Raw genomic sequence first — 112,102 nt, forward strand, 5'->3', positions numbered from 1 at the left:
ACCAGCCAATATATTCGTTACTGTACACCTGTAGAAGTACAAGAGAATCCTCTCTGACATACAGAATCTCCATTGTCTTCTCAGGAAGTAGAGGTGTTGATGTGCTTTCTTTATAATTGCATCAGTGTGCTGGGCCCAGGAAAGATCTTCAGAAATATGCACGCCCAAGAATTTGAAGCTTTTGAATCTCCATCATCGCCCTGTTAATTATAGACAAGATGACTTTGCTGAATCCTATTTGTCTCTCCCAAGAAATTCACTTCCATTCAACACTACAAATCATCATCATCGTTGAAAACATCAACAGGCACGGTGCCTCACAATGCTATGTAAGACAGTGATCTCAACTTCTACTGAAGTGTGGATGGCCGTTGGCTCGCTAGGTGCTCATCCGCCCTTTGACAGGTCTTGTTTTTGGTCCTGCTGGGGGTCCACAGCCCCCTCCTCACCTGACAAACCAGGTGCAGGAGACTGTCTAGTCGCCGACTATTCGATCATGGAGCAGGTAGCACCGGGATTACATGGTATCCGTGGTGGGGGGACTCCCTCCGACCTGACCAGTAACACTACAAAGGATAATCACAAAAAGGGAAACATTATTAATGCATTCTGCATAAACCTTGGAGAACTGGTGATTAAAACAGTAAAGTTTAAATAATCAAAAACATTCAGTGTGACATTGCACTTAATGCATGCAGTGGGGTTGTGACAATAGTGGATAGATGAGACTGGGTGCTATTACGAGGTATAATCGGTTAGAGGGTCCTAGATTTTAGCTGCAGAGCCAAGAAATGGAAATTTAGACTGGCGTTTCCTTTAATTCAGAAAAAAACAGCTTGTTTCTTATTAGACAATATTGCCTAAACTGCATTTATGGAATCACGTTATATCATTTTATTTCTATTTTGAACTGGAGAAAGTTCTGGAATTTACCAGAATGGAATCCGCTATGAGTAGAGCTGGTCTGTAGGAGGCGCCCTAACAAAAGTGGAGCCCCTGGTCGGCCCGCCGGTGACGTTCGGTGATTGACGTCCAAGGCGGACAATGAGCATGGGGAGGGGGCGGATGTGATGGAAGCTGATTGGCTGAGTGCGACCGGCGAGGCGGGAGCTGGAGACGCGCTGAGGGCGGGGCTCTGGGTGCGGCCGAGACAAGATGGAGGCTCTGTCGGGTCCTGAGCAGCTGGAGGATACGGCCTACGCCGGTGCCCTGCTCCGGGAACTCAAGTCCTTCTACGACGCGCGGCTTCTAGTGGACGTGACGTTGGAGGTGGACGGCGGCAGCCGCTTCCTGTGCAACCGGAACGTGTTGGCGGCCGCTAGCCCCTACTTCAGGAGCATGTTCACGGGCGGCCTGTTCGAGAGCAAGCAGCAGAGCGTCACCATCCACGACGTGGACTCGGACTCGATGGCCCTCATCATTGACTACTGCTACACGGGCCGCGTCACCGTGTGCGAGGCCAGCGTGCAGAAACTTTACGTGGCCGCCAACATGCTGCAGCTCGATTACGTGCGGCAAGCCTGCGCTGCCTTCATGGCGCGGCGCCTCGACCTCTACAACTGCGCCGGCATCTTAAAGGTGAGCCCACCCTACCTGTCTGGGGTTGCTGAGTGGGATTCCCATTGCCACACCCGGGGGCTGCGAGGGGGAGGGTCATACAGCACGGAAATAGTCCCTTCGACCCATGTCCATGTTAACCAAGGTGTCTACCTGAGCTAGTCCCAGTTCAGGATGATGTTTCGGGGTATTTGGAAGCAACATGGTTTTGACATGGAGATCTTGTCTGACAAACCTGTTTTGAGGAGGTAACAAGCAGGATAGACTTGAGGAGGTAACAAGCAGGACTTGCATTTCCGAAAGCCCTTGATGAGATGCTGCACGTGAGATTGCTAGACAAGATAGGAGCCCATAGATGAGGAGGGGGGAGAAGGGGAGGGGTGGGTGTCTCATTGAAACCTACTGGGTAATGAAAGGCTGAGATAGAGTGGACGTGGAAAGGATGGGAGAGTCTAGAACAAGAGGGAAGATCTTCAGGAAAAAAAGGTTGTACCTTTTAGAACAGGGATGAGGAATTTAGCCAGAGGGTTGTGAATCTGTGGAATTAATTTCCGTCGACCGCTGTGGAGGCCAAGACCGTGGGTATTTTTAAAGTGGAGATTGATAGGTTCTTAATTATTATGTCGAAGGTTAAGGGAAGAAGGCAGGAGAACAGGGTTGATAGCCATGATGACATGGCGAAGTAGACTGGGCTAATTCTGCTCCCATGTCTTATTTTCCTGTATTTGACACATGTTGGATAGTGTGTGCAAAGTGATGCTGCCTGAACCACTGGCTTTCTCCAGCACCTCATATATAGAGTCATACAGCGTGGAAACGGGCCGTTAAGCCCAGCTTGCTCACGCTAACCAACATGTCTCACCTACACTAGTCCCACCTGCCTGTGTTTGGTCCATATCCCTCTAAACCTGTCCTATTCATGTACCTTTTGAAAGCCTTTGGCCACCCTATCTATGCCACTTTCAAGGAACTATGTACCTGAACATCTAGATTCCTCTACTCTACAACACTTCAGAGCCCTACCATTCATTATGTTGGTACTGCCCACGTTAGACTTCCCAAAATGCAACATCTCGCGTTTCTTTATTAAATTCTGTTAACCATTCGTCAACCCACTTGGCCAACCGATCAAGATCCCACTGCAATTTTTGACAACCATCTTCACTATCTGCAATACCACCCAATATTGTGTCTTCTACAAAATTGCCATGTACGTTCTCATCCAAAATAGATGACAGATGTCAATGGGACCACCAAACCCTGAGGCACACCACTCCAGGCCTTCAGTCACACAAGCAACTTTCCACCATCACCAGTCTCTCTCTGGTTACCCCTTTTCTCTTTATGTGCTTATAAAATCTCTTGGGATTATCCTGAACTAGACTAAGTGGAACCCGTTGGGTTCCTGTCACATGGGAGGCCTGGTCCCCCAACATAACCCGTTCCCCAATGCAATATTCCAACACTCACCCGTTCCCCCAATGCATCCCGTCCCCCCAACACAATGTTGCACCACTCACGCATAGGCCCCAACTGCGCAGGCACAGCTCATTTCCCCTCATCCCCCAACACTCCCTCCCCCTCCTCTTGACCCTCGCTCTTCTTTCCTCCCCCAATCCCTCCCTCTCCTTTCCCCTACCCTCAGTCACTCGTTCCTCCATAACTCCTCTCCCCTCCCTACCCCCCTCCTATCCCTCTCTCCCACTCCTCACCTCCCCTATCCCCCCCACTATCGCTCATGACCTCCGCCACTGCCCTCCTCTCCCTCTATTCCCCACTCCCTCCCTACCCCTTCCTCTCCCTCAATTCCCCCCACTCTCCCTCCTCACCTCCCCAGGAGCTTTTCCTTCTCCTCCCCCCCTCCCCCAATCACTCCCTCCCTCTCCTTTCCCCTACCCTCAGTGACTCCCTCCCTCCTTCCATCCATCCTCCACAGGTCATTCATTGTTAGCTGTGGCTTAGATCCCGTGACTTGACGATTGGACCACTTTTCATCGTGCGTGTGAGTTACTCAAGCTTTGTGCAAACTGCTAGGCTGCCTGGCAACCCGTCTCTCCCTGTGCCCACTTCGGCCCGCCGTACCTACCTGCCTGTCCGCTCGCTGCTGCCGGGGGGGGGGGGGGGGGGCAGGGTTGGTATCGGTGTTCGTCACGGTGAGCACCATGAGTTTCGATGAGCTGATGGAGAAGTTCTCCGAGAACGCGTGAGGGTGTGTTACCGCAACGGTGGCGGCAGAGGAGATGGACCTGGGGAACAGTTAGACTGGACCGCTATTGCTGCAGAGGGCAGGCGGGGGAGAGTGGTGAGTGATGAGGGAGAGAGAGACGGGACCAGGGCCCCCACTGAGCCCCCCGCGCGGCCAGTGGTGGGGGAAACGATAGACAAGTTACTGTGAGGGGAGAGAGGTATTTGTGAGTGAGGCGGCACAGGCCACCGCCAGTGGGGCAGGAAGGGGCGTCGTCATGCCGGCCGTGGTATTGACTGACAGGAGAAGAGACCGATCTGCGCACTCGTGTTTTTTCATGATTTTTAAACCTCGATGACTTTTACAATATACCACCGATCAGAACGAAGCTTGTTGCACTCGCAGCACAGGAGAACGGTGAGTAACCTGGTGAATAATCGTAGCGCTATCACGTAAAGTTTTTGCGCAAATAGGAAAACCCCACAAACCAGAAGAGCACAAGATCAGAATTTTAGTTATGAAAAGATAGATGCTATCTGCCAGAGCTGCCCATTATTTTCCCTCCTGATTTTCTTTTGTAGCTTGCTCCTTCTTTCCCAAAATTTCTCCAGGGATGCACTTGATCCCAGTTGCTGATACCTGACTCATGCCTCCTCCTTACTCTTGACTTGAGCCCCAATTTCCCTAGTCATCCCAACTTCCTTACGCTTACCAGCCTTGCCTTTTAGTCTTAACAGGAACGTGCATGTCCTGAACTCTTGTCAGCACACTTTTGAAAAATTCCACGTTCTTTTTCCTTCAAACAGCTGAATCCAATCAATTTGAGCAAGTTCCTGTCTCGTACCCTCAAAGTTGGCCTTGCCTCAATTTATCATTTTAACTCGTGGGCCAGCTCTGTCCCTCCCATAACTATCTTAAACCTAATAAAAAAAGACATCCACTTAACCATTCCAATTTACAAAACCTAGATCAAGTATTTCCCATTCCCCTGTGGGGCCCCTCTACATATTGCTGGAGGAAACTCAATAGTTCAATAGAGCTTTATTTGCCACATACAGTGCCCTCCATAATGTTTGGGAATCACCAGACTGATTCCTGGGATGTCAGGACTTTCATATGAAGAAAGACTGGATAGACTCGGCTTGTACTCGCTAGAATTTAGAAGATCGAGGGGGCATCTTATAGAAACTTACAAAATTCTTAAGTTGTTGGACAGGCTAGATGCAGGAAGATTGTTCCCGATGTTGGGGAAGTCCACGACAAGGGGTCACAGCTTAAGGATAGAGGGGAAATCCTTTAGGACCGAGATGAGAAAAACATTTTGTTCACCATTCCAGGTGAATCTCTGGAACTCTCTGCCACAGAAGGTAGTTGAGGCCAGTTCATTGGCTATATTTAAGAGGGAGTTAGATGTGGCCCTTGTGGCTAAAGGGATCAGGGGGTATGGAGAGAAGGCAGGTACGGAATACTGAGTTGGATGATCAGCCATGATCATATTGAATGGCGGTGCAGGCTCGAAGGGCCGAATGGCCTACTCCTGCACCTATTTTCTAGGTTTAGCAAACGATGCTTACATTTGTTACAGAATAGATTTAGAGATAAATGTTGGTGCTTTTAACAATGAAGTTCTAGCATGTTTTCATTTGACCGTTTGCTTGTGCTGTAGTCTTGCTTGCACAGAGACAGTTGCATAAATATGTCCTCCATCTGCTTACAATTTAAAAACAAAAGACATCTGTAATGTATATAATGTAATTAGCATATGTTATGTCTTGTGCGAGGGGACGCATGCGCTGGCGGAGACTCAAGGTGGCGTCCTGCAATAAAGTAGCTTGTGAGTTTTCTCCTGTATCTGAGAGTTCTTTTAAGTCAGTTCCAAGTACCCAAAATACACTACAACATCTGATCCGCATTTATCCACCACCACCCACACCAAAATAGATTAATGACATTACACTAGCTGTGGGATCTATGTATGTGTGGATGACAAGTAGACATAGTAATTATTTCATATTTCAAAAATTGCTTGATTAGCTGAGGCATCTTGAGGATGTAACATAATAAATCAAATCATTTGTGAAGAGTCACTTGTCAGTCAGTGTCTGACAGATCTCTAACCAATTTCCTTTGCCTTAGTTTGCAGATGCTTTTGACAATGTGGAACTGAAAGAGAAGGCACTTGCCTTCATCGCTCGTAACCTGCAGCATTTGTGCAGAACAGAAGAGTTGTGTGAACTTTCGCTGGAACAGATTAAGGAGATCCTAAAGCTGGATACACTGGATATCGACAGTGAGAGGAAAGTGTGCACCGTGGCAATTCAGTGGATTGAATCAAATATCAGTGAGCGTGCTGCATATGCGCTTGAAGTGTTGAAGTCTGTAAGGTGGCATCATTTCAGTGAGAAAGACAGACTGTACATCAATACACTTAAATCTCAGCTGTTTGTCAAAAACAAATCTCTTAGTTCTATTTTGCATGACCTTTCACTTCCCAAAGCTGTTGATTTATCCACCAATATGCATAACTCTTCAAAGAGGGTTGGATTTAGTGCTAAGGAGATGGTTATTTTTTTTGGCCATCGAAAGGAGCCTTTCCTGTGTTATGATCCATATTCTGGTGACATATATGCAATGTCTTCACCTTTGACTAGTCCAGCTCTTACAAAGTCCATCAGTTCACTCGCTGTCTGTGTTTCGCCAGACAATGACGTCTTTTTGGCAGCACAACCAAGTAAACAACTATGGGTATATAATGCCGTTCAGAATAGCTGGCAACAACTTGCAGAGCGACTGCTGGCAAGAGAAGGTATGGATGTTGCCTATTTGAATGGATACATTTACATCCTAGGCGGTCGAGACCCATCTACGGACCTGAAAGTTAAAGAGGTTGAGTGTTACAGTATTCAGAGAAACCAGTGGATTTTTGTGGCCTCCTTGCCTCATGCATTGCACTCATTTGAGCTGATTACAGTTGGAGACTGCTTGTATGCAGTTAATAATAAGAGGATGTTGTGCTATGTGCCAGAGAGAAATCAGTGGCTGAATTGTGCTTCCTTAAAGCGGAGTGAGTTCCAGGAAGCTTGTGTTTTCAATGATGAAATTTATTGTATTTGTGACATCCCGGTCATTAAGGTTTACAACCCTTCGAAGGGTGAGTGGCGAAAGATCAGTGATATCCCCATCGATGCTAACACCCACAATTTTCAAATTGTTTGTCATGGCAACAAACTGCTTCTCATAACCACTATAGTCCCACAGTGGAGGAAGAACAGAGTGACTGTTCATCAGTATGATGTAAATGGTGATCAGTGGGTCAACGTTGGTACAATGTTGGGTTTGTTACACTATGACAGTGACTTCATATGCCTTTCAGCACGTCTGTACCCTTCATGCTTGGATTCCGGACAGAGTTTTATTAGCGAGGATGATGATATCCGGAGCGAGTCAAGTGCAGATTGGGATTTTGAAGGATCGAGTGATATTGACTCGGAGTCGGGAAGCTCCAGTTCATTTTCAGATGATGATTGGCAGCCGCCAGGAGGACTAAGAGTTGAAAGAATACAGCAAAATGGTCATTCAGTCCCTCCAGATAATAGAGTTCCTCATATGAACGGTCAGATTGGGAACTAACAGGATCTATTTTAAACAGTCATTAATGGAAAAAAAGTCAAAAATAGTGAAAAGTAATTAGTATTTTTTTTGGATTGTTGCAGATATGGTAGTTTTTGGCAAATACAGACAATTATATTTTTTGCAGTACATGTTAGTGTCTTTGGAAGAACTGGAAAAATAAAAATTGCATTGAAATTGATGTTTTATTTTCCTCTTATCAGCAGGTACACCATGAAATTGTGTTGAATTGTGCTCTGATCCTTGATAAAAGTAGCGGTTTACAGTTACGTCATGTGTCAAACATTTTATAAGATGGTAAATCCATGAAGAATTTAGTAAAGCAACAGGGATCTTACAACTGGAAAAGCCTTTGGATTCTTTAAGTGGGATTATTTCAACCCTTTGTGGAAACTGAGCTCCAGTTTAAGGTGAATCCACTTTCAGGAATAAGAGAAATCCAGAGTTTTATCCTGTGTTTCACTTGGGTAATGTATCAATTTAATGAAATCAAGTAACTCGGAAATGTCAATAGTGTTTGTTGCATTGGAAGCAAGCAACAGATTAAATAGTAATTTTCCGTATCTCCATTACAGAACCCAACTACCTTTGGTGTAAAACTATTTTAAAAGATGGTAATTGAATCCTTGAGTAATATTCACCTTTTGAGAAGTATGTCAACATGCTTAAGTCTTTCACATATATTTGTAAAAGTTTGTAATCTGTTGTATTGTTTTTCTGAAATTGACAATTTGATGACCAGTGAAATTGAAGCCATTTTGAGTCCCACTACACAAACTAAAAGTACAGATCTACAGAGATTACGAATGTAGTTTTGAACATTGGAACTGACCATAATGTGAACATTTGTTTCCTGGTGGTCACCCAGTCCCAGCACTTGTGTTGTCATTGCTGAACAAGCAGTGGTCTTTGTCTCTAGGGAATTTGGTCAGGCAAAATTGCAAGGCATGAAGGTTAACCGTGATCACTTTCATTGGCAACACGGACGTGAACCGCAGAATGGTCTAATCTTCTAATTTTGTGGCTGAAAAACCTGTGAAAATAACAAACCTACTCATTTACATTTTTAAATATGCTGAAATTGATAGAAGCAACAATGGCATGGTATTCAGTTAAAAAGAACAAAATCTGGATTGGGAGTAGATATTATCTGCAAACTGCTTCAGAATTTTTTTTTGTGTGTTTTGGCTTAGTAATACATGATTCTCTTGTAAAACAGTACTGAAAGAGGTGGTGTGCACGAATGAAATATTCAGCTACTAAATGAGATCTTTGTTTTAGATGAAATCATTTTCCTAGTTTGAAAACATTGATATAATAATTGAATCGAGCATCTTAAATTTAGCTTCAATCCTTTAAAAATATTTTTTATGCTTGGCAAATGGAGGAGGTATACCAAATGGATGTTTAAAATCTTTCATTTTAAAAAAATAGAATTCAATTTTTAAAGCAACAGAGTGGAAAGAAATTTTGAAACTTGAAAATTAAACCTTATTAGCCATAGCAACAACTTGTATTAATATAAGGCCTTTAACATTGTAAAATCTACCTTTGGTAGTGTGCACAAAGGGTTGTATGGTCAGTCAGGGCTTATGTATGGGGGAAGTTGGAGGACAGGTGCAGTTAGAGGAATTTGAAATTGAATTTGATTGCTAAACGCCTTGGCTGCTGAAGTCTTGGCCTGAGTTGGCCATGAAGTCCAAAATCTGGTCTAAAATGGTCTGTCCTAGGAATCTTATACCAGCACTCCCAAATTCCTTCACACGTCTGATTTCTGAATCCTCTCCCCATTTAGAAAATAGCCTCAGCCTCTACTCCTGCACCAAAAATGCATGACTCCACAACTCCCTACGCTGTGTTCCATCTGCCATTCAGCCAACATTCTATTTTCCCTCTTAATACCATGGGCTTTCATCTTCTTTAGCAGCCTTGAGTGGCACATTATTCAAAGGTCTTCTGAAAATCCAGGTAAACAACATCTACTAAATCTCCTTTGTCTATCCTGTTATTTACATCCTTGAAGAATTTCAACAGATTTGTTAGCAAGATCTCTTAAGAAAACCATGCTGACTTCAGCCTATTTTATCATGTGCTTCTAAGTACTCTGAAACCTCATCCTTTATAATGGACTCTAAAGTGAATGAATACGTTTATTGGCCAAGTATTCACATACAAGGAATTTGCCTTGGTGCTCCGCCAGCAAGTAACAGCATGCCATACTTGGACGAGTATTTATGATTTATGAAATTAATCATTTGGACGAGGGAATTGAATGCAACATCTCCAAGTTTGCGGATGACAAGAAGCTGGAGGGCAGTGTTAGCTGTGAGGAGGATGCTAGGAGGCTGCAAGGTGACTTTGTTAAGGCTGGGTGAGTGGGCAAATGCATGACAGATGCAGTATAATGTGGATAAATGTGAGGTTATCCAATTTGGTGGCAAAAACAGGAAAGTAGACTATTACCTGAGTGGTAATATTAATAGGAAAAGGGGAGATGCAACGAGACCTGGGTGTCATGGTACACCAGTCATTGAAAGTACGCATGCAGGTGCAGCAGGCAGTGAAGAAAGCGAATGGTATGTTAGCATTCATAGCAAAAGGATTTGAGTATAGGAGCAGAGAGGTTCTACTGCAGTTGTACAGGGTCTTGGTGAGACCACACCTGGAGTATTGCATACAGTTTTGGTCTCCTAATCTGAGGAAGGACATTCTTGCCATAGAGGGAGTACAGAGACGGTTCACCAGACTGATTTCTAGGATATCAGGACTTTCATATGAAGAAAGACTGGATAGACTCGGCTTGTACTCGCTAGAATTTAGAAGATTGAGGGGGGATCTTATAGAAACTTACAAAATTCTTAAGCGGTTGGACAGGCTAGATGCAGGAAGATTGTTCCCGATGTTGGGGAAGTCCAGAACAAGGGGTCACAGTTTAAGGATAAAGGGAAAATCTTTTAGGACTGAGATGAGAAAAACATTTTTTTACACAGAGTGGTGAATCTCTGGAATTCTCTGCCACAGAATGTAGTTGAGGCCAGTTCATTGGCTATATTTAAGAGGGAGTTAGATGTGGCCCTTGGGGCTAAAGGGATCAGGGGGTATGGAGAGAAAGCAGGTACAGGATACTGAGTTGGATGATCAGCCATGATCATATTGAATGGCGGTGCAGGCTTGAATGGCCTACTCCTGCACCTATTTTCTATGTTTCTATACAGTGACTTAAGAATGATACATAAAACATTAATAATAAAACATTATTGATTAAACATATGAATTAAATAAAATACCAGATCAAAAGGATGCTACAGATTTTTGGTTATTGAGTTGAGCTACCACTCGTGGAAAAAAGCTGTTTTTATGCCTGGCTGTGGCAGCTTTGACCGTCCACAGTCGCCTTCCAGAGGGAAGTGATTCAAAGAGTTTATGGCCAGGGTGAGAGGGGTCAGATGATCTTACCCGCTCGCTTCCTGGCCAATCTTACCAACCACAAGTCATGGTAACCGGCTTATCATTTCCCCTCCTGCTTCACTTCCTACTTGAACAGCAGAGAAACATTTACAATTTTTCAATCCTCTGAAACTACTGCTGACCAGTGATTCTGGGAAAATCACCATTCTTGCCTCCACGATCTCTAAAGCCATCTCCTTTGGAACCTTGGGATGCAGTCCTTTTGGTCCAAGTGAATAATCCACCTTCAGGCCTTTCAGCCTCCCAAGCACCTTCTCCTTAGTAATAGCCTATCCACTAACATCTGCCCCGACACATGGTTACACAATAAGTGGGGAGGGATGGAGTGAGTGAACACTGCAACCTCCCCCAACGGGGAGCAGCAACATCAATGGGAGCTGCTGTATCCATGAACCATTTAGGAACAAGATTCTAGGAATATAGAAAGTGCAAGTCATTGAATGTCCAATGAGGCAGATTGAGAAATATCTTCCAAAAGGAATAGCCACTCCACTAACCTCCCCCTTCCTGACCTGCAATTAAATGATGCACATTTGTACAAAGTATTTTCTGAAATCACCAGTTCAACAAGTTTATTTGGGCTGTCAGCACGTGAAGCAGGCACTGTCAATCCCCACCTATGTCTGACTTCACTAAGCTGACCAGTGCTCCTTGAGCTCCACACCTTGCTGCTGATTGTTTCTACTGTGTGTTCCATCCCTCTTGAAACCAGCCACATTGAAAGTCTCTCCATCTGATGGCTCCTCATTACTACAAGAGTGTTGGCAGAGCACATAATTTTACGCCAGGTTCCCTGCAACAGACGCATGTAACTCGAGCAGAGGGCTTAAAGCACAGGTAGATACCTATGCATATTAGTACTGGAAGACAAAGCATTTAAAAATCGATGCTCAACAGGGTATATGTCTGCAGGTGCTACAGGCAGTTAAGAAGGATAGTGGTACAAGGATGTCACATAAAGTTTGTGAGATTGCACCTGGAGTGTTGTGTACAAGTTTGGACGTCTTGCCTAAAAAGGTAAAGCAGCAGGAGTGTCATAGGTGGGTGAAATTAAGTGTTCCAGGCCATTATTTAGAATTTGAAAGAAAAGAGTTGACTGCATTGAAACATACACATTTCTTAGAGAGCATGATGGATACTGGACATATGTATCCCCTGGCTAAGGAATGTGGTACTGGAGAACAGTCTCAAAAAAATATTGGAGACTGCCAATTAGGACAGAAATGTGAAATTCTGTCAAATAAATCATATTGGATTTTAGAATTCTCCATCCCAAGCGCTCTGCAGGCATGGTCTGTGCACATGAACTAGATTGATGGATCTCCAGATATTAGAGGAGTTAAGATAAGGGGATAGGGCAGGACATGGTGCTGAGAAAATCAGCCACAATGTTTGAATTGAATTTAAAGATACAACATGGAAACAGGCTCTTTGGCTCACCATGTCCACACTGACCATCAATTATCATTTTACATTAGTTCTGTGTTGTTCAATTTCTTGTTGAGTGAGGTACTCCTACCTGTTAACATATTGAAGTTGCCCACTCATTCATAAAAACATCCACTGGTACTGAAATATTTCCATGCGACGCGAGTAGTGATTATTAGTTTGTATCACTTTACAGATATAAACATGAATTTTCCACTTTCAGTGAGATTAACATGATGGAGAAATCTTAAAAAATTAAGGTGAGTTTAGTGCAGGGGTATGTAGCTTGCTTAAAAGTAATGATATATGCTTTATTTAGGACTTGAATTCTGCATGCTTTTAGTAGTTGTATTCCCATGTTTGTACATCATTCAGTAATTCTAATCTATTATTAAATGTCTTTTTTATTAAGAAAATTATTTTTTCCCCCCCCCCCCCCCCCCCCCCCAATCTTAAATATACGTTCCTCTTGTAGAATTGGTCAACGATAGGCTACATTGATGACGGGTTTCAAGGAAACTATAATGCTTGAAGTTAATATTGTGGAAGCTATCCTTTGTGGAGGTTCTTGCATAAAATCTTGACTGGGGTGGCTGCTGCTGTAAGGGAAAATAGGCAGCTATACGAGTGATTTTTTTAAATGAGTATGTTTCTTTGAAAGTCCTATTACTTAATTGATTTTGAAATCATGTGGTCATAACGGTAAGAAAGTGGCTAACTCTAGCCTTATTTATTGGGAGCCCTGGAAAGAACAAGCCTGAAGTTTTTATACATTTCCAGCCATTATTTGCTTTGGGCTGTATTCCCAAACACATTCCACAAGGCTGTGTAATTTATTGCCAATAAGCAGAGGGATTTGTCTGTTTTCTCTTTAGTTCTGACCTGTATCAGTATTTAATTGATGCATACGTAAACAAAGTTGATTTTTAGCGTATAACAAAGGAAATCATCATCCAAGATACTAACTTAATTTAAAATCCAGACCGCATTGGAGGATGAAAGCTGCAAGAGAAACATTTATTCACTTTCCTGTTATGTTTGGAAAATGTAACCAGCATGCATCATAACTTCCCGACTCTTATACCCAATGTCCTGAACCATGAAGGCAAGCAAACTGCATATGCCTTCTTAACCACGCTACCTGTTATGTTGCCACAGGAAGCTATGGACTTGGACCCCAAGATCCCTTTTGTATATTAACGATCTTGCCATTATCTGTATACGTTCCCTTACAGTCGATCTCTGGAAGTGCAACTCATCACATTTGCTCGGATTAAACTTCATCTGTCACTACTACTCCCATTTTTGTAGCTGATCTATACCCCCCTGTATACTTTGACAGGTTCCAGCCTCCCAGTCTGCAACTCTAGCAATCTTGGTATCTTCTCAAAAAACTTACTAACCAGCCCTTCTACATTTGTGAAGTCATTTACAAATATCACAAACAAGAAATCCTAACCAAGATCATTATGGAACTCCACTGGTCATAGACCTCCAGCCTGAAGAATGACCTTCCACCACAATCCAGTGTCTTCTATTAGTAAGACTGTTCTGAATCCATATGACCAAGTTATTGTGAATCCCATCCATCTTAATCATCACAATCCCATATTTCCATCACTCTCCCAAGATTCTATCATTCACCAACACACCAAGGGCAATTTATAGCGGCCAATTGACCTACCAACTAGTACCTCTTTGCAATGATATAAACATAATCATTAATGTTTTGCTTAACACTTTTGAAGCCTGCTTTATTTCAATGGGCAAAGCTGCATAGCCTTGGGTAGAATGTGAAACCTCCTCATGGATAGCACCAGAGGCCAGGGTCAAATCCATGTTACTGTTGCTGTGAGGCAGCATCAATTCCAACTGAGCAACTCCGCTCCAACTTAGTGGCGTAATTAAAACAATATGTAACAGTTTAAGATGAAGCGTGCCTAATATAAACATAATCATTAATGTTTTGCTTAACACTTTTGAAGCCTGCTTTATTTCAATGGGTAAAGAGAGGAACTTAGTGTTTCCCTCCATGGTCATCAACACTTCATTCAGTTTGTAATGGTCTCTTCCAAAAAGAGACTATAGTGCATTCAAAGTATTCAGACCCCTTCACATTTTGCACATTTTGTCACGTTACAGCCTTATTCCAAAATTGATTATTTTAATTGTTTTTATCATCAATCTACACAATACCCCATAATAAAAAAGGGAAAATAGGTGTTTAGAAAATGTTGCTAAGTAATTAAAAAGAAATAACTGAAATATCACATTTACATAAATATTCAGACCCTTTGCTATGACACTCAAAATTGAGCTTTGGTGCATTCTGTTTCCATTGATTAACCTTGAAATGTTTCTTCAACTTAATTGGATTCCACCAGTGGTAAATATAATTGTACATGTTTTGGAAAGGCACACCTGTCTATATAAGGTCCCATAGTTAACACTGCCTGTCAGAGCAAAAACCAAGCAATGACGACGATGGGATTGTCCGTAGACCTCCGTGACAGGATTGTGTCGAGCCACAGATCTGGAGAAGTGTATAAAACAATTTCTGCAGCATTGCAGGTCCTGAAGAGCACAGTGGCCACCGTCATTCTTAAATGGAAGAACTTTGACATAAGATTCTCTGGTCTTGTAGTGCGTGGGTCTCAAAAGGAAGCACGAAGTCCAGTGTTTTGAGAGGCATCTTTTATTATGTTCCTCCCGGTTGTAGGGAAGACCAAACAAGAGAAAGATGGCACCCAAACCCCTGCCTTTAAACCCTCTGGCTAAGGGCCGCCTCCGGACTTAACCACTCCCGTGCCGAGGGGTTCGACAGTATGATGGCACGACCCTTGGGAGCCGCCACAGGACCCCCCCCCCAGAACCAGAGGCACGAAACGCACCGGTGGGCACACGACCCGGCCGGCCCGCGTGCAGAAGTCAGCCGATCGTGGGGCTTGCGGAGGCATAGGTGGAGGGACAGGTCGAGGGACCGGCGGGAGGACAGGTGGAGTGACAGGCGGAGGGAGCCGTGAAGGGGGGCGCCCTCGAGGCCGAGGTTGGGCAACCAACACCAGCTGGTCAATGTCCAGGTGTGCCGTCGTCAAACGGTCAATCGACACTGCCTCCGGCCCGCCCCCCATGTCCAGGACAAAGGTCGACTGCCCGTGTTCCAGCACCCGGAACGGGCCCTCGTACGGCCTCTGGAGTGGCGTCCGGTGGGCATCACGGCGCAGGAAGACGTATGGGCAGTCCCTGAGGGCTGATGGCACGTGTGGGCGAAATGTCCCATGGCGAGACGTCGGGACGGGTGCGAGCCTGCCAATTTGCTCGCGAAGGCGCTTTAGGGTGGATGAGGGCGTTCCCTGCTGCCCCAGCGCCGTGAGTGGCGACCCGTACACGAGTTCCGCCGATGATGAGGCCAAGTCCTCTTTGGGAGCAGTCCGGATGCCCAGCATGACCCACGGCAACTCGTCCATCAAGTCCGGGACGGAGAGTCGTACGAGCACACGTAGCCGTTGAAGTATCGGCCAGCGGAATGGCCTCCGGCCACCGCGTGAAGCGGTCCACCATTGTAAGAAGGTGGGTGATGCCCTGGGATGGTGGGAGAGGCCCTACAATGTCTACGTGGAGATGGTCGAATCGCCGGTGAGGTAGAACAAACTCCTGGAGAGGCGCACGGACATGGCGCTGGATTTTTGCCGTCTGGCACGGAATGCAGGTACGAGCCCAATGGCCAACCTGCTTGCGCAGACCGTGCCACATGAAACGAGCGGCCACTAGTGCCGTTGTCACCCGGATTGATGGGTGAGCCAGTCCGTGGATCACCTCGAACACCCTCCGGCGCTAGGTGGCAGGGACAATGGGGCACGGCTGACCGGACGACACATCGCACAGGATTGTCACTCCCCCAGGACCGAGAGGGACATCCTCAAGGCGGAGGCTGGAGATGGCAGTCCGGTAGGCGGGCACCTCATCGTCCGTGAGCTGTGCCTCTGTCAGAGCAGAATAGTCAATTCCGGGCGCCACCTCGAACACGGCGTTGATAGCGGGGCGGGACAATGCGTCGGCCACCCGGTTCTCTTTCCCCTCGATGTAGTGGATAGATGTTGTATACTCCAAAATGTAGGCCAATTGCCGCTGCTGTTGTTGATTCACGTTTCTCTCTCACATCGGTTGTTTCGACAATAATCGACCAGGCACCAGGGTTGCTTTAAACGTACGTTTATTGAGCAGGAGTCTCCACACAGGCTACAACCTGGCAAAGAGTCAAGCTGCCTGCTCTTAATTGCAAGGCTCTTTATATGTTAATGCCACCGTTTAGCACCTCCCACATCCCCCCGATCAAAGAACCAACACGTTGGAAGAATACAGGAAACCAAGTATGTACATATAAGGGGATGATAGAGGAACCACACATAATCTCAGACCAGTACATCCCTTAGTCTTTCTGGCTAGGGGGGGAGGTTGTGTATTCCTCAATCTTGTCAGACTGGGCCTGTGATCCTTTATTCATGACTACACAGTAACTGCAAGACATTGTGTATTCCCTCCTAACAGCCTGTTCCAGCAAGCCTGGTCAGCAGCCATCTTATGTCCTTTGTTTCAGTCTACCTGGCCAACCATTTTGTCTTACAGAACAGTCTTATAGCATTGATTCAGAATTTCTATTCATCATTCCCCCCTTTTGCCATTCTTATGGCAACACTCATAGTCCATTTAAAAGTCCCATTCGCCGAATCTCGTAACCTTTTAGTTCCCTGGCCAAGGCTTCTTGGACCGTCCAACCTTTATCCCCCAATTCTCCTTCCTCACGCACTTCATCGTTTTCGCTGTCGTTGGGGAATGGTAACAGTCTCTCCTGCTCACGCTGTAAGATCATCATTCGTACAGAATTTTTAGTTTCCTCGGGGGTGGTCCCCAAACCCGATAAAGCCACCATTAATCGGGCTATGATACACTTTACAATAGCAATCCCCACAAATAAGCAAGTAACTACTATAGCAGCATAGATGGCAATGCTGATGATCCAGTTGTATACTCCCCCTAATCCCCAATTCCCCCATCCCTGGATTTCATTTATTCCATCCAAAAAGGTGGTAATCTCTTTCTGGTGTTGTGTGATGTTGCTAGTCCGGTCTTGAACCCCCATCATACATTTCCCTTTTATGACGGTACAGGTCCCCCCTTCTCTAGCCAATAAGTAATCGAGCGCATATCTATTTTGTAGGGAAAACATCCTCATTTCGGCCATCTGGGTTTTTACTGCCTCCAATACCTTGGGCAAGTCAATAGGTTTTCTCAGGGTCGCTTCGAGGGCCACCAGGAGTAGGGTCTTCCGCTGTTCATCTCCGGCAACTCCCGGGTGCACGGCTTCCATAGCAGCGTGGTTATTGTACCCCAGCTGGGTGAGGAACTTGCCCCACTGCGTTCGATTCAGGGATTGTCTGACCAGACTCCAGGCGTCTAAAGAGACGGCTTGGTAGGCGTCCAACATGTTGCCGATGAACTCGACAAATCGTCCTGGGCACTTGACTTTGTCTGGTGCCCCATTCAGGATTATCAACATATCGTTTGGTTTCCACGGAGCATACACCTGGATGGTCGCAGGGGGCCCTCCTGCTACAACGGCCACTCCGGCAGCTGCGGGATTCGGGACTGTTCTCATTGGCATTTGTCTTGCGCGTGGGTAGTGCTTCTTCTTCCTAGCCCTTCTAGCCTCTTCCTCCCTTCTCTCGTCTCTGTCTTCAGATGCCGTGTCCCCTTCGCTCTCCCATTCGTTATTATCGTCGGAGGTTGAAAAGGTGGAGCTGGAGGGGGATTGTGTTCGCCACTGTGCCATATTCTTTTTTTGTTCCGGGGGTTCAGTTTAGTTCTGCCTCCCATGGAGTCAGTGGATTGTGGGGCACCAGGTGAGTATGGAGGGGGTCGGCCTGCGGGGGGGGCACTAGGGACACTAGGAACAACTGTCTTCCTGGTGATCTCCCCTGAATGGGACCGTCTTCTGGGGTTCAGCGAGGGTACGGGAGATTTGGAAACTGGTATCTGTGAAGAGCGAGTTTTAATCTTGGATCGGGTAGCAGGATTTGGAGCAGCGGACACAGGACTGTCAACGGGGGCAGGCTGGTTCAACGGGGGTGCTCAACGGACTCCCCAAGGATAGTCCTCTACCTCCTCCTCGTCATCACCTCCCAAATCTATGCCAGCCACCGACTTACGCAAGTCTTTATCTACCTTGGCCATATTTTGTCTCTCTCTCTCCTGACGATCCTTACTTTCCTTAGCCTGCCTGCATTCCTGTTTTAATACTGTCACTGACTTCTCCTGACCCCCCTCGGTCAGGGGTATTCCTAGTTTCAAGGCATTACTCTGCCAACTGGCCGTTAAAGACCGTGCCTTTTCTTTGTTACAATGATCGATCCACAACTGAATGGCCTTTTTATATATATTTTTTTTATCCGTTCTCCATATTACACTTTGGGCTCTTGATAACACACTCATATCCTTGGAACCCCCTTCAGGCCATTCATCCTTCCGCAGTTTATGAATGAGTCCTCCCGACATACGCCTAAAGGTCTCCTCCATTTCTGGATGCAAGAAACATAGCTGATGTAATGGCCGGTCTGGGTGACCACTGGTGTCCATACCATTACCCATTTTTAAACTTATTACTATTACACACAATATTTCAGGGTTAACCGTGAGTCCTTGGTTCCGCCGTATCTCACTCGGTCACTTCAATTCCTGACCTTCGCGTGGAGGATTTCCTCTCTTAACAACCAGTCTAAGGCGGACTTTCTGTGAGATATGGGGGTACCTTGGTCTCAGTTAACGTCTCAATACTAGTTAACTTTATTACACAAATATCACACCAAAATTTCAGGGTTAACCGTGAGTCCTTGGTTCCGCCGTATCTCACTCGGCCACTTTAAAGCGGACTTTCTGTGAGATATGGGGGTACCTTGGTCTCGGTTAACACTCAATACTTGTTAACTCTTTCAGGGTTAACCTAGAGCCCTTGGTTCCTCCGTATCTCACTCGGCCACTTTAAAGTAGACTTTCTGTGAGATATGGGGGTACCTTGGTCTCAGTTAACGTCTCAATACTAGTTAACTTCCTATACACAGTGCACTCCTCTTATATACCGTCTACGGTCCCCCTCTACGGGGTGTTTTATCCGCTCGATCAGACTAGGATAATCCTCGAGACGGCCCTATCCCCGTGCCCACAACCGGAAAGTTCGGATGTCGTCCCACCAACTGACGCAAGTCAGCGAATTACCCTGCTACGCCGTGATACTAGGAAGGACCAAGAGGAGATTTAACTAAATCTACTCACTTGGCTGCGCACCCTTCACATCGATCCCGTCGCCCAGTGGATTCATTCGCCGGCTCGATCAGTCGCTGGTTGACATCCCACTTCTGACACCAAATGTTGATTCACGTTTCTCTCTCACATCAGTTGTTTCGACAATAATCGACCAGGCACCGGGGTTGCTTTAAACGTACGTTTATTGAGCAGGAGTCTCCACACAGGCTACAACCTGGCAAAGAGTCAAGCTGCCTGCTCTTAATTGCAAGGCTCTTTATATGTTAATGCGACCGTTTAGCACCTCCCACATTCCCCCCGATCAAAGAACCAACACGTTGGAAGAATACAGGAAACCAAGTATGTACATATAAGGGGATGATAGAGGAACCACACATAATCTCAGACCAGTACATCCCTTAGTCTTTCTGGCTAGGGGGGGAGGTTGTGTATTCCTCAATCTTGTCAGACTGGGCCTGTGATCCTTTATTCATGACTACACAGTAACTGCAAGACATTGTGTATTCCCTCCTAACAGCCTGTTCCAGCAAGCCTGGTCAGCAGCCATCTTATGTCCTTTGTTTCAGTCTACCTGGCCAACCATTTTGTCTTACAGAACAGTCTTATAGCATTGATTCAGAATTTCTATTCATCATTGTCGTGCGGACCAGGGGTCAGAAACCTTCGCCAGGACGAAAGTGAGCGGCTTGTGGTCCGTGTAGGCGGTGAACGGGCGGCCCTCCAGGAAGTAGCGAAAATGGCGCACTGCCAGGTACAGAGCCAGGAGCTCGCGATCGAACACGCTGTATTTCGTCTGAGCACGGTTGAGGTGCCGGCTGAAGAAGGCCAGGGGCCGCCAACCTCCGCCCGTCAGTTGCTCCAGCACGGCACCAATTGCGTAGTCGGGGCATCTACCCGCGGGTGCACCAGCAGTACGGCCCGAGCAAGGGCCTCCTTCGCGCCGTCAAAAGCTGCCCCTGCCTCGTGGGTCCATTCAACGTTCTTGTTCTGCCCACCCGCCAGAAGTTGATACGGAGGCCGCATGATGTGGGCCGCGGATGGCACAAAACGATAGTAAAACGCCACCATGCCGACAAACTCCTGCAGGCCACGCACCGTGCGTGGGCGGGGAAACCGACGGATGGCGTCGACCATATCAGGCAGGGGAACCGCGCATTGCGCAGTCACGCGGTGGCCGAGGAAGTCAATCTCGGTTACACCAAACGGCACTTGTCGAGGTTGATGGCCAAACCATGCTCGCTGAGCCGCTGACAGAGCTGCTGAAGGTGGGCACAGTGCTCCTGCTGCGAGCGGCTGGCCACCAGGATGTCGTCCAGGTACACAAACACAAAATCGAGGTCGCGACAAACCCCGTCCATTAGGCGTTGAAAGGCCTTGAGCGTTCTTGAGGCCGAACGGCATCCGCGTGAACTCGTAAAGTCCGAATGGCGTGATGATCGCTGTCTTGGGTACGTCATCCAGATGAACCGGGATCTGGTTATAACCCCGTACCAGATCCACTTTTGAAAATATTGTGGCCCCAGCCAAATGGGCGGTGAAGTCCTGGATGTGGGGTACGGGGTATCGATCCGCTGTTGTTGCGGCGGTAATCCCCGCAAGGTCGCCAGCCCCCGCTCGACTTGGGGACCATGTGGAGTGGGGACGCCCAAGGGCCGCTCAAAGGGCGGACGATCCCCAAGATCTCCATTGTGCGGAATTCCCGCCGTGCCAGACGCAGTTTATCCAGCGGCAGTCGGCGTGCTCGTGCATTGAGTGGTGGGCCGGTAGTCTGGATAAAATGTACCACTCCGTGGCTGGGGGTCGATGATCGAAACTGTGGGGTCAGAATTCCTGGGAACGCGGCCAAGATCCGTGCGAAGCGGGAGTCCACGGACGCCAGGGGCCGTCCCACCGGTTGATACAAATGCAACGTGATCGGCTCCATCGTAGCGGCGTTAACCAAACGCTGACGCCTGACGTCCACCATGAGGGAATGCGCCCGGAGGAAATCGGCCCCGAGCAATGGCTGGTAGACATCGGAAACATGCGCACTCCATATGTGCGGATGGGGCTGCCATTCGCCGCGATGAGGACGGGCCCCCGCTTACCGGAACGATTGTCGGCCAGCGAAGGGGGCAGATCGCTGAGCTCCGCTCCAGTATCCACCAGGAAGCGGGTTCCGGAGCGCCGATCCCAGGCGAAAAGGCGGTGAATTTGGCCGGCCGCCACGGGGAGTATTGGCAGCCGGCCCAGGCGTTTCCCGGGAACGTGCACGGCTGGCGGCATTGTTGTGCTGCAGCACCCCAGCGCTGATGGAAATAACACCAGCGCCTCATGTTGGTGTTACCTGGAGCTTGCCTGCTCCCGCTGGTGGTCCCTGCAGCTTGCTGGCGCTGGACCGCAGGTGCAGTACCCATCACTACCGCTGGGGGGCGATCGTACGGCCCGTCGGGCTGGAGCTGTCACTCCTTCCACAGCTCCCCCGCCCCAACGGAAAAATCGGGAGCTGCTGGGGTGACGTCATCGGCGCGCCTGCCGACGGCAGGGCGCGTCGGCCTTAGCGCGAACCCATCTCTGCTGACGGCCAGTGTGCTGACGCCATCAGGGCGCGCCATCCACAGCGCGTCAGCGTGCCTCCCGAGGGCCCTGACGTTGGCAAACGAGGCGTCTATGAGCTGCAGACGAATGTAGGCCGGCAGCAGATGCAGGTAGATGTACTCGAACAACAGGCAAGGTGTGTGCCCATCCAGTAGAGCCACCATCTCCTTTAGGAGGCTAGATGGCCATCGGTCGCATAGGCCCTCCATACGCAGGATCCTATCAGCACGCTCCATCCTGCTTAGGCCATAAATCTGGAGCAAGAGCTCCTTCAGGCCGAGATATTTATCAGTGTCCGGGGGGGCTGCGAGGAAGTCCGTGGAAGTCCTCTTCAACCGTGTCCTGGTCGAGGGCCCCCACCAGGTAATAGAAGCGGGTGGCATCGACCGTGATGCCCCGCAGGTTGAACTGGGCCTCCGCCTGCTGGAACCAGATGAGTGGCCGGGTGGTCCAGAAGTTGGGCAGTTTCACCGAGACCGCGTCCAGAGACAGGGCTGGGCCGGCCTGTGAGGAGGTAGGGCTTTCTCTTCTCTCCATCATGACGCCAATGGAGCGTCAGGGATCACCAATGTAGTGCGTGGGTCTCAAAAGGAAGCACGAAGTCCAGTGTTTTGAGAGGCACCTTTTATTATGTTCCTCCCGGTTGTAGGGAAGACCAAACAAGAGAAAAATGGCACCCAAACCCCTGCCTTTAAACCCTTTGGCTAAGGGCCGCCTCCGGACTGAACCACTCCCGTGCCGAGGGGTTCGACAGTATGATGGCACGATCCTTGGGAGCCACCACAGTCTGATGAAACCAAGATTGAACTCTTTGGCCCGAATGTCAAGCGTCATGTCTGAGGAAACCAGGCACCGCTCATCACCTGGCCAATACCATACCCACGGTGAAGCATGGTGGTGGCAGCATCATGCTGTGGGGATGTTTTTCAGTGGCAGGAACTGGGAGACTTGTCAGGATCGAGGGAAAGATGAAAGGAGCAAAGTACAGAGAGATACTTGATGAAAACCTGCTCCAGAGCATTCAGGACCTCAGACTGGGGCGGAGGTTCACCTTCCAACAGGACAATGACACAGCCAAGACAACACAGGAGTTGCTTCGTGACAAATCTGAATGTCCTTGAGTGGCCCAGCCAGAGCCCGGACTTTTACCCAATCAACTATCTCTGGAGGGACCTGAAAATAGCTGTGCATCGACGCTCCCCATCCAATCTGACAGAGCTTAAGAGGATCTGCAATGAAAAATGGGTGAAAATTACCAAGCTTGTGCCAAGCTTGTAGCGTCATACCCAAGAAGACTTGAGGCTGTAATCACTGCCAAAGGTGCCCCAACAAAGTACTCAGTAAAGCGTCTGGATACTTATGTAAATGCAATATTTCAGTTATTTATTGTTAATTACTTTGCAAAAATTTCCAAACACCTGTTTTCACTTTTATGGGGTATTGTGTATAGATTGATGATTAAAAAAATGAATGTAATCCATTTTGGAATAAGGCTGTAACGTAACAAAATGTGGAAAAAGTGAAGGGGTCTGAATGCTTTCTGAATGCACTGTTTCTGTCACTCCATAATGGTATTACTCGACTATATTCTGAAAAGTGTACAGTAAAAGTAAATATCTACACCAGCATGGAACTCCTGTCCAACTGCATGCTTTCCTTGGGCAGAGTAAGTAGACTGTTTTGCCTACTTTACATTGAAAAGGCATGTCCATACATGTTACTGGTTACGTCTCAAGCAAAATTACTATTCTGTCCACACACTCCCAGCCCAGCTATACCCAAGCAGAGAGTTGCTGTAACTCAGGGGAAAAAAAACATGACTCAATATTTCAGGTTGTAAATCATTAACTTCATATAGCTGTAAAATTCATAGAACTTTTGCTCCGGATCATTTTGAAATACATATTTGTTTCCTCCAGTGGCCATTTGAACTTCAGTCAGAATACAATGGGCCATTAAATAATTTTCCATTGCGGGTTTGGTATGAATACAACTCCACCTGTTTGATTATTTCAGCTTTCATTCCCTCCTGTTCTTTTATTACTTGTTTCTATGAACTCTACAAGAGCTTCCTTTTCTGCTGACTCTAGAAGTTTATTAATCAGTTCATCCAGTTGTCTGCCATCACAAAGCACCTCCTAGAAAAATACAAAGGGATTAAGGCAAGGGAAAAGATATGGGAAGTTTATATATGGAGCTAATTGGAAACTGAGTTATGGGGCTGTCCCACTGTACGAGCTAATTCAACAGTTCTTCCGAGTTTGCCCTGAATCGAACTCTGAGAATTACGGTGATGGCCGCTCGTCGGTACTCAGGGCTCTCGTGGGCATTTTTCAACATGTTGAAAAATCTTCACGAGTCTTCCTGAGTTTACCGCGTTTCCCGAGTGCCTGCCGTTAGCGTTACGAGCCGCTAAGAGACGTCCCGAGCTCCGACGTACCCGCAACGTACATTCTACGTGCTTACCACGAGTTTGATTTTTTTTTTAAACTCAGGAGAGCTCTTGTATTGGCTCGTACAGTGGGACAGCCCCATTAAGAATCTAATGCACTTTGTAATGGAACAGCACAGCACATAAACATGCCCTTCATCCTCCAGAGATGTTGCCTGACCCACTGAGTCTCTCCAGCACCTTCTGTTCCACACATCTAGCATCGCAAGCTTGGTTAGTTTTAGGGTGTACTTTGTCAGGCCCTGGGGATTATTCTCCTTAATAGACTTTCAAACTATCAATACTTTCTCTCTGGCAATTTGTATGTGACCCAAGACATCACAACTTAAAGTTGTAAACCAGAACAGCTTTGCTACGCAGATTGACGCCTTGTGATCATTACCTATAACAGTTGTTGGATCAGATTAATGAAGGCTTTCAAAAGAGAATTGTGTGCATTTCAAGGGAAATAATATACAAGGTTACATGGAAAGGGATTGAGTGCTTTATTCAATCACTGGGAAAGTAGGATTTATCCTGGAGTTTCTCATGTGATACCATAGCTCATTGACTTTCAGTTATAGGTATCACAATTATTGCCAAAGCAAAGAAGTCTGCAGCTGCTGGAAACACTAGGCAGGTCAGGCAGCCTCTGGAGAGAGAAATAGCACTTCAGATCAATGATCTTTTATCAAACAGATCTGCTTTAAATCACACATATTTTAAGCTGCATAGAATGGGAAGCATTGGAGAAACGAGTATGTCCAAAAGGGTGATCAAAAGAATTTTACATTAAGTATTTTTAATGTTTAGTGTTTTTTATGTAACCAATGCATCAATGTGAAACTAAACTGCCAATTCACAACTTCCAATTAATCCCGAAAAATTCGTATATCCATTTTATGTCACATATATATCTTACCTTAATGTCCCTCAAAACGTAGTTGATCCGGTGATCCGTAATCCTATCCTGTGTGAAGTTATAAGTGCGGATTCTTTCAGATTGAGCTCTTGTCCCAACCTATGATAAACAAAGTTTGAAGTTGATTTCTACATCAGTTGTTTTCTTTGTGTAAAACCCATTGTCCTGAATTCGTAATGTAACCAGGGAACAGTGAGACATATGCAGATTATTCACTATTTGAACTGACTGTTGGAGGTGAAGGGGGTTGTTTGGCAGAAGAGTGGTTGGTGGACATAGTTTTAAAGGTAAAATGGAGACAAAAAGTTGTTAGATAAGGAAGAGGAGTGAAATGTGAAGCCAGGGGGGAGCATATAGTGGAAGAGGAAGGGAGATAAAAGGCAAGTGGGAGACTCCGAGTAATAAGGAATGGGTGATGCGCGCAAGGTGGAGGGCAAAGGAAAAGGTTGACTATTGTGGGAGAAAGGTTAATGCACGAGGAAGGGAAGGGAGAGTCGGTAATGTTAATTGACATGGATAATTCAATGTTCATATTGTAGGGTTCATATCAAAGTGGTGTTCTTTCAGTTTGCATGTAGCCTCACTCTAGCAATATAGGAGGCCAAGGCAAAAAAGGTAGTATGGAAATGGGAAGGGCACATAAAATGACAACTGCCAGTTCCAGCAGGCTTTGATGGACAGAATGCAAATGTTTAGTGAAATGGTCACTTGGTCTATACTTGGTCTCACTGCCACATTGGAAGCACTGAATGTAATAGACAAGGTTGGAAGAGAACCTCTGTCCAACTTGGAAGGGCTGTTGGGGTCCCTGAATGGAGGTGAGAGAGATAGGGGGACAGGTATTATTATCTCCTGTGGTTATAGGGAAATGTGCCTGGGAAGCAGATGAGTTGGGTGATGAGCCTAGAGGTTATGGAGAGAGGACTGCAAAAAGCAGAAAGGGCTGGGGACAGGAAGATCTGATTGGTCTCCAATAGTTTGGAGGCAGGCAGAATCTAACACAGTAGTGATAACTGCAACTATTTCCTTCGCTCCGTAGATGCTGCTGCACCCGCTGAGTTTCTCCAGCATTTTTGTGTACCACTGATTTTCAAGGTTTGGACCAGGACAGTAGAATAAAAGGATTATGATTCAAAAGATCAGGAAATGTAATGTGGATCCGGGGAACGAGGAATAGAGGACTGGTGGGTTTAGTAGTCTATAGACTCTCTCACAGTGGCGAGACTTGGGTGGACATTCAAATAAGAAATAATGGGAACTTGTAACAAAACTAATGCTAATGCAAAAACACAGAGGCTTGTCTCTTCAGGGCTACAATGACAAGTTTCAGTTGTATTTGTCATATGTAGGTTAACACAGGGTCAATGGTACAATGAAATGTGTTTGTCAAGACAACTGGTCAACTCAGCAATAATATAACTTGGATAAAATAAGATAAAAATGACATTATTAAGGTAAAAAAAGACAATAATATGATAATCAACACAACAACCAAAAATACACATGTGCTAACAAAAAGCTAGTGAGCAGATATATGATGTGAAATGTGTTTATGAGTTCAGAAGCCTGATGGTAAAAACTGTTCTTAAGTCTGGTGGTCCCATGCTCCTGTATCGTCTGCTTGACGGTAACAAGGAGAACAGTCTGTGTGCTGGGTGGCTGTAGTCCTTGATGATGCTGTGTGCCTTGACGAAGTGGATGCAAGTCATCATCAATTCTAAGTAAAGTGCCCTCCATATTGTTTGGGACAAAGACCCAATCATTTATTTATTTGCCTCTGTACTCCACAATTTGAGATTTGTAATAGGAAAAAAACCTCATGTGGTTAAAGTGCACATTGTCAGATTTTAATAAAAGCCATTTTTATACATTTTGGTTTCACCATGTAGAAATTACAGCAGTGTTTATACATAGTCCTTCCATTTCAGGGCACCATAATGTTTGGGACACAGCAATGTCATGTAAATGAAAGTAGTCATGTTTAGTATTTTGTTGCATATCCTTTGCATGCAATGACTGCTTAAAGTTTGCGATTCATGGACATCACCAGTTGCTGGGTGTCTTCTCCGGTGATGCTCTGCCAGGCCTCTATTGCAGCCATCTTTAGCTTATGCTTGTTTCGGGGGCCAGTCCCCTTCAGTTTTCGTTTCAAGCATATAAAAGCATGCTCATTTGGGTTCAGATCGGGTGATTGACTTGGCCACTCAAGAATTGACCATTTTTTAGCTTTGAAAAACTCCTTTGTTGTTTTAGCAGTATGTTTGGGATCATTGTCTTGCTGCAGAATGAACCACCAACCAATGAGTTTTGAGGCATTTGTTTGAACTTGAGCAGACAGGATGCGTCTATACACTTCAGAATTCATTATGCTACTACCATCAGCAGTTGTATCATCAATGAAGATAAGTGAGCCAGTACCTTCAGCAGCCATACATGCCCAGGCAATAACACCCACACCACTGTGTTTCACAGATGAGGTGGTATGCTTTGGATCTTGGGCAGTTCCTTTTATCCTCCGTACTTTGCTCTTGCCATCACTCTGATATAAGTTCATCTTCGTCTCATCTGTCCACAAGACTTTTTTCCAGAACTGTTTCTATTTTAAGTACTTCTTGTCAAACTAACCACGCCAACCTATTTTTGCGGCTAACTAGTGGTTTGCATCTTACAGTGTAGCCTCTGTATTTCTGCTCATGAAGTCTTCTGCGGACAGTGGTCATTGACAAATCCACACCTGACTCGTAAAGCATATTTCTGATCTGTCGGACAAGCGTTTGGGGATTTTCTTTATTGTAGAGTGAATTCTTCTGTCATCAGCTATGGATGTCTTCCTTGACCTGCTAGTCCCTTTGCGATTAGTAAGCTCACCAGAGCTCAACTCTATCTTCTTGATGATGTTCCAAACAGTTTGTTTTGGTAAGCCTAAGATTTGGCTGATGTCTTAAACAATTTTATTCTTGTTTGTCAGTCTCATAATGGCTCTTTGACTTTCATTGGCACAATTTTGGTCCTCATGTTGATAAACAGCAATAAAGGTTTCCAAATGTGATGCAAAGACTGGAGGAAAGACTACGTGCTGAGAGCTTTCTTATACCTGTATTAAGGAGGCAGTTAAACACACCTGAGCAATTACAAAGACCTGTGAAGCCATGTGTCCCAAACATTATGGTGCCCTGAAATGTGGGGACTATGTATAAACACAGCTGTAATTTCTACATGGTGAAACCAAAATGTATAAAAATGGCCTTTATTAAAATCTGGCAATGTGCATCTTAACCACGTGATTAATAAATAATGGGTCTTTGTTCCAAACATTATGGTGGGCAGATAGGAAACAATTGTGTGGAGGATACATTCTGTAAAGGGATATAAATCAGTTTAAGGAGTGAGCAAAAAGATGGTATATGATTCAAGCTAGGAACATTTATAAAGTTGAAGTAAACAGTTCAGGTAGCGATGAGAATAAGCAGAGTATGAGAGAAGGTGTCAGAAACAAAGCAAAATTAAGTACCTTTATTTGTAAAAAAGTGGAGATAAATTGACTTTATCGAAAGGCTATTATATAGGTGTGAATGCAAACTGAGTAAAGCTAGGAACTAAGTAATCCAGGCTATTTGTGTTGTGGAACAATGGACAGACTGGAAAAAGTCTGGGGAGGGGAAAGGATGACCAGTCACATTTTAACCACCAATTAGTTTAGTTTACAGATACAGCATAGAAACAGGCCCTGTGGCCCATACACATTAGTTCTATGTTATTCAACTTTCTCGTCCACTCCCTACACACTGGGGTCAATTTATAAAGGCCAGTTAACCTACAAACCTGCACGCCTTTGCATTGTATGAGGAAACCGGAGCACCCAGAGGAAATGCACATGGAGAACTTGCAAACTCCACACAGACGGCAATCGAGATCTGTGTTGAACCTGGTTCTTTGGCACTGAAAGACAGCAGCTGTGCCAAAGTGCTGCCCTTCTGACCAATTTTCCCATTTGTCCACCTGATTTTCGGAAGGGATAAACCTGGGTCACATTGAAAGTAGACGAGATTGAAATAGATTCTTATGAATTCTCACCTGCATTTTACGGGTATTCTGCATCTTTTCCTGTTTTTGTTCTGCAATCCTCTGGTACAATTTTGCTTTCAATGTGCGCATGGCCAGCTTTTTATTTTCTAACTGTGATCGGTGCTGTTGACATTCTATGGTTATACCTAGAAAAGTTTGGATGCAACAAGATATTTTCAAATAAAAACTGAAAATGCTGGAAGCAATCAGCAGGCAAGGTGACATCCGTGGAGGAAGCTTGGTGCTAATATTTTGACTCAATCCCTATTTCCAACTTTTCACAATAGGGGAAATATTTTCTCAATGTATTATAAATTTGTTTAATATCTTAAAAACACCAATCCTTTTCTATATTCATTCCTCACAGGTTGTCCCTTGAAGTCCAACTGTCCTTCCAGTAAATCTAAATGGCACTTGCTCCAGGTCAGTATATCTTTAAGTACTGTAGCGTGTCTGGAATTGGTTATAATATTCCAGATGTAATCTAGCCAGTGCTGCACACACCAGTGGCAAAATCTCTGCCATCTGCTCCATGATGTAGTTGTAAATGCCAGCATTCCAAAAGCCCTTTGATTCCGGAACGGCTCGCTCCAGAAAATTTTAAACAATTTAAATTTTTAATGAAACTCCCACCCCTTCCTCCAGTTTCTTTGGACATGAAGTATCTTCAACTTTTCACCATTCAGAAAGCTGTAAGTTATTTGCCATAATCTTCTCCAATGTATCTACCTGCACTCTTACAATGTCATTAGAAAATTTTAACATGTATTCGTCATATAGAAACTAGGTTAAAGAGAAAGGGGCAGAGATCAGTGATAGGGTGGAGATCATCTGTCTTCTCAGTCAACCCCTCAGAACCATAGATAACTTGTGTCGAGTACAGTGTGAGATGGTTGAAGAATCTTCTACGGGAGCTACAGAGTCTGCACAGACGGACACTCCTGCTGTTTTTTTAAGGCCTTGTGTATTCCATGCCATGATGCCTTCCTGGAAGCTCCATCACTGTCAATTAACCAAATACAAAACCCACAGAACTAGAGGGCAGCAAGTCATTGGTGCTGAACACAACGGTATGTGGGGGATGTGCAGTAATACATTTGCACTGCCCGATATCGAAAAACAAAAATAGGTCTAACATTAGGATCCCCTTGATGACTGAATTGGATAAAATGTGTTACAAATGTGCCCATCTCCAATCTTTCAGTGGGGCAGACTAAAACATTGGAGGCAATGGACCTGGTAAAAATCATTACATTTGTTTATTTCATAGATTATAAACATAAAGATTAAAAGTCAGTCAGATTCCATCTGCTTTGTTCACTGGCTCTCTCCACTGCCTTTCCTATTCAGTTCCTATTCAGATTTGAGTATAGAAGCAGGGAGGTTCTACTGCAGTTGTATAGGGTCTTGGTGAGACCACACCTGGAGTATTGCGTACAGTTTTGGTCTCCTAATCTGAGGTAAGACATTCTTGCCATAGAGGGAGTACTGGGAAGGTTCGCCAGACTGATTCCTGGGATGGCAGGACTTTCATATGAAGAAAGACTGGATAGACTCGGTTTGTACTCGCTAGAATTTAGAAGATTGAGGGGGGATCTTATAGAAACGTACAAAATTCTTAAGGGGTTGGACAGGCTAGATGCAGGAAGATTGTTCCCAATGTTGGGGAAGTCCAGAATGAGGGGTCACAGTTTAAGGATAAAGGGGAAATCTTTTAGGACCGAGATGAGGAAAACTTTTTTCACACAGAGAGTGGTGAATCTCTGGAATTCTCTGCCGCAGAAGGTAGTTGAGGCCAGTTCATTGGCTATATTTAAGAGGGAGTTAGATATGGCCCTTGTGGCTAAAGAGATCAGGGGGTATGGAGAGAAGGCAGGAACAGGATACTGAGTTGGATGATCAGCCATATAATAACCATATAACCATATAACAATTACAGCACGGAAACAGGCCATCTCGACCCTTCTAGTCCGTGCCGAACACATAATCTCCCCTAGTCCCATATACCTGCCCTCAGACCATAACCCTCCATTCCCTTCCCATCCATATAACTATCCAATTTATTTTTAAATGATAAAAATGAACCTGCCTCCACCACCTTCACTGGAAGCTCATTCCACACAGCTACCACTCTCTGAGTAAAGAAGTTCCCCCTCATGTTACCCCTAAACTTCAGTCCCTTAATTCTCATGTCATGTCCCCTTGTTTGAATCTTCCCTACTCTCAGTGGGAAAAGCTTTTCCACGTCAACTCTGTCTATCCCTCTTCATCATTTTAAAAACCTCTATCAAGTCCCCCCTTAACCTTCTGCGCTCCAAAGAATAAAGACCTAACTTGTTCAACCTTTCTCTGTAACTTAGTTGCTGAAACCCAGGCAACATTCTAGTAAATCTCCTCTATACTCTCTCTATTTTGTTGACATCCTTCCTATAATTAGGCGACCAAAATTGTACACCATACTCCAGAATTGGCCTCACCAATGCCTTGTACAATTTTAACATTACATCCCAACTTCTATACTCAATGCTCTGATTTATAAAGGCCAGCACACCAAAAGCTTTCTTTACCACCCTATCTACATGAGATTCCACTTTCAGGGAACTGTGCACAGTTATTCCCAGATCCCTCTGTTCACCTACATTCTTCAATTCCCTACCATTTACCATGTACGTCCTATTTTGATTTGTCCTGCCAAGATGTAGCACCTCACACTTATCAGCATTAAACTCCATCTGCCATCTTTCAGCCCACTCTTCCAACTGGCATAAATCTCTCTGTAGACTTTGAAACTCTACTTCATTACTCGCAACCCCACCTATCTTAGTATCATCTGCATACTTACTAATCCAATTTACCACACTATCATCCAGATCATTGATGTACATGACAAACAACAGTGGACCCAACACAGATCCCCGTGGCACCCCACTCGTCACTGGCCTCCAACCTGACAAACAACCATCCACCATTACTCTCTGGCATCTCCCATTCAGCCACTGTTGAATCCATCTTGCTACTCCACCATTAATACCCAACCATTGAACCTTCTTAACCAACCTTCCATGAGGAACCTTGTCAAAGGCCTTACTGAAGTCCATATACACAACATCCACTGCGTTACCCTCATCAATTTCCCGTGTAACATCTTCAAAAAATTCAAGAAGATTAGTTAAACAAGACCTTCCAGGCACAAATCCATGTTGACTGTTCCTAATCAGACCCTGTTTATCCAGATGCTTATATATATTATCATGATCATATTGAATGGCGGTGCAGGCTCGAAGGGCCGAATGGGCTACTCCTACACCTATTTTCTATGTTTCTATGTTCCAAGAGCACAGGAGAAAGGATACACGAGAATGCAAAGGTTGGAATATGGAGTGAAAAGAGGAAAGCAGCTGGATGGATTCAACAGATTAGGAGCATCTGCGGTGGGATGGAGAGTTGATGATACTGATCGCCACCCATCATCTTGACACTAGTCCTCTATTCACTGGAGTTTAGAAGAGCAAGAGGAGATCTCATTGGCATGGGAAAAAAATCCATTGCGTGGATGCAGGGAGCATGTTGCCTCTGGCTGGGGGACTCTAGACCTAGGGGACCACAGTCTCAGGATACAGTCAGGGCTTTTGAGACTGAGTTGAGGAGAAATGTCTTCACTCAGGAGGCTGGTGAACATGTGGAATTCTCCACTGTCGATGTCTAAGGAGGCCAATTTGCTGAACATATTTAAGAAGTAAATAGATTTCTAGATGCAAAATGCATTAAGAGTGTGTGAATCATATTGATAGATTATTCAACCTGGACCATATTAAATGGCAGAGCAGGCTCCTTTTCATGAGTTCAGTGATTTGCTAGGTGACCTATAAAAAGATCTCCCATGCCTTGGGTCGTTGAGAAATAGTGGACCTCAATGTTATGGCACCTGGCCATAATGCCTTTGTATTAATCCCACCTCTACCCATAGGACAAGAAAGACTGTGATAGTGGATTAAATATATCAAACAGAGAGAACGTCCCTGGTTTTCCTTTTATCTGACATACACATTTTTAAATATGGCAGATGGTGACCTCACTTAAATGTTTACACATATAGCCAATGTTTGCCTGGATCAGGAAGCCTAGCAGTAAAATAGTGAGCTGGATCCCTCTTTTAATATTCTTAGTGAGCTAGAGGGAAGAGTCCTCCAGACTATATGGCCTCACCCTCTAGCATATTCTGTATAATACCCCATCTCCAATCTTGCTGACAATCTGTATCCCCTCCAAACCAAATCCTAATCATTGTGGACTATTCTCAAGACCTGGGCTACAACCTTTGGATGCCGATTCTCATACCTTATTAGTATAGCAAATTGGCTGACTGACAAACTAATCAGGTGGCAATTAACGGGATAACTGTCTCTGTAAATATCAGTGTCAATTAGATTTTGACACAATTTAAACCTGTAGCAGAGATTTGACTGCAACTTCAGAATCTCATCCTGTTGGCTTGGAGGTAAATCTTTACCTATGAGAATCCACAAACATACTACTAAAATGTAACTTGCTTTCAATTTTTCCTAAGTAAAAGTCACCATTTTCAAAAGTAGAAGCCGCAAAGCTTTGGTGCAAATTCTGCTTTAGATGGGAAAACATTTCTGCAAGAAAAAAACAAGAGTTGTATGGGAAAACATGCATCCACTCACTTGTTGGAATATGGACAATTCTCACTGCACTGTCTGTCGTATTTACGTGCTGTCCCCCAGCTCCTTTGGCACGAAATGTATCAATCCTCAGATCATTGGCATCTACTTGAATATCTACCTAATACAGAGAGCAGATCATTAGCTATTTCAGGTTTCCAAGTACTAACAATTCAGTTTGCACAACAATTTTAGAAGACTAAATTTAGTTTAGTTTAGTTATGCAGCGTGGAAACAGGCCCTTTAGCTCACCGACCCCCACACATTAACACTATCCTACACACATGAGGGACAATTTCCACCAACACCAAGCCAATTAACCTACATACCTGTATGTCTTTGGAGTGTTTAGTTGAACAAGATTCAAGAGATTCAAGAACGTTTATTGTCATGTGTCCCTAGTAGGACAATGAAATTCTTGCTTTGCTTCAGCACAAGAAAACATCTGGGAGTTATGAAATATAGTGCTGGGGAAACACAAATTGGATATACAATCCACTAGTGGCATGAGTGGACATCACAATTGTGACTGGAGACAGCTCGTACCAATCATGTGGAACTACAGATCACTTGTCGTTGGTTTGGAATTCAGGATAACAAGTTCAAGTCCTTTTCAGGAAGTAAAATCAGGGCAGTACTTCCATAGTAAAAAGCAAAGTCCCAAAGAGTGTTGCAGGACAGAGAGATCCAGGATACAGGTGCATAGTTCCCTGCGACACAGATAGACAGTGTGGTGAAGAAGATGTGTAGGAACATCAGATGCTGGTTTAAACCGAAGATAGACACAAAAAACTGGTGTAACTCAGCGGGTCAGACAGCATCTCTGGGGAAAAAGGAATAGGTTACGTTTTGGGTTGAGACCAATCTTCAGATCCAGTCAGAAGAAGGGTCTTGATGGTCACCCAATGATATGAACACTGAATTATCCAGTCAAGAACACCAGTTCTACGTCCCACACACTAGAGGCAATTTACAGAATCCAATTAACATACAATCCTGCACGTCTTTGGAAAGTGGGAGGAAACTGGAGGATCTGGAGAAAACCTGTGCAGTCACAGGGGGAACATACAGACTCTGCACAATCTCTCTTCAACAAACAGCAATTACTAATTTTTAAAGTAACACTAGACTAAGTGGGACCCGTTAGGTCCCTCTCACACAGGAGGCTTGGTCCCCCAACGCAATATTCCACCACTCACCCATAGTCCCCAACCGCACAAGCGCAGCTCATTCCCTCTTCCCTAGCACTCGCTCCCTCTCCTCTTCACCCTCACTCTTCTTTCCCCTCTCCTCCTCCCCTCCCAAATCCTTCCCTCATCTCTCTCTCTCCCTCTCCTTTCCCCCCTCCCTCCATAATTCCTCTCCAATCCCTACCCCCCATATCTCTCCATTCCTCATCGCCCCTACTCCTCACCTCCCCATCCCTCACCTCCCCCCACTGCCCTCCTCGGCCTCTATTCCCCACTCCCTACCCCCCCTCTACTTCCCCCTTCTCTACCTCTATTCCACCTCCTTCCCCACTCCCTCCTCCGTCTTCTTTTCCCTCTCCTCCTACCATCCCCCAATCCCTCTCTCACCTCTCCATTCCCCTACCCTCAGTCACTCCCTCCCACCCTCCATAACTCTACTCCCATCCTCTCCCTCTATCCTCTCTCCACCCCCACTCTCCCTCCCCAGGATCTCGAGGTTGCCGCTCCTCCCCCTTCTTGCGTTCCCTGGAGGAGCATCAGCTGTCGGCGCGAATCCTCGGCTCGGCCTGGCCCAGAAGCACCAGCAGTAACGGCCGTGCCGGCGTGTGGTGGTGGGGGTGGGGCGGAGCGGAAGAGCTCGGAGAAAAGATGAGGGAAGAGCCATGGAGTATTATCACGGGGAGGGGGGGGCAGGAGCTAACGAGGGGGACCAGGGGCTGGAGCTGCGAAAGCGGTGCGTTTGGGACTCACAGCGGGCAATGGACGCTCTCCACCGCCAGGATCAGACGCTCCACTTTCCGTTCGGCGACATCTCCGACTCCAATCGGGGCCGCTTCTGGTCCCTCAAAAAATGGTGTGCGGTTGGAGACCTCCACTGGCCATCCTCAGCTCCAGTAAAGGACACGATGGCACAGGAAGGGGTGGACCGTCCCGGGGAGTGACAGGAGTAATGACCAATTCGCGCGGCGCTGACTGGCAGGAGAGGAGATCGATCTCCACACGCGCAGTTTTTGCGATTTTTAAACCTCGCTAATTTTTACAATATACTACCGATCGGAACGAAACTTGGTGCACTCGCAGCACAGGAGAACGGTGAGTGAGCTGACGTAAAATCATAGCGCTATCACGTACCGTTTTTGCGCAAATAGAAAAACTGCAAACCGGAAGAGCACAAGATCAGAGTTTTAGTTATGTACAGATTAGTGAAATCTTTAATTGGTATTTGGGGACTTGGGGAAAGATTGTGAATACAGAAAGATCACAGATCAGATACAGTTTTATTGAATGGTGGAACAAGCCTGATATTGTAAGAGGCCTCTTGCTGTATTCCTATGTATTTGACCCCAGCCATCCCTCCCTTCCCCCCACCCCATCCAGGTCTTCATATATTAAACAAAGTAGTATGTCACCGCTCACCTCATCAATCTGTGGTAGAACAATAACAGCCATGGTTCCAGTGTGGATACGTTGCATCCGTGATGACAGGCCTACTTCAGGAATCCTCTGAACTCTGTGGGTTCCACCTTCCTGTCTTAAGAACCGATAAGCATTCTCCCCTGAAATATATGCTGAGGCATGGTGCAATCCTCCTAAAAGAAAAACGTAATATACAGGTATCATCTGCAGTCATCGGCAATAACGGACACTAGCACTTTGTGTCGCTTCACTTTAAAATTAGGCGTGGTTACCGTGGGCCTTCCTTCACTCTCACCTGCTGGTGCTTCCAAGGTGGTGTTTGTCAGCCAATCTGGAGGTGGAGGAGGAGGGGGGTTGGGGGAAGAGGCCGACTGGACAGAGCATCGGGAGAGGCAGGTGGCGGTGGTCGAGCGCGGAGCGGATAAAGCTACTGCCGTCCACCTTACGAGTCGGGAGTGATGGGTAGATACAGAAGCCGGAGCTCTAAATGGCAGGGGAGACAGTGGGAGCTGGGACTTCTGCTCTCTCCCCCTCCTTCTCTCCTTTCATGCATTATTTCTCGAGTTATTAATCAAAATGTTCACAAATCTGAAATAACTTAGAAAATAAAACTGCTGGCTTTGGCTGATGACGCAATGACATCACAATGGCTGCACGCTGTGTTCACGCGCTGCAAGTCCCAGTCCTGGTGTTCACAAATCTGAAAGACCTTTGTAAAAAAAAACCTGCTGTCTTCTTGCTCGCGCTGCGAGTGACGTCACCGCCCCCGACCACTCCCCCCGTTCTCGGGCCCTGCCTGGAGCTGTCAGCAAGGGAGTATTGCGTTCGGGAACCAGCCCTCCCCACTGATGATGCGTGATCCCACCCCTCAAACTCTACCCCTTCCCTCTCTGCCCCCTCACGCTCCCTCTTGCCCCCCCCCCCCACCCTCTGTGTCCCTCTCTGTGCCTCTGTGTCCCTCTCTCTCTACCCCCCCTCCCTCTCTAGCCACGCCTGCGAGTTGGGGGCTATGCGTGAGTGAATAGGGCAAGGAATGGGGTAAAAGGAGTGAATGAATAATATCAATGGGCGTGGTTAGTGTGTGTGGGGGGTTGGTTAGTGTGTGTGTGTATGACGCCGCAGGCCGACCCCTCTCCCCGCAACTACGCGTTGAGAGGACGGGACCCAACGGGTCCCACTTGGTCTAGTATATAACTAAAACTCTGATCTTGTTATCTGCAGGTTTGCGTTGTACCTCTATTTGTGCAAAAACGGTACACGAGTAGGGGAGGTGTGGCGGATACAGAGATCGGAGGGAGGGGGGAGAGGGGTTATGGAGGGAGGGGGGAGGGTATGGGGACAGGAGAGGGAGGGATAGGTGAGGAAAGGAATGGGAGGGGGAGGAGGAGATGGGGAAAGAAGAGGGAGGAGGGGGAGAGAGTGCTGGGGGAATGAGGGGAAATGAGCCGCGCCTGCGCAGTTGGGGGCTATGGGTGAGTGGTGGAATATTGCGTTGGGGGAACGGGTTGTTGGGGGAACGGGTGAGTGGTGGAATATTGCGTTTATGGAACGGGTTGCGTTGGGGGACCAGGCCTCCCGTGTGACAGGGACCCAATCAGTCCCACTTAGTCTAGTGATTTATTAATTCCATAAGGAGAATTTATGTTACCCGATCACCTGTATTACACACATGGTTAAAAGAAGGTCTATACCAAGGAATTCAATATCCATGGTGTAAAATCCTGAGGCAAGACTGGGAAGTAGGTAAAAGAGAATGCATCAATGCAATATTAATGAAGTAGTCCACGACTACAGTAGTGAGAGAGTATATGCTCCCTCAAAAGACTAAGGAAGTTCAGCACGAATCCAACGACTCTTATCAACGTCTACAGCCTTGCAGTTTAGTCAGGCCACAACTCTGCCCAAGACCAGAAGAAACTGAAAGAGTCATAGATTTAGCTGAGACCATCAAATGGTGCATGTGATGAGAAAATGCCAATATCAATCTGAGAAGGAGTATGAATTTGGCGAAGCACATGGCCAAGGTATTAACCGAAGACGTCTTTGCGAGGGATGAACTCCAGACCTCCAAAAAGACAGCAGGAGAGTGAGGGACAGATAGATATACGAGAGAGAGAGAGAGAGAGAGAGAGAGAGAGAGAGAGAGATAGGTTGTGAGGTGCCATTTGAGAAGAGCTGAATCGTCATTTATTATCGACTGGAAATGTTTCCATTGATGCTGGTGTTTTGAGGCCAGGTTGATGGAGGTACAAAATCATTCATCACTAGTGTGCTCAGTATATTATTTTATTTATATTTACTTTAAGGTTTGTTATCTAACTAAATTATCTCAATATCTAGCTCCCCCCCCGGGGGGGGGGCCGCAGGAATCACTGTCAACTTCACTCATGCCTACCATTTTGTTATAATCAAAGGAAATCAGTTTACCATAGTCAGCAGGCGTGTAGTTAAGTACTTCAAACTTCCAGTTCTTGTACTCTGCATAATTCTTGTACATATCATAAATCTCCCTTGTAAACTGCTGGCATATATCACCTGAAAAGAACAAGAAAATTCAATGAAGCAATGCCTGAGAACACCACTGTTGTTCTTCCTGATTTTGTCATCTTTTTGATTCCATCTATCTATATATTACTAAAACTCTCATCTTGTTTGTTTGTTTGTATGCGTGCGCGTGAGATCCCAAAACCCCGCCAAAACGGTACACGATAGTGCTACAATTTTTGGCCCACCTTACTCACTGTCCTGCGATGTAAATGAAGCCAGTTTCGTTCCAATTGATGGTATATTTTACACGTTATTGACATTTTAAACTTTACAAAAATCATTTTTCAAACCACTTTTCCACTTGCCCTGCCCGTCAGCCGCGTTCGACGTCACAATGATGTCACAATGGGATCCCAAATCTCATTTACATTAAAAAACCACGATTTAAAAAAACAAACTGTTTTAATCAAATTTGTCCGTTTTAGCTAACAGCTAACATTGTGTTTAGATTATTTAAAAGAAAAAACACAATTTTCATTGAGAATTTCACTTAAAACTCCAACATTTTCGCCACCTCCAACGGGATCCCACCACTGGCCACATGTTCCCATCTCCACCCCTTTCTGCTTTCCGCAGAGACCGTTCCCTCCACAACTCCCTGGTTAACTCGTGCCTTCCCACCCAAACCACCCCCTCCCCAGGTACTTTCCCCTGCAACCGCAGGAGATGCAACACCTGTCCCTTTACCTCCCCCCTCGACTCCATCCGAAGACCCAAACAGTCTTTCCAGGTGAGGCAGAGGTTCACTTGCACCTTCTCCAATTTCATCTACTATACTCACTGTTCCAGGTGTCAACATCTTTACATCGGTGAGGCCAAGCACATGCTTGCCGATCATTTCACTGAACACCTCCGCTCAGTCCGTCTGAACCTACCTGATCTCCCGGTTGCTTAGCATTTCAACTCCCCCTCCCATTCCCAATCTGACCTTTTTGTACTGGGCCTCCTCCATTGTCAGAGTGAGGCCCAACGCAAATTGGAGGAACAGAATCTCATATTTTGCTTTGGGAATTTACACCCCAGCAGTATGAACTTTGACTTCTCTTACTTTAAATAGCCCTTGCTTTCCCTCTCTATTCCCTAACCCTTCCCAGTTCTCCCACCACTCTTACTGTCTCCGACTATATTCTATCTTTGTCCCATCCACTCCCCTGATATCAGTCTGAAGAAGAGTCTCGATCCAAAACGTCATCCATTCCTTCTCTCCGGATGCTGCCTGCCTCACTGTGTTACTCCATCATTTTGTGTCTAGAGGGAAGATACTTGCATTGACAGAAGATTGGCTGAATGGCAGATGGCAAAGAATGGGAATATAGGGGACTTTCTCTGGTTGGCTGCCAGTGACTAGTGTAAGGGTCAATGTGGGTCCACTTCTTTTCACGTTGTATATTAATGATTTTTATGATTGAATTGATGGTTTTGTGACCAAGTTTGCAGATGATACACAGACAAGTGGAGGGGCAGGTAGTGTAGAAGAAGCAAGGAGTCTGCAGAAAGACTTGAACAGGTTGGGAGAGTGGGCAAAGTGGCAGATAAAATACAGCATAGCAAAATGTGTGGTCATGCACTTTGGTAGTAGGAATAAAGGCATAGTCTATTTTCTAAATGGGGAGAGGATTCAGAAATCGGAGGTGCAAAGAGACTTGAGAGTACCAAAAGGATTCTCAGAAGGTTCATGTGCAGGTTGAATCGGTAGTAAGGAAGGTAAATGCAATGTTAGTATTCATTTTGAGACGACTAGAGTATAAAAGCAGGGATGTAATGTTGAGGCATAATAAGGTACTGGTCACACCGCCTTTGGAGTATTGTGAGCAGTTTTGGGCCCCATATCCGAGGAGGGGTGTGCTGGGGTTGGAGAGGGTCCAAAGGAGGTTTACAAGAATTATTCCAGGGATGATTGGGTTAATATATGATGAGCGACTGATGGGTCTGAACCTGCACTTGCTGGAGTTTAGAAGGATAGGGAGTGGAGACCTCATTGAAACTTACCAAATAATGAAATTTGGGGTCTAGCCTGCCTTTCGTATACAAGGCCATCGAGGAGACAGTAAGCATCAGTCAGCAGGGTGAACTCTGGACAATTTATTTTGACATCACCAGCTGTATCCCAACCATCTCCTTCCATGATGAATGCTGCCAATCATGAGATTCAGCTCCTGACCCGATAAAAGTGTCTCAAGCAACAATATATTGAGGTACTAAACAAATAATTTGCACCAGTTTTCACCAAGAAGGAGGACATGGAGGACAGCGAGATCAGTGTGGAGAATACTAATATGCAAGGGCAGTGTGAGATTATAGAGGTGTTGTAGGGGCTCTTGAAGAGCATTAAATGGATAAATCCACAGGACCTTATGGGATCTATCCCAGGTTATTGAGAAGGTCAAAAGAGCCTGAGGGAGCTTTGACAAATAATTTTGCATCTACTCTAGCCACAGGTGAGATCCCAGAGGACTGCAGAGTAGCTAATGTCCTTTATGTATAAAGTGAGGAACCAGGGAATTATAGGCTGGTGAGCCACACGCCAGTGGTTGGGAAATGACAGCAGAGGATTAATCGAGTTTCCACGAGTAGTAGCTCTACTCAATAACCAAAAAATCTGTAGCCTCCTTGTTCTCTGGTATTTTATTTAATTCACATGTTTAATCAATGTTTTATTATTAATGTTTAATGTTTTATGTATCATTCTTAACTGTCACTGTATGTCATGTTGTCACTTGCAGGCGGAGCACCAAGGCCAATTCCTTGTATGTGAATACTTGGCCAATAAACGTATTCATTCATTCATTGGGATAGGACTTACTCCCATTTGGAAGAGAATGGGTTAATTAGGGACATTCAGCATGGCTTTGTACGCTGCAGGTTGTGTTTTGCTAACTCGATTGAGTTTTTTTTAAAGAGGTGATTCACTGCCAGGGGTGGTGGTTGAGATGGATATGATAGTGGCGTTTAGGAGATTTTTGGTTAAACGTATGGATATGCAGGGAATGGAGCGGTATGGACTGTGTGCAAGCGATAAGAGTTGGTCCTGGCATGATGTTCAACACAGACATTGTAGGCTGAAAACTGCTGCACTGTTTTATGTTCTGTGTTCTAATATATAATGGTGATTGGCTTGTGCAAATTCTCACCTCCTGTAGTTCTTCCGGCTGTCACCTCAAGAATCACGTTACTTTTGTCATGTTCATCTCTTTGTACCAGAGTGTGAAGAAGCTGAAGATGTAGAGAGTGAAGCATGAAAAGTATAAATGCTAACACACCATAAGCTAACTGTACCATTTATGAAGACCTTTCAAGCTACGTTTTTGAACTCACCTTCCCCTGCAACACTTCAATGTTTTTATGGAGCTGCTGACGTTCTTCAAACACCAACTGTATTAGTTCCTGGTCAGCTCTGCCTTTCACACCTAACAAGGAAATGTTTATGAAACTAAAACAAACAATTGTTAAAAACTAAAACTAAAATTAGATTTGTTTTCATTGTCTAAACTCGCAATTTCTCTGCTAGACAGCCAAACTACATATCTGGGACATCAGCATGAAGGGATTTCAGTAGAGAATGTGTGTACAGTAACTTGAGCATCCAGTGGTCAGTATCTGCTCAGCAGTAATTCTTTTCCTCTCACTTTTTTATTTATTCCTCACTGTGCAGCAAAATATATCTTGGGGTCAAGTTCATGGTACCCTGAAAGTGGCAACACAAGTAGATAGAGTGGTTAAGAAGGTATGCTTGCTTTCATTAGTCAGGGTAATAACTACAGTGCCCGCAATAATGTTTGGGAGAAATGATGGCCATCCATAATGTTTGGCTATCATTTATTTATTTATTTGCCTCAGTATTCCACAATTAAAAGAAAAAAAATCGCATGTGTTTAATGTGCACATTGTCAGATTTTATTAAAGGGTATTTTTATACATTTTGGTTTCACCATGTAGAAATTACAGCTGTGTTTATACATAGTCCCCCCATTTCAGGACACCATAATGTTTGGGACACATGGCTTCACAGGTCTTTCTAATTGCCTCCTTAATGCAGGTATAAGAGACCTCTCAGCACTTAGTCTTTCTTCCAGTCCTTCCATCACCTTTGGAAACTTTATTGTTGTTTATCAACATGAGGACCAACGTTGTGCCAATGAAAGTCAAAGAAGCCATTATGAGACTGAGAAACAAGAATAAAACTGTTTGTGACATCAGCCAAACCTTAAGCTTACCAAAAATCAATTGTTTGGAACATCATTAAGAAGAGAGCACTGGTGAGCTTACTAATTGCAAAGGGACTGGCATGCCAAGGAAGACCTCCACAATGACAGAAGAATTCTCTCTATAATATAGAAAAATCCCCAAACACTTGTCTGACAGATCAGAAACACTCTTCAGGAGTCGGGTATGGATTTGTCAATGACCACAGTCCGCAGAAGACTTCATGAACAGATATACAGAGGCTACACTGCAAGATGCAAACCACTGGTTAGCCGCAAAAATAGGATGGCCAGGTTACAGTTTGCCAAGAAGTGCTCAAAAGAGCAACCACAGTTCTGGAAAAAAAGGTCTTGTGGACAGATGAGACGAAGATTAACTTGTATCAGAGTGATGGCAAAAGCAATGGAGGAGAAAAAGAACTGCCCAAGATCCAAAGCATACCATCTCATCTGAGAAATATGGTGGTGGGGGTGTCATGGCCTGGGCATGTATGGCTGCTGAAGGTATTAGCTCACTTGCCTTCATTGATGATACAACTGCTGATGGTAGTAGCATAATGAATTCTGAAGTGTAAAGACACATCCTATCTGCTCAAGTTCAACCAAATGCCTCAACACTCATTGGCTGGCGGTTCATTCTACAGCAAGGCAATGATCCCAAACATACTGCTAAAGCTACAAAGGAGTATTTCAAAGCTAAAAAATTGTCAATTCTTGAATGGCCAAGTCAATCACCTGATCTGAACCCAATTGGACATGCCTTTTATATGCTGAAGAGAAAAATGAAGAGGACTAGCCACCAAAACAAGATAAGCTAAAGATGGCTGCACTACATGCCTGGCAGAGCATCACCAAAGACACCCAGCAACTGGTGATGTCCATGAATCACAGACTTCAAGCAGTCATTGCATGCAAAGGAAATGTAACAAAATACTAAACATTACTTTCATTTACATGACATTGCTGTGTCCCAAACATTATGGTGCCCTGAAATGGAGGGACCATGTATAAACACTGCTGTAATCTCTACATGGTGAAACCAAAATGTATAAAAATGGCCTTTATTAAAATCTGACTTTTTTTTCTATTACAAATCTCAAATTGTGGAGTACAAAGGCAAATAAATAAATGATGGGTCTTTGTCCCAAACATTATGGAGGGCATTGTGTAAGGGTCAGGAAGTCATGGTGCAGCTTTAGCAGACATTTGTTAAGCCACATTTGGACTATTGCCTGCAGTTCTGGTCAGCCAATGTCAGTGACTTTGGAGAGGGTATAAAAGATGTTTACTAGAATGCTGCCTGGATTAGGGGGTAACAGCTATAAGGAGAGGTTGGTGAGTACCTGGAACGCTGCCAGGGGTAGTGATGGAGGCAAATATGATAGTGGCATTCATGAAGCTTTTAGAAATGCAGGGAATGGAGAGATATTGTTCATGTGCAGGAAGATGAGATTAGTTTATCATAGTCATTTTTGGCTCAAACACTGCAGGCTGCAGGGCCTGTACCCATGCTATTTTTTCCATATTCTAAGGAGAAAAAACATGCAATTTTAATGAAAAATATAAAAATGAAACTTTGTTTACTTTTATACATCGATTCCAACTCCAGTAAATCTTTTTCTGATGACTGCATCTCCTCCAACAGAGGTATAAGTGGAGCCAACTGGATGTAATTCACTCCATTGTTAATTTGTTTGTATTCTTCTTTCAAGGTCTCAATATATTTCCTCACAGCTTCCAGCTGTAGTAGCTCGTTCAAATAATGACAATGCCTTGCCAACTGTAGTTTATTTGGTCCATTTTTATTGTAATGGTTCAACAAAAGTCTGGATGTTTGCCCGTCTGTGGTCATGACTGGCTTCATCTTCTGAAATTCTCTGTAGGTCCTGAAGTGACTTGGCCTCCAAATCAAGTTGCCAATGACCCAACAAACGGACTGTTTAAACATCTGAGCAGTCTTTCACATTCATAATAAAAAAGAACGTTATATAGTGTAAGAGTTACAAGAGTGAACACATTAGGTAAAACACATTGTTTTAATCCAAAATATTTGCAATGCTAGAGGGTGTACAGATCTTTATAATGGCTGCAAGAAGCAAAACATATGAATCTACTCACCTAACACACCAAAAGGGTGTGGAAGAATTAACTGAATTATACAACATGAAGATGGGATTGGGAATTATCTGAATTATACAACATAAATCGGGAGAAACATGGTTTCCTTTCATGGGAGTTTTAGTAAACAGAGTACATAACACATAGAACATATTTATGAGGACATTGCCAGGACCTGTTTGTGCTGAACATGATGCCAAGTTAAACTAATCTCCTCAGCTGCATGTGGTCCACATCACTTTATTCCCTGCATATTTAAAGTGTCCAAATGTCTCTTAAATGCCACCTTCATGCCTGCCTCCACTATCACCACTAATAGCCATTCCAGGCCTGTGTAAAATAACTTGGCCTGCTCATCTCTTAAATTTTTGTCCAATTACCTTAAATCTATGCCTTCTAGTCTTTCACATTTCCATCCAGGGAAAAATGTTCTGATTGTCTACCCTATCTATGCCTATCATAATTTTATATTCTTCTATCAGGTCTCCCCTCACCCTCCAACACTCCAGCAAAAACAATACATGCACCTCCTCTAACTCATGCACCTAATCTACTGCATCCCGGTGTTCCTGTACATTGGCAAGACCAAGTGTAGACTCAGCGACTGTTTCGCTGAATACATGCTCGGTCCGCCAAGGTCTATTGGATTTCCCAGGTGCTAACCATTTCAACTTCTTCCCATACTGAGCTTATTGTCCTGGGCCTCCTCCATTGCCAGAGTGAGGCCACACACAAACTGGAGGAACAGCACCTCATATTTCACTTGGGTTGCTTACAACGCAAGGATGTATGGGTGAATGGATGATTGAGTGTGGGTATGTAAGTGGGTGAATGTTTATTGTGAGCGAGCTTGAGTGTGTGCGTTGTATGTTTTTTAGGTCAATGGAGATTGACAGATTATTGATTCGTGAGGGTGTCAAGGGTTATTGGAGAAGGCAGAAGAATGGGGTTGAGAAGGATAGATGAATCAGCTATGATTAAATGGTGTAGTAAACTTGATTGGCCGAATGGCCTACTTCTGCACCTGGAATTTATGAACTTATGCTGCCTGACCCGCCCAGATACTCCAGCATTTTATGTCTTTCTTTGTATAAACCAGCATCTGCAGTTCTCCATTCTTACACCATTCGCAATTCCCTGACTGGTGAAAGCCAGCATGCCAAAAGCCTTCTTCACCTGCTACCCGTCAGGTCACTATTAGGAAACTAAATTGAACTACAAGAACTGCAGATACTGGTTTACAAAAAAAAAACCCATTTGAAGCCCGAAGAAGGGTCTCGCCCCGAAACGTCACCCATTCCTTCTCTCCAGAGATGCTGCCTGTCCCGCTGAGTTACTCCAGCGTTTTGTGTCTATCATTGGAGTCCGCGGGGGGGGAGGGGCAACGTTTCAGGTCAGGACCATTCTTCGGACTGGTGCATCGTGCTACAAAGGCAAATCTCACTCAATTTACCTGCTGAACCGCCACACATTGCTCCTTATTTTACAGCATTGACCAGAAACTTACCTCGGCTTGATGCACTGCGCATGCTCCGGCGCTCCTGCTCTCTGGGAAGGTTCCCGTGTTCACCCCCAAACTCCCAGCAGCCCCCGCGCTGCGCGGCGTTGCCAGCAAAGACCTCTAGGATCTTTGGTTGCCAGGGCGACGGGGCCGGGACACAGCGCCGGGTGCGACTCTGCATCACCCTGCTCACCAAAGATCCTATAGCAGAGCTCTACTATAGGATCTTTGCTGCTCACACTTCACCGGCCGGTGGGTGGGGGTGGGGGTGACTGAGAGATTGTTGTGTGTGTGGGTGGGTGTGATTGTGTGTGTGGGTGAGTGATTGTGTGTGTGTGTGGGTGTAATGTGTGTGTGTGTGGGTGAGTGATTGTGTGTGTGGGTGGGTGTGGGTGTGATTGTGTGGTGGGGGTGAGTGATTGTGTGTGTGGGTGGGTGGGTGTGATTGTGTGTGGGTGGGGTGATGTGATTGTGTGGGTGGGTGTGTTGTGTGTGTGTGTGTGTGTGTGGGTGGGAGTTGTTTGCGAGTGTGGGTGGGTGAGTGTGTGTGGGTGGGTGATTGTGTGTGTGTGTGTGTGGGTGGGTGGTTGTGTGTGTGGGTGAGTGTTTGTGTGTGTGGGTGGGTGTGTGTGTGTGTGTGATTGTGTGTGTGTGGGTGTGATTGTGTGTGTGTGGGTGTGTGTGTGTGTGTGTGTGTGGGTGGGTGTGATTGTGTGTGGGTGTGATTGTGTGGGTGTGGGTGGGTGGTTGTGTGTGTGGGTGGGTGTGATTGTGTGTGTGGGGTGAGTGATTGTGTGTGTGGGTGGGTGTGATTGTGTGTGTGATTGTGTGTGTGGGTGTGATTGTGTGTGTGTGAGAGAGTTTGTGTGTGTGTGATTGTGTGTGGGTGTGTGGGTGTGTGGGTGTGATTGTGTGTGTGTGGGGGTGTGATTGTGTGTGTGTGTGGGTGTGTGTGTGTGTGTGTGTGTGTGTGTGTGTGTGTGTGTGTGTGTGTGTGTGTGTGGGTGAGTGTGATTGTGTGTGTGGGTGAGAGTGTGATTGTGTGTGGGTGGGTGTGATTGTGTGGGTGGGGTGTGATTGTGTGTGTGTGTGTGTGTGTGGGTGTGTGTGTGTGGGGGTGTGTGTTTGTGGGTGAGTGTGTGATTGTGTGTGTGGGTGGGTGGGTGTAATTGTGTGTGTGTGTGGGTGGGTGTGATTGTGTGTGGGTGGGTGTGATTGTGTGGGTGGGTGTGATTGTGTGTGTGTGTGTGTGTGTGTGGGTGGGTGTGATTGTGTGTGTGTGTGGGTGTGATTGTGTGTGTGTGGGTGTGTGTGTGTGTGTTGTGTTGTGTGTGTGTGTTGTGTGTGTGTGTGTGAGTGTGGGTGTGTGTGTTTGTGTGAGAGTGTGGGTGTGATTGTGTGTGTGGGTGTGTGTGTGATTGTGTGTGTGTGTGGGTGTGATTGTGAGAGAGTGTGGGTGTGATTGTGTGTGTGGGTGGGCGTGATTGTGTGTGTGGGTGGGTGTGATTGTGTGGGTGGGTGTGATTGTGTGTGTGTGGGTGTGATTGTGTGGGTGTGATTGTGTGTGTGGGTGGTGAGTGATTGGGTGTGTGGGTGGGGTGTGATTGTGTGTGTGGGTGAGTGATTGTGTGTGGGTGTGATTGTGTGTGTGTGGGTGGGTGTGATTGTGTGTGTTGGGTGGGTGTGATTGTGTGTGTGGGTGGGTGAGTGATTGGGTGTGTGGGTGTGATTGTGTGTGTGTGTGTGGGTGTGTGTGATTGTGTGTGTGTGTGGGTGTGTGATTGTGTGTGTGTGTGTGGGTGGGTGTGATTGTGTGTGTGTGTGTGGGTGGGTGAGTGATTGGGTGTGTGGGTGGGTGTTCAGCGGTGGCAGATCGTGGGGAATGGCGGGTCACCAACTAAAACTGCCGCTGGTCACTCAGCACCAAAGATCCTGTGGCCTGTCCCGGGGAGCCCGGCGGTAGGATGAAGCACAAGCCCAATGCCGCCGTCTTCCTGTCTACTTCAGAATTCCAAAAGTGAGGAGAAATGACGGTAGATAGAAGCGAGAGCTGAAGGGACAACAACAGCTAAAGTGCTTGGCGAACATTGGCCGTTTGCTCACTGCATTTCATTAACAGTAAGGCATTATTTGTGTTTTTTGGAACTTGATTCCATTGGCATCTAAAAAGTTTCAGAAGTGATAAATCTGGCTATAAAATTTTAAAATCCCCCATGGTTCTCAAGTGGGGTTTTACATTTGGCCAGTTCATTGCTATATTTGGCCAGTTCATTGGCTATATTTAAGAGGGAGTTAGATGTGGCCCTTGTGGCTAAGGGGATCAGGGGGTATGGAGAGAAGGCAGGTACGGGATACTGAGTTGGATGATCAGCCATGATCATATTGAATGGCGGTGCAGGCTCGAAGGGCTGAATGGCCTACTCCTGCACCTAATTTCTATGTTTCTATGTTACATACAAAAAGAAAACGCCTCTGAAGCAAAATTTACAGCCAGATTTATCACCTCTGAGACTTTTTAGAGACGGTAATCAAAGAAGGGTATAACATTGAATTCTTCAATTTTAGGTAGTTATAAGTTAAAACATGTGATCCCATGCAATCTAATCTTCCAGAACAGCGTAGTATATGGAACCTTATCAAAGGCCTTGCTCTGCTCTCATCAACCACTGTGGCTACTTCATTAAAGACCTCAATCAAATTTGTGAAATACAATCTTCAAGATACAAAACCATGCTAACTATTCATAATTAACTCGTGTTCTTTTTCCAAGTGCATGCATATCTTATCTCAGGATTCCCTCCAGTAATGTTCCTACCACCGATGTCAGGATTACTAGTCTACAGCTCCCAGGTTTTTCATTGTAACCCTTCTTAAATAGAAGCATAACATTAGCCATCCTCCAATCTTCCTACACTTCACCCATGTCTAAGATAATTCATATATCTAAGCCAGGACTCCTGCAATTTCTTCCAGCTTCCCATCGTATCCTTGGATATATTTAATCAGACCCTGTTACTTTACTTTAGACTTTACTTTAGAGATACAGCATGGAAACAGGCCCTTTGGCCCACCGAGTCCACGTCGACTAGCGATCACCCCCTACACTAGCACTATCCTACACACTAGGAACAATTTACAGTTTTACAGAGGACAATTAACCTATAAATCTATGTCTGTGTGGGAGGAAACTGGAGCATCCGGAGAAAACCCACGGAATCACATGGATAATGTACAAACACCAAACAGACAGCACCCTTAGTCAGGATTGAACCCAGGTCTCTGGCGCTATAAGGCAGCAAACTAAACAGTATAACATGCAGGTACATTCATTTAAAATAAAATTCAGTGATTATTTCACATGATTTCTCACTGTGTAAAGCTCAGTATCTGACCAATCTCTGTTTAACACGTTTGGTCTGCCTTGGGCATTGACTGAACTAAAAACCTAAATCAGGCTCAATTGTATCGTCACATTGGATTCAGTAAACTCACACATCTCTGCATTCAGGAGGCTGCCGTGATTGGAATCACGGGCTCTGAGACCAGAGTGGGTAAAGCGACCTGCGATCAATACCTAAGATGATAGCTCTTCTCAATTAAAAAAAAATTGAAACTTTTCACTCTAACCATGATGGCTAGAGCTTATTGCAAGGTGATCTAGGATCTCGCTAAGTAAATATTGTCATAACGCTCAGTTGAGGTCAAATGAAGAAGATATTCATTACATTGTTCAGTGGAGCCCATGGACGTGTCACTGAAAGCAGTGAAGAAAGCAATCTCCACACTTCATGTCCCCGTGTTTAATGAAGTGACTTTTAAATTACTTGAAATAACAGTTGATTTCTCTTTGTAACAAATGTCAACCGTGCTTCTAATGAAAGAGAAATCAATACACTTCTTTCTCTAACATTCCGTAATTCAGTTGACTTTTATTTTAAGTGGAAGACGCAAACATTGTCAGCTCCACCTGGCCTTCACCCAGAGTGACTGGGGAGTCCACAGTTGTGACAGGGGCCACAGTTTAAGAATAAAGGGGTAGGCCATTTAGGACTGAAATGAGGAAAAACCTTTTCACCCAGAGAGTTGTGAATCTGTGCAATTCTCTGCCACAGAAGACAGTGGAGGCCAATTCACTGGGTGTTATCAAGAGAGATTTAGCTCTTAGGGCTAACGTAATCAAGGGGAGAAAGCATGAACGGGGATACTGATTTTAGATGATCAGCCATGATCATATTGAATGGAAGTGCTGGCTTGATGGGCCGAATGGCCTCCTCCGGCACCTATTTTCTATGTTTCTGTTTCTATGACTGGTAGAAATGCATGCTCCATTCTTGAAGGTATCTCGTGCGGGATTTGAAATCCCCGTCAAGTCATAACGTGCCAATAAAGATGCTCTGCTTTCTTTCCATAGATTATCTGTTTTAGTTTAATGATACAGCACAGAAACAGGCCCTTCAGCCCACAGAGTCTGCACCGACCAACAATCCCTGCACACAAATACTATCCCACACACACTAGTGACAATTTACATTTGTACCAAGCCACATAACCTACAACCTGTACGTCTTTGGATAGTGGGAGGAAAGTGAAGATCTCGGAGAAAACCAATGCATGTCACAGGAAGAACGTATAAACTCCCTACAAACAACACCGGTCATCAGGAAGGAACCGGGGTCTCTGGCGCTGTGAGGCAGCGACTCTACCGCTGCGCCATCGTACTGCGAAGGTATCTCGTGCGAGATTTGAAATCCCCGTCAAGTCTTAATGAACCAATAAAGATGCTCTGCGTTCTTTCCATAGATTATCTTAGTTGAGAGATACAGCGCGGAAACAGGCACTTCGGCCCACCGAGTCCGCACCGACCCCTGCACACTAACGGGAGCCCCATGAATTTTATCCAAAGGAACGCGGCGTCATTAATACTTGGTCAAAACACAATTACATTTACTGAGGAATGTGGATCGATGCATCGATGACACATTGTATAACTACTTGTTAACTACTGGCTGTTAACAAGTGCTAACAGTAGTAGTTAACAAATCATTTTTGTCTGATGGCCGGTCCAGTGGTTTTTATCCATGTTTGTTTAAAAAAAACGAGGCAAATTCGTATTTCTGTATGAAATACGGAAAATTAGCGCGGGGCCCAATCGGCTGAAGGCCGGCCCTGCCCATGAGTATTCACTTGATGTTGTTAGTGAAATAAATATGTTGTGCATAGCATTGGAGGGGTCGGATTTGGTTCATTCTGTGGTAGGAATTCTGAATCGGGTATGTGAGTTACAGCTATACAGCAGAATCTTGTGCACAAAACTAACGACTGGTGTTTTAGTACAGCGAAATTCTGCACTGACATGGACTAAAGTAATGCCATGGTTGTAAAACAATCATAGCACTGGAAAAGAGGTCAAGAGATGCTGTGATTTACAATTGGAAATAATAATGTTTGAAAAACGCCATGGGGCTTGTCTAAACTGGCTACTCTTTATTCTTCTTACTCTGTTAAAAATTTGATGGTAGTGACATGCAAGAGGCTTTTTGATAGGCACATGGATATGCAGGAAATGGGCATGGATCATGTGCAGGCAGAGGATATTAGTTTAACTTGGCATCATGTTCGGCATGGACCTTGTGGTTCTACAACTGAACATAAATTTCAATATTATTGATCTTGCTGTGCATGTGGTCTTGCACTGTGATTTTGCACTGCCTGTTTCCTTATGCTGAGAGCATTTAAAATTATAATCCTGCAGTTAAGAATTAGAATAATGTCCTGGGATACTCATCTTGTAAATGAACGTTTCAGCTTTCTATTTTATTACAAAATCATGAGGAGCATAGATAAAGTTATCAACCATAATCTTTCCTTAAGGATAGGCAAGTCTAAAATTAAAGGGCATAGGTGAGAGTGAAAAGATTTAAAAAGGACTTGAGGGGCTACCTTTCACACAGAGTCTTTTAAATGTCATAGTTGTACTTGTCTCTACTACTTCCTCTGGCAGCTCATTCCATATACAAATTGGCAGGCATACACTAGAACTATAGAATGCTGAGATAATTTATGTAACATGTCATCATAGTTTAAATTGTAGTATTAAAATCTTAAATATTTTAATAGATTGGGTACAGTTACCTTGTGGAGGGTTAAGAATAAGGGGGACAAAGCTTTAAAATTAAAACTAGACTGTTTACAGCGGAATCTACAAAGTATTTTCTCTTTACTCAGAGAGTGGTAGCGGTGTGGAATGAACTTCCAGTGGAAGTGGTGGAGGCAGGTTCGTTGGTATCATTTAAAAATAATTTGGATAGGCATATGGATGAGAAGGGAATGGAGGGTTATGGTATGAGTGCAGGCAGGTGGGACTAAGGGAAAAAATGTTGTTCGGCATGGACTTGTAGGGCCGAGATGGCCTGTTTCCGTGCTGTAATTGTTATATGGTTATATGGTTATTTTCTGCACCTGATAGCAGAATTTTGAAATTTCTCTTCTGTTCTTTTCAAAAAGAAAAATTGATGCAAAATTGGAAAATTCCTTAATGTTCCTCAAGAGCCTCAGTGCCACCTCCTTCTTCATCTCAAACTGCCTTGGCATATTTGTATTCTCCACACCGATCTCGCTGTCTTCCAAGTCCTTCGCCTCGGAGAATACAGATGCAAAATACTTGTTTAGTATCTCGCCCACATCTTCTGACTCCAAACATCCAGACCTGTCCCTATTCAAAATAATCTTAAAATGAATGGTGCATGACCTGGTGAGACTCCAATACTTTGTGTCTTTTTTAAACGTGGAGTTGTGATCAATATCGGCAAATTCTTCTTCCACCGCAACACAAGTCACCTGGCAAGGCTTGTTTCACACCACAAGGTCCCTCCTTAAGTTGGTCTACCCACATACTGTTTCAGGCAATCTCTTTGGAAACACTTAACAAATTCTTCCTCCGTATTATCCACTTGTCCTGAGTAAGATCCTGTAAATATTGGGGAAGTTAGTCACCCACGTCAACAACCCTGTGGTTCTTGCATTGCCTTAGATGTCTCTCTGACCCCTTAGGGCGGCAGGCTGGCACAGTTGTAGAGTTGCTGACTTACAATGCCAGAGACCCGGGTTCGATCCTAACCAAGGCTGCTCTTTGTACAGAGTTTGTATGTTCTCCCCCTGACCTGTGTGGGTTTTCTCCGGGAGCTTCAGTTTCCTCCCACACTCCAAAGCCGTACAGGTTTGGATATTAATTGTCTTGGTAAAATTGTAAATTGTTCCTAGTGGATGTAGGATAGTGTGTGGGGAGATTGCTGGTCAGTGCCGATTAGGTGGGCCGAAGGGCCTGTTTCCATGCTCTAAACTAAACTAAAACTATCTCCAAGCTAAACTGGCTGGCAGGTCAGGAGAGGTCAATCCTCATCAATATTAGTAACAGCTGGGTCCTATTATTGCTTGGCCACTTGAACCTTGTCATCTACTCCCTCTAAAAGCCCAGCATTCTCACCAGAGAAGGGAGGGGGATGAGATAAGGAGGAAGGAGACGCTCCCGATTCGCAGGTTCGAAGAAGATTGAGCTGCTGGGGAAATAACTCAAGACCACCAGCACCACCATGTGGTCAAGACTTGAAAGGCTGGGAAATAAGCCATGGAGACGCTGGGAAAGAACCTCTACCTGAGGCTAAGAGGAGCATGGGCAAGCCTCATATCCCAGAACCTCTTCTTCATTACAGACACCAAGGGACAGCGTCCACACACACAGTCATAGACTGGCCGCCAGGATAATCCAGAGACTGCCAGTCTCTTCAAGCTCAAAGCTGAGCCACCAGGAAGAAATCAATAATGTCAATACCTCCCATCAAAGCAAGGGTAAACTGCAGGAAGAAGTCTGGGTCACCATGCCTCCTCCTTCAAAGACCAGGACCAAGATGCTGGAACAAGCCCGAGATGGCTAGTCATCACATGTGCTCTGACAGTGAGGGACAGTGCCCCCATGTGGTCCTAGACTTTCTTACCACTGTATGTAGAGTAAATTATGTAAGTTCACCTTACTGTGAGTGTCGGTGTGGTCACTGCTGTACCTGCGTCATCCCCAATGCCACAGCATCCTACCGTAATCTGTCTACATATCTGATACTCTATCTCCCCCTGGCTATTGAGTGGCCTGTAATATAATCCCATTAGAACAATTGAACCTTTCTAATTTTTTTAGCTCAACCCACAATGCCGCAGTATATGTACCCTCCGAGTATCGCCGTGACATTCTCCCTGATTAGCAAAGCAACTCCTCCACCTCTTTTACCTCCCTCTCCATCTCATCTGAAACATCGAAACCCAGGCTGCCAGTCCTGTCCCTCTCAAAACTAAGTTTCCGTAATGGCCATAAAATTATAATTCCTAGAATGATCCAGGCTTCATCAGCTTTATCCACAATACACCTTGCATTAAAGTAAACACACTTCAGCTGTTCATTATCCCCATGTTCATGAACCTCTCCCTGCCTGTCCTTGCTTTGATAATGAAATCAGTCTTGATCTTATTAAATGGTGGGGCAGGCTTGAGCTGAGTGGTTTACTTCTGTTCCTAATTCGTATGTAACCCATTTGCTTTCCCTTACAGTCACTTAATTACGAGCTGACCTGCTTTGCCATTTTAGCTAGTTGCAAACAAAAACAAATGTGTATAGTCGTTATGACTCTTCTGAGCCATTCAGCAAAACTGGCGGATCTCAATTTCAACACTACTTTCCTACATGCTCCATAACCCTTGTCACAGCTAAACAACAACAATCTATTTTTATCTTGTGATTTGGATTTCACAAGCGTCAGTGTAGAGAATTACAAACATTTTATGACAGCCAAATTCCTCCTTGTCTGTGTGATCTGCTCCATAGAAGTACACAACTTGAACAGTAATATTTCTAACCATAATCAGCAGGGAAGGGTCTGTCCCCCCAACTATGCACACGTTGGAAGGAATGAGATGGCCATCTCATATTTACCCCAGAACTGTACAGCCTGCAGTCCTGACACAACAAACAGGACTTCAGTGAGTCTACCATGCACTGATCAGTCTTGGAACAGTACCCACAGCCACTGCTTTAATTTGAATGCTTCCCATGTGCTGAACATGATATGTACTGGTATTGATATTGATATGCCATTTATTGTCACTATACATGTACAGTGAAACTGAAAGCTGCTCGTACTCAGTGCATACATACAATTTAGCACAAAAAACAAGAAACAGAAAAACAAAAACAGAAGGGAGAAGGGGGGGGGGGGGGGGGGGGATTGGTGCACAATTCTGCGGCGCTACATACATATATACATATATACAGATGGAAGTCCGGGTGTTGGGCAGTGAAGTCAGTGCATGTGTGAATTTGAATTAAGAGTAGTTATAATTCTCGGAAAGCAACTATTTCTGAGTCTATTTGTCCTGGATTTGATGCACCTATAGCGCCTTCCAGAGGGCAGCAGGTCGAACAGTCCAAACGCAGGATGGGAGCTGTCTTTGATGATCTTCTTTGCCCTGCTAAGGCAGCGGGAGGTGTAGATATCCATCAGGGAGGGGAGAGGGCAACCAATGATCTTCTGCGCTGTCCTAGTTACCCTCTGAAGCCTCTCCCTGTCTGCCATGGTGCAGCTGCCATACCATGCTGTAATGCAGTATGTCAGCAGGACCATTTGGATTCACACTTGACGTTCCAATTCAAACAATTTTGATATACCAGAATCTTGTGCCACCGCCTACAGAAAGAGCTTGTATCATCTGGTCCAATTTCCAATTAGCCCCATTCTAATGGTGCACAAAGGAGCATCTTTACATGTGGACATTGAACTTCAGATGCTTGAAATTTAGAAGAAAACAAGAAATGTTCCGCATGTCGGTCAGCATCTAAGGAAAAAGGAACAGCATTCATGTTTCAGGTCTGGGATCGCCTGAAGAAGGGTTATTAACTTGAAAAGTTACCTTTCTCTACAAGATGCTGTACAATCTGCTGTGCCGCGATTCAGCATGGCCCTTGGCGCGTAATCCTTCATCTTGGAATGTGTCGTCTGCAACTCCTTACGCTTGAAGAACAGCATATTTCCTACAGACTAAAGTGCCTCTTTCACTAAGATGAATATCCAGCAATGATGAATGTGTGTCTTGGTATATGTTCCTGGAAGGATTCGTGGAGCACAAAGATACAGGATACTTAACGGCTCAGGATCTACATCAAGAAACACCATTTCATCCCTTTTCAAACCTTCTTGGCATACACACAGTCTAGATGGAATGGGTGACTGTTGCAAATGAAAACATTTCACTCCAAGTCACTCGGGGGGTGCACTGCACTGAATATCCTGCAGGAAAATGCACAGTCAGAGACTAAGAGCATGGAAACTTACCATAGGTCCGGGAAGACTTTCATGAAGCACTCATTTTTGCACTAATTCTATCCATTTCATACTTCACACATTTTCATGGACTTCCCCCTGCACCCTACCCCCCTTCCCCTTATTCGATCACTGGGGCAATTTACAGTGCCTAACAACCTACCACCTTGCACGTCTTTGGACTGTTATAGAAAACCAGAGCACCTAGGAAATACTGCACAGTCACAGTAAGAACATGCAGACTCCACAAAGAGAGGACTCAAACCCAGGTTGCTGGACCTGTTAGGCTGTAGCAAGTGGCTGTAGCTCTGTCCTGAACAAAACTGATACATTCTGCCCAATGATTCCTCAAGTAGACTGTCAAAGAAGAAAAATGATGGATGTTGTGAAGCGTAGCCCAATTACTGCACAGTCTGGGATCACCATCAACAACTCTGCAGATGGGAGATTTTAGCAAAGATCCTATAGCGGAGCAAGATAGGCCACTCCTGCTAAATGCAATGGGCTGACGTGTAGTACGCAACGGTGCGGAACGTGGGCCTTTTTTTCATCCATTTCAGTAATCCTACCCGACTTGTAGTGTAATCAACGTTGCGGGGAAACAGTTTGTGTTAATAAATTATAATTCTGAAAATGAGGAGAAGATTTTTACCGAATAACTTTTATTTTTATGAGGATATTTCCGTAACCGGCTTCCGTCTCTGCACTAGTATCTTTGCTCCGCTATGGGACATTTGGTGCAGAGACGGAAGCCGGTTGCGGAAATGGGGCCAAAAGTTACCCTTAAATCTGCCCATGACCGTACTACGTCTTTTTCGCCGAGTGATCTATCTTGCTTGCTCGAGGATCTTTGGATTTTAGCATTTGCTCTGCAATTAGCACTCTCTCTGCAATTAACATTTCAAAGTGGCAAGCTTTGCTCAGCCAAACGTATTCGGAACATTGGGATGTCCTGTGACTCATTGTCTGCAGTTACTACATCAATTTTCACCTGCTGAGTGTACTGAGTACCACCTCAAAGGGTGATGATGTTTATAGCTGAAAGGAATTGTCTGTATTCCCCAGACAATTACGACTGAACTGAGTGTTAAAACGACTGAACTGATACCATTTTAACTCATTGATTGCCTTGTGGCCGCACAGACTGAAATGTGTACTCCTCTAATTTTGGAGAAATAAGTTGCCACTAATTTGCCTTCCAGAAAACAGACTTCAAACTGCAAGCCTAAAAAACATAGTTCAGACTATATTCTTAGCAGTGTAACTATTGAGTAGAATGGTTTAGGAATTCAATTTCAAAAATCACTAAAACTAACCGAGAGCAAAAAAAACCAAAGGAGTGAAACAAAGGGCAAACGCATGCCCTCTAGTAATTCACATTTCCACTGGGAGAAAATTTCTGACTACCTTTATCAATACCTATCATTAACCTTACAAAAATCTATCAGGACTCAACTTAGCCTCTGACGTTCCAGATAAAACAATCCAATTGTTAGCTCGTAAAACAGCTTCTCACTATGCAACCCGTTGAAACCTACCTCGGGTGTATCTGTGTGAAACTTGTTTTCTTCTCTCTGTGATTGGGTGGGTTACCTCTGGATGCTTCAGTTGGGAGGCTAATTAGCTGCTATAAATTGGCCCTAGTATGTAGTGTGGGGAGAATTGATGGGAATGTTGCACAGAAAATAAGTGGGGAAATAGGGCGTAATGTGTTTCCAATGTTGTAAGGAAGTATGTAAAGTAAAAAGATGAATAGAATGTTCTGCTTTATGTCAAAGATTATAAAACAGTACAGGAACTGGCTCTTTAGATCTGCACATGATCCATATCCCTCCATTCAATGCATATTCATGAGTCTAACTAAAATCCTCTTAAATGCCAGTATTGTATGTATTTCCACCACCACCCATGGCAGCACATTCCAGCTACTTCCCACTCTCTTTGTAAAATGAACCTGCCATTTTAAATGTTTCCACTTACGCTAAACCTCTGCTCTCTGGTAGTTAACATTTCCACTCCTGGAGACAGATTCTGATTTATCAATGCCTATCATTAACTTTACAAAAATCAAAGTCTCAACTTGGCCTCTGACATTCTAGAGAAAACAATCCAAATTTGTCAAACCTTAAAAGTAATATTCTCTAATCCAAGTAACATCCTGGTTATGGGAGACACAAAATACTGGAGTAACTCAGCGGGCCAGGCAGCATCTCTGGATAAGTGACGTTTGCGGGTTGGGACCCTTCTTCGATGTGATTGTATTGTCCCACCAATGTACATCGGATGCTGTAGATGAGGTGAGAGGAGGTGCATGTGAAACACTGTGTCACCTGGAAGGTCCCTGGAAGGAAATAACGGAGGTATAAGGACGCATTGACACCGTGGGCTGAGAGGCCTGTTTTTTACGCCATACTGATGATGTATGTATTATGTCAATTGTGTTTCCTATTGGATGTGGTACTTTAGACAGAAGCCTGTAGGTGGTACTGGTTTACACAGAATCCACCAGGAGGTAACACAGTTATCGAGTCATGCAGCATGGAAACAGGCTCTATGGCTCAAATTCGGCCTTACTGACGAGGGCACCCCACCCACTCTAGTCCCATTATCTTGTACCAGGCCCATATGCCTCTAGATTGTTCCTATCCATGTGCCAGTCCAAATGCCTTTTAAATGTTATTACTGTACCTCACAGCTACTTCCTTAGTTTATTTTGTAGATACAGTGTGGAAACAAGCCCTTCAGCTAACCAAGTCCATTCTGAGTATTGATCACCCGTACACTAGTTCTATGTTATCCCACTGTTACATCCGATGAACTAGGGGTAATTTACCGAACTGTCTTAAGCAGAGAAATTTGAGGTACTGAAGATGTACTTGAGGTACGGAAATAATTGAGGTACTGAAGATGATTCAAGGGGTTGACAAAACTGGCTGGAGAGAAACTATTCATTGTACTGAGTCCACAGCAAAGGCTCCCATAACCTCAAAATTCAAGCAAGAAGTTGAGGAATGGACATCACATGAAGGATAGGGATAATTGGGAACACTCTCCCAAACCATCCTGTGGAAATGTTTGTTATTTATTTTTGTTCGGCTAGGGTCTGAAGAATTACAGATAAAGATGCGCATTTGGAGTTAAAATACAGAACAGCCATGTTGTAATAAATTAGAGAGGCTGCATGACTAATTCCTGTAGTTCAATTCTCAAACTGGCAATAATTTGTTTAATGATTTAAGGCATTGTTTATTGGGGGTTAAGGATCATGCAGCACAGTTCAAATTCAGTAACCATCAACAACTGTCTGGAGAAGGAGATAAGACCTTTCAATTGCAAATACCAACATTTGGTAGCAATTAAATGCTCTCAGCAGGTGGGAATTGGTGGAAGCTGATTTGCGCCTCCTAGTCTCAAGGATATTTGAGACAAAATCTATTTGGCTGAGGGAAGGAAGCTATCTGAGTCTCAAACTCCTCCCCAGTATGAGGGGCTGCTCCTAAAACCAAATATCCTATAGCAGATCTTTGCCTAAAACTCTTAATTGAAATGCTAATGACAAAGTGAGAGAGAGATGAAATCACCATTCAGCAGAGTTGTTGAAGCTAATCTCAGACTGTAACTGGAGCTGGGCCTAGGCGCACACTGTCCTTCATTACACACCTCGTGCTTTGTGCTGGAGTCGGGGATGGCTCGAGGTTCCCTCATTATCTGTTTAGCTATGATTTTGTTTTCCCCCCTCAGCCTGTCTGAGCTACAGGACCCCCAGCTTCAGGAAAAGGCCTTTTTAAAAGCTTTGGGTTTAACAAGCCGGCCTCAACCCTCTGATCCAAGGCCTGTCCCAGTTCGACTGTGGAAGATGTTCCAGAGGAGATCCCGATCTCTCAGCGAGGTCGATTCTGGAGAGGACATATGCAGAATGGATGAGCTGGGGGTAGAGGGAGACACCCTCCGCCATCTCCCTAATTTGGGTAAGAGCCCATTATTGATGTGGTATGGAATGAAAGCTGTGGCGTTGAGGGAGGTACGGGTAGCTGGGATTAATGTGAGAGTTGCTGGGGATCTTGTTTCTGGGGTGGGAGTATCAGTCATTACAAAGGTGCTTCAGAGGGGTTGAACCTGGTGGTTGTTTGGGAGAAGGGTCTCGATTCCTGGAGACAAGTGTGCCAGTTACTAATGTTTGTTTCCTGCGGTGAATGTGCCGGTTACTGGGGTCGTGGTCTACAGGGGCCGGGGAGTCACGGGTTCCAGGGTCCATGTGTGATAGTCAGTGGGGTCGCAGATGTTGGGGGGGGGGTCCAGGCTTGAGATCAGATTGGGTCTGTGGGACCCAGACTACACATCTCGCTGACCAGCTGTTCTGATAATTGCGCTTTGACCATCTGTTTCGTCAGGTGACTCAGACCCCGAACTGGAATCGTCTCTTTCCTCTTGTGTGCGGAGGCAGCTTTACTTCAACTTGTCCGTGCTGGAAAACATGGAAGAGCTGACACTGGCTCAGCTGGAACTCTCCCTCCTTGGCGACCCCTATCCCTTCCCTGGTGTAGCCACAGTCTGCACTTTATCCATCTGGAGTTTGGGGGAGCCCTCCAGCTCCAGGCAGGAGCTTGTGGCTCTGCAGTCCTTTCAATCACTGCGTGGCTCCCTTTACTTCAACCTCACTCATATCTCCAGAGCATGGAGACACCAGCACAGCAATCAGGGGGCACTCCTGGAGATAGGCAGCACCTCGATTGGGGATCACCAGGAGCTTCACCCAGCTTGCAGCAGAATTGCCCAGGATCTGCACATCTCCCTGTTGGTGGTGACTCTGAATCGGGAGAAATGCAAAGCGTCCAGAAGGAAGAGGAGCTCCTTTCAGCTGCCACTTGCATTCAGCCGTGTCTGCAAACGTAGGAGGCTCCATATCCAGTTCAAGGATGTCGGTTGGCAACATTGGGTCATTGCCCCTCAGGGCTATATGGCCAATTATTGCCATGGAGAGTGTCCTTACCCACTGAGTGAGAGTCTGAATGGTACCAACCACGCCATTCTGCAAACGCTAGTACATTCCACTGACCCCGGGCAAACCCCACAACCCTGCTGTGTCCCCATTAAGCTCTCCCCCATTTCCATGCTCTATTATGATAACAATGAGAATGTCGTTTTGCGCCATTATGATGATATGGTGGTGGATGAATGTGGTTGCAGGTAGGATATTTTCCCTGGTGAAGATGCGTTTTAATTTGTAATTTTTAAGACCTAGTGCTTTTGGCAATGGTACCTTCCCCCACGGTGAACTTCTGTCTAATGTTTTGTTTTAGGTGGATGGTGGTGTGAATTGAATTTCATCCACCTGAATCGACATCTAGCATCATCCTCAAACATGTCCCCTTAAGTTAATTGTCGAATTAAATCATTTGATTCAAAGTTGTAATTATAATTGGAACTTGATTCACAATAAACGTTTTGTTGTATTTCTTCAGCATAATGAACCGAAGTGTTAACGTTCACGTTAATGTACACATAAGAGAACTAGTGCCAATTGGCACACTGAATATTTCCTGGATGTTTTTGTTTTATTTCAGATATCCTGTATGAAGTGATTTTGCTTTAGTAACAGTACGGTCTTTGAGCAATTAGTAACTGTGGCAAGTTTATTGAAATAAAAGCAATTATTCCTCATTACCTATAGTTTGCAAGATTTTTCCTTTCAAGTACTAATCTTGTGCGATTTCCAAAAGTTGTTATTGAATTAACTTAGAGCATTAATTCATTTTGTGCATTCCGCTTAATACTAACTACACGATTAATGGTCTCGACCCGAAATGTCACCTATCCATGTTCTCCAGAGATGCTGCCTGATCTGCAGAGGTACTCCAGCACTTTGTGTTCTTTGTTATCAGAAATTCAATGTTCCATATAATAAATACATTTAAAAGGGGGCAATTTTGTTTAGCTTTAATCTGGGCTAGCCTATTAGTATCTCAATTAAAGAATGGTCCTTAGGTTCTTTATCGGAACACCCTCGGGATGAGAAACAGGTGAGAAATCTGTTAAATGGAAAGATTTGAGAAGCTGGAATTATTCTCCACTGAGCAGAGACATAGAAACATAGAAAATAGGTGCAGGAGTAGGACATTCGGCCCATCGCGCCTGCACCGCCATTCAATATGATCATGGCTGATCATCCAAAACAGTATCCCAACCCTGCCTGCTCTCCATAACCCCTGATCCCTTTAGCCACAAGGGCCACATCTAACTCCCTCTTAAATATAGCCAATGAACTGGCCTCAACTACCTTCTGTGGCAGAGAATTCCACAGATTCACCACTCTCTGTGTGAAAAATGATTTTCTCATCTCGGTCCTAAAAGACTTCCCTCTTATCCTTAAACTGTGACCCCTAGTTCTGGACTTCCCCAACATCGGGAATAATCTTCCTGCATCTAGCCTGTCCAACCCCTTAAGAATTTTGTAAGTTTCTATAAGATCACCCCTCAATCTTCTAAATTCTAGCGTGTACAAGCCAAGTCTATCCAGTCTTTCTTCATATGAAAGTCCTGCCATCCCAGGAATCCGTCTGGTGAACCTTCTCTGTACTCCCTCTACGGCAAGAATGTCTTTCCTCAGATTAGGAAACCAAAACTGTACGCAATACTCCAGGTGTGGTCTCACCAAGACCCTGTACAACTGCAGTAGAACCTCCCTGCTCTTATACTCAAATCCTTTTGCTATGAATGCTAACATACCATTTGCTTTCTTCACTGCCTGCTGCACCTAAATGCCTACTTTCAATGACTGGTGTACCATGACACCCAGGTCTTGTTGCATCTCCCCTTTTCCTAATCGGCCACCATTCAGATAATAGCCTACTTTCCTGTTTTAGCCACCAAAGTGGATAACCGCACATTTATCCACATTATACTGCATCTGCCATGCATTTGCCCACTCACCCAACCTATTCAAGTCACCTTGCAGCCTCCTAGCATCCTCCTCACAGCTAACACTGCCCCCCAGTTTCGTGTCATCCGCAAACTTGGAGATGTTGCATTCAATTCCCTCATCCAGATTATTAATATATATTGTAAATAGCTGGGGTCCCAGCACTGAGCCTTGCGGTACTCCACTAGTCACTGCCTGCCATTCTGAAAATGACCCGTTTACTCCTACTCTTTGCTTCCCTGTCTGCCAGCCAGTTCTCTATCCACATCAATACTGAACCCCCAATACCGTGTGCTTTAAGTTTGCATACTAATCTCTTATGTGGGACCTTGTCGAAAGCCTTCTGAAAGTCCAGATATAACACATCCACTGGTTCTCCCTTATCCACTCTACTAGTTACATCCTCGAGAAATTCTATAAGATTCGTCAGACATGATTTACCTTTCATAAATCCATGCTGACTTTGTCCAATGAATTCACCACTTTCCAAATGTGCTGCTATTCCATCTTTAATAACTGACTCCAGAATTTTCCCCACCACCGATGTTAGACTAACTGGTCTGTAATTCCCCGTTTTCTCTCTCCCTCCCTTTTTAAAAAGTGGGGTTACATTAGCTACCCTCCAGTCCTCGGGAACTACTCCAGAATCTAAAGAGTTTTGAAAAATTATCACTAATGCATCCACTATTTCTGCGGCTACTTCCTTAAGTACTCTGGGATGCCACTTATCTGGCCCTGGGGATTTATCGGCCTTTAATCCATTCAATTTACCTAACACCACTTCCCAGCTAACCTGGATTTCACTCAGTTCCTCCATCTCATTTAACCCCCAGTCCCTTGCTATTTCCGGCAGATTATTTATGTCTTCCTTAGTGAAGACAGAACCAAAGTAGTTATTCAATTGGTCTGCCATGTCCTTGTTCCCCATGATCAATTCGCCTGTTTCTGACTGCAAGGGACCTACATTTGTTTTAACTAATCTTTTCCTCTTCATGTTTTAACTAATCTTTTCCTCTTCATGTTTTAACTAATCTTTTCCTCTTCATGTTTTAACTAATCTTTTCCTCTTCATAAAGGAGGAAAGGGACGCATAAGGGAAGTGAATGGAGAAGGTTAATTTTCCCAGGAACCGGGAGAAATCGGTTATTTTTTTTCAAATAAGGCCATGGCACCAGCACTTGTGTCTAATTTCAAAGTTGACTCCTCTGACTGCTGCACTGATTTCAAAGTTGACCTCTGTGCCTGCAGCACTGCATGGGGAGAAAGGGACATCTGACAGCAAAGGTCTCCGTCAGCATTGTGACAATGAACCTCTGACAGGGCAGCACTGCACTGGAGGGGCACCTCCATGCCAGCTCCTTAAACACTGCAGTGAATGTCGATTTAGTTTATATGGCCAGTCTCAGGAGAGCCCATAACCTTGTGGTTCTGACCATGACTGAGGCAAACATTTCCTTATTTCCCTCTCTCTCTCTCTCTTTCTCTCTAATCTAATCTTACAGTTTGATGCAGTCCTTCATCTGATCTTGGAAGCTAGAATGGGAAAACTGCTTTGCCCCGCACATGGAGTGATTAGATTCTGCACCGATCCAGAGGAATGCCATTATTCACATATTCATCACAGTGACCTCTACAGGGTCAGAACAAGAAAAGGGGTGGAGAGCTATGTTCTTCGATTGATTGCTTATCACTAGAGGATTATATAATGGTGTTTAATAAGCAGGGTAAAATATAAATCATACGCTGCTCTAATCTATTAAAGTCAACACCAGTTTCAGCTACAGAGCTTTTATGACAATTTCAAATCTATGCTGTGCCTCATGGTTGATAGGAAGTACATTACAGCCATACGTATTGTTTGCTGATTAAATTAACAAAGGGACAAAAAGATTATTTGGAGGCAAGGTGACATGCATTTTCAAGAGCCAATGTCAATGAGGTGGATGGTAGAGCTATATTCACTGGAGCCACTATTTCACAACCGACCTGGAAACCGAATGTCACTCATTACAGACTTTTACACATCAGAAGCAGGACAGAACATAGCTGATCGTCCTTTTCTCTTCATCTCAGGGAATATAACTCCTCTTAAGTGTAGTTTAGTTTATGCTTAGTTTAGGGATACAGTGTGGAAACGTCCTTTTGCCCACCGTGTCCATGCCGATGATCGATCGCCTATACACTAGTTTTATCCTATACACTACGGACAATTTACAGAAGCTACAAACCTGTCTGTATATCTTTGGAATGTGTGAAGAAACCAGAGCACCTCGTAGAATACCCATATGTTCACAAGGAGAATGTACAAACTCCATACAAACAGCACCTGTAGTCACAATCGAACCCGGGTCTGAGCTGCACTCTATGGTAGCAACTCTACTGCTGCACAACTGTGCTTTTGGCTTTTTGTCATTAATCTGAGAGGACAGGCAAGGTCTCCATTTATGGCCTTCTGAATATTGATACCTTGGGCTGTGCTACAGTTGCTATGTGATGTTATCAGACTTCTGACTGGTCTTTGAATCCATTTCACACAGATGGCGAGAAAGCATACCTTGAAAATCATCCCATCAATCCATCAGTCCACCATCAGTCTGAAGAAGGGTTTCGGCCCGAAATGTTGCCTATTTCCTTCACTCCAAAGATGCTGCTGCACCCGCTGAGTTTCTCCAGCATTTTTGTGTACCTGGCGAGAAGGCAGCTTCACTGATGCATAAAGTGAGCATTTTTATTTTGTTTCTCCAAGGGATGTAGGCTCAGGTGGCTAAGGCAGCATTTTTTGACCATACTTAATTGCTTTCCAATGAGGTGGCCAATGTAGAAGACAGATATAAGTTTGGGGCCATGGGTGAAAAGTATTGCATAGGGCAGTGCTGTGAAACTGCTTTCTGAGACAGTTTGTGGAGCTGTAACATGACATTCTGCACTCTAGATAATAGACAATAGGTGCAGGAGTAGGCCATTCGGCCCTTTGAGCCAGCACCGCCATTCAATGTGATCATGACTGATCATCCACAATCAGTACCACGTTCCTGCCTTCTCCCCATATCCCCTGATCCCTTTAGCCACAAGGGCCACATCTAACTCCCTCTTAAATATAGCCTGAATCTATAGAACATTGGAAAATGATCACCAATGCGCTCACAAAGTCTAGAGCCATTTCCTTAAGTACCCTGGGATGCAGACCATGAGGTCCTGGGGATTTATCAGCCTTCAGTCCCATCAGTTTACCCAACACAATTTCCTGCCTAATGTGGATTTCCTTCAGTTCTTCCATCACCCCACATCCTCTGGCCACTACTACATCAAGAAAATTGTTTGTGTCTTAGTGAAGACGGATCCAAAGTATCTGTTCAACCCATCTGCCATTTCCTTGTTCCCCATAATAAATTCACCCTTTTCAGTCTTCAAGGGTTCAACTTTGGTCTTAACTAATTTTTTCCTCTTCACATACATAAAGAAGCTTTTACTATCCTCCTTTATATTCTTGGCTAGCTTCCCTTCGTACCTCATCGTATCTCCCCGTATTGCCTTTTTAGTTATCCTTTGTTGCTCTTTAAACGTTACCCAATCCTCTGGCTTCCATCTTTGCCATGTTGTACTTCTTTTTTATTTTTATACTGACATCCCTTGTCAGCCACGGTCGCCCCTTACTCCCCTTGGAATTATGAGAGACCAAGCCCGAGGGAGCATAGCAACAGAGGAGGTGGGAGGGAGGAACTTTAGCATTTTTCAGCTTGAAATTGTGCAATCTGGTGCATACTGTAGCGAGTCTTTTAACTTACACTTGAATGCAACATTTATGCTTTAATTTGGATTAGCTAAGAATAAGGTTAGGCTAAATGATATTCCTAATTACATTGCACAGTAAAGCCAGGCTCTGATCAACAGGTGCTGCACATGAATGACTTTAGCATATTCATGTATGGAAATCAGATTATAATTCATGCTGTTATGCATATATATAGATAGAAAAACATAGAAACAAGGCTAGTGATGTTCAGTCTTAACAAATCTTCCTCTTCTGCACCAAGGGATAGCAAATCCCTGAAAAATATACGATCATACACAATAATAATGCAAACATTTTATGCAAGGCTCTTCCTATTGTTTGGACAAAATCACTTATTAATGCTTTATAACAGTTAAGTTACTTTAAGACCATTTCAGAAATTATGGCAGTCAATGAACAATACAAATTAAAAGCAAACTAAAATAAAAAATAACATATTCCCTTTCCTGACTATTTTATAAGTATTTGAATGCTGTTTACAGAACAAAGCGATATTATCTCAAGAATCAAAATGAGGAAAGAGGGAGCAAGTTTGCTTAAATGGTAATTCTAAGCCCATTCAGATCTGCATAGTCAGAATTACACAACATGCACAGGGCTTTTGGCCCAGTTTGTCCATACTGATCAAGTTGGCATTCTGGGCTAGTCCCATTTGCCTACATTTGGCTAATGTCCCTCAAAACCCAGCATATTGCAGAATAGAGGAAAACAGACTTGCAATAATCTTACATAATGAAACAGTTTTGCAACAGAGGGACTTCTACAACCTGAGCCAACATTCCATTCTTTTTGGTCCAGCAATAATCTACAATCTTTGTAGTGAGATGCCAATACCAAACTTGTGGGAGGATGAACAACTTCAGTAATGGAAACTGGTGTATTGCCTAACCCATACAGAAATAATCAGACCCATTATAATAGATCTTTAAAATAATTATCCACTCACTTTGTTTCGAATACATATGACCAGGGCCCTGTACAAGTGCAGACGGACCTCTTTGCTCCTATACTCAACTCCTCTTGTTATGAAGATTCACCTCATGCGTGTAGTTTGTGTGGGGATTCACCTGAGACATTCTGCAACCTTCAAACCTGGGGGCAGGACTGTACACTGAAGCTGAAGCAACAGCACCACCCTCCCCATAACAAAAGCCACTGTGTGCGTGTGTGTGAAAGCTGGTTCTCACCTGGTTAGTCCCCTCTCCAGCTGCTTCATCGCCACCATGTTGTCGGCGGCTGCACATGGACCAAGACGCGTCGTCACTGCCGTCAACCGACGTGCTTCCCCACAGACCACACGGTTGTAAAGCTCGCTGGTAATCAAAGATCATAGAGCGGAGCCCATGATCTTTGCTGACAATGTGGTGCAAAGAGACAAAAACGCTGATCACAGAATTTCTCACGACAGAGCATGAGAAATTCTGTGATCAGCGTGAGAGCGTAAGAATTGCCTGAAATGCGTGAGAGTTGGCAGCCCTGTTATAGTATTGCCTCAACTACCTCCTCTGGCAACTTATTCCATTTACCAACCACTCTCTGTGTAAAAACGTTGGTGCTCACGTTCCTATTAAATCTTTCCCCTCTCACCCTAAACCTATATCATCTGGTTCTTGATTCCTCTACTTTGGATAACAGACTCTGCATTTATCTTATCTATTCCCCTCAAGATCTCATGCACCTCTATAAGATCACCCCATATCCTCCTGCACTGCTTCATGCTCAGCGGTGTTCACACCTAGACTGTCTTTAAACAAAACACCCTTGCCACTCTGCTCATGCAGGTACCCCCCCCCCCCCCCCCCCCCCCCCCCCCCCCCCCCCCCCCCCCCCCCCCCCCCCCCCCCCCGGGGTGACAGACCTTCCATTTTAATTTAAGAAAGAACTGCAGATGCATGTCGCCCTTCCCTTTTCTGTCTTTTGTGTTTTTAGTGGCCCTTTGGTTTCTAAGATTTGCATCTGAGAAAAGGGCAATTACCATGTTCCAAAACAATGCAATCACAGGTTGGTCTGCTTAACCTCAACATTGAGGTTGTTGCCCTTCAGCGATAACATTAGCAGCTATTTAAACTCATTTGAGAGAGCCAGCAGGGATTTATCAAAATCAAATTTCATCCATCAGTCACTTTTTGAAGAAGTGGAAAGAATCATATGGACATAACCAAAAGACATTGATAAGGTCGCACATCAAGGTTAAAGGGCTGTAGCAGCATGGACAAAAAGTAGGCTACATCACAGTAATGGCTTTTTTGTTGGGTTGTAGTGAAATGTATAGTGGAATTCTTAAGGGAAGGCCATAGGCTATTGTTCTTAATATCCATTAATGACTTGGACTTGAGAGGTCAGGCACAATATTCAAATTTACAGACAATGCAATACTTAGCACCATCCAGTATAATACCTCGAGGTATATACACTGTACCATCCACAGCAAAGCTCAGCAATGCCTTTGAGGTTTGAGGAGATTCAACATGTAGCCAAATGCTCTCAAACTTCTGCAGGTGGAGAGCACACTGATTGGCTGGATCACAGTGTGCTTCAGTGATTCAAATACAGGTACTTAAAAATTAATGAACCTGCAGAAAATGGTGGACATTGCACGGTCCATCACAAGTATTGATGTCCCCACCATTGAAGGGATATCTACAGGAAGTCCTGCCTCAAGAATGCAGCTAATATCATCAAAGTCCCACAACACCTTAATCACACTCATCTCACTGCTACCATCAGAACGAAGGTACAGGAGCCTGAGATCAGTGACCTCCACGTTCAAGACCAGCTTCATCCCTTCAAGTATCATGTTCTTAAACCACCCTGCACCCTGCACATCTATCACACACGGTGCCTCAGGAAGGCCGTCAGCATCCATAAAGACTCCTCACACCCTTGTAACGGACTGGTCGAACTACTTCCCTCCGGCAGACGTTACAAGGCCTTCTACGCCCGAACCTCCAGACTCAGAAACAGCTTCATTCCCAGAGCTATAGCGGCTCTGAACCGGCCCTGCTGAGTGCCCCCTATCCCCCCTGGACTGTCTCCCTCGGATGGTCACGTCCCACAGCTTATTTATTTATTTTACTTTTCTTTTACATCGGTTGGAAGCTGCATACTAAATCTCGTTGCACTGATGTGCAATGACAATAAAAATATTATTATTATTATTATTATTATTATTATTATTATTATTATTATTATTATTATTATTATAACTCTCACTACAACCCCACCACAGCACTGAACAATGAACTTCACACTGCAATGCAATGCTACATATTCCTGCTTGCCCAATCTTGTTCTGGTTTACCTGGAATAACTGATAGTTTTCTGCATTATTGTTTATTTATTTGTTGCTGCTGCATTCATATCATAATAAACCTGAAACAATTAAATTTTCATTGTTAGGCATATTACAATTCAACACTCTTGAAGTTTGGAAGCCTTGATGTCAATGGGTTTTCTTTAATCCTTGGAACTCTCCTGTTAACCCTACAGAACTTTTGGAAGTTTTAATTATATTTTCCTTGAATTCCAATATTATTTATGAGATAACTGTGCACAAGATGGTTGCCTTCCTTATTCATATCCACATGTATGTGTCCTTATACTCATTTACTTTCCAGGTCTGCTTAAGGTGTTGATGGAGTATGCCGGGTTACTTTACAGAGGTCTGGTAAGTCTCTGTAAGTGGTAGGTCTGGAGTGGATGCCATAGCATAGAACATTAAGAACGGGTGCCTGACACCCCCACTCTGTCCTTGGTTTGCAAGAATGAAACAACCAATCAACAGATCAACCAATAATTTAGTTTACTTTAAAACCATCAAACATGATTAAGTTATCAGCCACTATGTCAAAGAAATATCAGGAACTAAATGCACAATCTGGATGTTGCTTCATGTGCGCAGAGTTTAGTTATTAATCATTTTACACTAATCTAAACAGTGTCGATATCTGTGGAATGTCATTCCTGAGCGTGATTGGTTGAAGGTGTGACATCATGTCACTGCTATAAAAGGTATAGTAGGTCCTCCCTCCCCCTGAAATCTCCCTGAATTGCCTCGCACTGTGAAATCCCCCCATTTGGAGCTGTAACACCTTGGGGAAAATGGCTACCTTCAACGAGAAGAAGACATGTGGCCAGCGCATGGAAGGCTTCAAACGCTTCATTTGGAATCCAGAAGCAAAGGAAATTATGGGGAGGACACCTGGAAACTGGGGTAGGAGAGACTGCAAGATAGACATAGGACAGGAAGACTTCAGGTGGCAAATTCTTGAATGGCACAGAGGACGAGTAGTTGATTTAAAAAAAAAACTGTGTTCATACAGTGGTCTGAATAGCCACCTGAGCCAGGTGGGGGGCAGGTGGATAAGAGTTGGTTTTGGCATAATGTTTGGCACAGACATTGTGGGCCAAATAACCTGTTCTTGTACTGTACTATGTTATGTTCTATGTTCTAAAATAAGATTATGAGAAGAGTTTGGGATAAATGGATTAATTTTTAATTGATATAATATTGTGGGGAGTATGTGGGGTAGGTGGATTTGTTTTGAATTGATCCAGGGTTACGGGGAGAGTATGGGATAGTTGGATTAGTTTTGAATGATACAGAAAGTGGGGAAAAAGTGGGGTAGTGCGATTAGTACTGATGAGGACTACCGCAAAAGAGTGGGGCAGTAGGATTTGGATTGCACTTTGGATCGTTCTAGCACATATTCTGGTCTAATCTGGTGGGGGGTGATTATCATATTTTTGTGTTGCATTTTTATATTATTCAATATAATTCTATCTAACTGCAAAGTAAATGCAGATTCAGTGGCAGATAGAAAATCTGGAACATCAATATTTTTAAATGGTTTTGTTTTGTATTTTTCTGAAAATATTCAGGTGAGTTCACGCTGTTATTTGTGCAGAATAAGTTATTTGACACGATGCAGTGGCCAATTCAGACCAGTTTGTCTGTTGTTTTCTCTTTATTGATTCACAGAATGTGGACAGAGCTGGCTTTTAGTACTCACCTCTAATTGTCCTTGGACTGAGGTGTTAAGTGTCAACTATTAATAGTATCCAAAGACCATTTCTGTTAACTGCCTCTGGTTTGTCATAAAACATTGCATGTAGATGAACAAGGGGAATGGGTCACAAATTGAATTATGTTCATTTTTTTAATGATAAGTAACATTTAAAATGGAAGGTATCTGACAGGAAGTGTATGATTTAGCAGAAAAATGAAAGGCAGATTAGCTCTGCAGAGGCAACTGAGGACCATGCTGATTAAATTGGAGAACGATGGAAGGGATAGGGCAAGTAGTGCATATATTCAGATCCAATCTGGTGGGGATGATCATCATGTTTTTGTGGTACATTTTTATGTTATTCCATACAATTCTATCTAACTGCTCATTGCTTCTCTCCTAGTTCTCATCAGCCTGTATTACGCGGCCTTCTACGTTGTAATCTGCTTACTGTTTGCCCTGTCCTTGTTTGTGCTGTTATATACAACAGACCCATACATACCGACTTATCAAGACAGACTCAAAGCACCAGGTAAGGCTTTGAGCTCACCTGTGAAATTGTTGGTGGGACTCAGTTAGTGGTTCTTAGCAGTATGGTTCCTCAGTAAACCATGTCTTCTGCAAATCTATACAATGTATTTCACAGCCACATTATATTTTACATTTTTGTACAGTGGTACCCGCTTAGCACTACCCCACAGAGCACTATTAAAAGTGCGCAAAAAAGGTTCGACCAGCCCCGACGCGAGGTTCAGTCGCCCGGAGAGCGGGGGAGCTGACATCCCCCCGATGCGGGAGCTGATCGCCTCGATGCGGAGGGCCCAATTGCCGCTGGCTACGGGAGTCAAGATCGTCCTGTTAACGGGGGCTCAAGGCCCACAACCGAGGAAGAACTAAGGGAAGGACTTGAACTTTATTTCGCCTTCCATCACAGAGGAATGTGTAGGAGTCACTGTGGTGGATGTTCATGTTAAAATGTGTTTTTGACTGGTCTGTTGCTTTTAAATTTCTCGTATATTGCAATACATACTTGGCGAATAAAGTGTGATTCTGATTCTGATTCTGAATACAAACTGTTGGAGGAAGTCAGCAGGTCAGGTAACATCAGTGGAAGAAAATGGTCAGATGGCATTACAAGCCGGGACCCTTCTTCAGATTGATGAGGTAGAGGGCACATTGCTGGTAGAGAGAGGTGAGGAGATGAGGGGGTGAAGAGAAGAGGTGGGGAAAGAGATGGCAAATGATCAGTGGATTTGGGTGAGGAGGGTCAATTGACAGAAGAGTCAGGTGGGGTAAAGAAGAGTGGATATAGTAACCAAGGCTGGAGGTGATAAGTGTAGAAGGCACTTACTGTACACCATCTGCTTGCCCCAGTCATTCCCCTCACCTCTCTCTGCCAGTTATCTCCCCTCTACTCCATCAGTCTGAAGACGAGTATCCATTCAAAATATCGATTGTCCATTTCCCTTCATAGGTGTTGCCTGTACTCTGAGTTACTGCAGCAGTTTATTTTTTGTTACAGATTCCATCACCTGCAGTCTCTCATCTGTCTTCTGATGGTAGTTGTTATGTCTCTTCCAGTCCATTCTCTCTAGTAACTTTCCGACCACAGATGTTAGACTCCCAGGCTTTTCTCTGCAGTCCTTCATAACATTTGACATCTTCCAGTCTTCCGGCACCTCACCCCTATTTAATGATGACGCATAAATCTCACCTAGGGCACCTGTAATTTCTTCTTTAGCTTCCCACAGTGTCCTCAGATATATCTGATCAGACCTGGGAAATTTGTCTTAGTTCATACCCGTTTTGACCTTCAGCACCTTCTCGACTGTAATACTGACTGCCTTCAAGACACTTCCATTGACTGCCCCAAGTTCCTCATGTCTTTCTCAATACAGGTAGTAGAAAACAGAGGAGAAATACTTGTTGAGGACCTTCTATATCCCCTTTTGGCTCTACACAGAATAGTTGACCACTATTCTCTCCGTGGTTACCCTTTCCTCCTTAATGTACTTGTAAAATCTCTTAGGGTTATCCTTAATATTATCTGCCAAAGCTATCTCCTGTCCCCATTTTGCCCTCCTGATTTTCTTTTTTACTTCTGTGTTCTGCTGTGATGAATAACTAGCACAAATCCTACCCTCATCTTGTGCTTTCCCCACCATCGACATGTCCCCACCTCAGTATAGATAGAAGGTGGAAGGCTTGCAACAAGGTTGCTCAGTGCTGAAATATGTGGTTCAGGCACCCACCCTGGCGGTGAGTGTGTGCCATTGCAGGTGACTGAGAATACTTTAGACTCTAGATATTAGAGATACAGCACAGAAACAAGCCCTTCGGCAACCGACTTCATGCTGATAATCGATCCCCATACACTAGCACTATCCTACACCTTAGGGACAATTTACAATTTTACCGAAGCCAATTAACCTACAAACCTATACGTCTTTGATCTGTCTGTCTTTGGCAGATAATCCATGGTCCAGTATGCTCGTTCTTTGAGTTGGACTATCCACCTACTGTTCCTAGAAACTCTCTTGGATGCACTTAAACATTCTGCCCTGTCTATGCCTTTTGCAATAAGGAAGATCCAGTCAATACTGGGGAAGTTAAAGTCATCCATTATGACAACCATATTGCTTGTACATCTTTGTGTAATCTGCCTGCATATGTGTTCCTCCATCTACTGCTATAGTATAAACCCATTAGAGCAATTGCACCTTTCTTAATTTGTGAGCTTTACCCATATTGCCTTAGTGGATGAGAACAGTTTTAACATAATTTTTGTTATAAAAATTAAATTTCTTTATGGGATGACTGCTTTGTATGAAAATGTCCTTGTCTTTCCAATTTAGTGGTACCTTTGTTGCTATTGTCTATATACCATATGATACGATAGAACTTTATTTATCTCAGGAGGGAAGTTGGTCTGCCACCAGTCATAAAACACAAGATACATGAAGCATGAAATTAAAGTGATGTGTGCATATTTGCATTGTGTTCTCTCATAGGTGTGACGATACAACCACAACCAAAACATTTGAGGATCAACTTTAATATTTCAGATCCAAAGACATGGCACTGTTACGTCCACGAGCTTCAGCATTTTCTTTCAGGTAGAGGTGGATAGGCACAAGTCCATGTGTAGATTGTTGCCGGGCAGATCTAATGCAAAATGCAACACATAATTAAAGACGCAGAAATGTGGATTTATTTAGTTTTTGATTCAGCCTTGATTCAGTCTTGCTTTAACAAGAGACCAAAACATATTCATATTATTCAGTGAATAACATTCCTGAAGCCATATTTATATCCAGTCATTCATTAATACTAAACAATTATTTCACTTACTGTTATCTTCCCACAGTCAGATCCCCCCAGTCAGATGGCCCTTACAGTCAGATCACCCCCACAGTCAAACTGCCCCCACAATCAGACTCCCACTCTCACCCTCACCCTCGGTCAGACCACACCCACAGTCAAACCAACCAAACAGTCAAACAAGCCCCCCAGTGAAACACCATCATTTAAGAATAAGGGGCAGGCCATTTAGGACTGAGATAAGGAAAAACCTTTTCACCCAGAGAGTTGTGAATCTGTGGAATTCTCTGCCACATAAGGCAGTGGAGGCCAATTCACTGGATGTTTTCAAGAGAGAGTTAGATTTGGCTCTTAGGGCTAAGGGAATCAAGGGATATGGGGAAAAAGCCAGAACAGGGTACTGATTTTAGATTTCTATGTTTCAATGTCAGATATCCTCACATTCAAACTATGCACACAGACAGACCTCCCCCACAGTCAGATCACCCCATAATCTGATTAACCCAAGATATAAACATAGGTTTACACAACACCACGGAAACCTATTTATGCGATCAAACCCATGCCAACTCTTTGGAAATGCACACTTCTTATTCCCTTTCTCCAAAGTCCAACAAATGTTTCACTTTTGATTGACATTAAATTCCCTTTTGAGAAGTTACTATTTAATAGTGTCCACCACCTTTTCAGTTTATCCAGTTGCCAATGATCAACCCTCAACTGGGATAAACCTGGAACAAAAAGAACATTTCCATGCACTTTGCTTACCATTTTGTAAAGTTACCATTCTTCTCTGAAGCTGTGTCATCCCCAGAATTACCCTTGTAGTTCAAACACCCTCACCCCTCCACACGTCACTGTTGGCTCCCGAGAACTGTAGCCTGAGCTCTCTCTGCATGATGTTCCAGGAGCAGGAGTACATTTGTGCTGTTTGTTTCATTTTGAATTTGTAGAGCACTGTGTAATTTACTGCCTCCCTCTCGAGCTCTGATTTCTGTCTTTATCTATTAGTGTATAATCAGTCAGCCCAGGAAAAAATAAACCGCAACTGCACCAGTGGCAACTATACTTTCCAAGATGGGTCTGGGATTGGCCCTAATTCAAAATTTGCCTGCCAGTTTACTCGAGACATGCTGAAGAATTGCTCTGGACTGGAGGATCCCACTTTTGGATACAAAACTGGTCAACCCTGCATCTTAATCCGAATGAACAGGGTATGTCTGCTTGGAAAGGACAAATGTAGAAGATAATAGAATGTCAATATGGTTACAATAGAGAAGGTGTCATTTAGCCTATCATGTCAGGATCAGATTTTTACTACAGAAAGTCATCAATTCCAGCTTTGGCCTTGAAAATTATTCCTCTCGGTATGTTTATATAATCTCACTTGAAGGCCACATTGAAACCTACCAGTGCACTCCAGATTGCAGCCACTTGCCGTCTAAAATAGATTTTCCTCAAGACAGGATTGATTCCCTTGCCGTTTATTTTTGTAATTCCCTAACCACTCCAACAAGGGGAACAGCCTCCCATTATCCACTCTGTTTTAACCTCTCACCATTTTGTACACTTCTATGATATCTATCCTTCTTCTCCTCAAACATAAAAATAAATACACTCTCCAATCACTCTCCTATGTAATACCTGTTGGTACACCTCCTCTCTCACTTCTATCCAGGGACCCCTTCCAGCTGAGACAAAGGTTCACATGCATCTCTTCCAACCTTGTCCACTATATTCGCTGCTCCCAATGATGTCTCCTTAACATTGGCAAGAACAAGCATAGACTTGTGTCTCCACTCTCCAATCTATTCTTGCAACTGTAGTCCATCATCCCAGAACACATCCCTGTAAGTCTTCTCGAGGTTCTCTTTACTAAAGAGGGTGGTTTTGAAGATAGTGAAGATGGTTATAAAGTACTGCAGCAGGATCTTGGTTAGTTGGGCAGGTGGGCTTGAGGGATGGTTGATGGAATTTAATACAGAAAATGTGAGAAGTTGCATTTTGGGAAGTTAACATGGGCAGGACCAACACAGTGAATGGTAGGGCTCTAGGGAGTGTTGTAGAGCAGTGGGACCTAGGGGTGCAGATATAGAGTTCCTTGAAAGTGGCATCACAGATAGATAGGGTGGTCAAAAAGGTTCTGTCACATCGACCGTCATCAGAGTATTAAGTATAGAGGTTGGGAGATCGTGTTATATTTATGTAAGACTTAGGTGAAGCCGCATTTAGAGTGTTCAGTTTAGTTTAGTTGAGAGATACAGCGCGGAAACAGGTCCTTCGGCCCACTGAGTCCATGCCGACCAGCAATCACCACACAGTGACACCATCCCACACACACTAGGGACAATTTGCAATGATACCAAGGCAATTAGCCTACAAACCTGTATGCCTTTGGAATGTGGGAGGAAACTGGAGATCCTTGAAAAAACCCACACAGGTCACGGGCAGAACGTACAAACTCCGTACAGACGGCACCCATAGTCAGGATTGAACTCGGGTCTCTGGTGCTGCAAGGCAGCGACTCTACCATTGCCACCATGTGGTTAAGTTGGATAGGGTGCAAAGACGATTTACAAGGATAATGCCAGGGCACAGGAGCCTGATCTATAGGGAGGTAGAGCAGGCTGGGACCCTTCCTTGGAGCGCAGGAGGATGAGGGGTCATCTCATAGAAGTGTACAAAATCATGAGAGGAATAGATTGGGTAAACACACAGAGTCTCTTGCCCAGAGTAGATTTCTCTTGCTTCCCTTCTCTCTCTGTCCCCCCCCCCCCCCCCCCCCCAATCCTAGTTTTCCGACTAGTTTTGTCCTTCTGATTAATTTACTGATCATATCTTTGTCACCTTCCACTTAGCTAACAATGAACCACTCTACATTTCCTTATCATTATCTGCTTTGATCTGTTATTTTCACACCTTACCCCACCATCTAGTATTTCTAGACTCGAGGGCCTAAGCTATAGGGAGAGGTTGACCAGGCTAGGACTTTATTTATTGGAGCACGAGGACAAGAAGTGATCTTATAAGTGCATGTATAAGATCATGAGGGGAATAGACAGGATAAATGCATAGATATAAATAAATAGTCATGAAGGGTATGAATAAAGTGAATGCTCAAAGACTTTTTCCCGGGGAAGAAAATTCGAATATTAGATAACATTTTCACTCAGAGGTCATTATCTGGAAGCAGCTGCCAGAAAGCCAGAGAAGCAGATACAATTATGAATTTCAAAAGACATTTGAACAGAGTTATGGATTGAAGGAATATGAATTATTGAAAGCAAATGGGTCAACTTGGTCGGCATGGACAAGGTGGGCTGAAGGGCCTGTTTCTGTGCTGTATAGCTCCATGACTCTACAACTCAATAGGTCCTCCTGAGAGAAGTACTGAACCTCTTGTGGTTTGAGGAATGTGCCACTTGACTCAGTACTGCACTGGGAACTGTTAAACTGGCTCACCAATCTGGTTTGGGACTTGTGTTCACAATGTTCTAACAGTGGCGGTTGAGGTGATATTTGTCACATAAAAGTAACTGAGTTATGAGCAGCTTAATGCAATTATTCGATATTTTGAAGGGCATTGCACAAGGATGTCCAATTAATGAGTTTCCAATTGAAATTTCAGATTATCAATTACTTGCCTGGAAATGGAACCACCCCAAACGTGACTTGTGCGGTTCTGGTGAGTACTAAGACATGAAACCTCATCAGTTGAGGATTGTGAAGATGATAACTAAATTGCAGAATCAGGCAGTTCCTTGGAATTGCCCCTATTTTACAGTCTGAATTTCACAGTGAGTACAGTGAAGCCAGGTAATGTCCCTGCCACACTTGTGCCAAAGTAACCCCAGAGGAGTTCTTGGGAAATACTCAGTGAGGGCAAGGGGTCTCATCAATACATTGATTACTATATCCAGGCATCGCAGCCTAGAATTTACAGAAGAGTTTAGTTTAGTTTAGAGATACATGGAAACAAGCCAAACAGCTCACCAAGTCCACGCTGACCACAGTTTATACTAAATCTATGTTATCCCATGTTTGCACCCACACAAGAGGTAATTTACAGAGGCCAATTAATCTGCAAACCTGCAGGTCTTTAGGACTTGGGAGGAAACTAAAGCACCCAGAGGAAACCCAAAGATTGTATGCAAACTCCACACAGGCAGCAACTAAGGTCAGGATCAAAGCAGGATCTCCAGTGCTGTGAGTCAGCAGTTCTACCAGCTGCACCACTGTGGCACTCATAAAAGTGCTTCCATTAATTCTGGAGTTACTATTCCCAGCCTGTTGTATATTTGTAGAACACAGAACAGTACAGCACAAGAACAGGCCCTTCGGCCCACAATGTCTGTGCTGAACATGATGCCGAGACCCTCTCTATCTACTTGTATGTAATCCATATCCTTCTATTCCCTGCATATCCATATGCCTATCCTAAAGTCTCTTAAATGCCACTATCATATTTACCTTAAACACCATCCCCAGCAGTGTGTTTCAGGCACTCGCCACTGCCTGTGTAAAAAAATTGCCCCCACATCTCCTTTACAAATAGCAATGGTCAAATTAATATTGCTTATATAACAGCAAATCCAGTATCCTTTTATCATGCCCTTTTAAAATTGTAACCATACTTTTTTTATAAGAAGCAATGAATCTGACATTCCTGTTTTGAACTGCAGCATGCCTATCCGGAGAATATTGGAAATGTGGTATTTTATCCTGAAAATGGCACCTTTGACCTTTCATATTTTCCTTACTATGGCAGGCAGCCACAGGTAAGGAGCCTCATTCTATTTACGAGACATTTTACCCTTTGACTGCCAGATACAGGAATAACCCGTGTCTTTCCACAGCCAAACTACACCAATCCATTGGTTGCAGTAAAATTCCTGACTCTGAAAAAGGACAACAAAGTTGAAATTCAATGCAAGATTAATGCGCCGGGAATGATCAGTGACAACCCCTATGAAAAATTTGAAGGACGGGTCATCTTTACACTGGATATCAAGAAATGAACATGATCTGAAGGAAAAAGTCTACAGTGATGTGTTTTGGATATATTTATACTTTGCATTTTCAGACAAGGTTGCAGATATTTAGTGCAACACACCTTCATTTCTATCTATAATATATTCTTCAGCATGGAATCCATATAAACATAGTATGCCGATTACCGAATGTGCTGAGTGGCCTGAATTTATCTTTGGTAAATCCTATTATAAGACGTCAGTATTTAACTGCTGCAACATTAAGCCTGTGTGTGGCACTGAGGTGGGTATTTATCTCCAGTAAAATGTCACACAGGCCTCTTCATTTCCTCACACTCCTCCTCGTAATCATATGACACTCGCCTTCTCAGTTCCGTGCCTCTACCCTCCTATCTCATTCCCATCCCTCACATTTGTTCACCTTCTCTCATTCCATCTTCTTCCTTCTTCGATGTCTCTCTCTCATTTATATTGCTCCAGTCCCCTTTTCTATCCCCTCTTCTCTTCCACCTTCCCATCCCTTTCTTCCTCTGCCATAGTCCAGCTTCTAGTTTCTCACTTGACTTGAATATTACTCCTCATTATTTTTTTTATACCTATTTTTCTTCACTGTATCTCACATTCCTGAGCCTCACTTAAGATCAATTTCAAAGAATTAGCAACTCCTTTCGGTATTTTTATGACAATTGATGTATATTTTAGTAATTTCTTATAGAATTAGAGACACAATTGGACTGAATGAAGTCACTCAGCTTGTGTCCTGCATATGCACCAACAAACTGAATTAATGTTGCTCCTTTAATGTGGAAAACCTCTGGTCTTACATCCTTTCCCATTTCATTCAATATGTGTTTATGGCCATTTTCAGGCAACGGGTCCAATCTGCTGCTCACCTGCTACATTCCCGATGAGGTGAGCCTCAACGTTCATTCTTTGGCTTCTTCATTGCCTCCTTGTTGCCTCCTAACCTGTGCATTATTCAACTCTCCATCCAACATTCCCTAACCACACCATTCCTACTCTGCCAACAAACCCCAACACCCCCTCACCTCTCCGAATCCCTTGCAGACCCAAGATAAACCACATTGAGGAGCATCCTTTTTGCTGATAACTATGCACTCAATGCAAGATCAGAATCTGATAAGTTGGAAGGCTTGGACAAATTTGGCAATGCCAATGGCAGCTTTTGCCTCACGGAGAAAACAGAAATATTGTGCCTAACTGTTCCAAACGCCCCATACATCATTGTGAATGGTCAGAGGCTTTCAGTAGTGGACAAGTTCACATATCTTAGCACAACTGTCGCAAGATCAGTCAACATTTGCAGGACAGCAAAAACCAGCTCTGCTTTTGAAAATGGAGATCTAAAGTGTGGGAATCAAGAAGAATCAGCCTAAAGACCAAGTTTAAGGTGTGAGAAGCTGTTGTCATACCCAGTTTATTCTATGACTATGAGACATGGACAGTGTTCAGTAGACATGCCAATGACTTCCACATGTCCTCGCTGCACAGAATACTTCACATCAAGTGACAAGACAGGATTCCAGACACGCAGATGAACCTCTGAAAGAATCACAGATTAGGTGGGCCAGAACAATCATGTTGTGGATCGAAAAAGATCTAACCACATCCCTGATGAGTCACTATTGACACATACCCCTGGAAACAAGAAGCATTGGATTGTCCTATTTGGCGTACCCACATGAAAAGCGGTACTCGTTCATACGAGGAACCTAGAACAGAGGAAGCAAAGGGGAAAAGAGAATCTCAAAAATTAAGAGCCACTGATACTTCAGCATCTTTGCACCTCTGCCACCCAGATTGGTCTAATCAGCCACCTCTACACGCATCACAATACCATAGAGTAGAATTCATGGTCCTACTCAAGAACTGGTGATGAACTCCAATCATGTCTTTCTCGCAGCTACCTATTCACTCATGAACTAAACCCTTACTACCCATGGGCTTAGTGTCAGTCATAGAAATAGACCCTTTGCCCCAAATTGTTCATGCTGACCAAGTTGCCCCATATTGCTAGTCCCATCTGCCCATGTTTAGCTCATATACCACCAAACCTTTTCTATATATTACCCGTCCAAATGTCTTTTAAATGTTGTTATATTACCTGCCTCATCTACCTTCTCTGGGCAGCTTGTTCCATTTAATCACCACCTTCTGTGTGGAAAAAGTCGCCCCTCAGGTTCCTATTAAATTATTCCCCTCTCACCTTAAGCCAAGCCCTGTTGTTCTTGACTCCCCTCCTCTAGGTAAAAATATTTTGTGTATTCACCCTGTCTGTTCCTCTCATGATTTTAGATGCACAGAGTCTCTTGCCCCAGAGTAAGCTGAATGGATTGGCACTCATTCACCATTATAAACATTTGCTCCCTCCACTCCTGGCGCGCCATCTGCAAAACTAACCAGGGCTGCTTTGACAGCATGTCCCAATCCCACAATCTCTACCACCTTGAAGGACAAAGGAAACGGGAATTATGGAAAGGTGACCATCTGCATGCCCTCGACTGTACTGCGACTGTCTTGATGGGGAACCAAGTTCCTTCTGTGCCAAATGGTTTTCACTCTCCACTTGACAGTAGTTTGACATTTCTACACAGGTTCAAGATGGGGGTTACACCACCACTTCTTCAGGGCAATTTGCTGATGGAGAATAAATACTGGCCTTCCCAGTATTACCTATGAAATAATAAAAAGTAGAACATAGAATTGTACAGAACGTGAATTTGCCCTTTGGTCCACCATGTCTGTACAAACCATGATGCCAATCTAACTAATCCCATGGTTTGCACATGGCCCGTATCCCTACACTCCCTGTCTATTCATGTGTCTGTCTAAATACCTCTTCAACATTGCTATCGTATCTGCCTCATTCACCTGCCACTTTGGGGAGACACGGTGGTGTGGCGGTAGTGTTGCAGCCTTCCAGCGCCAGAGACCCGGGTTCAATCCTGACCATGGGTGCTATCTCTGCGGACATTTAACGTCCTCCCTGTGACCGCTTGGGTTTTCACCGGGAGCTCCGGTTTCCTTCCACCTTCCAAAGATGTGCAGGTTCAGGTAGGTCAATTGGCTTATAGTGTGTAGGATTGAACTAGTAAATAGTTTCTAGTATGTAGGATTGAACTAGTGTATGGATCATCATTGGTCGGCATGGACTCAGTGGGCCAAAGGGCCTGTTTCCATGCTGTATCTCTTAACCTCCCCTGGCATCTACCACTCTCTGTGTTAATAAGTTGTCCTGTGCATCTCCCTCAAGCTTACTCCCTCTAATCTTAAACCTATGCTCTCTAGTATTTGACAATTCCATACTGGGAAATAGAGTCTGAATAACGATACATAAAAGACCCCAAATGCTAGATAAAACAAAGTGCTGGAGAAACTCAGCAGGTCAGGCTGCATCTGTGGCAGGAAATGAAATGCTTTTTAAGTCTGATGATGTACCCTATCAATGGCTCTCATCATTTTATCAACTTCTATGAAAACGGCCCCTCAACCTCCAACGCTCCAGAGAAAAGGATCCAAGTTTGTCCAACCCCTCCTTATATCTAATACATTATAATCCAGGCCACATCTTCTGCGCCAGTAAAGGGGTGACCAGAATTGCACACAATTCTCCAAATATGGCCTATTTAAAGTTGCAACACGACGTTCTAACTTTTATATGCAATGGCCTAATGAAGGCACAATGAATGCATGTAAAGCACACTAATTCATTCATTTGTCTACCTAACCCAGTCCCATGTTGATTTGTTCTTATACTTTAGTTCACACATGCCACACCAGTAGCCTTTCTAAATGTTGCCTTAGATGTTGCCTTACATTTAAGATGTGGATTGTTGCACCCTAGAAACAATTACTCACAACAAGCACCATACCTTACCATGGCTGTTTTGTATCAGATCAAGAAGGCAATACAGCATCTGTGGATGGAATCAGTGTATATTTATTGAGGACAACCCTAAAGGTCTTAACGGTTTTAGTCTCTCCTCTCTCCAACCATCAGATGCACTCTGATTGTACACTCATACATAAGCTGTAGCTTTATTTCTTTGTGATCACTTTTCCAGATTAATTTGCTACACATTCAGAATATATTATTTCTCTGAAAAGTCACTGCAGTAAGAAATCAGTCTGGAGCAGGGTCAAAAATGAGACTTCGCTCATTTCTAATTTTGTCCCTTGTATCTTGTGCATTTTGATTTAGAGTTTTTTTGCTTGGAAAATTATTGTAAAATGTTTGAAGATTAAATGCAAATGCTGTGCTAAAATGATCTAGCATTATTTACTCAGCTATTTGTGATCAGGCATCAAACAACAAACTCGTCACTCCAAACACTGTCTAAATGGCTGTTTTGGAATTATATTGCACAATGTCCAATCAAAAAGTGGATGATTTTCTCTTTTCCAAAGTGTTGATTTCTGAGTATGAATAATGAACTCAGCACCAACTATAAAATGCTTCTCACCAGGAAGAGAAAGAAAAACAAAAATAGCAAGGACATTTAAGGGATGATTATCATAATATTTGAAAATAAATTAGACAGGAGGGCATGATTCAGTGAGATGGGATTAAGAACATAGCAAAAGGTAAAGACCCTTTGGACCATGTCTGTGCCAAACATGATGCTATTAAATTAATCTCTGCCAGCCTTTTATTCACATGCCTATTTTCAATGCCACCACCGTATCTGCTTGGTTTCAAGGGTATTGGTGACAGTGTGTATCTGCTCAAGTGCAAGCTTAGTATTGGCCAGGGATGGGATGCAGCCTGTTGTCAGGATGGTCTCAGTGAATTCCCGCGGCAGGTAGTAGGGAAGGGCATCAATTGCAGAATGGCGTCAGACTGTGTACACAATTACATGATACAGGGACAGCGGGGAAGTGGAGTTAGAGTGGGTGGGATACTAAAGGAAGGGGGGGGGGGGGGCGGAGGGAGGGGCGAATGGGGTTTAGAATGTGTAATAAACACATAACGTTTAACACTAATGTACAATTACCACTGGAGAATATAGATCTAAAATTACAGGTTAAAGTCTGTCAACAGAGATTGACAAAACTATAAAAAGTACAAAGAGATATCAGGAACAATGGAGTGTGGTGTGGGAATTATTTTTAAGTGGATAACGTATTTATTCAAGATGTTGACTCAGGTTTGTATCTGCTGCTGCTATTCGCCCATCGGCTGTAATGCAGGCGGAAATGAACTTGGAAAAGATTAAGATTAAAGGATCTGTAGTGCAACATGAAGCCTCGCTGGCATTTTCCAGCTGGGTAGGTCATGTCAGAGCCGTGAGTATTCAGCACACTGCCCTGGGTACTTGCATCAGGGTGGGTGCTGAAGGGTCTGTAAGTTCTGCCAGTCTAACTCTCACTGCTCCGTGCTACCCCGGCAACTCCGCGGCCACCCTCTCATGCTCCTGCTTCGCCTGAAGTAAAAGAAAAGCATACCAAGATGGATTTGGGGTGCTTGGAGACGGTGGTAGCCAACTCCGCCTACATCTCGGCCCGGTGCAGTATTGATGCCACCGCCAGCGTCCAGATCGCCAGAGCTAAGAAATACCGAGCTAAACTCAAACTGCCACACATCACCCTGAGTGAAAGTCTACAGGATGTGATTGACACGGAGTTTGACAGCATTTGCGTCAATCAGCCCATCGGGAAGAGGCTGTTCCAAGAGTACTTGGACACAGTCGCTCTATACAAGCCAGCCCATGAGCTGTGGAAAAGCATTGAAGACTACGACACAGCAGAGGATGAAGAGCGGGCTCAGAAGGCGAGAGACATTATCAGCAAGTTATTGGAGTCGGGGGCAGAGCTCTTCTGTGGCTACCTGGAAGAGAAGTGCATCTTGAGAATCAAGGAAGACTGTGAGAATGTAAGGGATGACCTCTTCGCGGAATGTAAAGAGCTCACTATGAAATTCCTAAAGACCAGCGGTCCCTATGACTGTTACAAAGGAAGCATGCACTTCATGAGGTTCTTGCAGTGGAAATGGCTCGAGGCTCAGCCCGTTGGAGAGGACTGGTTCCTGGATTTCCGTGTCTTGGGTAAGGGAGGGTTCGGCGAGGTCTCCGCCTGTCAGATGAAAGCAACTGGGAAATTATACGCCTGCAAAAAGCTGAACAAGAAGAGGCTGAAGAAGAGGAAAGGAAACCAAGTAAGATTGAATAGATCGAATGCAGATGTTTGTTTGTGCTGGCGAGGGGAGGGAAAGTTGTGCAAATTCAGATCGCGCATAAGATATGGGTTAGAGTAATTGGATAAAGGTGGTACCGTGACCCGCTGAAAGGATCATCTCAATAACCTTCTTGCGAACCTGACCTCGAACCAGATTAATCCAGACCCAAGTGTTGTAAGCACCATCTGCCAAGATATAGCACAAGATCTAGGGCAACCAACTCCAGAGATCTACAGACACACATCTTAAATATCAACCCGCGGTTATTGGGAGCAATTGTGGAAATTCTCGGCACATTGACAACTGTTTTGTTTTGTTTTAGCGCGACTCTTAACACAAATAAATATTGGGAAATAGGAAATAATTAACGGTTGTGGTCTGGACACGATTGGGCTGGAGAGGGTGGGAGGAGTGTTCCCAGAATGTTGCCCGGGGTGGAGTGTAAGGAGAGACTGGGTCTATTTTCATCGCAGTGGAGGAGACAGAGGGGCGACATGAAAGAGGTGTAAAATAAACGATGAGGCGCATTGATAGGATGGGTTGTGCGAAAACTCTCTCATCAGCGGAGATGCATTCAAACAAAGGGCATGGGTAAAGGGTAAGATGTTTACAGAGGATGTGAGGAAGAGTTGTTTTCACCCAGAGATGGGCGCAAGCTGACATGCACTGCCTGAGCGGTGATGGATCAGGTACTCCCATAATGTTTAATTATCCAGAACAGCGTTTGAATCGCTCTGTTTTATAGAATTACAGGTGAAGTGCTGGTAAATGGGAATAGTATAGATCGGCACCTGATGTCCAGCAGGGATGGGTGGAAGGGCCTGTTTCCAAACTTCATGACTCTAGGAGTCCACTTTTGATGTGCATGGGAGCCCAAATCTATCTGGTGTCGCGCAATAGGCAGCATCTACATTTCCCAGTTGAGTAGAGGGAGCCAACCCGCATGGTAATCACTATTGCCGGAAGCACCAGATAGTGGAAGTTGCGAGCTCTCTGAACAACGTAGACTTTTGCATGTATAAAGCGCTTCTTGTACAATGACATCTTCTACTGCTGGGACTGTGAGCATTTAGATCAAAACGAGATTTATAGGTACTCATTCGTCAAGGGCCTTGAGGTAATTAGATACAAATAAGATACAATTTGGCATAATTTGATTGAACAGTCTCAAAGATTTGAGTAATCACCTTCCGTGTCACCTTGCTTCCTTATTTTCCATGAATACCTCTGAAAGGTTGAACTATAAGTTCATAAGTGATAGGAGCAGAATTAGACCATTCGGCCCATCACGTCTAGTCCGCCATTCAATCATGGCTGATCTATCTTTCCCTCTTAACCCCATTCTCCTGCCTTCTCCCCATAAACCCCTGACACCTGTACTAATCAAGAATCTATCTATCTTGGCTTTAAAAATATCCATTGACTTGGCCTCCACTGCATTCTGTGGCAATGAATTCCACAGATTCACCACCCTATGTTGGAATGGTTTTAATATAAATTTTATTTGCCACAGAGAAAAGGCAGAATTTTATGTCGAGATTTTAAAAAGTTTGAATGAACTTCTTTTAGTTTAATGACATTTTGGAGGGTCTCACACTCATTCTGGCAGTGGAGAGGCTGACCTGCGATTCAGAGGCCTGGCTTCAAGTGAATTTGTAGGACAAGCAAGGCTTCATAATCAGTCAAATGTGGCAATCGGATAGACAGACAGGTATAGAAGGATACAGTTCTAATGCAGGCAAATGGGATTAGTGTGGATGAGGGAAAAAAGGTCAACATGGATGTGTTGCACTGAAGGGCCCAATTCTGTGCTGCATGACATAACTCTATGAGGTGGGCGGGCATGGGGGAGGGGAGCAGTGAATACAAATATTTTTGTTTGCCCTACACTTGAGCACCCCTGTGCTTGATATGGTGGGTCGGTGGTTTGTTTGAATGTCGTGCGCTGACGTTAGCACATGCATTCCATGTTCTTCTTCGGGGAGAGATTCAATGTGCTTTGTGCATGGCCTGCCGGCCTAAGCAGCCTTGAGAAAGAGATGCCCTTGAGTTTGACGGAGATGTTATTTTTTGCAATAAAGCTTTGAGGCCATCCTTAGGTCTGAAGAAGGGTCTCAACCCAAAACATCACCCATTCTTTCTCTCCAGAGATGTTGCATGTCCCGCTGAGTTACACCAGCTTTTTGTGTCTATTTTCGGTTTAAACCAGCATCAGCAGTTCCTTCTTAGACACTCCTTAGCCCTGGTAATCAATTGTGATCGAGCTAAGGAAAGATTGCCAGTTTTGGGAGTTTTCTGTGAGGAAAGTGAACACATGGTCTGGAGAAACAAGAAACTGCTGGTTTACAAAATAAGATACAATGTGCTGGAGTAACTCAGTGGGTCAGGCAGTATCTCAGGAGAACATGGCAAGTGATGTTTTGGGTCGGCTGGGTCTGAAGAAGGGTCCCAACCCGAAACCTCACCTACATATATCATCCAGAGTTCCTGCCTGACCCTCTGAGTTAGTCCAGCAAATTGTGTCATTTTTTGAATACATGGTCTGCCCGATGGAACTAATTAAGAGTGTTCAATGCCTATACATTGGCCAGGGCAATGGATTTCCATGTCTATCTCACCAGTGGATTAGGGAGTGTTGGTGCACGTTGAGTAGGTCGTCCTACCTCCAATCCATTGCAGAGGATAGGGATCATTGCTGCCCTTAAATTGTGATCCTTGTGCTGGGTCTGATGTCTTGGTCATCAAATGCTCTTTGTCTCAGGTGGTCTGAGTCTGTGCTGGTACATAGGATTTGGATATTGATGAGGGACTGAAAGGGAACCACAAGGCCTCAGCCTCATCCTGGTTTAAAGAGCAATCCTATTCCTGCCTTAGGACATGCATTTTAACATTAGCGAGGGATTTTTGCCTCAAAGCCATGATGATTTAAATGGCCAGAGATAGATCCCTATCAAATGGCAGATGCTACTTTACTGGTGAATGGGAAAGCAGGAGGAAGTAAGCTTCTAGTGTTTTTTATTTCATACAGAATCCAACTATCTCCACTTCCATCCTCCTTTGCCACAAGCCCACATGTTTTCTCCAACATTTTCATGTTTATGTTTTCTTTCTTTGTTTTTTATTTTTTTTATGTTTCCCTCTCCACTTCCATAATTGTATCCACGACCCTAGGCAATGGTTGAACCTTTGACTGCAGGGCCATGCATCCCAAATCCTAAAGTCACTGTGTAAAATATTGCCTTTGATTCATTGGTCACCTCTAATTTTGGGGCATTGTCCACTGAAAATAGATTTTTTAAATTTGTGCCATTTCAATCCTGTGGTCCATCGTACCTGGAACCAGTCAAGTACATCTCTAAATGTGTAAGAAAGAGCTACAGATGCTGATTTAAATTGAAGGTAGACACAAAATGCTGGAGTAACTCAGCGGGTGAGGCAGCATCTCTGGAGAGAAGGAATGGGCGATGTTTCGGGTCGAGACCCTTCTTCAGATCTTGGGTCTACCTTTAAGTAAATCTCTTCTGTACCCTCTCTGAACCCTAATGACCTTCCTAAAGTGAGTTTCCTAAAGCAGACTGCCACCGATAGGTTTAGCATAACTCCCTGGCTTTTATGCTCTAATCCACGATTAATGTATTTATATGATTTGTTAATTGGCAATACTACCACCATCAATGATTTGTGCATAGGCACTGCAGATAACATTACCTTTTGGCATGTGCCCTCTGTGCGGAAACTTTTTCACTGGGGGTCAAATTAAATATTTCCTCTCTCACCTTAAATCTGTGCCCTATAGTTCTAGGTTTCCCTACACTGAGGAGAAGACTCTGTGCATCAAACATCCTATCAAAATATATCACCTCAAGTCTTTTTGTGTGTTGGATTTCATCTGCACGAATTCCATTTACTTCAATAGATTATCAGGATTTCTTATTCCTCTTTGTTTCGCTAAAGTGTCATCATTATTATAGTCATAATGTCATACAGCACAGAAACAGGTCCTTCAGCCCAATTCGTCCACGCCAAGATGTCTCATCTAAATTGGTCCTAAATTGGTCCCATTTGACTGCATTTGAACCATATCCCTCTAAATCTTTACTATTCATGTACCTGTCAAAATGTCTTTCACATGTTGTTATTGGTTCAACAACGGTTCAAGAAGGCATTTGGACAGGTGCATAGATATGGGCCAAACATAGGTAAATGAGATGGGGCATCTTGTTCAGCATGGACGTTGAGCAAAAGGGCCTGTTTCCATGCTGTATCTCTAAACTAAACTAAAGCCTAGATGGGGCATCTTGGCCGACATGGACCAGTTGTGCCTAAGCTTGCATGCTGTATGACTCTAAGCTGCTGCCCAAGCCAGGCGACCATCTGCATGCTGGTCTTAGAAGTGGATCTGCAATGGCTCCACTTTTTTCTGTACACTGTGGATGGCTTGATTGTCTTTCTGCTGACTGGTTAGCACTCGGTACACGTGACAATCATCTAAAGTAAGTTAAACTAAATTAAACTAAACTTAACTATAAATTAAGCTAAATTTAAACATAACAGCTCACGGAGTCATACAGCATGGAAACAGGCCCTTCGGGACACTTGCCCACACCGACCAACATGTTTCATCTACACTAGTCCCACCTGCCTGTGTTTGGCCCATATCCTTCTAAACCTATCCTATCCATGTACCTGTCTAAATGTTTCTTAAATGTTGCGATAGTACCTGCCTCAACTACTTTCTCTGGCAGCACTTTCCATATATCCACCATCCTCTGTGAGAAAATGTTTTCACTGGGGGTCAAATTAAATATTTCCTCTCTCACCTTCAATCTATGCCCTACAGTTCTTGGTATCCCTACACCGAGCAGAAGACTCTGTGCATTTGCCCTCTTCATTCCCTTCTTGAAGATAAACCCTCAGCTTCTTGCACTCCAAGGAATAAAGACCTTGCCTGCACAATCTCAGGCCCGCAAGTCTTGGTAGCATCCTCATAAATCCTATCCACACCTTCAGCTTAATGGCATCTTTCCTATAGCAAGGTGACCAAAACTGAGCTCAATGCTTCAAGTGTGGTCTGTCAATGTCTTGTACAACTGTAACATAACACCCCAACATCTACACTTAATTCCCTGAATGATGAATGCCAGTGAACCAAAAGCCCTCTTCACCACCCTCTATGCGATACAACATTCAGGAACTATATACTTGAACTCCTGGATCCCTCCATTCCACAACACTCCCCAGGGCCCTATCATTCACTGTGAAGGACCTCACGGTCCTCTTAATGCTGATTACACACTGTCCAACTTTCCATTCCAATATGATTGTTTTAAATGTCTGATGACTACAATATGTGTTCCAAACCTAACATGAACGGTTTATCAACTGTTATATTGGAATGAAGTTAAGGAAGTCAACATGGAGAAGTGAAGGTTTGTTTCCTCACTGTTGAACCTAACTAACAAGAAAACAAAGGTGCAAGAGATTGCAAATTCTTGCGCAAAAAAACAAAGTAGGTCAGGCGGCATCTGTGAAGGGAATTGACAATGACATTTAAGGTGAGTCAGGTATGGGGGGGGGGGTCAAGATAGTAATCAAGACTGGTGGTCGAGGTTTGTAACAAAAAACAGAGTGTTTTCCAAGCATTCTGTTCTCCATCTTATTTTACTTATATTTTGTGCTTATATTTTGGCGTAATCCACAGAGTTAGTCAGTACCAAAGTATAGTCACTACCAAGTCTTACAAAAGGAGTTGGTACTAAAAAAGAATTGCCTATTTACAAAATCAAGACAAATCCAATCTGGAGAATTAGTCCAATCAGTCTACTCTTTCAATTAACAAAGTGATGGGAAGGTGTCATTGGCAGTGCAATCGAGTGGCACCTTCTCACTGATGCCCAGTTTGTGTTTCACCAGGGACATTCATTGCATATATGATCCACAGAGCTGAGGTGGCAGTAAGAGTGAAGGCCCTTGACATCAAGGCAGTATTTGGCCAAGAGAAGCAATAAGGAGCACTGGTACAATTGAGCTCAATGGGCATCAAGGAGGAAAACACTCCAATGTTTGGAGTCACATCTCATAAAAAGGAACATGGTTATGGTTGTTGGAGGTCAGTCATCCCAGCCCCAATACAAGACTGCAGACATTCCTCAGGGTAGCATGTTGGGCCCAATCACCTCCAGCTGGTTTGGAAGTTGGGATATTCTTTGATGTTTGCACAATGTTTAGCTCCATTCATAACTCCTCAGCAAATAAAGCAGCCTGTACCTGCATACAGCAAGAACCCAGACAACATTCAGGCAAGGGCTGATGCATAGCAAGTAACGCTTGTGCTTCAGAAGTGCCAGGCGATGACCATCACCAATGACAAGCAGTCTTCATTGCAGAGTCACCATCCTGCCTGAAACAGTTGGCAATCAGTGAGTGGATGAGAGCCGTGATCCACAGCGCTACTGGCTGGAATGTGGGATTGGACCAAGGAAGGTCTTCTCCTTCTGATGCAGACATGATGGGCCAAATGGCCTTTTTTTGTGGTGTGAATATTTCATGAGTTTATTTGGTTGAACGAAGATAGTAGCTCCAGCAACACAGCTTTCCCTGAGGGCTAAAATTGGTGACAGCGAGAGTCTCTAGAGTAGGGGGTGGATGGTTGATCTTCTGTGAGTTGAGAGCAACCTGTAGCTGAAACCAGGAGTACACTGAGGGACAATGTGAGTTATTGGCATTGCCAGGTGACATTTGAGCTGTTCTCAGTGGAGCAAATCTTGTTATGGAACAGCCGGGCCATGTATTATCTAGCCTTGGACCTTATGCAATGAGCTGTGGGCATGTGTTGGGTATCTCAGTCAATGCCTTTGTCAGTGGGGTCAGTGTTAGTTATGGGAAGGAGGACCTTCTGCTGGCGAGGAGAGAGGAGTTGTTATGGCCTTTGTAATTACAAATTGTGTTGCATGTTTTCTGTGCATCCTTGTATGTATTCATCATGTGATGCCATTGGACCAGTCAGTCATGTGGTGTGCTTGCATTATAGTTAACATGATGAATATTAATATTATTAACGTTAATTATATAATTAACACTGCCACAAACAATCAGGAACATCCAATCTGCACCAACAGTTTAAGACTAGTAGGGTAGAGATGATCATCAGGGCACGGGCATGCTTCTCCTGCAGGATGCATGGGAGACTCCCAATGTCTCTGACGACTACACCAGCGGGCGTTCAGCTGCAGCACCTGACTGACCACATGTGGGGAACTGGAGCCGTGGCTGGACGATCTCAGGATTGTCCGGGTGAATGAGAGCATCACAGATAGGGATTATAGTGAGGTGGTCACAGCTTAGATACAGGGAGAAAGTGGAAGGGATATCACGAGGAAAGAGAGTAAGTGGAGAGTGCAGGAATCCCCTGCGGCCATTCCCCAAGAAAACAAATATACCCTTTGGATAATGTTGGGACAAATGACCGTTCAGAGGAGAGTAGCAGCAGTCAGGTCTGTGACATCAGGTATGGCTCTGCAGTCAGAGAGGGCTACTGCAATAAGGGATGCTTTAGTTTGGGGATCAGGCGGGAGATTCTGTGGCAGCAAAAGGGACTCGAGATCGGTGCGTGTTCCCCTGGAGTCGGAGTCCAGGATGTCTTGGAGCAGCTGCATAACATTCTCAAGGGGGAGGCTGAGCAGCCCAAAATATCATTGTGCATATTGGCACAAATAACATAAGGAGGCAAAGGGTTGAGGTCCTGTAGAGTGAAACATAGGGAGTTAGGCAAAAGGTAAAAAAGCACAATAGTATTCTCTGTATTGCTCCTGGTTCCACGGGAGCTTAGGAATGGGAAGATAGGAACGACAAATGCATGGCTGAGGAGCTGGTGCAGGGGTCAGGGATTCAGAATTTCTGACTATTGAAATCACTACAGGGACTGAGGTGACCTGTACAAGAGGACATGTCACACCTGAACTGGAGGAGGAGGACCAATATCCTGCTAGGTAGGTTTGCAGTGCTACTCGGGAGGGTTTAAGCTGGAGAAGTATGAGGATGGGATCCAGTGCAGTAGCAAGGCTGGTGGGAGGCTATGTCAGTGCAGAAATCATTGACAGCAAATTCAGTCAACGGGAGAGATGGGAACATGACAGGAGTGAAGAAAGCCGGTTGGATTCAATTGCATTTGTTTCAATGCTACTGGCCTGGGTGGATGAACCCACGCCGTGGATAGGGACATGCGAATGGGACGTTATAAACACTATAGAAATGTAGCTCAAGGGCTGGCAGCTTAATGTTCCAGGGTAGAGGTGCTGCAGGCAAGATAGAGCTGGGGGTGAAAGAGGAGGGGGAATTGCTTTATTGATTAAGAATATCATGGCAGAGGTATGAGAGGATCATTGAATCATTGAATTGAAGAAATCGCAGGAGTTATACATTGGGAAGATGCTGGAAGATTGCTGTTTCTTCTTTGCCATGTTATCTACCAATGATGTCACTTTCAGGGAACAATGTACTTGTACCCCCATATCCTTCTCCCCAGGATCCTACCATTCAGTGAAAAGGTCCTGCGTCACAGGTGGAAAGCGTAGTATTTTCAGTGGCTAATGTTGTGCTTCTATTTAAGAAGTGGTAGGAAAGATACTGGAGAGGTTCTGAGGGATAAGATATACATTTATTTGGAAAGACCGTATGATTAAAGACAGTCAGATGACTGCATTGGAGCTGCTTCCTGCACCCATGCAGAACTCGTTGATTCATTAACTTCACCAAATGTAACTTTTTCCGTCTCCGCCGCATCTGCTCCCAAGATGAGGCTTTCCATTCAAGGACATCTGAAATGTTCTCATTCTTCAGTGAATATGTTTCTCCCTGGTTTTCATGGATGGATACTTGCCTCTACTCTTTATCCTGTAGTATTATGCTCTTACTCCCCCTCCCCCCAGCCACAACAAGAATAGAGGTTCCCATGGTCCTTACTTTTGACCCCACCAGCCACCGCATCCAACACATCATCCTCCGGCATTTCCAACAACTCCAGCGTCATCCTACCACAAGTCACATCTTCCCATCTCCACACCTTTCCACCTTCCACAGAGATTGCTCCCTCTGCAACTCCCTGGTTCACTCATCCCTTCCCACCCAAACCACCCCCTCCCCAAGTACTTTCCCCTTCAACCGCAGGAGATGTAACGCCTGTCCCTAAACCTCCTCCCATGCCTCCATGCAGGAATGCCAGCAGTCCTTCCAGGTGAGATAGAGATTCACATACACCTCCTCTCTAACCTCATCTGCTACATCCTGTGGCCTCCTGTACACCAGCGAGATCAAGAGTAGACTTTGCCAAACACTTGCACTTTGTCTGTCAAGGCCTCCCAGTTCCTAACCATTTAAATTCTCCATCCCATTCCCATACTGACATTTCTATTCTGGGCCTCCTCCATTGCCAGATTGAGGCCACACCCAAACTGGAGGAACAGCGCCTCATATTCCGTTTGGGTACCTTACAGGGTATGAACATTCAGTTCTCCAATTTTAGGTAACTGCTACAAACACCCCCTTCCCCCTCTCTTTTCTCCCCCAAACCCCTCCCCTCCTTTATTGCCCTGCCTCACTCCCCTCTCCTAAACCCTGGTTGACACTACAAAGGTTTCTCCCCTACCCCTCTCCCTCCACCTACATTCCTTGCTCCAGCTGCACAATTCACAACTTTTCTATGTCTGAGCTTCATAATTCACAATTATTTATCTTTTTATGCTCATACCTGTATCATCTCCGGCCTTTGTCCGACAATCTGCCTATCAAAATAGCCCCTTGCCTGTGTTCAACCATTATTGGCCATGCTTTGTCTAACCTGTCCTCTCTTCCAGCTTTCTTTTCCACTCCCCTGCAATCAGTCTGAAGAAGGTAGGGCCCTGGAGGTTCCTAACCCAAAACATCATGTATCCATGACCTCCAGAGATCTGTCTGACCCGTTGAATTACTTCAGCATTTTGTGTCTTTTTAGGATAGTCAGCATGGGTTTTGTGTGTAGGAGATTATATCTCACGGATTTGATCAGGTTTTCTGAAGAAGAAACCAAGAATGTTGACAAGGCCATAGATGCAGTCTATATGGAATTCAGCAAGGCCTTTGGTAAGGTTCTACATAGTAGGCTGCTCTAGAAGTTATGATCACATGGAATTCAGGGAGAATACATTCTTGCCAGAATCCAGGTAAGAATACATACATACATAGAACGTATTCTAACTGAATACAGAATTGGCTTCATGATAGAAAGGTTGTTTTTCCAGACTGGAGCCTGTGACTAGTGGTGTGCCTCAGAGATTGGCGCTGTCCATTGTGTGTCATGTATATCAGCGAGAAACATAGAAACATAGAAAATAGGTGCAGGAGGAGGCCATTTGGCTCTTCGAGCCAGCACCGCCATTCATTGTGATCATGGCTGACCATCCCCAATCAATAAGCCGTGCCTGCTTTCTCCCCATATCCCTTATAGAAACATACAACAAGGCATGATCAGTAAGTTGGCAGGTGACAATAAAATAGATGATATCGCAGACAGTGAAGTTGGTTATCCTACAATTACATGGGATCTTGATCAGATAGGTGAGTGGGCCAGAGAATGTCTGATAGAGTTTAATACAGATAAGTGCAAGGTGTAGTGCAGAGTGATCTGGAAATACATTGTTCCCTGAAAATGACATCACCGGTAGATAGTCTGGTGAAGAAAGCGTTTGACACGTTGGCCTTCATCGGTCTGCAAGTTGGAATATTAGGGTACAGTTGTACATGGCATTGGTGACTCTGCAAGAGGAAAGATGCAATTAAGCTGGAAAGAATGCAGAGAAGATTAATAGGATGTTGCCAGGACTCAAGAGCTTGAGCTGTTGAAAGATGCTGGGACGGCTAGGATTTTATTCCTTGGAGCTAGAAGCTGAGGGGTTGTCTTACATGTGTCTAAAATCAAGAGGATAGATGGATAGGGTGATTTTTTTTTCCACGGTAGGGGAATCAAGGGCATTGATTTAAAGTGAGAGGAGATGTTAATAGGAACTAGAGGGGCTAAATTCTCACACAGAGTATAGAAAACTATGAGGCATAGATAGGTCAGAATCTTTTTTTTACTAGAGGACATGAATACTAAGGTGAGAGGGGCAAAGTTTAAAGAACATGTACTTGGCAAGTTTTTTACACAGAGGATGGTGAGTGCCTGCCAAGGATGATATTTGAAGCGCATACGTTAGTGGCATTTAAAATACTTTTAGACAGGCACACGCAGGGATATGGCTTATGTGCTGGTAGATGTGATGATCGTGGCATTAGATAGTGTGGGCCAAAGGACCTGTTCTTGTGCAGTTCTGTTCTATGTTGTATAATATAGAAACACTCCACATGTCGGATTCTTTGTGGCAAAGAGAACTGGCCAAGTTTCTCCACCAATCTGACCTGCTGAGCATTTTGACCATTTTCTGTTTTTATTTCAGATTTTCAGCATTTGCAGTTTCTTTGATTTTCATTTACAGAGAGGAGTTACTTCAGGAAGCTGGGAATGTGGGGATGAGGGAGATGTGGAAGAAGGGGAATTCCTCTGCGAGAGTGAAATAATGGGGCAGCAAAGATTGGATTGAGCTTCTTTACTTGTGTAATGTTTTGCTAATGATATATATTCTGTGTGATGTCATATATCTGAGTGTATCAGTAAAGATGGAAAAGGAAAACAAAGACTCATCAGGTTTCATACAATCAGGAAGTGTTATCTGTGTCTATCCAGTAACCACCTTGGTTGATGCCTGCATCTCCTGTTAACCTCATGCATTACTGTCAGAACCTCATCCCCTCCCTCTGTATCCCCCTCTCCACCTCTCTCTCTCTCTCTCACTCTCTCCTACTGTATCTGCCTCGTGCCTCCCTTTTAATCTCCCGATCCCTCTCTCTCCTACCCCCCTTACTCTCCATCCCCTCTCCACCCCCTTTCTCAACCTCTAACTCTCTCTCTCTCCCTCCCTCCCCTCTCTCCCTCCCTCCCCCCTCCCCCTGTCTCCCTCCTCTCCCCCTGCCCCCCTACCCCCTACCCCCTACCCTACTGTTTGCTAGAGGCCAGAACAAATGTACAGAAACTCAAGGTTAAATGGTTGAGAGCTGGAGACATAGGTCTACTCCACTTCGGACCAAACTCTAAGGAATAATCTGCCTGGTCTTTGTTTTCCAGGGTGCAATGGTGGAGAAAAAAATCCTGGCTCGTGTACACTCTCCATTCATTGTCTCCTTAGCTTATGCTTTCCAAACCAAGGCAGAGCTTTGTCTAGTGATGACCATCATGAACGGAGGGGATCTGAGGTGAGAAGCAACAGCATCACAGTTAATGATTTTCATTAGTCGCTCCCACCATTGTAAGAATTCACCCTTATTGCTTACACCCAAACTATATTATTATCATGGCTGTATTATACCCTGTGCCCAAGTTCAGTTATGTCGACTACATTCTACCGAAGGGAATTTCCCACTCCATCGAGTTTAGATTGCAATTTCATTTACATTTGATATCCTCGAGGCTCCTCCACATATAACAAATATCCTGCAGCCTGACAAGATTGTCCATCAGCACACAGCAAGATATCAACAATAGCCAGTGAGACAAATGGACAAAGAGTCTGAAACTGCTGGGATAATTTCTCTGGCCTCAGAAGGGAAATGGGACATTATTTTAATTTCTCATTCTAAAAGGAAATCAGTAATTGCTGTTGCCATTCATTCTACTCTTCATAGGAACAAACATTTGTATACACATGTCAGACTTTTGAATTTAATAATATTATTGAAACATTCATATGTAGGACTGTCCATAAGCCATGCACTTGGAACCCGGGTACAGCCTGCAGTGGGGTAAAATAGTGCAACGGGAATGGATGGAAAGATACACTGATCGTTTGAAGGATGAGAGGAGATTATGTGGAGTTTTATCACCGGGAGAGACCAGTTGTGTTAATGGGTTCTTCCCATGTACTTTTGACGTCATTCATTGATCTAATTATGGGTATAATTATGCTTAAACTGAAGTCGGCAATGAGGGAGGTTGGTGTCCTTTTGTCTCCCCAGATACCACATTTACAATGTGAATGAAAACAACCCAGGCTTTAGTGAGGATCGGGCATGTTTCTACACAGCTCAAATTGTCTGTGGCATGGAACACCTGCACCAATGCCGGATCATCTACCGTGACCTGAAGCCGGAGAACGTCCTCCTTGATAATGAGGGTAAGCTGACAATGGTTAGTCAGTGACCAGTGCTGGAATTCTCAAGACAAGTTTGTCCATTCCTAATTTCCACTTAAACTGAGTGGCTCGCTGTCATCAACAAGGATGGGTCTTGGGTCACAGTTCGGGTTAGGATGGCGGAATATCTCCACCGTAGAGCCAGCAGGGCTTGAGCAACAACCTCCTGTGGTGTGCCAATGTTTGTTGATTCTAGACTTCCTTAATTTTCTGACTTTTTCATTTCCGCAACAGTCTTGGGTCTGGGGGAAGATGTCATTTTTTTAATCCCAGAATGCACTTTGTGTTTGCTCCAATGAAGCTGTGGCTTAGATCAGCACAGTGGATTGTGCAGCACACAGATTAGCACAACCAACGTACTCTCCACACTCGCCAAACCAAGAACAGGACGAGCTGCTGTGAAATAATAAATATTAAATGGGAGGGTACAATCAATGGGAAGTGGTTACAGAGAAGTGGACGAGTGTGGGGAGGGGATGAGATGTTCTTGTCTTAGAATGGGGTGCATGTATGGGTGTGGGAAGGGGTATTTTATAGCTAAAGGAGGATGTAACGGGCCTATAGAATAGGAGAATGTGGAGTAAGAGGAAACTACATTAACATGAATGGAGGAAAAGGCTGTTTGCTACATTTGGGTATACTCATCATGTCTCATTTCCTTCATAAATTTGGAAGACTTGCTGGATTCCTGAAATTTGTAAACCTGGAGTTACAACGAGTTTGCATCTTGATCTCAGTGGTAGTGCTGACCTGGAATTTGACCTCACCAGATGAGCCATCGTCCTAGAAATCCATTGAAACCCTTACCTACTCATCCCCCAAGTTCTTATTGAATTCACTCTCCCATGATCACCTATTGACATCTACACCCATCGGTTGAGAGACCACTCAGATAGCCATTGTCCACAGTCACTCAGTCATTCACAATACACAATAGGTGCAGGAGTAGGCCAATTGGCCCTTTGAGCCAGCACCACCATTCAATGCGATCATGGCTGATCATCCACAATCAGTACCTCGTTCCTGCCTTCTCCCCATATCCCCTGACTCCGCTAACTTTAAGAGCCCTATCTAGCTCTCTCTTGAAAGTATCCAGAGAACCGGCCTCCACCACCCTCTGAGGCAGAGAATTCCACAGACTCACAACTCTCTGTGTGAAACTGTGTGAAAAAGTTTTTCCTCATCTCCGTTCTAAATGCCTTGCCACTTATTCTTAAACTGTGGCCCCTGGTTCTGGATTCCTCCAACATCGGGAACTTCCTGCCTCAAGCGTGTCCAAACCCTTAATAATTTTATATGTTTCAATAAGATCCCCTCTCATCCTTCTAAATTCCAGAGTATACAAGCCCAGCCACTCCAATCTCTCAGCATGTGACAGTCCTGCCATCCCGGGATTTAACCTTGTGAACCTACACTGCACCCCCTCAGTAGCAAGTATGTCCTCCCTCAAATTTGGGGACCAAAACTGCACACAATACTCCAGGTTTGGTCTCACTAGGGCCCTGTAAAACTGCAAAGGACCTCTTTGCTCCTATACTCAACTCATCTTGTTATGAAGGCCAACATGCCTTTCGCTTCCTTCACTGCCTGCTGTACCTGCATGCTTACTTTCATTGACTGATGAACAAGGACCCCCAGATCCCATTGTACTTCCCCTTTTCTCAACTTGACACCAGTTAGATAATAATCTGCCTTCCTGTTTTTGCTACCAAAGTGGTTAACCTGACATTTATCCACATTAAACTGCACCTGCCATGCATCTGCCCACTCACCCAACCTGTCCACGTCACCCTGCATTCTCATAGCATCCTCCTTACAGTTCACACTGCCACCCAGCTTTGTGTCATCTGCGAATTTGCTAATGTTACTTTGACTAAATCATTGATGCATATTGTAAATAGCTGCGGTCCCAGCACCGAGCCTTGCAGGTACCCCACTAGTCACTGCCTGCCATTCTGAAAGGGACCTTTTAATCCCTACTCTTTGTTTCCAGTCTGCCAACCAATTTTCTATCCATGTCAGCACTCTACCCCAATACCAAGTGCCCTAATTATGCCCATTAATCTCCTATGTGGGACCTTATGAAATGTTTTTTTCAAAGTCCAGGTACACCACATCTACTGGCTCTCCCTTGTCCATTTTTGTAGTTACATCCTCAAAAAATTCCAAAAGATTAGTCAAGCATGATTTCCCCTTCGTAAATCCATGCTGACTCTGATTTACCCTTCTCCCTCTCAAATTGTAGATTAAAAATTCCCATATTATGGTCACTACCTCCTAATGGCTCATTACTCACAAACTCAGTCACCTTGTTATTTATACAATGAGCCATCTCACTCCCTGACATCTGGTGAAAATGGGGCAAAAGATCACTGGTGTGATTAAAGAGAACATAATGTGCTGGAGTAGCCCAGCGGACCAGGTAGCATCCCTGGAGAATATGAACAGGCGACAGACACCCTGGGTTGGGACCCCACCTCAGACTGTCTATGCTTTCCAGGGATGCTACCTGACCCACTGAGTTATTCCAGCAGATTGTGTCTTTTTTTGTAAACCAGCATTTGCTGTTACTTTTCACAGAGTCATCAAGAACAGAATTGTCTTTGTCTAACTTCCCCAATGATGACTGGGATTGGCCCAGTGCTAAAAGGGTACCTATTACAATTAAACACGCTTGCCTTAAAGACTCTTAACTCTCTCAACGCTTGACTTGATTTTCAGAAAAGACCCTTGCATCTAAGGAAGTGCCAGTAAGCAGCAGTGCCACAACAACAGGCAGATAAGGTGGTCTCCGTGCTGAAGCAAAGTATCTTCTAAAGGATACGGGACAACTGTTCTGTTTTTCTTCAAAACAACATTGAGGATATTTGTTTCCATGTTCCTTCTGCTGGGCAGTCAGGCTGAGGAAAACATGACACAGTTCAAACCTCCCACCTTTCATTCTTATAATGGGTGACATCGGGGTGCGGAAAAATAAAAGTAAACATGTGGGCAATTCAAACAGATTCTAAACTGTCCTTTTGGTGACTGATTCTGTTTCAGGCCACGTGAGAATCTCTGATCTTGGACTTGCCGTAGAACTGAAACCAGGTGAAACCAAAACGAAAGGTTACGCTGGAACTCCAGGTGTGTTTCCTGAACCCTCTGCTGGAGGACAGGTAGCGAGCTGGTTTGTGTCTGTACCTGGGTGGCTGTAGGGTTTTATGTGTGCGTGTGTGCGTGTGTATGTGTATACATTTTATGTGTGTTCATGGTTTAGATTGTGTATGTTTCCCTATGGCACTGCTTGATGTTGGTGTTTTCATGTTTGGCCTTGCATTTGAATTCTCAGCTGCCTCAGTGTCTATGGATGATGATTTAATTTGTTTTATGTTCAGGTTTTATGGCCCCAGAACTCCTTGAAAGTTTGGAGTATGATTATTCAGTTGACTATTTCGCACTGGGAGTCACCTTGTACGAGATGATAGCAGCCAAGGGCCCATTCCGATACCGGGGTGAACACGTGAGGATACATCTTTATATATTCTGTTGTAATTCTGTTGCATTCAAACTTAATCAAACAATCAATCAATCAATCAGATTTATTCATCACATACACAGTAAAGTGCAGTGAAATGAACTTGCCAGCAGCGGTACAATCAAAAAGAACACATAATACACAATAAAAATTTAACACCAACATCCACCACAACATTCTTCACTGTGGTGGAAGGCACAAAGTACAGTCAATCCTCCTCCATTGTTCCTCCGTGGTTGGGGCCATAAACCTCCGCAGTCGCTGCTGCGGGCGGCCAGATGTACAGGCCCTCTCGTCTGGAAGGTAAGTCCCAAATCGGTGCTTCCCTACCGGAGACCACGGCTTCAGGATGTTATAGGCCGCAGGCCGGCGGTCGGAGCTCTTCTCCAGGGATCCCCGACGATGGTAAGTCCACGCCGTGCCCGCGGCTAGAAGCTCCACAGACCGTGGCTTCAAGATGTTGAAGGCCGTGGGATGGCGGTTGGAGCTCTTCTCCGGGGATCCCCAACGAAGTAACCCAGGCTCCAGATGCCGCGCCTGTGGCTTGAAGCTCTGCAGACCGCGGTAACAGTCTGTAACAGTCCGCGTGCGGGCCAGCGATCGGAGCACTACCTTCTGGCGACCCCGGCATGGGTTCGCCCCACTCCGCGATGAAAAAAGTCCACGCTGTGCCCGCTGCTGAAGCTCCGGGCCCAATTCCGGGAAAGGCCGCACCAATACATGGTGTTGGGCCGCGCGGGAGGCGACATGGAAAAAGTTGCCTCTCCGCGGAAGAGGCAACCGAAAGCAATTCCCCCCTTTCCCTCCTCACCAACCCCCACACAAGAGACATTTAAACACTCATTTGGACATACTAAAAAAAACAAAAAACGTAGAAATGATGAACACGCTGCTGGCAGGGCAGCCGTCGCTCAGCGACCCCACCGAACCAGGTACACAGATACACAGTCAGATACACAGTAATCGGAAACTATAGGTCCCAGGTCCAGTTTTAAGCAGCTTGGCCATGTGCATAAATAGAGTATCCATCTCAATGTTACACCTTTTTCAAATCTTTTATGGATGTCCTGCGTATGCACGTCAAGGCATTTCTATGTTAGTTTTGTTTTGTTTAGTTTAAGAGCCTGTTCCACTTAGGCGATTTTTTTCAGCGACTGGCGGCGACAGTCATAGTCGTAGCAGGTCACCGAAAAAAACGCGACTGGACCTCCCCCACGACAATGTCTACGACAACCTGCCACCCAGTCGACGTCAAGCTACGGCAAGCAACCAAAAACCGGCGACCCAATCGTCGCCACTTAGGACGTCCACCTACGCCAACCTACCAACATAGGCAACAACCTACAACAACTGAAGTCAACCTACGTCCACCCGCGACAAGCTAAGGCAAGCAATGACTCTGTCGGCGACAACTGAAGACAATTCAGTCGCCGGTACCTGTCACCGGTTGACGTAGGTAATCGCCCATGGTATTCACCGAAGTCAGCACCCGGTGACAACCAACGTCACCTGGCATCATCCTGGCGACAATCTACAACAGCACCAACAACAGGAGGAGACAGGCAATGCCAAGCCCACTGTTGCCGAAAGGTTTTGAATATTTCAAAATCCAGCGGCGAAAAGAAAAAGTTACGACATTTGAGGAGACAACTCACGATGATACAGGCGTCACCCCGCGACCATGTGGTAACAGCCTATTTTCCGGCTATCGCCAAAATAATCGCCTGTGGGACAGTCCCTTTAGAGATATATATGGCAGATACAGGCCTTTCGGCCCACCGAGTCCACGCCGACCAGCAGTCCCCACACACTAGCACTATCCTACATGCACTAGGGACAATTTACTATTTTACCAAGCCAATGGCTACAAACATGTAGGTCTTCGGTGTGGGGGCAAATATCCCAAAATGGCAAATATTTTTGATAGAATTAGCAAGGAGCAGCAGAAGTGCAGATGGTAGAGCCACTGCCTCACAGCTCCGGAAACCCAGATTCGATCCTGACCTGTGTGGAGTTTGCACATTCCCTCTATGATCACGTGAGCTTCCTCTGAGAGATTCTCCGTTTTCCTCTCAGATCCGCAAAGATGTGTGGGTCAGCGGGTTAATCATCCACTGCATATTGCCCCTAGTGTGTTGGTGAGTGGTAGAATCTAAGGGGGAAGTTGGGAATGTGGGGAGAACAAAATGTGTTAGGGTAGAGCTGGTGTAGAAATGGGTGATGGATGGTAGGCACGGACTTGGTGGGCCAAAGCACATGTTTCCATGCTGTATGAATGCATGACTAGAGGGTTTTGTCTTTTGATGAAAAGGCCCTTGTAATTTTACTTTATCCAGAATCAGCACAGGCAGCAAGGCCCAGATGCTTTTCCCCCCCGATGTTGTGGGTTCCATTTCGGATACTGTTTTGAGTCTCAACATTGATTGCTTTCACGTTGCTTTCACTAGGTTGAGAACAAGGAGGTGAAGAGACGAATTCTCAATGACCCAGTCACCTACTGTGCAAAATTCAGTGAAAGTAGCAAGCTGTTCTGTGAGGCTTTGCTGGAGAAAGATCCCAACAAACGCATTGGATTCAAGAATGAGTGCTGCAATGAATTAAAGGCTCATGCCTTTTTCACGGATATTAATTGGAGAAAGCTTGTAGCTGGTAAAGTATAAAAATTGACTTTATTTTTAATTTTGCTTTGAATTACATTTTCATTGGAAACTATTAGAAGGAGTTTGTCCATAGAATGTGGATGTTTCTGGTATTTATTATCCCTCTCTAATAGCCCCAGGACTTCAGAACGCAGCTAAGCACCATCCAATTTTCTCGAAGGCAGGCAAGGCTTAGACTAGAGTAGACCTAAGGAACTGCAGATGCTGGTTTACAAAAAAGACACAAAGTGCTGGAGTTATTCAGTATACCTGGAGAACATTGATTGGTGAAGAGGAAGGGTCTTGACCTAAAAACATGTTCTCCAGAGATGCTGCCTGACCCACTGAGTTACTCCAGCACTTTGTGTCTTTTTTAGGTTATGGTTTGCAGATTTCTCCAAGATGAGATTTTCTGACAATCTGAGTTTCACCATTACCGCATTCAAGACTCTTTTCTCTTTACTACTTAATAACCTGACAGGCTAATTTCATAGGTAGACAAAAATGCTGGAGAAACTCAGCGGGTGAGGCAGCATCTATGGAACGAAGGAAATAGGCAACGTTTCGGGTCGAAACCCTTCTTCAGACCCGAAACGTTGCCTATTTCCTTTGCTCCATAGATGACGCCTCACCCGCTGAGTTTCTCCAGCATTTTTGTCTACCTTTGATTTTCCAGCATCTGCAGTTCCTTCTTAAACAGGTTAATTTCATAATCTACTTCTGAGGGATGCACATTCATGCCTCTGAAGCAATACATTTCCCTTCATTCCCCATAGAATGCAACTTCCTGTCATAATATTTCCACAGTAATTTGCAATACAGGTTGCTTGTTTCTTTAATTGTGGTTCTTTTAAAATAGATGAATTTGGGAACTGGTCTTTTGTGATAATTTCTTTTACAAAAATCATTGTATGTAATAGAGGGCATCTGTGGCGATAGGCTGGAATGACACAGGGTCCTGAGCTTATGAATGAAGTAACTCCTTCCTGTTTCTGCCGAAGCTCTGCCCAGGTATTTTCAAGTATTTTACATCTTAAAGGTTGCTCTCCTCATGCTAGTGATGGGGAGAAGTGCTCTCAGACCACATGTGATGGCATTCAAAAGTACCCTGCCTAATAAGATTATATTTTAACAATGTGGTCTCCTGAGTTTGTAGAAGGCAGTGCATAATTTTCATTACTAACCACTGATTCCATCAATTGATAACTCTTATTTCTTTTACATTTACAAAACACTGACAACATTGGCAGATGTTAGATGCCTGCTCCACAATGGCTTTGTGTCTCAGCTATACTGCTATGCTCCTGCTGTTGCCATAGGACATAGAGTAATACAGCATGGAAATAGGTTCTTCGGCCCATTAGATGCCTTGATTAGAAGCAATTAGCTGTTAGGAGTTTGGACACAATTCAATTGTTTTCTTTGTAATGTTAGGGGTTGAGGTGAGAGCTGATAAAATTATGGGAGGCAGAGATAGGGTAGATAGTCAAAACCTTTATCCAAGGGTGGATATGTCAAAGACTAGAGGGCATAGCTTTAACGTCAGAGGGGGAAAGTTTAAAAGAAATGTGTAGGGCAAGTTTTTACAAAGAGAGTTAATGCCTGGAATGTGCTGCCAGTGGGAGGTGATGGAAACAGATACAGTAATGACATGTTTAGATAGGCATGCGAATATGCAGGGAGTGGAGGGACATGGATCACATGCAGGCAGAACCATCATGTCTGGTACAGGCAGTGCGGACCGGAAGGGCATGTTCATGTGCTGTAATGCTCTTTGTTCTATGTTGGCAGCTCTCCCAGAGACAGTGTGGTGAATATGGAATCTAAGGGGAGGAGGCTGGCTTGCTAATTCCCTTTGACCAATAACACTACCCAATCTCTTACCATTTAACAAATACTTCACTTTTCTAATTATTGTAAACACCAAGTAAGGCTTGCACCTTCACAGCTGTTTGACCGACATATACATTTCCATAGTATCTCCGCAAAGAGTGTCTGGAAGCAACTCACACAAAACATTTTTGATACAAAGACAATAATTTGCACAGTGGGTTTCCCAAGGAGGAGTTAAATTGGTTCCTTTAGTGAGATTGTATGAAGGAGGCGCTTTGGGTGCAGTACGCTCATATCCTTGGTCATCTGGTTGTGTTGTGGGTGGTGGGGGGAGGCAGGGGATGAGAATTGTACTCAAAAGGTTGCACACAGGGCAATGTAGCACTTGCAACATTGCTACAAGGTAGCACAGCAGTGACCATCAAAAAACATATAATAGTGCAAAAAGGACAAGAGCGTATCATGTTATGTTGCTGATCTTTTCCAGGTATACTCCCACCTCCTTTCACTCCCGACTCGAAAACAGTGTACGCAAAGGATATTCAAGATGTGGGTGCCTTCTCAACTGTGAAGGGAGTCAACATCGAAGATTCTGACAAGAATTTCTTCGATGAATTTGCAATTGGAAACATCTCCATTCCATGGCAGGAAGAGATGATTGAGACTGGTGTTTTTGCTGAGCTCAATGTGTGGGGTCCCAATGGTGGTTTGCCAAACGACTTGAGGAGAGAATCAATTCTGGAGCTTCCTCCCGCCAAGTCAGGAGTGTGCTCCATTGCTTGAAGATGCAACGCACTAGATTAAGGTTTCTCTGCTTGTGGCTGAAACATTCAGCTTGAACTATAAAGGGTTGTTTCAAAATCCAGGTTTTATGGTTATATAAAAATATCATGCATCTCTCATCCTGTAGCTCTGTAGTAAAGTCCTTTGCCTGTGACTCTTCAAAACTATCAACTTCCACAAGTGGCCCCACTGGAAGATGGTTGAGCTGGTCAGGATCTACTAGTTTGTACTATAAGATTGTAACTATTGTTATTGTTTTCATGTTGGACACTTAAATGGCTGTGCTTACTGTCTAGCTGAGTTCAAGCTGATATCCACTCTCTCACCTCACTATGACTCTCATTATTACATTCGTTTTAGGGGAATGGAGCCCTGTCCCACAGGGAGACTAATTCTGCTTTCTATTGGACTTTGGTCCGCGGGTGGGCATTGATCCTTGACCTTACCCCCTGATGCTGTCCCATCATAATCCCTGCCCATGGCTGCCCAGGGATGCAAATTGTCCTGTATTAGCCGGGAGATCCCGTATATTGGGCTAAATTGGTTTGTCCCATACGGCACCACCCTTGCCCCATATTTGACTGCTACTAGCAGATGCTCCTCAACTTACGATGGGGTCAGGTTCCGATAAACCCATCATAAATCGAAAATGCATTTAATAATCCTAACCTACCATCACCAGAGTGTTCAGGGTTGGATCGTCAGGCACTTGTGGGTTTTCATTCTCCGGGTTAATTCTTCTTCAGTCCTGGAAGCTCGCCTCTTCTGTATCCACTGCACGAGTTTTTCTCTCTCACTCTCTCTCTGTCTCTCTCCAGCCTCAGCTCTGATACCTCGCATACAAAACAACGGACTCAATCGAGATAAATCAAGATTATTAATTGTTAAAAAAGCTGTGTGTCACAGGCAATAGAGACAGAAAATGCATATCAATTATAACAAGCAAGGATGAGATCAGCCTTCCGACATGTAAACAGGTCCTTCGGCTCTGAATCGATGCCAGGCACCAGCTATCATTCACACTCATCTAAATGCTGCATATTGTTTATACTTTCCCTGTTCTCATCATTCTGTCGCACATCTATACATGAGGGACAAGTTACAGTGGTCAATTAACCAACTGGCCTTTGAGATGTGGGAGAAAACCGGAGCAGCTGGAGGAAGAGCTCGTGGTCACAGGGAGAATGTGCTAACTTCACATAGACAGATAGTGGCACCACCTGTCCTCAAAAGCCAGAACTTGCGCGAAACAAAGGGAGAATTTGGAGACATTCACTGCGTGTGAAGGTAGAGAAGGTTGATGAAGTGAAGACATATAAAGAGTGAGACAAAGTGGTAGAAACATGGAAAGGAGGACAGAAGGTGAGACAACAATACTTGCATTTATTCAGCGTCTTTCACAAGCACTGGGCATATCCAAACTAATTTCCCGCTAATGTTTGAATGATTGAAGTACAGGCCTGTACTCCATGGAGTTTAGAAGGATGGGGGATGGTGGGGGAGACCTCAATGAAACTTAGTCAAAGGGTGGTCATCTGTGGAATTCATTGGAGTCCAAGTCATTGGGTATTTTTAAAGCGGAAATTGACAGGTTCTTGAATAATAAGGGTGTCAAAAAGGCCATGTGGAGAAGGCAGGAGAATGGGGTTGAAAGGAAAAAGAGAGATAACCATGTAAAGCCAAGACCCATAAGAGTACAGCATACCAACAACGTACCTCGGTGACTGCCAAGCACCAGACCCCCCCCCCCCCCCCCCCCCCCCCAGCGGACACCTCAAAGTTTGCTATGTCGCTCTTCAAGGGAGATGCTAAATGCATTTTGTTGTCTCTGTACTGTACACTGACAATGACAATTAAAATTGATCTGAATCTGAATCTGAATACCCTCAGTTGAGGCCCGGATGTCATATGTTGGCTGCTGGCGATGATTCCACAACTTCCTGTGGGATGTAAGAAGAATTGAACTGACACAAAGTGGGAGAAAATATGTGAGACGTGGGGAAGGCGGCAGGTGAAACCGGCAGATGCAGAACTCTGTAATTGGTTGCCATAACGTATCTGAGGATAGGATGCAATTCTCATTAGATTGCTTCTATAGTTAGATTGGCCAATAAGTTACAATTATTAGGAAAGCTTTTAGCAAGGCGGATTGGCAGAGTGGAAAAGATGGGACAGCAACACATTGTATTTATATTGATAGAGGTCAAAGAGACTGCAGGTGCTGGAATCTGGAGCATAAAACAAT

General features: G+C 44.5%; 5 protein-coding genes across 8 annotated transcripts; 4 read left to right on the forward strand and 1 right to left on the reverse strand.

The window, feature by feature from the left end:
* The first annotated feature begins 1,106 nt into the window (after positions 1 to 1,106).
* Positions 1,107 to 7,549, forward strand: kbtbd7 (kelch repeat and BTB (POZ) domain containing 7). Its single transcript, XM_055644694.1, has 2 exons — positions 1,107 to 1,578; positions 5,879 to 7,549. Exons 1-2 carry the CDS (start codon positions 1,156 to 1,158, stop codon positions 7,370 to 7,372), a joined length of 1,917 nt encoding a protein of 638 aa, XP_055500669.1. The 5' UTR covers positions 1,107 to 1,155; the 3' UTR covers positions 7,373 to 7,549.
* A 16,440-nt stretch (positions 7,550 to 23,989) lies between these two features.
* mtrf1 (mitochondrial translational release factor 1) lies at positions 23,990 to 47,411 on the reverse strand. Of its 4 annotated transcripts, none has more exons than XM_055644695.1 (10): positions 47,246 to 47,356; positions 45,205 to 45,577; positions 42,734 to 42,825; positions 42,550 to 42,631; positions 39,299 to 39,406; positions 36,872 to 37,044; positions 34,269 to 34,386; positions 29,590 to 29,726; positions 25,516 to 25,614; positions 23,990 to 24,300 (listed from the first exon to the last, which is right to left on the reverse strand). In XM_055644695.1, exons 2-10 carry the CDS (start codon positions 45,566 to 45,568, stop codon positions 24,175 to 24,177), a joined length of 1,299 nt encoding a protein of 432 aa, XP_055500670.1. In that variant the 5' UTR covers positions 45,569 to 45,577; positions 47,246 to 47,356; the 3' UTR covers positions 23,990 to 24,174. The 4 variants fall into 4 exon arrangements, with proteins under 4 accessions (XP_055500670.1, XP_055500671.1, XP_055500673.1 ...); XM_055644696.1 differs by having other exon boundaries at positions 47,192 to 47,263; XM_055644697.1 differs by lacking the exon at positions 23,990 to 24,300 and adding an exon at positions 25,080 to 25,245.
* A 3,491-nt stretch (positions 47,412 to 50,902) lies between these two features.
* Positions 50,903 to 63,319, forward strand: gdf3 (growth differentiation factor 3). The gene is made up of 3 exons (XM_055644699.1): positions 50,903 to 51,965; positions 61,342 to 61,568; positions 61,992 to 63,319. Exons 1-3 carry the CDS (start codon positions 51,847 to 51,849, stop codon positions 62,789 to 62,791), a joined length of 1,146 nt encoding a protein of 381 aa, XP_055500674.1. The 5' UTR covers positions 50,903 to 51,846; the 3' UTR covers positions 62,792 to 63,319.
* A 9,094-nt stretch (positions 63,320 to 72,413) lies between these two features.
* On the forward strand, positions 72,414 to 85,793 carry LOC129702475 (potassium-transporting ATPase subunit beta-like). Its single transcript, XM_055644205.1, has 7 exons — positions 72,414 to 72,525; positions 73,725 to 73,853; positions 76,333 to 76,437; positions 77,654 to 77,856; positions 80,271 to 80,327; positions 81,325 to 81,420; positions 81,499 to 85,793. Exons 1-7 carry the CDS (start codon positions 72,414 to 72,416, stop codon positions 81,658 to 81,660), a joined length of 864 nt encoding a protein of 287 aa, XP_055500180.1. The 3' UTR covers positions 81,661 to 85,793.
* Positions 85,794 to 86,809: 1,016 nt separating this feature from the next.
* On the forward strand, positions 86,810 to 111,522 carry grk1a (G protein-coupled receptor kinase 1 a). The gene is made up of 7 exons (XM_055644700.1): positions 86,810 to 87,808; positions 100,023 to 100,150; positions 100,910 to 101,067; positions 104,128 to 104,211; positions 104,463 to 104,587; positions 107,050 to 107,251; positions 109,562 to 111,522. The coding sequence occupies exons 1-7, from the start codon at positions 87,104 to 87,106 to the stop codon at positions 109,855 to 109,857; spliced, it is 1,698 nt and encodes a 565-aa protein (XP_055500675.1). The 5' UTR covers positions 86,810 to 87,103; the 3' UTR covers positions 109,858 to 111,522.
* Positions 111,523 to 112,102: the final 580 nt, after the last annotated feature.

This window comes from Leucoraja erinacea, chromosome 13, assembly GCF_028641065.1.
Source record: "Leucoraja erinacea ecotype New England chromosome 13, Leri_hhj_1, whole genome shotgun sequence".
Lineage (NCBI taxonomy): Eukaryota > Metazoa > Chordata > Chondrichthyes > Rajiformes > Rajidae > Leucoraja > Leucoraja erinaceus.

What these genes read in the sequence shown, in the direction of transcription:
- kbtbd7 (XM_055644694.1), top strand. Translation starts at nt 1,156, where the DNA reads ATGGAGGCTCTGTCGGGTCCTGAGCAGCTGGAGGATACGGCCTACGCC. An exon ending in ACTGCGCCGGCATCTTAAAG is followed by an intron (nt 1,579 to 5,878) that starts GTGAGCCCACCC and finishes CCTTTGCCTTAG; the next exon opens with TTTGCAGATGCTTTTGACAA.
- mtrf1 (XM_055644695.1), bottom strand. Translation starts at nt 45,568, where the DNA reads ATGTTTAAACAGTCCGTTTGTTGGGTCATTGGCAACTTGATTTGGAGG. An exon ending in AGCCGGAAGAACTACAGGAG is followed by an intron (nt 39,407 to 42,549) that starts GTGAGAATTTGC and finishes TGTTCTTTTCAG; the next exon opens with GTGATATATGCCAGCAGTTT. An exon ending in AATTGTCCATATTCCAACAA is followed by an intron (nt 29,727 to 34,268) that starts GTGAGTGGATGC and finishes AAACTTTTCTAG; the next exon opens with GTATAACCATAGAATGTCAA.
- gdf3 (XM_055644699.1), top strand. Translation starts at nt 51,847, where the DNA reads ATGCATGTCACAGGAAGAACGTATAAACTCCCTACAAACAACACCGGT. An exon ending in TGCGCCATCGTACTGCGAAG is followed by an intron (nt 51,966 to 61,341) that starts GTATCTCGTGCG and finishes TTCCCCCCTCAG; the next exon opens with CCTGTCTGAGCTACAGGACC. An exon ending in CCGCCATCTCCCTAATTTGG is followed by an intron (nt 61,569 to 61,991) that starts GTAAGAGCCCAT and finishes CTGTTTCGTCAG; the next exon opens with GTGACTCAGACCCCGAACTG.
- LOC129702475 (XM_055644205.1), top strand. Translation starts at nt 72,414, where the DNA reads ATGGCTACCTTCAACGAGAAGAAGACATGTGGCCAGCGCATGGAAGGC. An exon ending in TCTTAATCCGAATGAACAGG is followed by an intron (nt 77,857 to 80,270) that starts GTATGTCTGCTT and finishes TTGAAATTTCAG; the next exon opens with ATTATCAATTACTTGCCTGG. An exon ending in ACGTGACTTGTGCGGTTCTG is followed by an intron (nt 80,328 to 81,324) that starts GTGAGTACTAAG and finishes TTTGAACTGCAG; the next exon opens with CATGCCTATCCGGAGAATAT.
- grk1a (XM_055644700.1), top strand. Translation starts at nt 87,104, where the DNA reads ATGGATTTGGGGTGCTTGGAGACGGTGGTAGCCAACTCCGCCTACATC. An exon ending in ATGAACGGAGGGGATCTGAG is followed by an intron (nt 100,151 to 100,909) that starts GTGAGAAGCAAC and finishes TTGTCTCCCCAG; the next exon opens with ATACCACATTTACAATGTGA. An exon ending in AGGTTACGCTGGAACTCCAG is followed by an intron (nt 104,212 to 104,462) that starts GTGTGTTTCCTG and finishes TTTTATGTTCAG; the next exon opens with GTTTTATGGCCCCAGAACTC.